The 143390-nt window shown below is 39.7% G+C and overlaps 5 protein-coding genes across 7 annotated transcripts; 2 read left to right on the top strand and 3 right to left on the bottom strand.

The window, feature by feature from the left end:
* Positions 1–7108: 7108 nt before the first annotated feature.
* On the bottom strand, positions 7109–46540 carry ltbp3 (latent transforming growth factor beta binding protein 3). Of its 2 annotated transcripts, XM_074671648.1 has the most exons (29): positions 45937–46540; positions 27230–27490; positions 26929–27092; positions 26705–26810; positions 23611–23697; positions 23344–23460; positions 23091–23246; positions 22504–22611; positions 22401–22411; positions 22261–22336; positions 22017–22094; positions 19159–19287; positions 16998–17129; positions 16780–16908; positions 16513–16632; positions 16050–16172; positions 15778–15900; positions 15459–15578; positions 14807–14935; positions 14355–14525; positions 14015–14095; positions 13077–13205; positions 12811–12948; positions 12578–12718; positions 10495–10623; positions 8635–8796; positions 8443–8532; positions 8205–8333; positions 7109–8065 (listed from the first exon to the last, which is right to left on the bottom strand). In XM_074671648.1, the coding sequence occupies exons 1-29, from the start codon at positions 46172–46174 to the stop codon at positions 7914–7916; spliced, it is 3729 nt and encodes a 1242-aa protein (XP_074527749.1). In that variant the 5' UTR covers positions 46175–46540; the 3' UTR covers positions 7109–7913. The 2 variants fall into 2 exon arrangements, with proteins under 2 accessions (XP_074527749.1, XP_074527750.1); XM_074671649.1 differs by lacking the exon at positions 10495–10623.
* A 7174-nt stretch (positions 46541–53714) lies between these two features.
* On the bottom strand, positions 53715–56536 carry LOC141791319 (uncharacterized). Its single transcript, XM_074671650.1, has 2 exons — positions 55405–56536; positions 53715–55289 (listed from the first exon to the last, which is right to left on the bottom strand). Exons 1-2 carry the CDS (start codon positions 56117–56119, stop codon positions 54325–54327), a joined length of 1680 nt encoding a protein of 559 aa, XP_074527751.1. The 5' UTR covers positions 56120–56536; the 3' UTR covers positions 53715–54324.
* Positions 56537–64285: 7749 nt separating this feature from the next.
* On the top strand, positions 64286–67999 carry LOC141791771 (leucine-rich repeat neuronal protein 4). Its single transcript, XM_074672417.1, has 2 exons — positions 64286–64408; positions 65152–67999. The coding sequence occupies exons 1-2, from the start codon at positions 64385–64387 to the stop codon at positions 65866–65868; spliced, it is 741 nt and encodes a 246-aa protein (XP_074528518.1). The 5' UTR covers positions 64286–64384; the 3' UTR covers positions 65869–67999.
* A 16251-nt stretch (positions 68000–84250) lies between these two features.
* klhl13 (kelch-like family member 13) lies at positions 84251–124100 on the bottom strand. Of its 2 annotated transcripts, XM_074672340.1 has the most exons (8): positions 124009–124100; positions 122521–122594; positions 98455–98596; positions 96595–96727; positions 95418–95614; positions 93335–94130; positions 90462–90575; positions 84252–85288 (listed from the first exon to the last, which is right to left on the bottom strand). In XM_074672340.1, exons 2-8 carry the CDS (start codon positions 122571–122573, stop codon positions 84801–84803), a joined length of 1923 nt encoding a protein of 640 aa, XP_074528441.1. In that variant the 5' UTR covers positions 122574–122594; positions 124009–124100; the 3' UTR covers positions 84252–84800. The 2 variants fall into 2 exon arrangements, with proteins under 2 accessions (XP_074528440.1, XP_074528441.1); XM_074672339.1 differs by lacking the exons at positions 122521–122594; positions 124009–124100 and adding an exon at positions 116408–116771 and having other exon boundaries at positions 84251–85288.
* Positions 124101–126006: 1906 nt separating this feature from the next.
* Positions 126007–137831, top strand: wdr44 (WD repeat domain 44). The gene is made up of 20 exons (XM_074672592.1): positions 126007–126555; positions 127355–127388; positions 128450–128533; positions 128912–129527; positions 130615–130763; positions 130871–130966; positions 131092–131228; positions 132463–132546; positions 132659–132765; positions 133095–133246; positions 133339–133477; positions 133569–133630; positions 134019–134135; positions 134309–134431; positions 134537–134728; positions 134826–134927; positions 135038–135153; positions 135406–135533; positions 135614–135748; positions 135838–137831. The coding sequence occupies exons 1-20, from the start codon at positions 126479–126481 to the stop codon at positions 135924–135926; spliced, it is 2739 nt and encodes a 912-aa protein (XP_074528693.1). The 5' UTR covers positions 126007–126478; the 3' UTR covers positions 135927–137831.
* The last annotated feature ends 5559 nt before the right edge of the window (positions 137832–143390 follow it).

The raw sequence follows: 143390 nt of genomic DNA on the forward strand, positions 1-143390 counted from the left end.
GTTGAGTCCCAGATCACAACAATAAGATACCACATTACCATCTCTCCACAATTCAGCTCCCAGTCCAGAGAGTAGTGTGAATGAAGGGAAATGGCCGTGGCTTTATCAGTAGCCAAAGTCAATTTAGGACTTCTCTTTGTTATTAATGTGTGTCTGTAGTCGCCAAAAGTGTCAATATGAAAGCACTTGAGCCCATACCAGATGATGATTCATAGCTGCTAGCTGGCGCTGGAGTCTTTAGGTCTTGTGTTGGCATAAATTTCAGAAAGCATTTCGGTGGACACAAAATTAGTGAACCAAAATGTCCCCAAGTACAGAATGCGACAAACTGCAAAATTCCTACTTTTTATTAGGCATAATGACAATCAAAACAAGACAAAAATGAAGTTGTATTTTAAATTTGTTAGGCCATTTGAACACACCAACTAAATGAGATTAAACTGAGATTTTGTTAATATTTTTAGATGTGTAGACAGTCAGACTTTATGTCACACCACAACAATATGCAATGCTTATTTACCCATTAAGTTAGCAGTGCAGAAAACATTTGACTGTAATTTTTTGTAAATAAACAATTATTATTTATAGAAACAGGTTCAAAATGATGACCCTGCACTATCTATTAAAACCCTCTACATAGCATGATACAATACAAATCATGTACATATTTTTCCAAACATTGGGGGGGCTAATATAAACAAAATGTATCATTACGCTGATGACACTCAACTTATGTTTTGGGTGGTTCTGGCACATTTCAATAAATTATTTCAATAAATCTTTTTACAAAACCTGTGCTAGCTCTAACATTTCCTTTAGCTTTGGCACTTTTTAATGAAATTAAAAATAATGACCCCACTCATTAGTATATATAATAGTATGTGTAAGGTTGTTCTGTGAGCATATAAAACAGGCGATACAGATAGCATTCTGTAGGTGCTATGTTGAAAAAAATCTTTACTCTTGAAAGTTATTACAGTTGTAAATACTTATAGAGATCGGGTCTTACTCTTAAAAAGATGGGAAAAGCCTGAGTTTTGTTAGTTTACATTTCACTTCCCAAAGAGTTAACCAAACCAGTCTCCCCCTCAATATTCTGTTAAAAGTGTTAAACGATAAACTGAAGCCCTGGGGTATCATAAATTACTCATTTGAAGTGTGTGTATGGGTGTCAGCATTGATACTGCACATACCCACAACCTGTTTACGCCCCCAGCCCCTGTCCCCACCCCTGGTCACAGACCCACACACCAGCAGAGAGCTCATCCACAATCCTCCGTGACAAAGGGAAAGAGCTGAGCACAGGATATAAGGCTGCCACTGGCTGCCAGAGTGTGTCCAGCACAGAGCTTTCTGCAGATTGCAGCAGTTTGAGCTAAACCCCCCCTCTGTCTGCTCACTATAGACAGGGCCCGGTTGGGTGGGGGTCATCATTAGTGCGTGCGGTGACCAGGGTGGAGATGGGGGTTTGTGTATGCTAAAGTTGGTGTGACTGTAAGCTTCACAGCCTGGTGGACATGATGTCTATACTTTTTTCCCCCAGCACAATATGTCTGAGGGTGTGACCAATATTTCCAACCTTAAAGCTGAATCACATGGTTTCAATCCTGGGCAATTGAAGGGGTCTATGTACTGACCCTAAAAGTAGAGTCTGAGGCAGAGACAAACACCAGCTTAAAGAAATACATTGAGATCTGTGAGACCTGGAGCTGTAGAATAAACATGTAAACTAGTTCTGATATGAAAAATATCAAACCAACTGTATTATTGAATACAAACCCCTTTAATGCACCTTCAGAGGCCAAAAAATAACTATACTGCTCTTTTTTTTTCAACATTATTCCATTCTATGAGATATGTCGTCTGAGGTTTGAACATATTTATAGCGTTTTTAACCACGGGATATAATCCTTTAGATACAACCGCTGTCTTAAAAAGCTTAATTCATCTTATTTGGATGATGTGCTCAGCCTACATAAGGCTTTTTTTTCCTGGCTCTTTTTTTTTTTTTCCCCTTTCAAATCAACACCTCTGATGTTCTGATAGCAATCCCACTTCCTAATTTGGCCAGAAATGGGAATGTTCCATTTCTTCTGCTGATGAGCTTCATTAGTCATTTGTATCAAGCGAAAAGCCACAATTTAAAATTGATTTAGACAACTTTATTGATGCATAAATATTAGATGTATGCAAAGAGTAGCCGTACTCCTTCTTTTGATCTGCATTAAGCTGCACTGTTAATCGATTGTAATTACATTTGGTAAGTCAACAGTCATAAAAGGCTCTCTGAGTACATAAAAGCAAGAAAATTTCAGATTAAAAGAGCCCCCATCCTTTTTTTCTTCAACCTTAGTATAGCTCAAGTATAGTGACTCATGACAGAACAGATCGATGTGACAGGCACCAGCCATTTTAACTATACTATACACCAAACTTAATTTCCATGAAACTGCTCATCTGAAGCCATAAAAAAGCAGTAATCTGCATCTGCTGTCGCTGAGTGACAGAAGTGAAATATGCAAGTCATGTCATGTTTGTCCTCCAGCTCCCAAAGCCGACTGAAGCTGCATGACCAACAAAGAAAATAGTTCCATGTCTGTGGTCTACAGCCATCAGTTCCACTGGGTTACAGTCCGGTCAATGCGACCCACTAAAAGATATTTATATCTTTTCAACACTTTTTTGAGTCATCTCTCAAGGACAGTTGTGCTATTTCTGTTGTGCTTCTTGTCCATTCTCTATCTCTCTTGTCCCTCCCCTTATCTCTTTTCCTCCCTAAACTAGTTGCTGGAGGTCACCCTGCTGTTCCAGTTGAAAATGATATAATTATTTGACAGAATGAAACCAGGACAGCTGCTGTGGTGGAGCCACGATGGTGCAACGTGACTCACTGGGTTCACAGGATGAGGATCATCTATAGATGGAGACAGAAGGCTATGTGAGTTATTGCACCTAATTCCTGGTGTGCAAATCAGCAGGGGAGCTGGTTCACATGCAGTTAACATGTCTGAATCACATGATATCTTTGTGGGTTCATTCACATGTTGCTGAAGAGGGTTTTCAGGCAGAAACTTTACAATGGAAAACAGATGTGGTAAGAAACACAAATGGCACCTGCAGAGTCTTGAAAGTGTTTCAGATTTATCCCCAAAATACTATTAGAGTCCAGCTTTTTCAGACCGTTAGGAGAACCTTTAAACTTATTGTTATGATGAGTGATCAAAAATACTCAGCTTTAATGTCAACTTTACAGCCCAATAAGTGAGCTTTCAAAATACAGCGAGTCTGCAACTGACAGATACTGTGACTCTTGATAAATCTGTAAATTCTTTGAGGATTAATCAGTTACAAAAATCTAGTCAGAATTTTCCAGAAGTCAAAGTGATGTCTTAAAAAAAAAACTTTATTTGTCTAACCAACATTTCAAAGACCATATACACTTTATTTACTGATGTTGACAAACGTGGTAAACATGGTTAAACCTAATTTTTAAGATGCTAGAGGGTTGATATCATGCAGAAAAGTGATGGGATAACAGAAACTTGATTGCCAAAACCATTTTTGTTAAAACAACTAGATTGAAAATAAAACTTCAGTTTTAAGAAACTAGAAACTAAAACTGTATCCTGTGTTCGCAAAACGAAGAAATAATTAAATATAATGGTGGACAATATAGCCTAGTTTAGCAACAATGTCAATCAATTCATACAACAAGAACTATCCTTTATGGTTTGTCCCTTCTTTCTATCCTTTGTTTTTGAAATACAACTTTTAAAAAAATGTGGTGTGAAATTTATTCCAGGGAACTAAGTCTGGCCTGTTTGAGTTTATCCTCTGACTGATATATCCTACACTTAAAAATGAAGAAACAAGTAAATTAAACAAAACCTAAACCCTGAAATTTCTATACTTCTGTCATTGACTCTAAATCTTGATGCCACATTACCAGCCATGGATTTCTCTGGATGCCCTGAACTCCCTTGTTTCGCAGGTTCTTTTTGGTTATTGATGAAGAAGGCCAGCTGTTGTGGAGCTGCCAGACTCCAGCTGCCACAGCTTTTATATTTGACGTAAAGGGACAACTGTTTTGTATTTTTGCTACTGAAGTAAGTATGGTGGTCATTTTCTTTATGATTTAAAGGCTATTGTATTTACTGAATTAACAAGATCTATGCGGTTTCATTTGGACTAAATAAACACAACAGATTTTTTTACAGTCCTTAAAAATCATTATACGTATGGACCAAGTATTTTCTTTTTATTCATTACACAAAGGATCTTCAGCAGTGCCCTTGGATGTCAAAACATATCAATCCCAAAGGGCTCCTTTTTTGAGTAAAACATCTAGTCTGTCTAAAGTGAAGACTTTAAATCATATAAAAAATAATACAAACATGTTTTTCCCATTGCACGCATCAGAGTAGGGAGTCCACAGACGGAAATGGATACAGAAAACTGTCCAGTACTGCACCAGTGGCTCCCTCTGGTGGGGGAGCTGAATTATGACTATGGCCTGTTACAGTGCTTTTCATGCCATGCAAAATCCCATGTTTAGATCGATAAAACAGACCACACAATCTGTGTGAGAACAAATGTTTTGGTCAGATGAGTCAGATGACTTCAGGCGATGACTGTATGATAAGGCCCTTTAATGACAGAACTGTCACAACACTGTCACAGACATGATTTAGCCTCAGGTTCAAAAGTGGTGCTGCAAAGAGAAATGTGTAAACATTATTTATGTTTTGTACAAATGATCTGCACCTCCATCTCTTCATAAATACAAGAGTCTTCTTAAAAACAGACTTATGGGAAGCTCTGTGCACCTACCTAATTTAAAGTCTCTGCGTAATTTCAGTTTAGCTCCATCAGCCTTCAAAAACAGGCATTTAGAGCTTTATGCTTTGTTGTGAAATCAATGCTTAATGAATGCTAATGTGTAAATAAATTAGTTTTTCTAATATGAAATATTTTTATTATTTTGTGGATTTTTGGATTCAGTTTATTGATGACCCAATATGCCTCTGAGAAAATGACTTTGCTCATTGGGTTCACTTGGTTGGTACTTGACTTACATACTGTTCATACATAGACAGCATCTTTATCTCTTTTGTCCAACCCTCGTAGAAACAGGAACAGGTACAAAAAATATAAAGCAGCCCTCAACCTATATGATTCTTAAAATGCTGGCAATAGAGCACATAACATAGCATAAATAAAAACTATCATAGTTATTTTAAATTATGTTTAAGAATATTAGGCCAAACTGTTTAGGAGCAGCCATCCATTCACTGCATTACCAGTGATTTATTTACCGAAATACCACATTTAGAATATAAACAACAATGATGAAACCCTCACAAAAGGCTAGCTCTCCAAAGTCTACAGAGACACGGTCACATACTACACAGAACGGATGAGAAGAGCTGCAGTCTAACCTGTGATCAGCTGACTGATAATAATCTCCTGCATGCTTCTGATTGGCCTCTAACTTAGTGTCCCAGTGCCCCTCCACTACATGACTGTACAGAATTTTATCATTCAGTCATTCATTTTTTCTAACTGCTTATTTCAGTTCAGCTGTTTTGGGTGAGAGGCGGGGTACACCCTGGACTGGTCGCCAGTCAATCACAGGGCTGACACAAAGATAGACAACCTTTCACACACACACACACACACACACACACACACACACACACACACACACACACACACACACACACACACACACACACACACACACACACACACACACACACACACACACACACACACACACACACACACACACACTGACACTACGGACAATTTAGAGCAGCATTTCCCAAACTTGTTATCAGGTGATCCACCCTTTTGGGGGAACAAGCCACAGCAACCCAATCCAAAATATGTCCAATCTGTAAACCAATTGACAGTATAAGTGTACAAAGATAAAAAAAGGGTTCTTAAATCATGTTTCTGCATCATCTTACATCTGTTGTATCAGCAAACAGGCCTAACATATTTGACAAATGCATTAGAGCTTTGTTAGGTGTACACTCTCAAAATACTTGCATTTTTACTATATGGGTTAGCATGCTTGCTTTTCAGAAATGTATCTCAGTCATGTGATATTCAGGACAAGATATTAAGATGCGAATTTCATCCAGAATAAAGGTAACAGCATCCGTCCATGCTTTTTTTTTCCAAGATCCAGCAATGACTTTGGACTTTTAAACTCAAAGGGGTTTTGATTCTGACCCTAAATCTTTCTTTTGGAAACTAGGGATCTAAGTAATCAATGGGTCAGCGCTTTCATATGTGTGATGGTGACATGGTGCTGTAAAAACGTAGGAAACATACGGTGGTTTGGCTTTGGTTGTTTGAGTAGTGCCAGCTCATGGCTTCAGACTTTTGAATAATGGTTACATGTTTCTAGTTACAGTAAACATTGTGGCGATGACCCTTCAAAATGAAAACATGACCAGCTGTGACAGAGTGAGGAGCCAATCAGCCAATCAATTTCGTGTAAACACTTTGAAAACTTATTTGGTGACCCATAAAAAGTCTCTGGCGACCCACCTTTGGGTCAGAACCCAGACTTTGGGAATGACTGATTTAGAGTGTTCAGTTAACCTGATGAGCATGTTTCTGGACTGTGGGAGGAAGCCAGAGTACTCTGAGAGAACCCACGCATGCACAGGGAGAACATGCAAACTTCACACAGAAAGGCCCATTGGACATGCTGGGAATTGAATTGGTAACCTTCTTGCTGTGAGGCTGCAGCATTAACTGTTGCGCCATTGTGCAGCCCTGTACAGACTTTACTTTATGTTATAATTATTATTATTTTCAAAGTATTTCATGTTTCTTTTGATTTCTGTCTGTTTTTGAAGCACTTTGGGCTGCATGCTTGGATGTATGAAAGGTGCAATAAGTAAATTAAAGCTTCTTAGCAGGCTTGCTTGAAGAGCTAAACTGAAAAGGACCCAGTGGTACTGCTCTGTATTACTCAGACTGACTCTGAATGTGGCAAAACTTTTTAATAAGTCTGAGAAAAACAAACTTCTGACTAAAAGAAAACAAATGCTCCAGTGGTTGACATCTTTTTCTTTTTATTAAACTCTTCTTTCCTCAAGAGCATCTTTGGTTTTCCAAAATACTTTAATGCAGCAATTGTGTCAAGAGATGTCAAACTTTGTTGGTTTTGCCGGATAAGCTAAATCAAGCAAATATTCCCACTATATTCTTTGTTAAGTGCATGACCTCTTTTTCTAGCTTACAGTCCACTTCGGTGCACATGTCAAATTATACAAAAACTTCAGGAGTGTCATATTTTACATTAACAAATAAACAAGGAGAGGACAGGGATCATTCTCAAAGAAACTCTTAATCCATCAGACAATCTGTACAATAACACAAAAGAACAATCTGTAGTGAGAAAAAAACTTCAATTTAGTAATAAACATGAAAGAACGCAGACAAAGGGGGAATGTAAAGGGGAACAGGATAATGTTTCAGAGTTCTCACGTTAACATTAAATGGTCTGATGTGGACAAAAAGGATACCAGACAGATCTTTGGATCAATTTAAAAACAAAAAGTTATCGCAATAGGGTGTTCAAGGAAAATAAAACACAGAATTTCACGATTTAACCTTAACAAACCTGTTAAAGAAACAATAGCTACAAAAAATGTTTAACAAAAACGAATTGAACTGGATTGATTAAGTCTTTAAATGTAAAAAGGGGGAGCAGATGGAGGTGATGATATGTTTGTGTTAGCCAGTGCTATGATGTGGCTGCTGATGAGTGTTCCTGCTTTAGAAGAACACACACAGTCTCATGTTTGTACAATGAGACAGAACTGTATGTACAGACGTGGTTGGGTCAGTCTTGTACTGAAGTAAGGGATAAATTGATAGACACACAGAGGTTACCGAGTCCTGCGACGGACACATATGTTTGGCCTGCGTGTGGCCATAAAGCCGTGTTTGCAGTAGCAGTTGTATGAGCCGGCAGTGTTCACACAGCGAGCGTTTTTACATGGACTCACACGAGCTCCTGGTTCTGCACACTCATCAATGTCTGGGGAAAAAAAGATTAGATTTAAATACACAGGCACTCAGTAGTTTGTCCACATAGACAGCACATTTATAAACCTTATGTTAGTGCATTCACCTCATAGGTGCATAAAAAAATAACAAAACAACTGTTAAATACAAACCTATACAGCGGGTGCGAGAGTGGTCCAGCCTAAAGCCTGTGTTACATTCACACATGGTGCCAAGGTACGAGCGAACACAGCGGCCATTTGCGCAGCTGCATTCATCTGAATCCTCTTCTGAACTGTCACCTTTTGTAGTTAACAGGCAAGGAGAAAGAGAGACAAATAAAAGAAAAATCAGTCAAGGGGGGAGTAGATGTGTGAGCCAGATTACTCATAAAGATGGTGTCAGTTTTACCTGGGTTGTAGTTCGCAAAAGCTGCCAGGAAATCCTGCTCCCCATCAGACTCGGTCTCTAGATGCATCTCACAAAGACGACTGAACATCTCTGAACGCAAACAAAAAAGGCTTTTAACTCTTGGGCAAAAAAAAAGAAAAGAGCCGTTCTCTATCAAAGTGTAGAACAAAGTCATATCTTTCATTGTGTCACCTGAGTGTCTGGGTGGACAGGTGTTACATTCGGGTCCCCAGCCACGACCATAGTGACAGCAACACTCTGAGTAGGTCACCACTATGTCATTCATGGGCTGGCTGCAGATCAAACCCTCGTCAACCTGCAGGAAACACACATCCTTGTGGGCTGCAGTGCGATCTGTGAAGAAAGAGAATAAAATACAAAAATATAGAAGTACATCCCAAAATAGAAACACTCCTGGATTTACACTATGGTTCCTTACATTTGTGCTACAGTCCAGAGTTTTGATTCAAAAAGTCACAATCACTACGTTCTGAGCTCTGGGATTAGTATAAGGTTGAGTGAGCAGGTGGAAGAAGTGCACACATGACTGTTACAGCTACATCATCCTGTATGGCTGCTAAGCTCAAGGGGGTGGGTCTTTGAGGTTGTCCTGTGCTCAGGAGCATTGTAGCGACCTTGTAGGCTGAGTTCAGAGTTGCAAAAATGAACTTTCATCCAAAGTCTGGAGGAGGATGCATCAGAACAAAGCAGCGTGAGCTGGTCATGGAGAAAAGCACTTTGGCCAGCCAAAAGAAGCTACGAACAGGTGGGGGCGATTTCCCTCGCTTTTAGCTTGGGCAGCCATGTGCTAATCTCTCCCAGGAGCCTGAGACTAGGTATGTTGACAGTCCCATCAGAAATATTTAGTATCTTCTTAAGACCCAGTGTCCACATATGTGGACATTACTTTTCTGCCTCTCAGACCCATGAAACTTCATTTTTTTAAACTTAGACCTATTAGCCACATTTAGGGACACTGCCCACATCATATTTTGGTGATATCACAACATTACACCTATTTTAGTGAAAAAACCCCTAATGTATTTGAGTACAACAACACAAATAACAACTAACAAATAGAGAGGTTATTATACATATTAGGTCTTACTTATCCCAAATAGCAAGGTGAATTAAAAATGCACACCATACAAAAGCTTTATGTTTAACTCCAGCTCAAAAGCTCAAAATGGGTCTTAAGAGGTTGAGAAGATCTGTGACTTCTGATCAAGATATTATTGAAGGCATTGTGAGATTCTGAAAATTAAACTGATGAAGCTTTTAAATTTTAAGCTGCCGGCTTATGAAAAACACTTTTAGCTTTCATTTAGAATCATGTGACAATTTCTTTAATATAGATAAATCAGCTTCGGACAAAAACTACATAGATCAAGGCGAAGTAGCTGATTAGTACTCAAGCAAAACTCCTACCCTAAATCTATTTTATGTCTGCGTATAGTGGAGAATAGTTGTAGTTTGATGACAGAATGTATCAGCACACTGTGTAATATTTCTCATAGTAATACAGACAGGTCGTGCAGTTGGTAAAATAGATTCTGTATTACGTATTTCCATTGTAAGGAACAAATACAGTATTATAAAAAACTCAAAGACCCTACCAAATATTGCGTGTGAATCAAAAGTACATTGTCATTGTACACTGAATTAATAAAAAGGTATTTTACACAGTATTTAAGTTCCAGCTATTGTCACTTTAAAAGATGTGTAACCTTAAGATGTGTTTTGATTAACAAAGAGAGAAGCTGTAAAAACAACTGTATTGAACTAATGATTAAGAGCTTTTGTAGAGTGTTATTTGCAAATAATGGTCCATAATCACATAAGGTGTACAATATGAAAATTACCACATGTGAGTTCAGTCAAGTTTCTATCTTCTTTAAGAGTGTAAGAAGTAATATGGTATAACACAAAGCCTATACATGCCAGTTGAGACATGTAGTGACAACAGAAAGCAACATGAGCGGCAGATGTTGACTTGGCCAAAACTCATTTTAAATGGTCATGCTCAGAGGAGCTGACGTTAATTATACCCACCGTCATAGACGCACTGCTTCAGCGCTGCACTGAAGGTGAGGGGAGGGTCGCAAAAACAGTGAAAGGAGCCGGGCGTGTTTTCACACCTCCCATTCTTACAGTACGAGAGGTCCTGGCACTCATTCACATCTGCAAAGGGCACCACAGACACTGGTTACAGTATGAACATCTGCTTGGAGCCAACTTTTTACACTACAAGAGAGCATTCAGCGCAGTCCATTTTTTGGTTAAGATGGGAATCAAAAGTGATATTTGTCCACCCAGTTAATGTCCTTGCTTTCTGTTTATGTGTTTACCATGAATAGTGAGCTTTGGTCATGCATCAAACATGCAATCACACTGCAACATCTGCATAAAGTTATAGAATAAAACAAATATTCTTGCATCTCAAAATAATGTTCACAGGCAGTTTGCAGAGAAGATGATACGATACATGGAAGATTATAGTAGGGATGCACCGATCCTGGTATCGGGTTCAAGCGCCAAGCCAGCCCCTCAAAGCTGGATTGGGTATCAGTGGGAAAGGATCAGTCCAAACTTGACACTAAGGCTAAACTATTATTTAGTCTACAAGGTCTGAATTTTACAATCAAATAGTCATTTTTGTAAATTCTGAAGCATTTTTTTCACCAAACGGCTGTTAAACATGTTAACACTTATAGTTTAAAAAATATTGACTTCAGTGATTCCATATGTGCTCGTTTTTGTCTTTTACTCAAAACATTACCAGACTCATCCCACAGTAGAGCATGCAGGTTGTCATTTAACAATGGTATCAGATCAGGATCGGTTGATACCCAAACCTCAGGTATCGGTATCAGGACCAGAAAAGTTGGATCGGTGCATCCCTAGGTTGTACTGTGGAAGCAGATTTACTTCTGTTGTTTTTCTTCCTGAAGCTCAATGAATGCATTTAAGTTTCAGGTGTTTATAGTATATCAGTCACATAAACTCTTGACAAACATGACTCATATAGAAAAGTGTAGAGGTGAAAAGAGCAAAGATATACATTTTGCTAAAATGTATTTATTGTTGACCACAAGTTAAAAATGTATCACTGTCTGAAGCAACAACACTGACATCTACTTTCATCAAACCCGGACTTTAGAGTTTTATGTTCAGATGTGTTCATAAAAAAAGTTAACAACCACACACTCATTGGGAGCCTTGTCAAACATGTTAGCCCTGATGGTGGAAGTATTTTGAGTATTTTGAGTACTGTGTATGATTTGTACCTCGAGTTCCACATCACTGCTTTTTAAAATGGTTCTTCATGGTCACTCTGTTCTCACTTTTTTCAGCCTAAGTCAGAACATTCTTCTTCATTAATTCAAGCAGAAACAGCCTTCAGGTTTTATGTAAGATTAAACCAGCTGCTCTGTTTTTAATGAAATCATTTTATTACTATTTAGATGTGGCATTTTAATGTAAGGGCTGAAGCTGCAATTTAACCACCAAAACTTTATGGTAACAAAGTTAACCAATGTAATTCTTCAAAATACCTCCTGAATATTTCATATCAGGGCTACGAGACATCTATAAGGGAGGATAAAAATTCAAGTTCTCAGATGGTGACTTTAAACAATACAGGAAATGAATACATTTTTTGCCTTATCTAGTTTGCCTGATTAAGGTGAAGCTGATAGTATTTCTTCACACACCCTGCCCCTACCAGCAGCCTTTTTATATTAAATTTTGTGAACTTTTAAAATTGCTACTCTGTAATTAAACTCCTCAAAGTAAACCTATCCTCAACTGAAACCTGTTACATCATTGCATGCTCTCATTATTTAAACACCTCTGATTGAAATCCAAAAAATTATTGAACGCAAAGTGTTTAATCTATCCGCTAAATATGATGACATCATCACCTGCTGACCTTTGCTTTTGTGTGTGGGTTTGTTTCATAAAAAGATGCCGACTTAAAAGTTAGTAAGATTAAACACCCAACTTGGCACATAAATCTGATATCTCCTATATACCAGCTCCCTAATCAGCTGACACTTTATTTCTTTGCTTTATTCCAGTATGAACTGCTGTTTCCACCACTGCCTTGTTGCTCTGAATGGGCGTCTGTACTCACCAGCCTGCTCTTCAGGTGTCACACAGCTGTTACGATCAATGGCCAGGGTCCAGGGTGGAGAGCAGATACAGTAGTACGACCCTGGTGTGTCCACACAGTGTCCGTGCTTACAGTTTTCTGGGTCCTCACACTCATTCACGTCTGTGGAACAGAGCGATGAGCTGAAGGCTTAAGACCAGGAAGCATACACATAGATTACCCTGTCAAGGTCATGCAGGAATTGTTTTACCCACCTGCTTTTGTTGTTATCACACACTTTTTCTTGTTGGAGTCTGGAGACCAGGGTGCATTGCAGTTGCAGAAGAAGGAGCCTTCAGTATTGACGCACCGACCGTTGGTGCATAGGGACTCATCGTGGCATTCATTCACATCTGAGGGGCGACGAGAATTCATAAGGAACATCATGTATCCATCGTTAAGTTTTTAAAACAAAAAGTTTACAGGATACCTCACAAAAATACTTGTGGAGACATTTAATGGTTTGAATGGGAGCACTTGCCAATGCACTCGAGGAGGTTGGTGTCATAGTAGAAGCCCTGCTGACAGTAGCACTCGTAGCCTGGCAGTGTGTTCTCACAGCGACCTTTCTTGCAGATTTCATCAGCAAACAGAGAGCACTCATCGATATCTGTGAAAAAGAAGTCTCCTGAGTAACAGACTACAGAAGAGTTCATTACAGCATCTAGTATGGTTTACAAACTACTCACAGCAAGTGACACACAATGGACCGACAACTTCTGTGTACCATACAAACATTGAACTATGATGATCTTCAATCATATGTTTTAAAGGAATACTTCATTTTTTTTGCATTTGTAGAACTATCACATCACTTTGCATTCCAGGCAGGTATCCATATACAGTAGTTACCCCCACCAAGGAGGTTATGTTTTTGGGAGAGTTGGTCTGTTTGTTTGTCTGTGAACAACATAACTCAAAAAGTGACGAACGGATCTTCATAAAATTTTCAGGAAATGTTCAAAATGAAATAATGAAGAAGTGATTAATTTTTGGAAGTGATCCGGATCACCGTCTGGATCTAGGAATTTTTTGAAGGATTCTTTATCATTGTGAGATAGGCCCATTTTCACCATATGTGTATATAACTCCACCATAAATGGTCAGATTACTTTGCAAAACAATACAAGACAAGGTCACGATAATTTCTGTCGGATGTAAAAGTATGATCCAGATCCTGGCAATAATCTGGATACTAAGAACCGGAATATGAAATGTGTGCTGGGTCATCATAATTTTCAACACTGTCAGGTAAAACATTATTGTTCAAACCTGCAACTAACACCAAATTGTAGCAGACAGTCTGCTGAAAGGGAGTATAACATTAAAGTAGGACTAAAGTGTTGTGTGACAATCACAGTATGCTTGGTGGAGGTCTGCGCTCGCTGAGTGCTTTTCTAGTTTTGAAGCAATATCTACCATGGTAGGCAGGCAGGCTGTACATGAGTCCTTCATCATAGTAGAGACCCTGTCCGTTTGGACATAGGTAGTGGAACTCAGCTGTGAGGAGACAAGACAAACTTTTGTTAAACAGTTCATGCGGTATACAGTAAACACAAAACATGATACAGTAATCAATATTTAGTAAAAAGGCACCACTAAAAAGTCACAATCTCTCTGATAGAGTTAGTTTGATCACAGACTGTTGCACATGTTCTGTGCTGTGTTAGTTCTGGGTGTTTACTGGATCTGCAAACAACAGGTTGTTCTGCTGCTTTTTTCACCAAGTACATGTTTAGCTCAAATCTTGTGAGCGTACCTGAGTGTGAGACAGGACAGGGGTAGATCTCGCAGTGATCTCCCCATCCCACGCCAATGGAGCAGCAGCACTCCTGCTTGGTGACGTTGGTGGCGAGGACACTGTCACAGAACACAGTGTCATCCAAGTTCAGGTAGCACTCCTTCTTCTCATCGGTCTGCACTCGAACTGCTGCTCAGGGAAAGAGAGAGAAGAAAGTGGAAAAAACTGATCCGAAAAGAATGAGTGAGCCAGACTAGACCTCAAATGGGTGTGCCAGGCTGGCATTTCTTTAATTTCAATGCTCTAAATTGATGGTAATTGTCAGGCTTTCAGTGTCTCCAGTTTGGTTTGCGTTTGAAGTTAAATGTTTCGGGTTTTAGGACATACAGGGATTAAATGTTCAGTCTTGGGTAAAGCTCTCGGATAAAAGTGGCTTCACAGTAAAGCAGAAGGAATCACAGCAGGCTTACCCTCGCAGCTGTGTTTGTCCTCTGAGAGGACGTAACCGTGATTGCAGACGCACAAATAGGAGCCCGGTCTGTTCTCACAAGAGCCGTAGGGCTGGCAGAGATTTCTGTCCTCAGCACATTCGTCTATGTCTGGAAGGGAAATCACACATGACGTTGGTAGGTATCTATTTCAGTCCAAAACTATTCAAGTTGCAAGCCCACTGATCTGGTTATTTTTTAAATAGATAATTAACAAACACAGTTATCATCACGACTTTACTACTGAGATTAACCCTGCTGGGAAACGTGTTGGTATTTCTTTGTGTAAATGATGATGTAAAACACAGATAATTTATGAGTTCAAAGCAGAATTAACTTTTCTTCAGTGGCTGATATTTTAAATTCTGAGACTTTGAACACCTTTAATTTGATTAAAAAAATATATATATACATATTAAAACCTTGGAGGATATTTTAAGCAAAAATTGTGTTTAAAGGCGAAGTAAAACCAGATTTCTTATTCTTTAAAAGTAACTGTTAAAAAAAATACAACCTGAAACACATTTGATCATTTGGTCTCCTGCATACATGTTTATTTCTAATAACTACTAAAACTGGTTCAGAATGAAAGAAAAGCTTATCATTTTCTGGTACTTGTATCATGTTGACTGACCTTGGCACCTCCTGCCTCCAACCAGCGTGTAGCCTTTCTGGCACTCGCAGTGGTATGAGCCCATGCTATTGATACAGCGGCCGCGCTGACAGTTTGATGGTCTCTCACACTCATTTATATCTGAAGGGAAGGAAACAAAAACAATGTTGGAATGTGAAGCATGTGGTGAGCTGTTTCGACAGTCGTTAATGACCTGATAGATGCACTTCAGTTGGGAAATCCATTGCTGTAAGTTATCAAGTGACCAGGACATGTCAGTAGAGCTTCTAAGTAACACATGAGAGTGATTAAAGTACAGATCCAGTGGAATGATTCCTGCCTTCACAGTGGCTGCCTTCCTGCGTGCGCTGGTATCCTGGGTAGCACTGGCACCGGAAGGATCCCTCTGTATTTAGGCAGTGACCGTAAGCACACAGCCGGTGGTCCTCACACTCATCAATGTCTGTTTAGAGAAACAGACAGACAAATATGTTAATTAGGAAAACTGTATGGTTTTCTGATGACAATATTAGCACTTTCTGATCATTCCACTCCAAAATGATAAGTTTATTCTAATCAATGATTTATACAAATTATGTTCGCTTTACTTACCGCTGCAGCCTTTGCTGTCTGAATTTGGGAGGAAGCCCTCGTTGCAAAGGCAGCGGTAAGTACCAGGGAGGTTTTCACAGCGCCCGTTAGGACAGATTCCAGGCTTCTGACACTCATTAATGTCTGATGAAACAGGGATGAGACCAGGAGAAATTATTCAACACTGATGCAAGGAGATGTTTACGACATTTGCCTTAGTTGACCTGCTGGGCTCAACAACAAACTAGTGGCTGGTTTTAGAAGATTAATGTAATAAGGCCAGCTGCTGTACAAACAGACGCACATAACTATTTGTGATCTACATTATCTAAGTCAGGAAAAATGATTAAGGTTACTCTAGGTTACTTGTTTAAGAATTTCTAGCACAATAACAAATCAGTGCTGCAAAAACAAACACACAACAAAATATGAGATAAAAAGTGAACAAGTGATAAATTTGGTTGCATGTCACGGTTGCACTCACCATAGCAGGTGCCAGAACGAGCCTCGTGACCAGGCAGGCAGGGTACACACTCATATGAGCCTGGTGTGTTCTCACACTGCTCATTGGGACACGTGTCAGGACTCAAACACTCATTTATGTCTGGAATGAGTGAGGAGAGCTTTTACCTTACTTTTATCTACGAACACAACCCACAAACTAAAGCATGTTATTGAAGCACAGGCATAATGAGTATTCTGTCATCGGGAAACTGTGTGTGTTACATTTTAACAGCCAGTGTCTTTGTACCTTCGCAGGCTGGATGACGATGTGACTTGCTCCTGAAGCCGCTGTGACATTCACATTTATATGAGCCGGGGAGGTTCAAACACTGGCCTCCGACACCGCAGATGTCCGGCTTTGAGCACTCATTCACATCTGCAACACAGAGAGGAGCAGAGCCGGTGCAGAATCAGAAAACTTTAAGGAAACACACAAACATTTAGAAATGTTTCACCTTGACTTACCTACGCACTTGAGTCTGCCGTGTTGCACCATGTGTTTATAACCCTGACGACAGTGGCATTTGTAGCCTCCCTCTGTGTTGATGCAATGTCCTCTGCCATGGCCACAAGGTTCTGACTCACATTCATTATTATCTGGAGAACAGGCGAGAGGAGACAGAGAGACACAGTGACAATATTATGAAGCATTGTTTAATATTGAAGATAAACAACAGAGGTTCATAAAGTTCAGAGGACACAGAGGTCTGATTCCAGGAAAAAAATAGTTTCTCAATTTTTAGTTGTAATGATAATATGAGTCGGAGTTGTAGAGACATTGCTTTTTACTTTTAAATGGTTCATAATCAGCTGAAAAATACTACAGAGGATAAGGGAAACTGAAATCAAAATTTTGAGTGGTTGGGTCATTAAAAAATATTCTTCATTTCTGGAAATTTTTACTTTAAATGTACATAAAAGAAAACACCATCTTTAGTGGCTTTACACTTCTTTAGTAAAAAACTGCTCACTGGGGCAATAACCAAAACAAAAGTGAAATAACATATTCTATATTAATTATTGTCAATGGGCTACAAGGATGCGGAAAATATTTTCATTTTTTAATCTTGAACCTTTTTGGACTAATAAATGCATATTGAAATTTCAAATGAAGACTATTGTAATGATTGTAATAGATAAATAGCGACTCCTTCGTGTTTGTATTTATACCCTTAATTCTACAATACCCTCTAAAACTGCTGTAACCGTGCAAATCTTAAAAAACCCTGAAGGGGAACATTCATGTGGGTTAATCTGACTTGAGGACATCCAGTACCTATCTCTTTGCTGATCTTGTTCTGTTCATTTTTGAGTACTTTTTAAATTTGACTCTTGTTGTCTTTCAACAGTTTAAACTGTCACTAGCTCTGAATCTTAGTCAAGGAAATGTAACTTTGTCACTCTGTCTGACACCCACTGCGTGGCGGCAGTTTCAGACATTAAAATAACAATAAAGCCAAGAAGTTCAAGAACAATCCTTCATTTCACAGAATGCAACAATTTGATAAATTTAACATACTTGGATTACAATTGCAGGAAAACATTTTTTTTCAAGTTGGCTTTTACTTTGTGACTGTATTTGAATACATTTGGTTAAAGTTTGTTACAGTTAGGTGAGATTAGCTTAGAGACAACCCTGACTGCATCAGTTGATAGGTGAGCTTCCTCTCCAGTTCTCCAGCAGCTTCTCAACTTGGGCTGAGACCACTGGTCCTCTGCAGCTCACATGCTTTTTTCATGTTATTGATAGGTACCTTGTAGGGCTGGGACAATATACTATTCTTGCAATTTGATTCAACTGCAATTTTGGGCGTGCCGATTTGATTTAAATCGTGATTCTTCAATGTCGACGATTTTTGGGAATTTAAGTTTGCTTATTTAAAACCGGACCAAGTGAAAAAGTTAAATGATGATGACGCCACAAACTATATCAGGAGCCATATTTTCCCATAGAATGCACATCACATGAGTCAGAGAGAAATTTTTCACCCTCTGCTGGAGGAAAGTGGTAACTTTTTTCCCAAGCTAGAATTTGAAAAATAAAAAATGATTTTTTTGACATAGAATCTCAATATTGATATTTTCAATGTATGAATGATGTATTGATTTTTCTTTCTTTCTTTTTTTTTTTTACCACCCCAGTACCTTGTACAGATCCACTTAGAAAAAATAAAACTGTTCATTCAAATTGGTGCTTGTGCATAATTAAATTGAACTCCTTCTCAAATAATATCATTTGGATAATTTTCCAATTTTCTTTAATTTTTCTGATAGCTGAAATCTCATATCTATTCACCTTGATTGGTTTGATATCACATGTGAATGGGCCTTAAAGGTCAAGATACAAATGATGAGGGTCAGACAGCAATCTTGGAGACTTTCTTGACATTCTACATCATTCTTGTATTATTATTTTTCTAATCTTTAAAAGGTACTGGATACATGTTTTTTGCAGCACATTCTGTGAACCTAAAGCAGCAGGTGGTGAGTAGGTTTTCCTGGAACTAGAGAAAGCTGTATTTGCCAGAAGAGGACACCCACTCATGCATGAGAAACTTCAGGAGAAATTTCTTCTCACCATCCGTCAGCGCTCCATCCCTGCACTGACTCTACCAATGTCTCTTACCCTCACAGATGTTCCTCATGGGGTTGAGACGGTAGCCGGGGTGACAGTGACAGATGTGGCCGTTTGGGCTGTTCTCACACTCTCCATGACCACAAATGTTCCTGCTTTGCTTGCATTCATCTGTCTCAGCTTCAAAGAGGGAAAAGAGAGTGGACCAGCATCATATGCTGTATATATACATGCACATATATACACGGTAGATTCACACATGTATGTACATAGATATATATTAACGCTATGGTTTAACATATATGTATGTATAGAGCTGGTTTCAAGAAGCCTTGAGGATAGGTTGAGATTGAAAATACGAGTGATACATCTTCAGATTCAGATATGGATGTTTTTCTTCCCCATGTTTATGAGCTATTATTTATTATTTTGCTAATGAAAATTTGGAGGAAAGTTTGTAATGAAGAATAACCTTTGACTTTCCTCTCTTTTTATGGCTAGACGTAAATAAATAAAAAGAAAAAAAAATCCTATCCAGACTTAGGGATGGGAATTGATAAGATTTTGTCAATACCGATGCCATTATCGTTTCTGCTTATCGATCTGATTTTTTATCCACTCCCTTATCAATTCCTGTTGTAAATTTTCTTGGTACAAAAAGTAGCTTTACAGGTTTTCTGTGTCAACAACATTTAATTGAGTTAATACTGTAAGTAGATAAAATGTAAAATGTGGTCCCTGAGTCTGGATATTTCTGGGCATAATTATACAGAAAGAGGTAAAAATTACTCACAATGTGACGTTAATGTACTGTGTTGTAATATATTAATAATCTAAGTAGGCCATCTAGTGTCTCAAAGTGGTTATAGCAATGGTTTAAGTTGTTTGGAAGCTTTCTGTAGTTATGAAGTCAGCCATGAGCCTTTCAATTGCCTGTTAGCTTTTTACATTTGAAATTCTCAGTATTTTTTACAGAGAGTTGATGTGATATGTTTCTGTGATGAAAGTTGAAATTCTTTTCTGACGCTGAAGTTATATTGATGTATGCTAACTGCTAGCATATCAATGCAGTTTCCCATATAGGTTAGTATCAAGCTTTCGCTGTTTTGTTATTTGGGTAAATAAGGTGATTTATGCCATTTCTAATGTACTGAATATGAATCTCCTGTGAGAGAGTAATAAACATTTCTTTATGAAGTCAGTCCTTCAGTAAAACTTCAAGCTGAAAATCCTGAATTAGAGTTTTCTTGGGAAACGTTATCTAACTGCTGAGCTAAGATGGCTGCAGCAGACTAGTTGACGTAAGGCCAGGCAGCTCCAGCACAATGTAAAGAATTGATAAGGGGATCGTTAAGCACAAAGGCTAAAGATATCGATGGATTGAAACATTTCTTTTTGATTCTCAACAGGAACAGGTTTTTTGATTCCCATCCCTATCCAGACTTAATATGAATGACGTCAGGATTATTCAGAAAAAGCAGTAGTGTTGGATTAAAGACTTAAAGAAAAAACAACAACGGGGAAAATAACGATAAGGATTTAAAAGGGGTCAAATAAAGAGTTCAGATGATGTGCAAAACTTATGAAAGGTGATTAAAGCAACTTTTTACACAACCCCTTAGTTTTAAGGGGATTTTGTTGTACTTGCAAAGCTCCCCACTCTTCACTTAATTTTAATTAAATAACAAATGTGACAAAACAATTTGGATGATGTAGGAAACAGATCAACAGCTTATTTCTCTAACTTTTTTCTATAGCCTTTTAAAATTACATCCATGCTTATCCTTGTTTGCTGTAACTTGTGTGAATTGTAATAAGTTAAAGTCGAAAAAACTCATCTCACTTTTTTGAACTGTATACTTCACAACAGAATACTTGAAAAAAAAAAAGTGACAGTGGATGAAAGGTTTCACAAACCAAAGTCAGAATAAGAAAGAGGTAAAAAGCAGAGGAGAAAAAGCAGTGGTTTCTGACATTACCAAGATAAGACTGGTCTTTGTATCAGTGCTTATCGTTGTAATAACTTTGCACATTCTTTTTATAGAAGCTTGAAGATAATAGCACATTTGGCAAGCTAAAGCAACACTTTCTTCCATAAAAGAGTCTGAACAAAGCCTTGGGGCTGGTTCATGCTTCATGGTTGAAAGCAGACAACATGCAAAATCTCCAAAACTGTCATTACAGCTCAGATGGAAGCAAACAATGAGATACACGTTCAGTTGTAAGTGGCTCCATTACTTTATCAATTCCCCTAGTTTCTTCAATTATCTCATTTTCAAGCTATCATTGATAAATCTTTTTATATGGGAAATGTCAACATGTCACTTTGAAGGAAGGACACAACGCTCACCACAACATCTACACAGGAAAAATCTGAAATCCTATCAAGTGTTTTTGTCTTATTTTCAGAAGAAAATGTCATTTTAGACTTGATATGAGCCACATTCACCTGACTAGTCCAGAAAAATGTCAAAAATAAGATCTAAATTGCTTTTAAAAAGTTTGAAGAAATGATTAGCCATGACACAAGAAAAAGTTGTTGTAAGACACTCTAGTTTTAAACATTTATTTTGAAAATGTATCTTGTTTTTTTTTACTTGTTACAGGCAATTTAGACCTCATTTTTGTCTTTCAACAACTTGAAATAAGACATTTTTCTGCACTGATCAGTTGCATGTGGCTCATATCAAGCATAATAAGACAATTTTTACTTAAAATAAGACAAAACACTTGATAAGATTTCAGATTTTTTGCAGTGTACTCTTTCAGGGGAATTTGGAGAGCCTGCTTTTTCCAGTTCTGAAGTGAAGGAAACATGAACCAGCCCTAAAGTAAGATAACTTTTTATATGCTCAATGCATAATGAATGTCTGATGTTTGAGTCAGTTTAAAGTTTGCAGAAAACTCACGCAAGACTTTAGTCTGTGTTTCGAAGGGGTCATTGCCCGGGGTCAATCTGACGATTGTTGGAGGGGTGGGTTTAACAACTGTGGATCCAACAGGGGAGAGATGAAGTGGACAGACTTTAGAAATATGTGAAATGTTGGTCTTTAGTCCTATTTTTGTTGTCTTCACTGCACATATGGAGAACATTTATCTTATTTTCAGTTTGTGCTACAGTGAAACCAGAACTAGGGAAAGAAGGGAGTTTACCCGGCACACGAAGACTGCTGGTGCTGGTTGGAGCAGTCGTCATCTCTGGACGCCTCTCCTGGTTGGAAGACACAGCCTGATTTCACAACAGCAGAATAACCACATGTAATGGCTAAATCAAAAACAGGGCGATGTCTTACCGGCTTTGGTTCTGAGGAAAAAAAAGAGATGGAGGGGTATTACTCACCTGATTCATACAAAAAATAAGTAACGGAAATGAGTGATGAAGTATCAAGGACTCACCTTTCTTTTCAGGCCTGTGGGGGAAGATGATGGAAGGGAAGGCCAAAGTCTCCCTGGAGGTTTGAAGGGAGTAGCCTTTCCCTGCTGGGCAGATCTTATTGAAGGCCACTGAGCAGCACATGGAAAAGAAGAGAGAGTTAATCCATGTTTTTCAGAATCACAAATTGGGCAAATTACATGCAGGCAGTGAAGTCTCTTTATCCCTTCCAGCATTTTATAAAATCCGTATTTTGTTGATTGCAAACAGAAAAGATCACTTTCATGAGTATTTCGTGTGATTGTGGAACATAAAAGCAACCATGGAGATTAAAATCTTGGAGGATGGAATCTGGTTTATTGCTCAATCTCGTTGCAATGCGGTTACAAGAGAAACCTATTGAGTAATGAGAAGCAAAACACTTTCAAGACTTTGTTTTCATTTCATGTTTTAGGTCAATTCTGCTGTAATCTTTCAGGAAAAAGTCTCAGGTTAAAAGTTTTAATGTCGTGTAGTATCAAAACGTGATATATAAACAACAAGGTGCTTCATGTGTTTTAACTAAAGAGGATCTCATTTACCTCCAACTGAAAGCACGTTTTCCACTCACCTGTGCCCACCTGAGGACATCTTTCACAGTTGCGGCCCCAGGCTTTCCCCACGGTGCAGCAGCACGTCACTTGTGTGACGTGACTTGGCAGCGCATGCTGACAGCCCGTTGATTCAGACGCCGTCAAGAAGCACTGAGCCTGCTCAGCTGGAGACTCTGGTTGAGGAGGAACAGGAGTCCCACTTTATAATACATAAACATCAGTTTAATTTAAGAGAAAGAAAGAAAACCCCAGACAGGTCTTTTGACTCACCGACACATCGATTCCTGTCCAGCACCAAACCTGGCTTGCAGGAACATTTAAAGCTGCCCAGTGTGTTAAGACAGTCTCCGTTCTGACAGACGCCTTGCATTGAGCATTCATTGATGTCTTCATGATCAAAAGGAAGAATGTATAATCAAAAGGTAATATAACACAGTCACAAATCAGAACTATTCAGAAGCAAGTGATATATATATATTTTTTTAATCAGAGCTTTTGGCTTCACCCCTGTTAGAAGTAACTGTAGGCCTGTGTTACCTTGACAGTGAGTGCTGTTAAATCTTTTATAGCCTTGTGGACATGTGGAGCCGTAGTCCTCCACAATGGTGTGCTTAACTGATGCATCTGAAAAACAGAAGACAGTAAAGTACAGACGGGAGGATGAGAAAATTTGGACATTTACAGAAAAAAAGGGTGGAAACAAAATAGAAATGTTTTACCCACTGGTGACAGTTGAAATTTGAATATTTTTTATGGCAGCAGAATTTCAACTTCTGTGTTCAAGAAAAAGTAAAAACTGAAGTTTTCACTTAAGGGTTTTGTCCATTATCTCAGACCATCTACAAGACTTTTTAAAAAAGACATCACACAAACTTCAAAGATGCTGGTTATAGTTTAGCAGCTGTTTATATTTGGTGCAGCTGGCAACCTGGTGCTCTAAGACATGTCCATGATGTGTAACGTCAGTAATTCCTTGTTAGCTATGTCCTGCCAGTTATCTACCAAGCAGAGTTCACGTAACCTCACTTTTCATTTTATTGATAGACTCTCAAGTTTGAACAGACCACTGCAGAATAACTGCTGACTGTGGGTTGGAATGAACATTATCACACACAGTTTAGTCTCTGTGTTATAGGTCTGTTATACAGCCCGTGCTAAAGGCTAATTAGCCTTTAGCTCGGGCTGTGTCACTCTCCTGTTTAGTTTTCCCCTGCTCTTCTGTCCTTTTTCTGTCTGACAGTTAGGCTCCAGTGTCGACTTTCATTACAAAATTAAGCATGGAAACGCACGTTTTTAACAGAGAAGATCACTTTTAAACTCCTCACAGCCCCTTTAAGAAGTAAACTTTGTTGTTTGCAGGCAGAGTGTGAAAGGAGAACCCTGATACAGTTCATTTACCCTTCAGAGAGCATGTATTGCTCTGCACCTACTCCAGACCAGGCTTTGACACAATTACAAACTGCTTTTGGTACAATCTAACAACATTTTTATGACTTGTTTTAAATGCCAACAAGACAAAATCAGCACCCTTGATGGGATGCAGATTGAACTTGTATCTCACCACACAAACACCTTGGCAACACATTTTAAAGAAACTCTTCACTCCTCACATTCAGCAACTTGTAAAAAAATAAAACTAAAGTTGGGCTTTAATTTTAGAATGGGGTCCTGCATTTTTTTGAAGGCAAAAAAATCTAACAGTGATGTTTTGTATTTGCACACTCTGGGTATGTGTATCATAAGGCTTTGAGGTTCATCACTACTTTCAAAACACCACTCATCACTGCTTGCTCTATTCTTGTGTAGAGCTGTTGTCATGCAGACTGGAGCAGTTTTATCTCTTCATTTGTTAGTGTTTCTTAGGTCTGCTTCCCTCTTATCTCCTCAACTACATTGTTCAGAAAAATACAGGATCTTATAATCTTTGTTCACAAGATCTTAAATCACTCTGTTTCAAAGGGTCAGGACTGATCTTTTTTTTGGGGGGGGGGGGGGGGGGGCTTTCAAGTTTGCTGCTCTCTCTAGCTGGAGTGACCTACAGAGACTTGAAACTTGTGATCTTTGTCCAATGGACATTTTTAATTGGATTCTGATTGATTTGGGGGCAGACACATCTTTCTGCGGGTGTTTTGTCTGTTGGTCTGATGTAAAATGTTTTGAATCCTGGAAGTAGTTGTTCTGTGTACTTGTTTTTTTGAGTGTGATATTTGTACTCCTGTCTCCTGTAATCATGTAACTGTGCCGCAGCCTGTGTTAGCCAGGGCTCTCTTTGGAAAGATGTTTTACTCTGAATGAATCTCTTCCTGGTTAAATTAAAGGTAAAATAGCTGGCAGCCAGTTGGCTTAGCTAAGCATGGAAACAGAAAGGGAAGCACGTCTAGCCTGACCCAGCAACGGTGACAAACTCCATCTACCATCCCTGCAGCTTAAAAAAAAATGTATATTTTTATTTATTATAGGTCCAGCAAAAAATGATCTAATGTTGCCAAAGCTAGGATAAATGTTTCCAAGCGAACATAAGGTTAAATGGCAACTACTTATTTGCTATACAGATTACCCTGAAATCTTTCTTCTCATCCAATTATTCACTCTTAACATAAACAAGCATATTTCCAAAACATAAAAATAGACACTGCATAACATTTCGGCTCAATTTGGGGGTCAAGCTCTGTCTTCTTTGCTTTTCTTCATTTTTTAATAGCACTTTTTATAGGGCCTTTGATGAAGAGTAGCTTGCTTTGCATGAGCTCACAGCACAGCATTATTCATGTTCCTATTAGTTCTCTCCATGAGCCTTGAACTTCTTAGCGGGAAAGGTATTCATCTTTCCGTGAGGGAGTTACATGTTTGGAAGTTTTATTAAAGAGCTGTGGGAAGACTGTACTCACATGACTATTTTGAAAGCAGGATACCAGCTTACTATTGCCATTTTCATTAAAGAAAGAAGCTTATTAAATGGATTCGAGTATAACAAAACTGACAGCACTCTGGGCAGCAATCCAGTTATATAAAGACTAACCAGATGTACAGTATCAGGTTTTGTCAAAGGCTGCATTGTCTGAGTCAGAACCAGGAGATGGAATAATAGCAGAGTGGAAAAAACGTGAGTAGCCAAGATTTTCTTGAAACTGGATCTTGAGCAATGTGATGACAGTCCAGCACTGGGCAGGCTCATTGGAACATACTTAAGAGGAGGGTTATTTTCCACATTCTCTCTTTCTGTCTCACTGTCTGTGTGTAATTCCCGTAATTTCTTCCATTTTCAAGCTGTTCGCAGACTCCACACCCCACCTCACCACTCACTTTCATGAACACATTTTTATAGAGATGCAAAGTGATTGTTTTTATTCAAGGTCTTCATTTCATAAGCTGGAGGCCATCAATTACTGGGAATGTTTGACATTTTGGGCTCAGTAAACAATAATTTATCCTCAGGAACACAAAAGAGGAAACTTGTTGGAAAAGAAATCTAGAAGGGTCTATTTTTAGAAAATAGCTTGGTGCCTTTTTACAATTGAGTTAAAAATAAAGACGGTGAAACAGATGATGGCTTCAACAAAGCTGGAAAACATCAGAACTACATCTGAAAGTGTCACATGTAGAGCCAAAGAGAAACTTTAAATACACTCACTTGGTAGTTTGGGGCACTGATAGCACTTGTTTTGCCCCCATGAATTCCCCACACTGCCGCAACAATCCTCCTGATTGGTAAGAACAGGAAGCGGGGTGCTTGCACACTGAAGCAAGGAAAGATAAGGAGGAGTCATCCATCAAAGGAAACATCAAAACAAAAACTTTCAGGGTTGTCCATCAATTTAGTAAGTTTTGACAAAAAAAGGGGGAAGAAAGTCTTACAGCTTGTTTTGGTGTGGTTTCCTGGAAGCAGCGCCCCTTTGGTTTGTGTCCTGGGGGGATCGGACGTGGCCCCATCTTGAGGGGAGGTTTGACATCTGATTGGTCGAAAGGTTGAATGACTACCGAGGTGTCTGGCGAGTGGTGAACACGTAAATTTACCTGCACTGAAAATTAAGAAAAGGAAGACTTAAAAAAATTCAAAAGTCTGTTGTTTCCTGGTTTCGAGTCTTTTTCCACACCATTCAGAACTAAACGAGAAATCAAATACGATCTGGAGTTAACTGTAGTGTATGATAGATACCTTCAGATGAAAAAGGGAGGGTGAAAACTGAGTGTGTTTGTGTCAGCTGTGTACGCCCTATGCCTGATTGCTCCACGATTTTCATGCCGTCTGGTTTCAAAGCAATGGGGTAGACGGGCGACTCGTTGCCTCGTGCTGCCTGAGCTTGTTGTGTCTGCGGGAGTGGAAACTGGCAGAGCCGACCGGTGAAGCCAGGAGGGCACAGGCAGTGCTTCCTCGAGCTGCATACTCCTCCATTCAAGCACGTCAGGGGACACACAACTGCAGACAGAGAGGGGGAGGGAGAGGTGTTATACAGGGACTTCCACAGGTCAACAGTTCAGAGCTCTGAGGAAACAACAGAGGAAGAAATCACACTTAATGAGCAACTACATAGGTAGATCTTAAACAAAAATTTTGTACAAGAAAATGCCAGATACCAAAAGATTTCTGTCCATGAGTCTGTAATTTCTCATTTTGGATCTACTTTATAAAAAGGGGGGTGGGGTGATGTGATAATCGAGTGAACCTGAAGTTTGTGGGCCTCATAAAATATTCCCTTGAACTGCACCAGTTTCAGCTTCACAGATGAACGGGCCATTCAGCCAGTCAGGAGCAGTGTTTAAATGGAAGAAAAAACAGGTGAAGTCATTGATCTATTTAACAGCTTTATCCAGACATATGGGAAAGATCTTGAAAAGTATGGGAAAGCTGCAAGCTGGAGAGAGGTTCACAGCACATACAGTATCTGCTGAAGTTTTACTGGCTCTCCCATTGTGTTTATTTTAAGTCCTGTATGTCTCAAATTCCCACAATAGAACAATCAGAGGAAAGAAAGAGAGAAAGAGAGAGCAGAGCTGTGTGGAAAGCTGTAGGCGAGAAATAAATGCAGGGGGAAGACTGAAAAACATCTAAAAACAAACATTACTACTACAAGTAAGATTACATCTGACAGCAGAGCAGGGGAAACTGTAAATGTTAAGTTCGTTGAGCCATTATCCAAGAGGTTCAGCCCAACAACTAAAAATGTGTTCAGATATCTTACTTCCCCTGTATGTTTGTACACATGCCCAAAGCTTTTTTTTGTTATTTGATCTAATCCATGAAATCTGCTAATCTAAAGTTCAAGAGATATTTTTGTCGGCACAGAGAAAATAAAAAATGGTGCCCAAAATCTCTGTATACTGGACACTCATTTCAGTGTCACTGCTGTCGAGAGTTGGCTACTTAATATAAAAGGTACTGTAACGAATTTCATGTTTGTGTCTATTTGGCGCCCCCTGTGGACAAAGTGATTGTTTATGTATAAGTAAAAAAAAAATCTCACCCTGCTGTTTATCAACGATCGAATGTATGCCACACATGAAATATTTTTTGAGGAGAAAGTAAAATGTTTTTGTTTCTACAATATGTCATCAACTGTCAGGTCTGATGCATCGTTGTGTTCACATGGCTCTGCACAGAAACACCCATAACACTAAATAAATGAGAAGTCCTGAAGTTGTCTTTCTTAACCCCTTACTGCCTGAATTAATTAACAATTGCAAAAATAGATTGTTTTATGTGTCTTTGCATTCTTACAGATGTTAAATTAAGTTGAATGAAGCACATCGGCTATAGCGGCCATATTGGTAGTGGCAAGGGCTTTGCCTACAGCCATAGGGTGCCAGCCGTCACGTGATATCCTCTGAACGGCCGCGTTAGAAAAAAATTCACCCCCAGTACAGTGGGTGCTGGTAGTAAAATTAGCAACTCAAACAGGAGACGTTTTTTGAACCAGGCTGTAAATAGGTTAATTTCTGCCTTGAAAACGGCTTTTTTTGGCTTGTTGTGTATGTCACTTCCGCTACCTCTGGAGCCAGCTCAAGCGAACACTCGAGAAACACCAGATTTTAGCACTTCCGCATTGTCTTATATTCTTAGACTGGAGGTTGCCGCTTGATAGGGACACAAGAAGTCCCCCCCCCGACCTGACATAGACATAGTGGATCTGATACAATCTTTGGTATGTGCAGAATACAAATCAATAGATCAAAATGAGATACAAGGGTCATCTCAGCTGCCTCAAGACCTGACATGGTCGCAAATTTGCAACAACAGGCATCAAGGGGTTAAGGCTCTGTCATGCACAGATTTCCCAAGAAATAGTTACCAGATCACTAACAATGAAAGTACTTCTGAGTCACAGTTCTTAATTTGATTTAAAAAAAAGACTAGGGCTGACCAAGAGTTGAGAGATTTGTGCTTGTTATGGCACCATTTTAATTCAGTACTCAGTCCTATAATTTTCCTAAAAGCACTATATCCAAGATAACACATTATTCAATTTTATACCAGGACTTTTATCAAGTTGAAGCAATATTGTCTGTAACTGTGGTTTCTCAGTGATTATTTTCCATCTCTCAGTAACCTGAGGCATTATGTAATCAGAACCCTTTTTTAGTGTACTCAACACAACACTATTGTTGTCTCTTAGTGCACATACAGTACCTTCCTTTCTCTGACTCCACATGATCTGATAATTGTGCAAACTGTAATCCAGGGCTTACACCATGTTTTTGACTGTTTGAATAATAAAAATCTGACAGGACTTCTGTTTCCCCTTCTATATATACTTAAAAATTAAAAAGCAACAACTTCTTACTGCTCGAAGCAACATCAGCCTTAACAATCAGACACAAAAACTCACAGACCCACACAAAAGAACCTGAAAGTCAATTAGGGAGGAGATGATGAGAGGAGGAGAAGCACACATGGAAGTAATTAGTAGCGTGGACCGCCAGGGCTGGGTGTAATAAAGGGACTAGATCACTTTAAACATAGTGGGGACGTCCTCGCACAGTGAAAGTTAGACAGAAAAGTTAACAATGAAACAGGGACAATGTTTTAATCTGAACAGAAATGTATTCTTCAGAAAAAGCCCTTCTCTTCTGAACACATAATGACGTTGGTCTTGATCCACTTAGACTAGGTGCAAGCAGCAACATGAAGAGTGAAGCTGAGACATGGCAGTAAAAATATGAAGTCTGTAAAGGACAAAAGGCTGGACTTTGTCAGACTAGCTCTGACATAAGCACTCCAGTTTCCATGGTTCACATTTCAACTCCGTGCTGAATTTAGAAAGAAAGGAAAGTGGGAATGATGTGGGGGCTGAAGATTAGGATTGCAGACACAGAAAGTAGTGCTTTCCAAATGTGATTACACAATCCAAGCCCACAGAGACCAGGAGAGACCACATAGCACAGGGAAAGTCTGCAGAGAGGCTTGGAAGGTGTCTGAAAGGAACCAGCTCCTTGATGCAGTATGGACAGGGTCAAAGCCTCGCTAATGAACACAGAGGAGAGGATTCAGGTTTCATGAGTGGGGATCATTAGAGTAAGATCTGTTGTGAAATGAACCCAGTGGGGTGCTGCGCAACACGCAGTGCAAAGTACAACACTCAGCTGCAACTGCCAGATCTCCTCAGTCGACAACCATTAAAATGACCAAGTCCAGTAGCTCTGCTCTGAGCGTCTGCTGATGCACTTTCCTGCCTGTGTGGAAAGTTGACATTCTCCACTCAAACTGTGCATCTCACTCTGAATGTCTTGTAACATGAGGTCGAGGTTTATAGCAGCACTACAAACTGAGTCTGTACTTCACTGTGACTAAAATAACACATCAATAAACACAGACGCACAAATGTTAGAACAATTAAAAGTAATTTTATGTAACAGGATCAGTCTAATTATGCCCATTTCCTGATCTTCTTAATCTTAACCTGATCAAATGGATGAAATTGGCACAAAATATACTGACACTGAACAATCTCATACGCCCACTCATGCCTGTTTGTTGTGTGACTGCCCATTTCAACCATGAACACCCAGTTTTATCCATCTTAAGGGTTGATCAGGAAAGACACATAAAAGAAGGTTTTGCTCTGGAGCCGATTCAGTCATAATACCAAGAAAAGTTTGATTTCAATGGAAGTGAAGTGTCTTCTTAATATCTCAATGCTGTTTGTTTATATGTATAACAGTGAAGTTGTGGGTTTGTCTGAGAGCTATGTGCAAAGTGAGATTGCAGCTCCCTGAATCCTATTACTTACACAACATTATTTATTAAGTCTTTGATTTATATTAGATTTTCAAATGCCAAATTTAGTTAGATCTAAGAGGTTTACATGCATCAAGAGCAACAACAGGCAACTGATCAGAAGTTGGAGTGAAAACAGTTGTTATTTCAGTTCATATTTTTCTTCTGACTACTTTTTTGCTGGGCTTTGGGTATCGACTGATACTGATCCAATACCAGTGTTCGCTCAGAGAGCGCAGACCTCCACCGAGCATATTGTGATTCTCACACAACACTTTAGTCCTACTTTAATGTTATACTCCCTTTCAGCAGACTGTCTGCTACAATTTGTTGTTAATTGCAGGTTTGTATGATAATTTGTTACCTGACAGTGTTGAAAACTATGATGACCCAGTTCATATTTCATATTCCAGATCTTAGCATCCAGAATATTGCCAGGATCTGGATCATACTTTTACATCTGTCAGATATTATGGTGACCCTATCTTATATTATTTTGCAAAGCAATCCGACCATTTATAGTGGAGTTATATACACATATGGTGAAAGCAGCCCTATCTCACAATGATAAAGAATCCTCCAACAAAAATCCTGGATCCAGACGATGATCTAGATTGCCACCAAAATTGAATCACTTCTTCCTTAGCCAGTTTTGAACATCTCCTGAAAATTTCATCAAGATCTGTTTGTTACTTTTTGTTTTATGTTGTTCACAGACAATCAAACAGACAAAATCTCCCAAAAGTATAACCCCCTTGGCGGAGGTAATAATGACCTGCATGCTCTACTATGGGGTAAGACTGGTTATGTTCTGGGTAAAAGACAAAGAATACGTATATGGAATTGCTGAAGCTAATATTCATTTTAACTATGAAATATTTACATGTTTACCAGAAAACTAATGCTTCAGAATGTGCACAAGTTCTATTTAATTGTGAACTTTTAAATCTTGTAGATTGATCATGCGGCAAAAAAAAACCAAAGAAAGTGCATCAGAGGTAACGTTTCAAATCAAATAGCAAAAAGCACCAGTAAAAAAAAGAAAGGCTTAGTGCTGGTTGCCTGGATTGGCACCATGGATCGGCCCCTTCCAACCAGAGGGGTTCCGATACACCGAGACCTGGATTGGTATCGGTGCACCCCTAAAAGCTACATGTGCAGCATCAGCTAAATGAAAGCAAGGGCATGAAAATAATGTGTATCTCAAGCTGCAGATCCTGCTCAAAGTATGCTGTGATACACATGTTGCTTTTCAACAGTTTGACCCAGTGGTTTAAGCATCTGCTCCACGTTCTGAAGCTCTAATCTTTGTATCAGCAGTGACACTGGTTTGACTCCTATGACCACTTACTGCTTACTTACTTCATGTTTTCACCCTCACTGCACCCCGCACTCCCTGGTCTTTCCGAAGCTCATCAAAAAAGGCACAAGTGCCCAAATAAATAAGAAAAAAAGAAACAGAAAAGCCGCACTCCTTGGTTCACATCAACAAGTGATAAGCACGCATGAGTTTTGGGGGGTGAGTACATGCAGTCTGTACAGTTAGACACAGTAATGAACAGCATGTACTGACTTTTCTTTTTCACATTCATTTAAAAAAAGTGGCCAACACTGTTACATTTTTCTGTTAAAAGAGAGCAGGATGATGGAAGCCAAGTCAGCATACCTCATAGCATGTACAAAAGCTACAATCATTGTTACACCTGTAAAAAGGATCGTTGCCTGAATCCTGACAGGATCCCCCCTTTTTTCCCTAATTTCTCCTGCCTTCCAAAGCTGTCCAATCTTATAAAAAGCCCAAATAAGGAAAGAAAAAAAATACATTAAAAAAAGGTGCCATGTAAAGGATAAAATAAGATAAGATAAAAGATAGCTCTTTCTTTAGAGCTCAAGAAGCTTCATCAAGATTATGAGAAACTTTGCAAGATCTTGAAACTATTTTCATCAGACAACTTCTTAATCAGGTCACAGGTGGAAACGGGAAGGAGCATAATTTCAGATCTGGCCTCACCAAGTCAATAACTCATCAGAGCAAGATTGATTTTACAAAACACACCTCTCTTCAGCCAAAATAAGGTAGATGGCAAGCTACAACCAGACTCTCATCAATACCAGCTGTCCTCTGAGCTGTATAATTTACAGCAGTCGCAGAGCACAGATGGTTGTGGAGTAGGGAGGTACTGTCAAAAAATTTCAGCTATATAAAGAAGAGGAGTATGAGTATTTTTTACAGGATAAGTCCCCTGTTGTTCATTCATCAACAGTCAGTTTGAGAAAATATGCTTTTACATCATATTGAGGATTCTTATCTCCGTGCAGGGGGCTATGTTTTTGGGAGAGTTTGTCTGTAAACAACATAACTGGAAAAGTAACAAATGGATCTTGATGAAATTTTCAGGAAATGTTCAAAATGGGATAAGGAAGAAGTGGTTAAATTTTGGTGGTGATCTGGATCATCGTCTGGATCAAGGATTCTTTTTAAAGGATTCTTTATCATTGTGAGATAGGGCCATTTTCACAATATGTGTATATAACTCCACAGTAAATGGTTGGATTGCTTTGCAAAATAATACAAGACAAGGTCACCATAATTTCTTACACATGTAAAAGTACGATCCAGATACTGGCAATATTCTGGATACTAAGACCTGGGAAATGAAATAGGTACTGGGTGTACTGGCATCATCATTTTCAACACTGTCAGGTAACAAATTATCGTACAAACCTGCAACTAACACCAAATTGTAGCAGACAGTCTGCTGAAAGGGGGTATAACATTAAAGTAGGACTACAGTGTCATGTGACAATCACAATATGCTTGGCAGAGGTCTGAGCTTTTCTATTTTTTTATTTTTATTTTTTACTGCAAATAATATTTTGATGCATACAAAGCACAACAGCAAAATCTGCTGCCATGTTTTGGTTTAAAGAGTTTTTACAGCATTAACTCAGAAACAGAAGCAAACATTAACTCAGTATTATCTATAAAGCTAGATCACAGCTTTATAATGAGCTGTCTCATGTGTATAAGTTTTTAAAAAAAAGCCAATAGAAAATCCTCCCTACATGTCTGCCTACCTCATTAAGGTGAAAGACATACAACATGTACAGCCTAATGTTTTCTGCAGATCTTGTGTGTGAACAGGCGTGTTACTCCGTGTGTGAGTGTGTGTGAAAGACTTATTAAGTGCAGGGTGTACTGTCTCTTTAGAGTGGCTGTGGTTGTGTGACTCCACCACATGACACACTGAAAATGGCACAAACCTTTAAAGTTGAGGTCCTAACAAGGACTTAACTTTCCAGTGGACTTTCCCTTTAAATCATCACCCCTGAGTTCATTAGCAGAATTTATGATCTGAAATCACTCATTGACTCTCCTCATCAGTTAGCTTAGCTCTCGCAGGCAGCCGCCCTCTGTTTTATACCACGCCTTTGTCTTTTATGGATCTCACACATTCCTCAGACGAGAGGTGGTGTGTTATTAAAAATCAAACGCACCTAGGAGTTGTTTGGTGGTCTGAATGAATGTGAGGCATGAACAGGGAACGGCTGGCTGAATGGAGGCGGGGAGGGACATGTGGATGTGAGGCAGTTGTGTTACTTTTTTCCACTTTTCCCAGACAAAGAAAATGTAGGACGTTCAAAATAACCCACTCAGAAACTCAACCTGCATCATTCATGAAACAAGGAATGAGTATCGTTACTATCTTTGTTTGTTTGTCTGTCACTCTTTAACCCATAGCCATACTTTTTCTGGTTTGGGGTTCAGATCACTAACATAACTTTGACTTTCCCCTTTGCTGTCATGGCTCTGCAACCAGATTTAATATTAAACATCAGCCTGCAGGTACGTTCCAAGACAGCAGGGAAACGTATAATTTTCCCATAAGGCACTGATTCCAACAAGGAACGGGAACTGAACTGAATCCAGAGACAAAAATGAAGAAAAACACTTGACACTCTGAGATTTTCTTGTCAGAGTGTTTGTGACACAGGAATGAGCGCTCCTTATTCTTAATAAACATATTATTTATTCTAAGAGCAGTATGGAGTATGTTTTCACTGCCTAAGATGGTAGAGGACAGGAATCTACGAGTTTTATATATGTGTACAGTTTATACATAAATACTGTTAATCGTGGGAGGTAAGGGGGAGAGGTCGAAAAGGGAGAGAAGAGAGATATAAAGACCAGATTGTGAAAAATTGTGACATTTTGTTGAGATTGTTGTGATTCCCACACTTTTTTTCTGCTCTAAGAAAAACATACTGTACATTCCTGAACTGTTAAGTAAGCAGTCTTGGTGTTACAGGCAGGATATAGTTCAAAGAGAAGCTATTAATGTCCATGAAAGCACACAAAGCCCCCGACAATCTATACTTTCCTAAAATTACTGGTAATGACATATAGTGGGAATTGTTTATTCATTCAAGTTGTGCAGGAAAATGTTTTTCTTTGGTTGAAAATATATGTGTGTGATGATGGGTAGCAAAATGAAGACTGAGAGAAGGAAAGGTTGCCCTCTAAATGCCCCATGCCCACCCACCCACTCACTGGGTCTGTCTGGAAGATGACGCATCTTTAGCCCTTTTCTCCCCACGGCAGCTTTCCAACCACAGCCGCACCCTTCCAGCACAAAAACAACAAATTACAGCCCTACAAACCACAGTTCAGGGCTCCCGAACACACTGAAACGAAAGCTGCTGCAGACATCACACAGATGATACAATAGCCCGATCTGCCCCTTTCTTTGAACACACTCATATTCCGGTGGAATTACAAATTATCCAGCCTGCAAGGTTCAGACACCACCATCTGTGACTGCTGCTCAGTGACTCACTTTCACTGTAATTGAGGTCCAGACTGAGCTAACCCACTGTGACATTGAAAGAGGAATACCAAAACGCTTTTTGGTCAATGTTTGATCATTTTATGAGGACTTGTGCTCCAGCCAGGTGTCTTGTGATGCAGGCAACACCTACGCTCTACCGCAAACAAAACATGCAGCAATTTACCTTCACCTTTACAAAATCCAAATTAACTTCAAGAAAATGTGTGAGAATACTTCAAAACATTTTCTGAAAACTGTTTTCTTTATCTTTAAATTTGATATGTTCGGTCATCACTCAACCAACCTTTGGTTATATGTCTGGTGAAGGTATTTACAGTATAATCAGTAGTAAACAGTAAACAACCTCCAGCCATGACCTTCAGTTCTGTGCGCTGCATTGTCCAACAAGCTGAGAAGTATGGAGAGAAGGAGAACTATGTTTAAAGGTCTCATATTATGCAAAAATTACTTTATTTAGTCTTTTAGTGAAATTTGTGGGTCTTTGACTTTCCTCCCAGTCCACAAAATGTGATATTTAATGACAAAACCTGTACTTAGTAGTGCTTGTGAATGTAAAATTCTGACCTAGAACGAGCTGTTTGGATTTTGGGGATTTGCTGATGTCAGCTATTCCCTTTTTTGACCAATCAGGAGCAAGTCTGACCTGATTGGTCCACCAGAGCAGATACCCCTGAACCCACTCCCCTCCCCGCTGCTTGAGAGCGAGTCATCACTGCCATCACTGCTCTGTTTTTGGCTGTAAACAGCCACATAGTTCCATGCACAAGCTTCCCATCTCAGAAGAAGACAAGACTAAGTGGCTAGAGTTCATTTATGAGGGAAATGTGCCAGCTACACTCAGTAAAACTGTGCATGTTTGCGCTAGTCACTTCATGGCCGACTGCTTTTCCAACTTTGTACAGTACAACAGAGGGCTAGCGAATAGACTGGTCCTGAGTCCAGGTGCATTACCAACCATCCGCCAACAAACCTGGGACTCTGGAAATGTGAGTATTTTAAATGCTGTGTGCTGTGGAGCAGATGTAAGAGCTTTTCCTCAGTGTCCCCCCTGTTTCTGTGTTAGCTTCAGGATGCTAACTTTAGCTGTGGTTAGCCTGTTGTTTTAGCCTGTAATGTTACAGTAAACGAGCTTCGCTGTTTTCTAAACATTGTGCACTCGGAGATCATAGCACTGCTCTTAGTGACACGGAAGAGCGGGGCGGTATCAGCGGTGGTTCATTAACATATGAAGGCCACGCTCACTAAATCAGACCGTTCTGAACAGAGGGGCATCGAGAGCCTGGAAACAATGCTGCTGTGCCTGATTTACTGGCTTTATGGACCAAAATATGTTACTACTATTTCATTAAGACATCAATGATCCATATCAAACTGCAGAAAAGGAGCATAATATGGGACCTTTAAGTCAAAAGTGAAGAGAAATCCTTCCCTCCAGATGTGTGTGCTAAATAAATAACATGATTTCTTCGTCATGGCATTTTCTTAAAGAGTATCTGCTTAAGGTGAGTTTCAGTTTCTTACAGACTATAAGCTGTGCCTGCTGATATCTATTAACAGGTACAGATAAATCTTTAAAGGACTGTTTCCATTCATAAACCACAGCTTCTAGCCCAAGTGGCAACCTCTGGTCTAAGAGGAGCCCTATAGCCCTATATATATGTACGTGAAGCCCTTGCCACTACCAATATGGCCGGGATTCCCAATTTGCTTCATTTTCCATCTCAGAAACAGATAGGTGACGTCGGGGAGACTACGTCCATATTTTATACAGTCACAGGGGAGTCCTGTGTGTGTGTTAAAATGGACTGAGGAAGACTTTCACAATGCAGGGAGCCAGGCTCAGGCTAGCTGCCCCCTTTTACCTTGCAAAGCCATCACCATCTAGGAGTTGATTTTCATCTGCTAACTCTTCGAAAGAAAGGAAATAAGCATTTTAACTAAACAGAGGGAAGGGGGAACTCTGGGAACTAAGGCCAGATTAATGGAACATAATACGACTGCCTGATCTCTCACAAAAGATGCACTGCAACCTGAGCATATCAGTGCTGACGTGTTTTTGGCCTAAGGACGCCAGTCTTACATTCAGCAGAGTAACATTAGCCTCTTTTGCTAGCTTCAACTCAACATTCCTCAAAAGCCAATTGTTTTTCTTCCTTTCTTCTTCTGCTACATCTTCTGGCAAAGACTGCTGTGCTATAATGGGGACAAGAGTCAACGTCAAGCCTGGCAAACAAAAACAATGCACTGGAGCCAGCTGAAACTGTCTTGAAGCTAAAGCAAGGGGCTCATCCAGTGATTCAGATTGCAGCTGAACTTATTTTCAAATAGTTAAAAGTTGACTCCAGGATTACAAAGAAGTTCCATGAGTGTTACTGTGTGCCGCATCCGGAGCCGTTTTTACTTAGTGAATCATGACTTCACGACGCTGGGACCCATAAATGGTAGACGGATGGAGTAACCTTTTAGGAAAAAATAGGAATCGCTGCCATCATTTGACGTGCTTCGCTTTACCATCAGCCCCAGAAGCAGGAAACCACAACCCCACATACACCTACCAAGGACTGGCACTGCATGACCACAGGCCAGCCGAAGCGCGAAGGAGCCACATATGAAGTGGGTCAGACTCCTGCAGCTGAGCCAGACGTGTGGAGTAAATGACATAATCACTGCCTTTTGCAAACACAAACCTGCGTACACATTCTTCCTCCCCCTTACTGAAGTCCCAGCGCTCTGTCAACCCCCTGAAACTCTGAGTCGCCTCGGACTCAGCCTCAGCCTCAGCCTCAGCTATCCAAACAATAGTGCTGCCCTTTGCCAGAGTGGACCGCTGTCACCAAAGGCACTCATTACCTCTCACAGTTGGACTGAAACAACAGAATCTGTACCGTGTTGTTGAGCAGACTCCTCCCGAGAAGACCGGTGTGGATCTTCAGAAGGGAACACAAAAAGCTAAATTAGACTTGGCCTTGCAGCACGTGAATTTCACATGTCGTACAAATATGCTGTGAGATCTCCATAGCTCTTAAACTGGCCCGGATCCAGCTTTGCTCTGTCACTCCCCCTCTGGCTAAGATGTTTGTGGAAAAGGAGCCAAAGAGTCAGACAGAATCTTGGCAAAGCTCTGCATGATGTCATATAATGACTGTCTAAAAGCCTGGCCTATAGGGACTGGAGTGCAGGCAGGTAGTGCTGACAGTGCTCTGCTGAGATTATGTCAGATACCTGCCCTGTGGTGATACTCAGCACTCAGCAGCGCAGCACATGGCAGGTAATGTCTGAGGGGAGCACAGTCCCTGCACTGGCAGAGGCTGTGTTATTCTGTTTACCCTGGCTAATCACTGCAGCTACAGGGTCCTGCACGGCGTGGGTGCAGTTCCCTAGTACTCGCATTCCTCTGCGCAGCTTTAAATAACTGCTCCGTTTCTCCCCCTCGCTAAGCAAATGGGAGGAGAGTGTTAAAGATGGCAAAGAAGGTTGTTTGTTTGAGCTGGGTGCAGTACACTGCTCCGGAGCACCAAACACACTCAGGCACACACACACAAGTATACATGCTGTTCCCTCCTGAAGTATCAAATAAAAACACCTGATTGCAGCTTTGTTTTTCTTTTGAAGCTTAACTTGGCGTGATTCCTCTCACAAGATGTCAAGGAGACTTTTTATATTCATGCAACAAGTGATGACAAGAGCCGTCAGGCTATAATGGGAAACCTCTGCTCAGATCATGAGGATTTGTCCTCACAGTCTGTCCTGATAGAAGTGAACATAGTGAGAGTGGACCGTGGATTAACCCCTTTCACAAGTGTTAATTAAGTCATCTTCAATCTTTGGGGTGTTTGATTTAGAGAGAAGGAGACATTTTAAAGGTTTTACTAATAAACACTGCTCTAGATCTACCCACCTACTTTGAACTTCCTTTCTATTTTTACATTAGGATCTCTGAAATGTCAATCAAGTGACTGTGTGATGCTTGTGAATCTGTGATAAAAGGTTAATAAGAAGGGCTGACCACAAATAACCCATGTCTTATTTTTCCAACATGCATAAATAGACAGTGAGAGGTGACAGAATGTGCATCCATAAATATTAAAACAGCCTCATCAGGGGGAAATTGTCGTCTTATGTTGACAGAGAAAACACATTTCACCAGATTTAGGGATCCCTTTCATTTATTAAGCAGTAGATGAATGTGCATGAGCCTCCCTGTTATGTTTGTGTTTGTTTTTCAGAGGATATGAGCGTGGGAGCCAGCTTCGCCACTGAGCTCAGTCCAACTTGTGGCAGAAATCCGGAGTGCTGCAGGTTTCTGGTCACCCGTGTTAGACCGCCTTCTCCAAAACTTGGCAAAAAAGGAAAAAAAAGTGTGTAGGGAAGAGTGGAGGGCTCTGAAAGGTAAAATAAACTCACCTACTGAATAGAGAGAAAGCAGAACCAGCTCTGCCGACTGTACTTGACCGACTTGTCTTCAGTTCTCAGACTCCCATGGACCTCTGACCCATGCCAAGGGAAAACCAAAACAAACCACAGACCTACTACTGTCACTTTGCTCTAAATACAGAACCACATGGGAAATCCTGAAATAGCCCGATCCACTTCTCATGATGCCCTTTTTAGGGGGAGATTGATCTATGATAACACCACCCTGTGCTTTTTATACTCCAGACGGAGTTGTGAATCTAGACCAGTCTGGTTGACTCTTATGAAGGTGAGATGCTACTGAGATCCAGAAGAGAGAGAAGAGTCAGAAGGCCCAGCAGTCACTGTCAGTGAGACTGATAAATGAAATGCCTTCATGCAAGCAATGGCGAGAAAAAAATGGTTTAAGTTTTGTTCGAGAATCACGTGTTAGTTGGGAGGCATGTGCACTGAAATGGACGTTTATGTAATGCTTTTCTAAATCTTTTCTCTAAAAATAAAGCTTAAGGGCATAAAAAGAGTAAGCACCCAAAAAAGCCTGTCCACCGGAGGAAAACAACTCGTAACCTCCTTCTATTCTCTCCATCCTATAATTTACGCCAACTTCTTAAGTGCAGAATACAAAAAAAAGAAAAAGTTGGCTTGTTGGATATTTTTTCTGCCAAACATATGGAGTTAATTGCAAAAAATAAAAGTCTCCATCAGTCAGTTGACAAATTCAAGCTCGAGAGGGTAGAGCTTACAAAGGTTCATTCAAGGTTTATACAACTTGTGGAGATTTTTGAGACACGTCTGTAAAAGTACTCATTCTTTATTCAAATATAAACGTTAACAATGCCCCTGCAGAGCCTGACAGTGACTCACATCATTATGCAAAGGAAAAGATATGAGGCCGTAAATGTCAACTTTTCTTTTCCTGCCAACAACTTGCCTGGAAGTCTTTCAAGTTTCCATGCTTAGGAAGTGTACAGTGAACTACATAAATATATTAATTACACATGGATTTCCTGGAAGCATATGGTCAGAGCATTTCTGGCACACATTGCATTAGTTACAGGGATTGCTGTGCAGACACGCAGTAAGCATTCAGTACACTGAATGGTTATTTACTTTACTGATGTATTGCATGATTTAAATAATGATCACTAAGACCTGAACAGTTATGTTGTAAGTTTCCCACTGTCTATTTAGTGAAGTCTAACTGCTACCATCCTCACCATAACTGGTAATATACATAATCAGTCTTTTTGTGAGACAGTGCTCTGAGACACAGGATGTTAAGTTCATTTTAATGGAGAAATAAAGACCAGACATCCAATCTGGTATACACGGTTGTGAAAATCTGTATTGATAATAGAACTGAGGATCAAATTGCAATTTAGCCCTGATCTTTTCTCAAAAACTAACGAACAGATCTTGATGAAATTTTCAGGAAATGTTCAAAATGGGATAAGGAAGAAATGATTAAATTTTGGAAGTGATCCTGATCACCATCTGGATCCAGGATTTTTTAAAATGATTCTTTATCATTGTGGGATAGGGCCATTTTCACCATATGTGTATATAACTCCACAATAAATGGTCGGATTGCTTTGCAAAACAATACAAGACAAGGTCACCATAATTTCTGACAGATGTAAAAGTATGATCCAGATCCTGCCAATATTCTGGATGCTAAGATCCGGAATATGAAATATGTACTGGGTCATCATAATTTTCAACACTGTCAGGTAACAAATTATCATCCAAACTTGCAACTAACACCAGATTGTAGCAGACAGTCTGCTGGAAGGAAGTAAAACATTAAAGTAGGACTAAAGTTTTGAGCCACAATCACAAAATGCTTGGTAGAGGTCTGCGCTCTCTGAGAGCTTTTCTAGTTTTTTTTTAGGGCATTTGGACACAAAAGTGTTTCTTAGCAACTTGCTAAAAACCTTTGCCAAGAACAACATGTTTTCTATTTTGTTCTCCAGCTGTTTGACCCCAGAAAATCATCCAGCTTTTATTTGTTTCTGCCCCTTTGAAAATTCCCGAACCATTTAGACTATATGCATGTTTCAGAGAAGATGCATGTCACAGTTATGGCCACTCTTCACTCGTTTTCCTCAGGTGACTTCATCTCGTCATCCTTTGCAGCAAGGGTGAATAGAAAAGTGACTGTCTATTAATTTCAAAGTTAAGTCCATAAAGGCAATACTGGCAGATATCCCAGATCTTGATCACCATCAAAGCCTGACTGTTCCTTGGCTCTCAGTCTGTCTGTCCACCAAAGCCCAGCCAAAGTCTGAACAGCTTGTGAAAATCCTTGAAGCACACGTACTAAAAGGTATTTCTAAACAAGGGCAGGAACTAGTTTCTTTTAAGGAAAGGTTCGGTCAGGTTTAGGGCCTCAGTGCCGACGTCACAAAAGCTCAAATACGAAAAAAGTCTTCATATTGTTGCTGCTATAGCCATGGCTGTTTTAACACGGGAGAGAGAAATTTCCACTTGTCCTCTCTACATTCCTGCCCTCGCACTGAACAAGACACGTCTCCTCTGAGCCGAGCCTTTGATTCACCCTGTTCAAAAAACTCACGCACTCAGCAAGGACTTTTTTTTCTGATATCTGAAATTCAGGAGACAGGTGAGTGTGGAGCCGTTTCTCAATCCAGACCAAATGTGAAGCAGCATGAGGTATTCCAGGAATTTAAGATGTCTCTCTTGAATTATTTGGCACAGAAGCTCCAAAAAGTGACGCGACTCAGGAGAAGAAGAATCGGAGGTCCTAATGACTGAGCCAGCAGTCTGACTATATCACTGCAATGTGACAAGGAGGACAAATTCTGCCCCAGCATTACAAGTGAGGAACCACTTGATTTGATTGAGTCCAGCTTGCTCACTCACACATGGGCAAAATGGGGGGAACAGCTGGAGACGGTGCACATGTGATCAAATGCAACTTATCTGCTCTGCAGAACTTAGTATGAAGGAAGAAACTTCATAACTCTGGAACCAACAGATGGTTTATCATCAAGTCTTGCTAATAGCAACAGATTAATGCTTAAACACAATAAAATGATACTCTTGATTCTCTGCTTTGACTAACTAGAGTTGTCCTGACTCCAGTAGAAGAATCAGAGATTCATCAGTATGGCCCTAAAATTGTGCAAAATCCAGTGAAACTCTCTGAAATTTAACAAAATGTTTTTTTGCAAGATGCCACCAGTAACTCACATTTTAAAGTGCTGAAAAAGAATCCACTTAGGTAAATCAGTGGAGGCACAGATGCCATTAAAACCATGACATTATCAGTACCAGACTTAAAGATTCCTACATTTCCAAAAGCTAGCAAAATGTTAGCCATCAGTGTCTTTCTATAAAACCTTTAATGATGAATTTGTGCAATTTCTAAGTGGATATAACAAACTTCTAATATATCAATAACAAAGGTAAGTGTGTTAATAATGGGTTAAACAATGGCCTGTTTTAGTTAAAATCAGGGGTTTCAATAACAAAGTGTTAGGAGGGGACTAGAGCTGTGCTGCCACAACATTAGCTCAGCTTTTATAAAGGTAAGAGGTTCTCTAGCAGACAGAAAACAGTCACATCAAGAGTAACTCGGGATCAGTTGAGTACAGTTGCCAACAAATACAATTATCGTTTGTTTCTTCACCACAACAACAGAAGTACCATCCAATGCTACTTTCAAGTCTGGACATTTCAACCAGTAACTGTGAGGCTATCAGAGAAACTTTTGTCCAAACCCGTACAATCAAAAACAGCTGAAGTTTGAAACAGGATTAAAACATTTAGGGGGAGACATGAGTCTTGAGGAACACTTCGAAGAGAGAAAGTTCTGGCACAGATATGATGACCACTAAAAATTGTTGCATCACATCATGCTGACTCAAAAGCCCAGCTGTTATCTGGAGTGTAATATTGAGTTACATAATAAGAAGATGTTTACACCATTGATGTTAGAAACTTTGAGTTAAAGGGAGTAAAGAAATTCCAAGCCAGTGGTGTTCAAGAAATGACTTTTGTTACTGCATCACCATTACCCTCAAACCCACATCACCCGCTGGAAAGTTGGCACTTCTTTCAAAGTTTTCTACTCATTTTATCACGACTTAGCACCCCAGGCAATTCATCTTTTTTGTAATTTCGCCTTTCAATATCTTATTCTCTGCATTAGGTGGGTTCAAGGCTAATAGAACCAGTGAGATCCAGTTCCAGGCAAGGGTCTGACGTAGACTTGGAGGCTCCACGTCTCACCACAGCTGATCTGATACAGCAGAAAGGCTCCACTCATGCCAGCCAGACACAGGAGTCAAGGAGGGGGAAAGCATGGATCTTAAGAGTACATTTATATGCTATGTAATGAAGCATGCCGCAGTGATTAAAGTGTAACATTGGAAAATTTTCCTCTGAAGCAGTGGAGGGTAAACCCAGCTCAGCTCACACTTGAAGCCACCTATTTATTTGCAGAGCAGAGTTTGAACCCACCTGATGTAAATCGTAATGATATAAAATGAGGGCGGGCGCACTAAGCTGTGATCAAACTGGTGTAGGTCATAAAAATTATAGCTGCTCTTACAGAACGACAGGTTTGAATAAATCATGAATCAGATATCCATGTTTTGTGTTTGTGGTGGTTATTGTTGGCTTATGATAATTACATACAGTGATGGAAAGAAATATTACTTATCACACAGAAACTGAGCTCAAGTGTCATTGTGAATGAGTACACAAACTCTACCTCATTACTGACAAAACAGTGGTCATAAAGTTACTTTTTCACCCAGCTTAACCAGCTAATCTGACAGCAGGAGGTGAGCCAGCAGGTTTGATAGTAAGGTTACAAGATCTTGTTTGCTTTAGTGTAAAATTAAATACATTTTATATAGTTGTACTTTAATTGGAAGTACATTTTCCCTTTCTTGTTTTATTCTTACTCAAGGTATGTAAATGCTGCATGCATTTGCCAGTTTTACTCCTTAAATAGTAAATCTGAAATATTTTCCACCTCTGGTAAGAAACTGTATATTATTCAATCTAATATCAAAGATTTTGTAGAGTTTTCTTGTGGAAATAAACAAATAAAGTTGTGTTCCCCCAAGAGTTACAACAGCAATACTGTTTAATGGATATTTCCATACAGTGCAATGTAATAAACAGCTAAGTTTCCATTCAAACTGAGTTAATAGAGTTGTATTAATTTGGTATGTTACTTTTTACTGCGATATTTACCATAAAACTTCATTTATGAGCAAACAAACAGCCCCCTGTCCTCCCCACAGAGGAAAAACAATAAAGCAGAGGTCAGATCAGCACTATTAGTTCATCACAGCGGCCTCAGAACACCCCTGAAACCAAACAGCTCTGTTTGAGCCACGCAGCGTCACTCACCGACTCTGAAGCCCTGTCCTATCAGCGTGTCGGCCCCCTGGCCGTTTTCTGCGATCAGCGTGGTGTTGTTGCCCTGCTCGCAGGTATCCTGACAGTGGCCATTCTGGCAGCTCCGCTTGCAGATGAGAGGAGCGATGACCACCTTGAAGCGCTCCCGTGTGGAGGAGCGCTCCGTGCACCACGCCAGCCTGTGGACGCTCAGCCAGATGACAAGCAGATGGGGGATCAGAGAGGGCATCCTGGCATCCTTCACTGCCCTCCACACAGACCCAGGGACATTAAATCACAAGCTCCAGCTCTAAGGCGCCTGCTTCGTTCACACAGGCTGATTTCTGACGTTTCATACGGTGGAAAAAAACGCGCGTCCTCCCTCCTGTTTTCTCCTAAAGGAAAAAAAAATCACTTCCCTCGCGCTCCCAAGTGATCCGTCTGCAAAACCGACACGTTTGACATCTTTAGAAGTTCCTCCTTGTCCTCCTTGCTGTTGTTGAAAAAGTTATCCTCGCCTTTTCGTCGCTCTTCTTTCTTCTCCTTCTTCTTCTACTTCTTCTTCTCCTCGCCTGACGCGTCGGAGAGTTGGAGAGTTGGTGCGTATGTGGGTTTGGGAGAGAAAGAAGGGAGGAGAGGAGCAGGGGTGAGCCAACCCTCTCTCTGGAGAAACCTGGCTGAGAGCCAGCCAGGCGGTGCAGGAGCAAAGCTGAAAGTGGTTTCCTTGTTGGTTATTTCTCCTCACACCCCCTCCTCCTCTGAGCTGCTCTCCTCTGCTACCCCCGCATAGACCCCACTCTGCAAATCTGCACAGCTGTGTGTGTCACTCTAAGAATAAAAAAAATACACTCAAACATAAATCATCCCCCCTGTTTACTCTTTGGTGGTTTTTATTTTCTCTTTTTCGAGTTTTCAATGCATATGAGTGTGACCAAGCTACTGAACACTCATCTGTCATTTGGGTCATCAGGGTCAGACTGAGGTCAAAATGGGATGAAGAGTGACTCATGCTGGAAAGATACAGCTAGGTGGACAGGTCATTATTTGTCTGATTCAACACTTAGTCTCATACTCACAGAGAAAATGAATAAGCAAAGGTATTGACCAAATTTGGTTTTTGGCCATCATAACAGTTTGATCCTTTTTTTTTTTTTTTTTTTTTTTTTAGCTGATCTGATGTTTGAGTCATATTATCTATCACTACCAAACCAATACACAGTTTGTGTGTATAGCTTTTTTTAAATTAAATACTTTTTTTTAAAGATACACTTTCCTTTAACTATGAACAAACTTTTGAAACCATAACGCACCTTGACCTACTTGATATGACAAGATATGATAAAGGGGAGAACAGGGTTGGTTATAACAGTTTTTACTCTAGCGTGAATTACTCATAATCAAAACATCTTTCAACAGTAATTCCTGCATCAAATTGAAGCTTAGGGTGTAAACTTTAAATGTGTATCCATCTCATTTTCCAACTCATTGTAACAAATAGGTAGCTAACTTTTACTGCAACTGGAATCAAGGCTAACTACCATGCAATAACTGGTTAGCTAGCTAACAACAATCTAAACTAAAGCTTTCTCTTCACACTATGTAAGGGTAACAAATGATTTGTCAAAAACCCCTTGGGTAAAAGCCTAGAAAGAAAATACTGAGGAGTTAAATCTATACGTTTTGACATGAAAAACACAAAAAAGTCCTCTAACTTCAAGTTCATCTGTCTTACTCAAGAGAAGTGAGCTTCTCAATTCCATCAATTTCCATACCACAATTTGAGAGACAGCGCCCCCTGGGGGCCAGAGAAAATGATTGTAAGTCTGACAACCAACCCCATTCTCCTCCCACGTACAATACAAAGGATACTGGCTGATACGATACAACTGCTTACATTTTGACACAGCACTATGTGGCATGGAATGATGGGATCTAATAGGGAATGGTGTGATACAACAGTGTGTAATACAATATTTTATAGTACAGTCTAATACGCTAAGCTTTGATGTAATACCATACCATTCGATGGGTTATAGTATGCTGTTATACAAAATAATAAACTAAGATACTGGAAAGAGAATGAATTATTTGTCATCATATTTAAATGACTGTATGATCACTTCAGTACAAGAACATTTTGTTTTTATTACCCAAGAATGAGCCTTTTATATCTACATAGCAGCAGGTCTCCTTCGTCTGTGTTAATGGACGTTACTGATGGTAAAGACTAACAGTTTTTTTTTCCCCAGGCCACCATCAATTCAGTGACAGAAATGGGTGCAACTGAGGGAGCATTTAGGACTAAAATCGTACTTCTTGATATTGCTAAATAATCTCATCTCTTCACACTGCAACTTTAAAGCTTTAAAAAGTTACAAAACCAGATCTTCTTCCTGCTGTTACTGAAGCCCACAGATATTGATGCACCAAGTGACATTCAAAGTCTTAACATACTTGGTTGAGTAACATTTTGGTGGTGGGCTCTGAGGAGCAGGGGCTGAAGAAATAAAAGAGAACTGGGTGCACATGGTGGGCTCTAGCACACAGGAGGTTTTCTCGTAGCTTATATAGCACTGTTTTGTTTTGTTAGGTTTTTAAACTTTTGGAGCACCCTTAAGTGTGCCAGTGATGCCAAAACCCCCTCTGAGGAGGCAAAATCTGGAATTGCCTGAGCTCCCACTTAAAGCTGTTGCTCAACTTTAGGAGTAACAATAGTTGTTGGATTTTACTACAGAAGGATCCACATTCTATGGAGATTAGGAGGATGGTAAATTAAGAATCAGCACCTTTCCTTCACCCACTGCCTTCTCTCTCATGGGTGATATCTGAACAAGCAGGCAGCTTTCAAAGTTACAAAAGGTCTCTGAGTCTTTTTCCACCCAATAAATAAAAACTCCCGCCAGCTGTTGGTTTTGTTGGAAACAGAGCGTATTTCAGTAGCCTGATGATGCTAAAGCAAAAGACTAAATGACTTCTTGACCCCTTGCTCTTCTCTTACTCTAACCTCTCCTTTCAAAACAACAACAACAACAACAAAAAAGACACTGTGCATCAGGGCATTCAAGAGGCTCTGCTTACATGCTCTATGATTAAACCCTGCACTAGGGATCCAACTTTTCTGGTTCCGATACCGATACCTGGGCTTTGGGTATAGACCGATACCGATCTGATACCAGTGTTAAATAATAGCCTGCATGCTCTACTGTGGGGAAAGACTGGTAATGTTTTTGAGTAAAGACAAAAAAATGAGTTTATGGAATTACTGAAGTTAATATTTATTTAAACTATGAAATATTTAAACGTTTACCAGAAAAACAATGTTTCAGAATGTGAACAAGTTAAATTAAATTGTAAACTTTTAAATCCTGCAGATTGATGACGCAGTAAAAAGACAAATAAAGAGCATCAAAAGTAAAATGTCAAATCAAATAGCAAAGAGCACCGGTAAAAAAAAAAAAAAAAAAAGGCTTACAGCTGGTTTCCTGGATTGGCCCCTTCCCACCAATACCCATCTAGCTTTGAGGTGTACCCATACACCGATACCCAATATCAAGATTGGTATAGGTAATACATCTAAAGTAATTAATGTCCATTATATCAATGTTAAGTAATAAACTGAAGGTCAGTATTCAGTTAAATATTAATTTTAGGCCATAAGTCAAAAGGAACCAATTTAAAGACCCATGCATCATTGTGATCACATTGTGATCCAAAAATCAGCATACTTGTGCCTCATGTCACTTCGGCTATATGACAAACTCTGACTCCCATGCCAGGAAAAAGTTTGAAAGTTAATGAAACACAGGTAAAAAAAAAAATGTAATGAAAAAAAAAAAACACACCACCACTGTCAGGATCACAGGGGCCAGACAGGGTTTGGGATGACAAAGGAGTGGGGTAAAGAAGGGAAGAGACAAAGGAAAGGCTGAAGAGTGAGTGAAAGTTGAGTCACTTCCTCTCTGAAAAGTAAGAGTGTTTACCCTCAGTCGCAGAGGAAATGACTGCATGGGCCAAAAGAGAGTTCACAGGCCGTTCTCACATTTCTCTTTTCCTCTGCTGCTCGCCATCACTGCATCATCGGCTGCCAAGAAACACACACACACACACACACACACACACACACACACACACACACACACACACACACACACACACACACACACACACACACACACACACACACACACACACACACACGAAGAAACACATTACAGGTTACACACTAAGAATACCTGCTGAGTGTTATTACATTGGCACAAAATAATCGCTTCCTTTCTGGAAACTGAACCTGAGTGTTACTTATGCAGTGTAACACACAATGATAACAAAGCTACTTTGTCACTGTTGATGCTGTTGTGTTATTTTTCCTTGGCTTGGTCCAAAGCTCTTAAATATAAACATTGTTTAGCTTGTTTTTAAGACTGACCACAAATCAAGAGTATTTAAATCTAAGAAAAAGTGTTGATTTCCAGGTTGAAACATGGAACCTGAATTTTTCCAGTTCAATTCTGACCTCCAAAGCGCTCACTGTGTTTTATGGGTTACAGGCTCTGCACACTCTGCACCACACTGATGCATTCAGTGGGAATATTATGTTTGAATGCCCTCCACAGCACTTGTTTTGACTTGATGTTATAACTCTCATTAGTGGTCTGTTTTGTTGGAACAAGTTTCATCCTTCAAAACAAGTCATACTATGGGGTTGTAGTTTGGGATCAACAAAATGCAGGTCCTTAAGGTCCGACATTGATAATGTGGACAAAAAACAACCCTGGATTTTGATTTCAAATGCATTTAACAGTTATACACTTAAACTAGGCACTGCTAGCTGATATATATTTTCCAATGTGGATTAAAAAGCCATGGAAAATTCGAGAAAAAAAGTTAAAAAATGTGTCTATCTCCACAAAGTTGCAGTCTTTTATGTGATCAAATAACATTGCACTTATATCACTTGAAAAGGAGAAAGGCAAAAAGGCTGGGAACCACAGACAATGTGAAACCCTTCTGCACAGTTTCCTTCAAAAAACTCCCTGGTTTTAGACTTTACTTGTTTTGTTTTCTACAAAGTTAGCTAGTCAGATTGGATTGTTGGTAACCCTGGCAACCTGATTTCATGCTCCATATGTACAAAGGCTGAGTCCTCATTGCAGCCACCACAGTCTGGGTCCGACTTGGGATTTTAGCTTCACATTGTCCTCTCTGTCTCTCTTTCCCTCTCTCGTTTACATTTTGTATTTTTCTTCATCTTTGTTAAGGCAAAAATGTCCTGCAGTTTTTTAAATTTAGGAGTAGATTTTCATATTACCTGGCTTCCCTGCATCCAAGAAGAATTAACACAGAAGAGATGTTCCATTATACTACAAAGTATATTTCAGACCATATGATCCTTGTATACATGTTCAAGAGCATTAAACAAAATATGATGGGGAAATATTCAACTGAAAATTCTGGTAACAGGGGAACATATGATATATGTTTACTTTGTGTAATAAAAACAATCTGTCTGCAGCACATAGAATTGAAGGTATTGTGCAAAAAATGCTGCAAAAGATTCACATTTTCAATTACATCGAATCCGTTTAGCTTCTGTAATCACACCAAAGTCCACCTCAAACAGCAGTTTGTGTGTATACACACAACTTTCATTACTCAGCACTTGGGAAGAGAAGGGTGTTATTTGGGACTTTTCGATTGGGTGTGTCTGCAGCACCTTCACAGGCTGCTTGGCAAAGTGTCAGTCATTGTTGGAAAACTAACTTTCCTTCAGGGTAATTTTTTCAGTAGTGATACAATGAAATGCAGTAAAAATGGTTCAACAATGTAAAATTAACTGCTGCATAGCCATATGGATCATCCCCATTTAGAACAAACAACCACAACACAAGAGGTACAAATGAGGCCCTTTAATATAGTAACATATACAGTTGGTAACAGGATGACTGTGATGTGAAGGATATACTTTCAACACAGAAGCATAAAAAATGTAAAGTTTTTCACATTTAACTTGACTTCTTCAAGGGAATGCTGTTTCAGTCCAAACCTGCATGCAGAGGCCTCCCTGTGTATGTGTGTGCGTGTATGTGTGTGTGTAATACAAAAACAATAAATATGAGCATTGTATATGAGAGGGACTACCTTGGCAAATTGACGTCTGTGGTCACAGTAATGGATAAGTTTACAGTTTCAGAGCCTTTTTAAATGGCTTACATGTGTAAATGAACATGGAATAGTTACATGAAGATCATAATAGTAGTATACATGGTTTAAGTTTGCAGAGAACAACAGTAAAGCTCAAAAGGCTGAGAGGATTAATGCCCCAGATGTATCAGTCCGTCACATCAGGAGGAACATGAAGTTTAGTAAGATATTATTTACATTGTAGGTTAGTATACTGGTGTTTTCAAATCACTTTTCAGCGTCTTTGTTGCACTTTTCCACGTTAACCCTCATTAATCCAGATAAAACAGCTAAACTACGTTCTTATTTACAGAAACAGCCAGTGAGGCATCAAATGCCAACAGCAGAGGATCAGATATGCACATGCACAAGCACCAAAGTCTGTCTGCTAGTAACAATGATACAAGTCTGAATACAAGGAGCTTTTTAGATGTTTAGTGAACTAAAAAGAGGAATGCTGGGATATGGTCAATAACAGAGAAGATGTGATGCATTGACTGAAAACAGTACAAAAAAAACAAAACAACAAGCTGTGAGCGTGAGCAGAATCTGATGCTAACTTACTGTTCTCATGTCTTATTACATCCTGCTCTGGTTAAAACAATAAACTGACATTACAGATACAATCAAATTTCAATGATCTTGAAACAGAATTCTTCAGCTTGACTGAAAATGAAACGATTGTGAAACAGATGAGAGATCAGCTTAGTGACAAGAGGAGATAAGACAGAGCAGAGTGAGGGCGGTTCATTCTTCAAGGAGAAACACACACAAACAAAGATAAACTATGAAAATGAATCTAGAAAAACACATTGGCTTTTAATCTTACACTTATTTCATGAGTCTTGAGAGACCAGGGGCCTGTACCACAAAGCAAGTTCAACAAATCCCAGGTATCATTTTGCTAAAAGGTGTTAAGCAGTCTCTAAAAACTGGTTATCAACACGATACATCGACCTAGAGTTACTCTGAGTGCAATTATATATAAAAAAAGTGGAATTAGTCATTTTTGGCAAACTGCGAGCATGAACGAGCCTGCTGCCAACTGGTCATCATATCTTGTGAATTCCAAAAAGTGACCCTTGAAAAATGTGAAGGTAAACATTGCAATGAATAAAACTGAAACAGATTTGAAGACGGACTTGAAGTCTGCCGTGTTCTCTTTAACCAGTTTCTCTGGGATTTTTTTATGGTGTATTTGGAGATATCATTCAGATGTAAGTCTGTTTCTGTTTTAGTCGAAGAATGATTTAATAGGCAGATTCTTCCCTCTTTTCTCTCTTTTTTTTTCTCGCTCACACGTCTCTACGGTCAAAGTGAATGGATTAATCAGTGGGTGTTTTTTTTTTTCAGAGGGTAATTTCTCATCCTCAGTGTAATCTGCTCTGGAGCTGGTAAAGCATTCTGTGCAAGATATCACTGTAATCTACCTCGGTACAGAGTGGACCACCTTCGTAGTCCTGAAAAACCAGAGACCACCCTGAAGTTACCTTGATAACCACATATCCTGCTTCCTAGTACAGGCCCGAGGAGACTGAAAATAAACAAATAAATTCCTTCAGCTTATGACCACTAAATGTGCACCCTCTGAAATTTGCACAGGCAATGTCTTTAGAACGGAATATTCAGGTGTTGCCTACATGAAGCATGAACCTGCCCTGAGAATTAGCAGTTCAGTCTTTGGGTAGATGCTAAAATATTAAAACAGAAAATTCAGTCTCTGCCTATTAAAGTAGGTCTGAAATGTAGTTAAAACATAAGCAGAACATGACACTGAAATAAAAGAGAGAACTACACCGAACAGCAACAGCAGCAGTGACTCAGTTGACCCAATGTTCAAGGCACTTCTATTGAAAAACTGTGGAGACATCTCTGCCCTGAGTTTCTCAAATAATGGCCAGATAGATGTGTATCTGGTAACCCTCTTCCTGTGCGAAGAACAGCCTGTGAGTTACTGCTGCTGCATGAGGAATGTCCAGACAAAAAAATACTTACTGTTGAAGAATGTACAGTGGATGGTTTAAAAGTCATTATTTACATCTCAGAGTTTGTAAAATGACGATGTGTGATGGCCTGGGTTATGAGAAGCCTTATTTTCACTTAAAAAGCGTGAAACAGAGCTGACCTTATGTGTTAACTAACAATACAAACAGCCTATTCCAGGTGTTTCACCCAGAGTTTGTCTAATGGAAGAACACTAGCAGGAAGAAAAAGCATCCTCTACACACAGTCTACAACAGAGCTGTCATCCTCCTCTGCTCCCCACTCCCCAAACCTCATCTGAGGGGATGGCGCGGCGGGGTGGAGACTGTTTATGTCGTCCAAAGCGTCTGGGTCAGTGTCATCGCTGGCACCCATACCCATGTGGCTACCTTCCTCACGGTGCGTGCGGATGTGTTTCCGCAATGCTGCTGGTTCCTTGAAGCTCCGGTTGCAGAAGGGGCAGCAGCACGGTCTCTCTCCGGTGTGGATGAGCTGGTGGTGTTTGAGGTGCTGCAGACGACTCAAGCGCTTCCCACAAATTGCACACACATAAGGTTTCTCTCCGGTGTGTGTGCGCCTGTGTTTGCGCAAACCGTCCAAGTGACGGAAGCAGTTTCCACACTCAGAGCAAGAGTACGGCTTCTCCCCTGTGTGTATGCGCAGGTGGGTTTTGAGGGCTCCTGACTCACGGAAGCGACGGCCGCAGACTCCACAGGGGTAGGGCTTCTCTCCGGTGTGTATGCGGATGTGCTTCTTCAGGCTTGAGATTAGACGGAAAGTCTTTCCGCACTCCAAGCAGTGATGAGGTCGATCTCCAGATGGCTCCCCTGCTGTGTCAGTCGAAGGTCCTGCCGTGTCCTCTGCTCTGCCTGGGGAAACATTGTCCCCTCTCCCAGCTCCTGGAGTCCTAGCTAACTGTTTTTGTCCGTCAAGCCCGGCTTGCTGCAAATCAGTGCTGCAGTCTCGCACAGGTCTTTGGTGACGCAGAGGCTGAGTGAAAGAACGCTGGGAACCTCCCTCCTCTCCAACTTGAACATAACCCAGGTCGCCCATGCTATGGGATGATCTATCTTCTTCACCAACTCTGTTTTCATTGCGCAGGCCAGGATCCTTCCTGGGCTGAGCAGAGCCTGAAGGAGGTCCTTGCTCCTGTTTGATCTCAAACCTGGATGCTCCACCTGGTCCCTGAGATTGCCTCTCATCTAAAGACAAATCCACACATGCACACACTGTTAAAGTGGAAGAACTGAAACAGTGGTTTAAAAATCACAAAGTTTTTAGAATTAAAAAAAACAGAAACACACAACATATGTTTACCTGGTCTGCTGGAGTCTGAACACAAATGAGATGTGTTAGATGAAAAGTCAAGACTGTGGTTGGTTACAGAGCCATCTGGTTGTATAGAAAGCTGACACATTTTGTAGTCATCTCTTGGCTCAAACCCATGAAGTGATTCATCCACAGAGCCTCCGAGACCCAAGTCAACTCCGGCTCCATTCACATTTCGAGAGTTCTGGTGGTCTCTGTCCAAGCCTGAGGTCATTGAAGCCATGGAAGACAGCGACGGAGCGAAAACCGACTGGCTGATGTTTTGAGTGCCTGTGTATGATATCTGAAGCTGGTCAATGAGCTTCTGGGCGCTGCACAGACACTCCTGCAGAGTCTTTAACTCCCTCTCGGACACCTCAAGACGCACCTTGAGTCTTTCATTTTCTTGCTCCTTGTGCAGCAGCTCTTGTTGTGTCTCATTCAGAACGAGCACCACCTCGCCCAGGAGAGTGTCCACAGCAGCGGACATGGCTGTTTGGATTGTCGGAGCAAGCCGTGATTTCAGTGATGTTACAGTCATGCTGCCCTGTGAGGCTCCGTATCCAGACTTGTCTGGTTTCCGATCAAAACAGGACTCGATCCCAGTCCTTTCAGGAATGTTTATTATGCTCTGTTTACGGTTTCCACTGTGGACTGAGCTGCTGCCGCTGTTTGATGGAGATGAGTCCATGTTTCCAGCATAGCCCGTCCTTCTGGAAGTCATGGTTTTAATATAGTTAGCTAACGTTCACGGGGTTTGCCTTGACTGTGCTGCTCAAGCGGAAAAGATCAGTTATGAAAGTTCAGTGGTTGGTAGAGTAAAGAGGGAAGTGTCATCGACAACATTTGTTTTATTTGCTCCTAAAACATGAATGTAACCAACTCTGAGGTGCGACTCTTCACTGGGCCTGGCTGCGGTCGCTAACATTAGCCTGTTAGCTATTAAATACACAGGACCTGTCGGTCAAAGACAAACTTTTACAGACAAAGCGACTCTGTTGGATAATTGTCCAGACGGGCTTTGGCCGCGTCATCTAAGTCCGTAAGTGATTTCTCAAAGTCTTTGAAACCATGGCCCTCAGCAGCGACTCACCCATTTCCAGCCTCTGTATGCAGAACTACACCGTACAGGCCTGACCTGAGCCTGGCGCAGAGAAATGACGTAGACATTAGTGATGGGTCAGTCGCGAACGATCCGGCTCTCAGAGCCGGCTCTTCGGACTGAACGACGGGGTGTGTGACGGTCTCCGACCGGGTGCCTCTTTGGTTTTCTCAGTCCTCACGTGACTAGTAAAGCTACCTGTGTGCCCACACCTTCATTATACATTTTATGACATCTACCAATGACTGCAAAGAATGGACAGCGTAACTCCGCCTTTTACTATTGCACGGTTTTTGAGCGATAATACCCCCTTCACATGTGCTACCATTGTGCAGCCAGTGACTGTGCTGTACAGATCATGAGGGACTGAGAGAAACTGAGTGGAGCTGGGTGACATGAATGCATTTTTCTTTTTTTGAGGGTCCAATCTCTTCTTGGCTCTCCCTCCTGACGTATCTAACTATTCCCCCAAAATGCACACGGATGGCAGCTGTCAACCATTGTTAAATGCGACATAAAGTGTTTTACACCACAGCCAGTCGCCAGGGTGAGCAGTTTTTGTGGTGACCTCACTTTGAGTGGAGCAAGATGACATCCATTTTTTTCCTTCCATTTTTTTTTTTTTTTTACATTCTATAGTGTCAACACAGAGCTATAGAGAGGGGTCTACAGGCACACAGAACACAGTGAGAACAAAGACAGGAGAGAGAGAGAACTACAATACACAATAAAACATTCAATTTTTTATTTCATTTATATGATTTGCAAGGACAATGCATATTAATGGACATTACAGTAAATATGCCAGAGTTAGCCAAAAGGCTAGTTTTGTTTCTGTATTCCTTGGCCAGATGTTTAAAGTGGGCAACATAAACAGTACAGGATAAAACACAAGAAAATAAGGGACAGTAGGTCTTAGACAGGCTCGGAAACTGTGGGCTGCATCCAGCACCCCAGTGCGGATCTTTTTTCGGAACAGGGCAGATGATGGATAGAAGAAACAGGATCATCCTTTTAAAGCTGAGGCACTCAATGACAATCTAAATTGGAAAAAACTATCATAGGAGTCCCTGGCAGCTAAAAGAGCTGGCTCCCTAAGTGAGTTGAGCCAAAAAAAAAAACACCCGACTCTCTGAAAAGAGCCGGAATTCCCATCAAGAGTCAACACATAGCGGCTCTAAGCACCGATTAAATATGCCCTCAGTATTGACTTCAAGGCATTTCTATCGAGCGTCTTCGCATTTCACTATGTTTACCTATTTGATATTCCTTTGGAGTTTTTTTTGACTGGGCTGGCAAAAATGTAGCACCAGCCACCTGACATGAAAGTATGAATTGTGCAAAAACACAAAAAATGAATAGAATGCCTGCCTGCACTAATCATGCCGTGTTAAACAGCTTGGATTTAAAGCTCTGAGTTTACTTACTGTACTGGTTTCCAGTGAATGTGGTGTAACTGGTTGTCACAAAAAAAAAAAAAAAAAAATTCTAAAACAAACCAGATCAACTTCTATTTTCTCCTGTTTTATGTAAAAGTGTTCACTAGAAACAACTAAGTCAATGAACAACTTCCTCTACTTCCTTTTGATGCTGAGTAAAACTGGGTTTACAACCCTGTAGTTTGACAGGAAAATACCTTCATCTAAAGCCAATTCTAACATGTCAAAAATTAAGACAGGCATGAAAAATAGTTACCTGATTTTGAAAGAAAATGTGTAAAGAAAAGTCCCTAGGATAAGCAGGTGAAGACTGATTGAAAACTTGTAACCTGCAAGTCAAAAATCGGGTTTAAATGTGCCTTGGTTTGTAGCAGTACAGCAGCCATTTGGTGATATAAACTGTAGTTTACCCTTATCAATTCTATACCAGACTTTCAGGGTTAAAACTTTAATGTACACACAGGTCACTAACCTTTAAGTGGGTTAAACGAACTCTGTGCTGTTTCAGTTTGTCTCACAGCAGCAGACTACAGGCGGAGCTGTGACTACAGGATGCTGCTGCCAGATGACTCTATTTTCGGAAAGTGGCCAAACACACCATGAACTTTGTGATGCGTCGCAGATGAACTGTTCATTGTAACGATTCATCATGGGATCCAATTACTGTCTTAAACACCCGGTTGTGTAACTGTTAGGACACAGACCCCGCCTGGCTCTTTGCTTTTGTTTTCGACCTAGCACATATGCAGTTTTATTCTGCAGGCTCCGGGAGGCACTGTGGTCTGCTTTAATCTTAAAAGATACATGAGGTCAGACAATAAAGCATACTAGTCTTTTCCTACTGGGAAAAATGATCAGGTGCTCACCAGGATTGTCTCTGACTTCCTTTATCTCTTATTTATTTATTTAGGCCTATTTATTTATTTAAGAACGCTTTCACTGAACAGGTTAAACGCTATACATTAATGAGTTTGTACAGTTCAACTGAGTATTAGAGTCAAAAAACAACAGTTCAACTGACTGTTAAGAGTAAAAAAAGAAAGCATAAAATGTGAAACTTAAAAACATACTAGCTTTTGAACCACCTTTTGCCAAGTATGGGGAGTGAAGGTGCAAAGGCTTTCACCAAAAACTATTGTTGCTTATATTTTCCCCATGTGCTGTTAAAAAACAGCTAATGCTTCACGTGATCAATAAACTGAGATGAGGCAATGTGTTACCCAATGGTCTGTTTACAGTTTGCTATAAATCAAAGACAAGCATGTAATTTTTATTTATTTATTTTTGAGCAGATCCTCGTGACTGCGCTATAAAGGGACCTTGCTTTATTCCTCTGGGAAATTTCCATTTAATATTTAAAAATGATATGTTCCTGATGGAATCATCCCTGATGAAGAGAGCAGACCCCTCTCAGCCAACACAAGTGGTGGTTGGGGAAAAAGTGATGTGGTCTACAGAGGGGCAATGTGATGTGTGCTTATACAACAAACCCTTTAACAGTTACCATCTGCTGACGTTTGTATCACTTCCAGAGTCACAACACAAAAATTTCCTTCCCAATAACTTTGTTTCTATTTCTGAGAAGCCCTCCCTGCAACACCCCCTTTGTATCAAATAACAACTGGTCTGTACAGCCTGTTTTCTACGCACAGCTGGCTCTTTAGCAAGAATCGGAGAGTCACCACATAGAGATGACTTTACCATAAAGATTATATTATATAAGGTTACACAGAAATGGGGAACTCATTTTTCAGAAGTATTATTTTGTAATCTGAAATGCTTTATGCACGTTTACAGCCTTTTCTTTGTGTGGCAATGTAGCAACGTGAAATTTATCCAGACTTATTTGGGATTTTTGCCTGGAATAAGGCTAAAAAAGTTATTTTTCAGAACATGTCAACCTTTATGGTAGTTAGTGATCTTACAATTTTTCATTTCAGCATAACTACATTACATTGGGGACTATCAAGTCTTAGTCAGTAAAAAAAAACATGTTTGACTCTTCTAACAGAAGATCAAATGTCCTGTTATAAAGTGAGGGTGTATCGCCTAATGGGGATATTTTCTGTTCAGAAAGTAAAAGAAAGTAAGCTGTTTATGCAGCTTAGTGTGGTTCATCTTGTCTCACACCTTTTCCTGCAGCAGTGGTGATAATAATGTTGCTTGTGTGGGTCATATAGAGGCACAAGTATAAAATCCACACAGGAGCTTTTAATAGAAGATGAAAACAACAACAGATGAATAGAAACACTGATACAAGAAAAGAGGCAACATTCTAATGTTCTAACATAAAGTAGTAATGGTCGTAATGGTTTACATCTCAGTGTATTTATGATTGCTTAAAGAGCCAAAACTTTGAATGTGTTTGGTACGGCAGTGGCAGCATGAGCTCATAGCTTGTAAATCGACCCCATCAGTAAGGCCCGCTTTGACTGAGCCTTGAGCTTAAAAGTCTTCTAAAACAGTTTGAGTAAATTTCTCTGTTACAGAACAATGTGAGTTAAGTGTCGTCACTTTTCCTGCAGACTAGGCTTAGATTTAGTGCAGATGTGTGCGCGTGCGTGTGTGTTCAGAGCTGGATTTAAAGGCACACAGCTGTCACATAAAGTTTCTGTGCCAAGCGCCACATCGACAGAGTGTCCCGTTCAGAACTCCCTTTCTTTCCTGGTCCTCAACAGAGCTGAGTTCAGCTTTATGTTGCTGTTATGCTGATTTTTTTTGTCTTCTACTTGAATATGGTCACCTGTTGACAAACATGGACTGTGCTCCTTACACTGTTACAAAGTAAAATTACTTCAAGACAGAAATCAAAGCAGAGTTGTCTAATAAACTGTGGAGCATAGCTTCTTAATGAATAGCAGACACAGGTTAAGTCAGTTCAAAGTCATTCACAATTTTCATTACTCCAAAGCCTTGTTACATACATTTTAACCCTCAGTGATTAAATTTCATCTGTCACAAACCTAGGAACAGCTTAAAGGTGCATTTTCTATCTCTTTTCATAACTGTTCATACATTTATCAATTCTGGTAAAAAAGTTTTTCCATTTGTCTTCCTCTTTTTATTTCTTTTTTTTGTTTGTTTTTTTGTGTGTTTGCTTTATGTTATCATCAGAAATATATCAATTAAAATTACACAAAAAAATAATAATGGACTTATAAATGGTTAACCCACTTGAAAAGTTTAAGACGTGAATTTAACAATAAAAGATAAAACAAACTAAATGATGAATTTCTAAATAAATTTTCCTTAATTAAGGTTTGAGGAGATGGGGTCTTTGGATTATGTAAACTAAAAAGTCCATATAAACTTATCTTTATTTACACCACATGGTTACAATTTATTTTCTGTGTAGAGTTCCTCAGTTTAGCCCTGTGATTGACTGGCGACCAGTCCAGGGTGTACTCCGCCTCTCACCCAATGGCAGCTGGGACAGGCTCCAGCCACCGCGACCCTGAACAAGATAAGCGGTTCAGAAAAAGAATGAATGATGAGTTTCTCAGTTTGATTCATATTCCCATATGCAAGAAACGAACCATGTTAAACATCAGTAGTTTTTTCCAACAGAGTAAATCTGGTGCATGAAAAAGTAATTATCCATTTCTAAATATTAGATTGTGGTAGGTTGGTGACCTATCCAGGTTGTAACCTGCCCATTGCCAAATTTTAATATCTTCTTTTAAAAAAGAAAAAATGCGTGCCTATGTGACAATGCATTGGATTGGTTTAAATCCTATCTGACTGATAGGTCCTTCAAAGTGAAGATTTTAGGCTCAGAGTCATCCTCTGCTCCTCTGTCATGTGGGGTCCCACAGGGCTCAGTCTTGGAGCCATTGATTTTTCCCTTGTACTGCCCCTGGGGTCTATTCTCAGAAAGCATGGAAAAGCTTTCTGTTGCTATGCTGATGACTGTCAGATATATATACCCTTAAAAGCAAAAGATGGCTTTTCAGTAAAACCCCTCCTTGCTTGTCTGGAAGGCATTAAATCTTGGTTGGCCTTGAACTTTTTAAACTTTAACGCGAGGAAACAGAGGTTGTGGTGTTCAGACCAAGTGGCCCTTGTGAGTCCACCTCTGTTAATCTTGGACCACTGACAGTATATTCTAAAACAACTGTTACCAATCTGGGTTTTAAGTTGGACAGTGATTTTAAATTGGACAGCCAAATTAAAACTGTTGTTAAGTCATATTTTTTATTTTTGTCACTTAAGGCGGTTGGCAAAGGTCAAATTTTTGCTGTCCAGGCAGCACTTTGAAACAGTGCTCCATGATTTTATTTCATCAGGTTTGGATTACTTCAATGGATTTTATGTCAGAGTGAGTCAGTTCCTGCTCTGCATCTGCAGCTGGTTCAGAACGCCGCTGCACGACTTTTAACTGGTACAAGTAAACAGAGCACATCAGCCCAGTGCTGGCTTCACTTCACTAACTGCCTGTGACCTTTTGAGTTGATTTTAAAATCAAATGTTTGTTTTTTAATGCCCCACTTTACCTCTCTGAGCTTCTTCACCCCTACTGGCCCTCTCAGTCCTTCAGGTGAGTCGACCAGCTGTTCCTGCAGGTGCTGAGGTCCAGGATGAAGCTCAGAGGGGACTGGGCCTTCTCTAATGTTGCTCCCTGACTGTGGAACAGTCTTCTCCCTGCACATTAGAGAAGCCCCCTCACTGTCCACTTTTTAAAAGTGCCTCGAAACCCATTTTTAGTCTTTGGATTTTAACCCCAGCGAGACTTAGTTTCTTTGCCTGATCTTATTCCCTTTTATTTTCTTTTATTTGCTTTTAATTGTTTTTAGTATGTTTTCTCTTATGTTTCTGTTTTTTTAATCTGTTTTCATTCATTCATTTTCCAAACCGCTTATCCTGTTCAGGGTCGCGGGTGGCTGGAGCCTATCCCAGTAGTCATCGTTGAGAGGCAGGGTACACCCTAGACTGGTCGCCAGTCAATCACAGGGTTGACACAGACAAATAACCTCTCACACGCACACACTTACACCTGTGGACAATTTAGGGTGACCAATTAACCCGATATGCATGTTTTTGGACTGTGGGAGGACCTGGAGAGAATGCATGCACAGGGAGAACATGCAAACTCCACACAGAAAGGCCTACTAGCCAAGCTGGGAATCGAACCAGTGACCTTTTTGCTGTGAGCCTGCAGCCGAACCATTGTGCCACCATGCAGCCCCTTATCAGTCTTTATCTTTTCAATTTTATCTACCTGTACAGCACTTTGTTTACAGCTGTGGTTGTTTTTAAAAGTGCTTCATGAATAAAGTTGGTATGGTATGGTATGGTATGGTATGGTATGGTATGGTATGGTATGGTATAGTATGGTATGGTGTGGTATGGTATGGTATGGTATGGTATGGTATGGTATGGTATGGTATGGTATGGTATGGTATGGTATGGTATGGTATGGTATGGTAAATGATTGCTGGGATAGGCTCCAGCCTCCTGTGACCCCAAAGGAAAAAGCAGTACAGACAATGGAATGGATGGATGGATGGATGGATGGATGGATGGATGGATGGATGGATGGATGGATGGATGGATGGATGGATGGATGGATGGATGGATGGATGGACTCATTTTCCCTTGTGAATCACATGTGATGTGTATAATAATTATTTACAGCCTGCTTCCTAGCTCGTTAAAAACTCGTACCAGTAGCTTTGAGTGCTGTTGATTGTCAGTCTGATCAGTTTCCTTGTTCGGGGCATCATTCCCTTCAAAATGGGACACAACAAGACTTCTCTGTATCTGATTCTGGCTGAATCGTTGTTTCACAAAGTTGTGTTTTTGCTTTTTCCATTCTTCTTGTTTCTTCTTTCTAATGCAAGTCCCAACTTGGGGATTTTTACACGCCACATTTTATTCCCTGAACACGTTGAGTCAGGTCCATTTCCGGCCTTTTGGTGAACATCTGCACCAATCTGTCAGTTTGCCTTCATGTTTTGACTTAAGTCATGCATTCTATCTAAGTGAGAAGATGAATGCCACAACAGACTGGATAGTCAGTCTGGAGCCACTTAGATATGTTGTGGATGACACACTGAGCTGCTTCAATAGAGGCTTCCCATCCCATTCATCTTCACTCAGCCCTAAAAGGAAAACAAGAGCTCATTAACAAGTGAGCCACGCTCTGAAAAACCTGCCACTGTGGAGCCATGCAACAGGAATCTGTGAGTTTCATCTAGTCAGAGATCTAGGTAGCATTACGTAACTAATAGCAGGTTTGGAAATACCACTAATAGCTTGCACACTCACTCAGACAGTCACACTGCTGAAGCATTTAGAAAGAAGGAGGAGGAGGAGGGAGGTGGAGCTGGTGCATATGGGTCAGGAAAAGGGGAGAGGGGGGAGGTGGGAGGATAGAAAGAAGGAGGTGATTGTTGGACGATATAAGGAGAAGAGAGAGGCAAGAGACGTGCACTGGAGCGTATTTTTGATGAAGAAACTTCTGACTCAACAGGTAAGCTCGTTTCTTTTCAAATTTCTGAACAGAGTATGGTCGAGACAGAAACAAAGAGCACTTGTGAGCGTTCATGGACGCTCCTAGTTGTCCTCAGTTCAGCCTGGACTTATTGAGCACATTTTTGAATGGGTTTTGGTTATCTTTCTGTGCATGTTAACCATAGAGCAGGTACGTTTGTGTAGATTCCTGTGGAAATGGGCCTTTTTCTGTAAGTGTTTCCTGCTGACAGAGCTGTGTGTGTGTTTGTGTATGTATGTGTTCTGGGGTGTGTGAGGGGCATTTGGACCTGTTGAGCAATACCGCCTGGAATGCTGAATTAGTGTGAAGTAGCTCCAAATCTTAACAAGCGAGGATTATTCCCAGTCGCTGTTTGCACAATGGCGTAAATCATTTACAGAAATGTGACAGAATAATAAATTTGTGCTGATGGAGTGTTCACATCTTCTGCGTGTGAATTTGCGAAGAAAAACAGAGCATTACTTTGTTGGAGAAAACAGTTTATGCCACAAAGTAAGGCAGATTCTATCTTGTTTTTGGACAAACTAGGCTCACTTTTAAACCAAATTTTCTTCTGTGCAGTCTTATAAAGGCACAGCATCAGGGGAGAAATAACAGTGTCCTCATTCTCACAGACAAAAAGTTCTTCTGAATGTACACATGGCAGGAAACCCAAGAGGCTGATACTTTTCAGACTAATGCAAAAAACAGATTTTTCACTTTTCTGTTTCTGATCTCCACAGAGCTCAATGGCTTCCTACAGGGACCATCTTTTCCTTCCAGTGATAGTTTGCCTGCTCCTCATCAGAGGCTCCTCTTCCCTGCCCACGTCGTCTGATGAGAATCTCATGAGACCTTTGACATCATATGGGTCTCCTGATGAGAAAGATGACTATTACGATACATACCCTGATGTTACCTCTGAGGTGCCCTCTATAACACATCCTCCCTCCAGTGGGAAACCTAAAAGATGTGACTACAACCCTTGTTTGGAGAATCAGATCCCTTGTGATGATCTTGCATCCTCCACTGGCTGCTTGTGTATACGGAGGACTCTGCCTAGCGAGGCCCCAGAGGCTCCTGAAGTGAAATCAGTGTCCTGGAACGGGTCAGAGGATGTCATTCAATGGTGTGCACCTTATTCATATGTCACGCAGTATGTCGTGAAAGTTGGGGGGAAAGAGAGGCAGAGATTGGGAATGGACCAGAGAAGCAGTGGATTGGGCATCATAGAAGATGTTGCTCTGGTTTGTGTGGTGGCCATGAACGACATGGGAAGCAGTGAGGAGTCTTGCAAGATGTATCAGCCCAGAGACAGCAGTCTGCCTCTCAAAGCAGGACTCATAGGAGGAGCTCTGGGCTTCCTGCTGCTCCTCTTATTGGCCGTGCTGCTCTGGAGACACAGGAGGCAGAGGAAACAAGAGGCCAGCATCTCCATGCACAACACAGACACACACTGAACAGACAGGACGCTAAGTGAGATAAGACTTTTTCCCAGGGACTACTCAGACTTATTGTAGTTAATTAACAGTAACTACATTATAAAGTCTGAAGGTTTCTATAAACTCACACAGACAGCGGCCAACATGCCCCAGGAATACATATCTGTGACCACTAATTCACAGCCTAATTCTTGTTGTATTTTGAAAACCCCTCACTGGTGTTTTAAAGACAGTTCCCACATGATATCAAAAGCAGCTGCAGGACAAAACTTTATTATTTATTTCATATGTGACATTTTCTGAAAATTAAACCCCATGGACAAACACTGAGCAAACAACAGTGTTGCAAGGAATATAATTTGAATTTTCTTTTCACTCAAGTTTTTCTGTTCACAGTTAGAGAAATATCAGGACTTCAAGCAGCATCCCTACATCTCACCTCTGCATGCAGCTGCCGTACTCAACGGCTATTCACTGTTTGATAGTGACAGGATGAAACATGCACTTGGACCCTGAGCTGTGTTCACAGTGGCGTCCTATTTGGGATAAGTGAGAATTAACAAGTATAATAACTAAACTTGGTCTTTGTACGGGAAGTTTGGTTATTTGTGTTATGAGTTTTCGATTGTGGGAAGTGTTACTGTACCTAAATATGCTGTTGTTGTTTTTTCTATAAATGGGTGTAATGTTGAGATTTCACCAAAAGTTGACGCGGGCAGTGTCCCTAAATGTGGCTAAGAGGTCAAAGTTTTAAAAAGTGAAGTATCACGGGTTTGGAAGGCAGAAATGGAATGTCCACATATGTGGATGCTGGGTCTTCAGAGATTAACGTGATTAGCGCCAACACAAGGACTCATGAAGTCTGATGAATATGATCATCAAAGTAGGTAAAATAAGTGAAAACAGGGAAAAAGGGTCCGGTAAAATGTAAAGACAGTACAGTAAATGAAACAGAATTCCAGCAGGGTGGGGGAGGATGAGTTGATATGATGTACCATCAGGCTGTTCCTTGTGTTATCTCTGCTATTCATATCTAATAACTGCCTTTTTGTTGGGTTTTTGGGTCAATCAGCTAGTAAGAAACCCATGTTATAAAGGGTCAATAACTGTTTTTGTGTTACACACCCTAACATGAGTCACTGCCCAAGTGGGGACACCATAGTCACACAAGTCTTGACACACCCCAGCTTGGATCAATTTAAATGTCTAAGTTTTTATTTATTACTGAGTTTAGGGGATTAATTTGGTCAATAAACTTCTCAGAAGACATCTTATCCTTATCATATAAGCTTAAAAGAAATTATATCTTTTACAATTATTGACTAGAAATCTGTCAGCTTAGAGTCAGTGCTTTCATACAGTGATCATGTCATGTTGTTCAGGAGTTTTAAGCTGGTCGTGAAGCATTCTGAAATGAATACTGATGCCTCCATATGAGCTGAAAAAAAGACCATATGAAAATAAGACTGAGTATTTCCTTACTATTACTTTACTGTATGGATTAACGATGTACAAGTAGATTAATTGCACTGTTTCACTGTGAGTGATACGACTGACCGATAAAAGACACACTCGGTACATTATACTTCTTATGCTTGAGCAGGGCAGGATTAGCAAAGAGATAAGAAGTAGCTCTTAATGCACAGAGGCAGCAAAGACTGACACAAACTTACTCACAGTAGCTTTAGGTAACGTGTTTTTGATTTACCCCTTGATCCCAAAGTTCATCTAATTAAGAAAAAAACTAATAAATTGAGAAATATTTTCTTACCTGGCTTGAGAAACTCCTAAGAAGAAACAAAACTGAAACCCACCTTTTTAATCACCAGTTATAAAACTCTTAGAGATTGAAGTTTGATTATTTTCACAACAACAGATTTACTGAAGTGACGACTGTTAACAGAAAGAAGGCTCATACAGTGTTGTTTGTATTCATTCAGCAGATGCTGACACTTAAAAACATACTGCACACAGTATAAAAGATGTATTTGCTTTTACTGGTTTTGAAACTCTCTGTGAGAGTCCTTGACTGTATTTAAGTAAAAAATGTCTGGATTAAGTGTTTTTGGGGCTGTTTTGTTCCCTCTATATGAACACTGTTTGCTTTATTGAACCTTGTACTTTGTAAGAGTATGGAGAAATAAAGAGAAAGGACTCAAAATATTAAGAATACTCAAACTGTAGCAAAGGTCTGAATTTTTTTTACAAGTGAATCATTTCACAAGTTTCTATCACACCCTTGTGTCGTGCATGGTGTGTATTTATTTAACAGCTTTTTTCCACCCGTCATATTGCTGGACAGTGTCTCAGAGAGCTCAAGTGTTCAGCGCTGTTTTTCCAGCTGTCATACAGCGGCCTTTCAGCGGATATGCTTTTTTTTTTTTTTTTAAAGCTTGTCTTTTTCCAGCTGAGAATTCCAGTCAACCATCACCAAGCTGCTGGGAGGCTTCAGGCTGGTTTTTATGCCATGATAAAGAAGAAGAAGGTCTGATGTCTAAATCCTCACAGTTTATCTCTTGTTCAAGCCTCCATCTGCATGGCTCAGAGCTATAATATAATTCCTCTTTGCTCTCTATCCAAACATGCAGTTTTTTTCACTGCTTCTAGCCTTTTTTTTTATTCCAGCTGCATATGTAACATGGCACAGAGCGTATGGAAGTCATCTGATTGCAGTTTACACACACAGCAGATTGTTTCCTCCAGGCCCAGAATCGGCCTCAGGATGCCTCCTCAGTGACACATAACCAAAGTGTGCCGTCCCTCATAAACTGAGGGAAATCATGGCAGAATGAGCCAGGACAACAAATGAAAAAAGGAAACATGTGAGGGCTGTATTGTTCTCTAAACAGTCCAAGATGTAGTAGATTTAGACCCCATGCTAAGCAGGCAGAGCGTTGTTGATGATACCAGACAAAACAAAATGTCCCCAACTGAGAAACAAACATGTCAGCGCTCTTTTTAAATGATGTGTTTACTTCACTGTGTGATTGATTTTTAATAGACAAGAAAAATTTTGAGCAGAGTTGATGAGAAGATTTAAATCTATTACATAATGCTGTCATTTCCCAGGATGCATTCTGGTGTCCAGTCAGCACCCATAAAGCTGCTCCATTCACTTCTACGGTCTCTATAACAGCCCTTGACTCTTGTTGCTCACAAGAATACAGAACTAAAAGATTCTTAATGTCAGTTTTAGCTGTATAACTTACATTAATCGAAGGAACTGAAAAGACAAATTGGTGAACGCCTGCAGGAAAGTTTGTAACTAGCCTGAACAAAAGCCCAAAACTTTGATACAACTTAATACTTGTGTGTAAAAAAGCAAACCAGTTAAATTTGAAGCCCTTTTGCTAAATAGTTGGGGGTTGGATTTGAAAAGAAAAAAGAAGACTTTATTGAGTTCCCAGTCTCTTATCTGACTGACAGGAGGGACAGCCATGTTTACAGAGGCTGTTTCCTTCAAGGTCAAGCTCAGGATGGAAGTCCCCATGCTGCCAAAACGTTTTCCTGTTATATTTCTGGTTATCAGTCAAAAGTCATCTTTATCAACTCTTCACTTCCAGCTTGATCAAAAACTGAAAAGCCAATGATACTCCAAACTTTTCTCTTGGACGAACCTCAAGGAAGAACAGCACTTATTAGAATTTATTTGCTACAATCAGAGAACTGATGTGAAGAGGCTTAAGGCCGCCCTTGCTCAGGTAGCGTTAGGCTGAGTCAGCATTTTGAATACATCAACCAATGACAACAAGCTTCAAAACCATGTTTTAGAATCAAACTGGTGATGTCGAGAAGACAACGTCTTTGTTTTTATACTATCTATAGTTCTGCTGCATAATAGTCCAAATTTTTTATAGACGGAAAAAAAATCTGTGGAAGGCTGCAGCTTGATTTAAGTGTAGGAAACTTGAGTTGCAGAAACACAACGACCCCTTGTTCCCTTTTTCTTTTTAAATTTTCAACATTTACATAAGCTACTCAAAATTAAAAATGCTCTGTACTAACAGTAACAGTCATCGTCTGAACTAAGAATCTATCAGTCATTTTCGTCTTATCCCAAAGGGCTGATTTAGTGAGTCTAGCCACAAATTAATAAAAACAAAAATAAATCATATTCAATAGATTATAGTCACTAATCATTTAAGGTATGACGCGTTTTGTGGTCTCTTGAGGTTTTTAGTGGAAAAACCCGAATAGTTGGACAGATCTTCAGCACCTCCCAAAAGAAGGCTGGGTGTCAATGCTGAAAGAGCTTTAACAGGATATAAACTGTAGAAAGAGCACAGATAAGAGGTGCAGAAAGAGTGTGGGAGACATTTCCTATAAATTCATCAGCAATTGGCAACTTTTTTTCATTCCATCATCATAACTGAAAGACAAGCCCTCTGAAAATCCTGATGAATCACAGATGTAAAGCTTTTTTTTGTAACAGTACAGGCAAATGTTTACAGCAGGGTCAGCTTCTTGAGTGTTTTGTGTGAGGGGTGCAGGAACACCTCTTCTCACTCAGGACGAGTCACAGTGAATCACTTCTATGTGGCTCAGTGGATCAATGACTCATGTTGCTTTTCTGGTGAAGTGGTCATGCATGAAACAATGATTCAGCAGAAATTATTCAGTTTGAATTCACAGAAGGACACTTTGTGTACCTGCTACATCACCATCAGCTGTTTGGTCAACACCTCAGAGTGTGTGCGTCAGTTTGAGTATCTGTGTAGTCTACCTCCTTATGACACATTTTTATTTCCGTTTCTTAAGTCCGGAAATCTTCCCGCAGGTATTGCATTATGACATGATGATTATCAGACTGAGTTTCAAAATGATTCAGCTAGTTACATGTTGTGAAAATGTCACAAAGCAGACAAAAAATTCAAACGTGCATTCAGAAAAAAGGAAGTCCACCAGAGTGTCTCATCGCCCAGGGTTATTTTGAACATAATGAATGTTTTAAAGGGAATCATTGAAATGAAAAGGTTTTATTTAAGGTGAAAATTGTCACCAAAAACAACAACTTTTTACAGGCCTTTGACCTTTCCTCTGGTTTAGAAAAAAAAGTCACAGTGATGCCCTCTGCTGGTCACTTTCAGACCTCTACGCAGAGGTCAGACTCCTTTGAAAGGCAGAGGACACTTCAACACAGTCCTACACGGCAGGTAAAAACAGCACATTGAGTGTGAGTGTGTGTGTGTGTGTGTGTGTGTGTGTGTGTGTGTGTGTGTGTGTGTGTGTGTGTGTGTGTGTGTGTGTGTAGCTAGAATAAGTTAAAAAAAAAAAAATCTTAAGTGTTTTGTCTACTTTTTTAGTAGAAAATGTCTTTTTTAGACTTAATGTAAGCCACATTCACCTGACCAGTCCAGAAAAAAATGTCTTATTTCAAGTTATTTCAAAACAAAACTGAGGTCTGAATTTATTTTGACAAGTGAAAAAAAAAATGCCAGTGGAATAAGAGAAGTGTTACTTGTATTAAGACACTTTTCTAGTTGCAAGCAAATTTTTAGGGCAATTTTTTTTCGTTCCACAGGCAGATTTTTTTTTACTTGTTACAGTGAATTTAGACCTTTTTCATGACTGATTTGTTGAATGTGGCTCATATCAAGTATGATAAGACAATTTTTACTTAAAATAGAACAAAAACACTTGATAAGATTTTAGTTTTTAAAAAAAAATTTTTATTTCATTTTATTTTTTATTTTTTTGCAGTGTAGAGCTTAGAATAATAGATAAAAGCTGAAAAAAGTTGTCAGCTCCATTTCTTAGAGCTGTTCTTCTAGAGCTGATGAATATGTTATAATCAATGATTTCATAGTGAACATTGTGTCATGTATGAAAATAAAAATAACAAGTACTGTCAGTCATCACTGGTCTTTGAGGTTCACTTAAGCTTGATGGGGCATTTGATACCTCTAGACTCGAAATTTTAATAAAGAAAGCTGTAATGGTAAATATATATAGCTCATTTAATATTTGTGAATGGTTATTTGATCACATTTTCTTGGTTTGGATGAAACTTTTCTGGATCTTTTTATAGTACACTCACATTTTTTTCCTTAAAGAGTATAAAGCTGAAAGTTACATGTTGAATTCAAAGTTCCTCCTGATTCAGTTTCTCATTGCTCACTGTGTTACCTGCTTGAGAATTCAAAAAACATCCTTGAAGAGATGAATTTCCTCAGAACATGTAGAGTTAACGAACCATAACCATAAGCTCTAAATGTATGCACTGCAATTTTAATGTATAGTATGGATTAAAATGGTATTGCCTGGGTAATGTTGGGATAAATACAAAAGAGAGGTTATGATGCTCATGCTTGAGGTTTAATGTTGTCTTTAAGAGCTTTGTAGTCGCTTTATGTGATTTACAGCTCAAAAATCTGTACGTAATTGGGCTTGTGTCTTTAAAATTGCTTATTTTAGAATGACTAGACACTAACTGCTGTTTTGGGGGATAATGTGTTTATATAAATCAGACCAGGAGACTTCTCAAACATTCATGTCAAAGCGACATGTTGTAGTCAGTGTTTCTACTGCTTTGTCCATTTCTGTGCTGTGTTTGTCGTAAGTAAATGTTTCTTTTCCAGGTGAACTCCTATCTTCTCTCACTGAGTGTATTTTATGTCAGCTACTGAGGCTTGAAAAAGCATTAGCTGTGATAAAAGTAATTGTTTGGTGTTACATTATGTTCGTCTAATGACATTAAAATGGTACCCCTGAAACATCGTTCATTTTCAAGCTATTAATTATTCATGAAAAATTAATTTGCATTTGGCTTTGGGAGAATGAATTTTGGTTTTATTATTAGAAACCCACCGGCAGGGGCACTAATGGCTGCTTCTGTGCCTGCTGGGTGAACTCTGCCAGGGCAGGAAATGTTCTAACTGGGTTAGGCATCCATCAGTGCACATCGGATTGTCCTGGACTCATCCTGGTCTCACAGAAATATGTAAAGGAGCCTTTTGCATCAAACGTGGGCATCTTTATGTAGTTTAAGTTTTGGTGTACTGAAGATGGTATCCCTAATTCATCTGGTGATGTGCAGCAAGTTACAGAAAGACCATTTCTTGTGACAAAGATGCACTGTGAATGATGCATTAAAAAAAACATAGAAAAAAAAAATGAAAAAAATAAAGAGCCAAGTTCTCTCAAAGAGAACTAGAACTAGTTCATAGCGCTGTTCCCAGAGTCTGGCCCAAAAAAAGAAACCAGGTCACATGACCCTTCAGCCTGCAGTACAGCACTGGAAACCTGTTTATTTTAGAGCTGGTTTTAAAGTATTTCTATAAAACTTGACATGGCCTTGTTGCTACATTATTTCTTTTAATGCAACTTTATTGTTTCAGATCCCTTCAAACACCCCTTTCAGCAACATTGTTGCAATTTTAAAAATTCTTTAAAATTGGAGCCATCCCATTCATTCATTTATCATTTTCTGAACCGCTTATCCTGTTTAGGGTTGCAGGCCATCCCATTGTTTGTAATAATTCTAATAAATTTTGTTCTGAATACCTCAACCTGCATATCTGCATGAAATGTGCTTTATAAGTTATATTTTATATCATAAGAAGTTAGGTTAGTCAAACACAGAGCTCCTTTTTAAAGCAGCTGGGTGTTCTTTAGCTTTGTAACTCTGGCCCATCCTGTGGCCTCCATCAGACAAAACTTTGATGGTTGTAGAAACTGATCCCCCTGCTGCAGGCTCCTCTTCCTGTTTATTCCTGTTTTGTCTTTCAGCTGCGTCCGTCTGTTTTGGCTCAAAAACCACATCCCTGTAAATAAAAGGATTAACTTCTGTCACCGAGTGTAACTGGACGGATAAAAGAGGCTTATGTAAATGCAACAAGGCGTATGTAAGATTACATTTCTGCTTTTTGCATCATCTTGAAAGAAAAAACAAGAGTGTGACATCTTTCATCATGCAAACATCTATCCAAACAGGTTGAGAGCCTCTTTCTTTTGTTTTCTCTGGGAGCCACTAGAGGTCATGATTGCAAAGAGCAGCGCAGAGAGGAGAGCCACCTCTGGCATGCACTCACTGATAATGTAGTGGAAATGGAAATTAGTTGCTCTAATGGGGATGAAAATGAGTTTGCAGTTGTAATCAGCTCGCCCACATTTCTGCATCAGAGGGGAGCGGGTTTGTGTTTGAAAATGCAGATAAATGTTTGTTTTTTGTCATGCTTACTTTTTCCTCTGAGTTGTTTTCTGTCCAGTGCTTGACAGCGAGGTCAACTCCTTGGGATAGCTTGAAGAGAGATTTTTTTTTTTTCAACATGGAGATGATGAAAAAAAAAAGTTGTTTTTTTTTTTTACCCCTTCTATTTCCTTGTATGAAGAGCAAGGGTAACCATGGTAACCTGGCATTATACAGGACAGAGGCGAGGAGGGTGAAACTGAGCTGGAGCTCGGAGAGGAGAGTTATCAATCACTTTGGCATCAGTGCTGTCACACGCACACAAACAAACACACAAACAAACACACACACACAAACACACACACACACACACACACACACACACACACACACACACACACACACACACACACACACACACACACACACACACACACACACACACACACACACACACACTTAGACTGCTCTTTCATCCTTTACAAGCCAAGAGTCATGACATTTTTCTTTTCATCAGTGAACAAAAAATGTACTTCACTGCATCAGTGTCCAGAAGGATGGGTTAGCGTGCTTTAACGGCTGCAGTTAAAGGTGAAAAGGGCTTTAACAGAAGTTTTCAAAACCAGTTCAGATCGTTACTTATTATTTCTGCCTTACAGAAAAGAGCCCCCTCCAATAAATCTTTTTTTTTTTTATTTCTTTTGCATTACTATTTAAAAAAATGAAATGAAAAATACAATTACACAAGAATTAAGGACAAAAGTTCATTTATGCCTGTTCGCGTCAAGCCTGGTGCCAGTAATCATGATTGTTTGAAAAGTAAAGATGCTATTCAAAACCAGTTGTGTTGTTTTTAATGACAATTTATTGATATCTTGAATTGTGTGATTAAACAAAATGTGAAAATTAGGTTTGGGGGCTGTATGGCAGTATTGGCAGTTGAAGACTGATAAAAACTGTAATTTGTCAACTGTCCACTAGAGGCTGGTCCTGGAAGTACCGGAGACTAGATACAAACCCATTAAAATAAAACATATTTATTCATTGATATATTTTTATTAGAAACACACATTTACAGCATGGTTTGAACGGTAATTTTGGTCTGAACATCTGCATGAGCTGAATTTTTCACAACCAAGTAGTTTAGAAGATATTCAAATTATGAGTTTGCTGAATCAGGGGCACCGCTAAACTAACTGGGTATCGGCTCCATGTCTTAGCTCTACTTCTTTTCCTCCTGCTGAGCTTAACAGAATTTAGGCTGAGGCCCAGTTTACACTACAATATTTCATCTGAAAACGCTGAAACGCTGTGAAAAAAAAATCTGTGTTTACACGTAAACGCAGAGGGACTGAAAACGCTGTAGTAAGCATGCCAGGCCTGTTGTGAGCGCTATAACTATCTTGTCCAGAGGCCGATTTTGGTAGATCTCCACTAAAGTAGAGTTGGGCTGATCATCTGGTGTATTGGGGTATACGAAGTGCAAAAGTGGAGCAACAGATGCACGTTTCGTATAAAGTGGTCCCTCATCTGAAAAAATTGAGAAATACCGCAAAATTGCAACAGATGACAATAGGCTTCAAAATTATGTTTCAGAAACAATTGAGTGACATCATCAAGACTAAATCCATGTATTAAACAGTCTGTAATTTTACTCGGTACTGTACTTACCTTACTAGAGAAAAACAGTACAGAGTGTCCCTGCACTTACTTTTTTTTAGCCTTGGAACTTTGAGAATTAAAAAAAACAATTGATTCTCCTCCATGTTTGGTCTAATTTGTTGTATATTATTTTCAATAAGATGAAATACTGAGAAAAGTTTGAAGTCACTTTTGTTCTCTGAATATATTTCCTTTCTCCACATTTGTTGCCTCTGCTGTGTGTAGTCAAAAGGTGTTTTCAGCTCAGTCTCTGACTACAGGAAACCTGGAGGGACATGCAGCTAGAGCTGTATTTAACCCTGTGAGGTTAAGTAGTTTCCCCTGAGCTGCTCCGCTGCTCTGCTGTTCCACTTCCTCGCCCTTCTCAGCTGATCTGAAGTCAGCGGCTGTTAACGCGCTCTATAAAGTAACAAGTTCTGTGGCCTCAGTGGAGAATCTCACCGTTTAAGGCCCTTGGTGTGCGAGCTGCATCCTTCTGTCTGTACCTCCCTGCGGCCCCATTTATATTCCTCAACTGCTCCTTTTTTTCCCTTTTCCTTGTCAAGTGGGTATTGAAGCATATCCCAGAATGCATTGGGTTGAAGGTAGAGAGACACTCTGGACGGGCTGTCAGTCTATCACAGTCTCCAATTGCATTTGAAGTACAGGAGGAAACTTGCAAGAGGAAAGGAGAGTCCTGATGGAAAATAAAAAGATTTAAAAAATCACAAACTTCATTTGTTTCATCCTCGGCAGTGAGACAATTTTAAAAGATAAATTCTTTCATTCTTTCAAAACAAGAGTAATTTGGTGCATATTTCATATTCATTCCAAGGCTTTAACTAACATAAGCAAAAACTGAGTAATGGTTAGATCTGCTCCTTGCTGTAAGAAAATATTACAAGATAACTTTGTGACTGTCATCTTGTCGTTTGTTTTTGCCAGACAGGCCAACTCAAGGAATATCCATGAGATCTCCATTTAATAACACTTTCATAGCTTATGTGCAGAACAGCATGAAGTACCCATTTGGATATGAGATCATATTGGTGCATAAATCAGAATTTGGGACTAATAACATGGCCAGATGTTGAACACAACAGACTGAAATTACCTCTCCCACCTCTGCAATAAAAACAACATCACAGCTGGGCAGAAACAAGCACAGAAACAAGAGATGAATCAGGGACAGATTATCCGGGACACAGTCACAGGGGAGAGGGAGCGCGAGAGGAGAGCAAGGACTTGACCTTTTCTGAATATTCATGACGAGGGAGAGGAGAGAGATATAAACCTTTACTGACACCAGAAACCTTTGTGGAGTCTAATAACAGAGGGCAGCTTGTGATTCAGCGTGAAAATAAAAATATGTAGCAGGAGTAACATCAGGATATGTTGGCCGTCTGCCAGCCCAGGAGGATCAATAGCCATTAACACCATCAAGCATGCAGTCAGAGCACAGCGGGGATGTGCAGCTCTGCAGAGTATTTCATCATGATGGGAGGTGGATTGGAGCTTTAGTTACAGTCAAGAGCTGCTGAGAGCGATGCTTTCTGACTGACAATGTCATCAGTGAGCTGTGTATGTAAACACATCCAGCAGCCTGGAGAATCTGGGTCATTTTCTGGCGGGGATGAGATGAGAGGAGGAGCCGTCTGGAGACACAAATGTGCACTGCGTTCATGTGTCAGGAGTCCAGCTGTAATCCACAACGCTTCCTCTTTTATCTGCTTCATGAATCAAGTGAACGTGCCTCCAGTGGTGATGAAATCTGCTGAGAAACACAGGTAGTGGAGCTGAAGGAGAGGGGGAGGTGGAGAAGAAGAAGAGGAGGAGGAGGAGGAGGGGTGAACGCATGTAATTTCTTGCTCCAGTTCTCTTTGCTTCAGCACTGAGGACACATTGTTCATTAAAAATCCAAGCCCTCAGTCTTCAGGATCCTCAAAACACTGCATCATGTAATATTGACATTGGCTTGCTTTAAGACACAATGCAACCAGGAGGCAGGAATGACACTCTGCATCTGGAACATCATGTTCTGCATCCACAGAGAAAGATTGTGTAGATGCTAAGGTTTAGATTAATTTTCATGTGTGTAATTCTAAATCTGTCTCTGTATGACTCTGCCTGTTCAAGACGCACAAATCTCTTTAGGAGCATTCAAACTGAAAGTCCAATGTATAAGAATCAACTATTGCAACAAATAAAGAACTGAAATAAAATAAAGGGGCATGAATAAAATCCACTCCATAGATAAATATATGACACGGGGCAAACATTAAATGGTTAAAAGAGATTAAAGCACAATAATTCAAGGTATTTCATTATACTTGTGCAAAAATCATAACAAGGCTAAAAGTGTGCAGCTGTGTGAACAGCTGTTTGAGGCTGTAATTAAGCACAGTGGTGCTCTAAGCCAAACACCAACATGCTTGCATTGATCATACGAGGATGAAGAGGGTTTGCAAGAGCAGTGTTAACCATGCTCCTCATCTTCAGTCAGGACTGGTGTAAACCAAAAGCATCAGAGGTTTTACACTCATTTCATCCTATGGGGCTGGACTATTCAATTAGTGGCCCGGGGGTTACATGCAGCCCGACAGCAACCCTTGAGTGACCTGAATGGACGTTGCCAAGAGATTGGGATTCGGTTCAGATGAGAAAAACATCTTTTACTAATGCTGACAAGTTCTTATAAATTTTCCAATATTATTACAAACATTAAAGGTCCCATATTATGCTTCTTCTCTGCAGTTTAATATGGATCATTGATGTCTTCATTAAATGGTAGTAACATGTTTTAGTCCAAAAAGACAATAAATCAAGCACAGCAGCATTGTTTCCAGGCTCTCATAGCCCCTCTGTTCAGAACGCTCTGATTTAGTGGGCGTGACCTTCATATGTAAATGAGCCACCGCTGATACTGCCCCGCTCTTCTGCGTCACTGAGAGTGGCGCCACGAGCTCCGAGTGCACAACAGCGAAGCTTGTTTACCGAACATTACAGGCTAAAACAACAGGCTAACTGCAGCTAAAGTTAGCATCCTGAAGCTAACACAAAGACAGGGGGGACACTGAGGAAAAGCTCTTACATCTGCTCCACAGCACACAGCATTTAAAATACTAACACCAGGGTCTGAGCTTTGTTGGCAGATGGTTGGTTATGAGCCTGGACTCAGGACCAGCCTATTCGCTAGCCCTCTGTTGTACTGTCCAAAGTCGGAAAAGCAGTTGGCCATGAAGTGACGAGCACACACATGCACAGTTTTACTGAGTATAGCTGGCACATTTCCCTCATAAATGAACTCTTGCCACTTAGTCTTGTCTTCTTCTAAGATGGGAAGCTTGTGCATGGAACTATGTGGCTGTTTACAGCCAAAAACAAAGCAGTGATGGCAGTGATGGATGCTGGAGCAGCAGCAGGGAGGGGGTTTGGGGGTATCTGCTCCGGTGGACCAATCAGGTCAGACTTGCTCCTAATCGGCCAAAAAAAGGAACCGCTGACTTAGGCAAATCCCCCAAATCCAAACAGGTCAGGATTTTACATTCACAAGCACTACTAAGTACAGGTTTTGTCATTAAATATCACATTTTGTGGGCTGGGAGGAAAGCCAAAGAACCACAAATTTAACTAAAAGACTTAAAGTGATATTTGCACAATATGGGACCTTTAACTGCAACACCTATCATAACCTAGCAACTAACCCACAATGCATTGTTCCATTGAGCAGGTGTGACTGAAAAGTTAACATTAGTCATCCTACACTGGTAAAATTGCATGTCTCTTTCTACCCTAAAACAAAATATCAGCAAGTCAGTTTAAGCCTGCGTGGACTGAAAGTAAGTTTTTATTTTACCATCAAGTCCAAAAACCAAACCAATGTGTTACGTCTGCAACGAGTGCGCTGCAATGCTGAAAGATTATAATGTCTGAAGACACCACCCTGAAAAACACGTCGCGTTTTGTACAAACGTTCCCGAGGGACCTCATGAGGCTAAAATTCAGAGTTTGACTGCATCTTACAACCGGAGCTGTACTACAATAACACAGACTTGCATGGCTCAGGAGAGGACCACATTAGTTTAATTCTGCTGCTAAAACTGTGCAGCCCAGCTCATGTCTTGAAAATCTGGCCTGACGCTATATTTTATTGAATAGCCCATGACAATCCACCTCACCTTATGGAGGTATAACAGTGGGACTAACCCTAACAGCTCTCCTGCTTTAAAGAGGGATTTTTATCCTATCCCATATTTTAAAATGTGGTTATACAGTCACAATGCTGGATATTCATTCAAAAAAAAAAGCATGATCTTCATAAGACATACTGAAATGATGAGGCCATCACATAAGGATCTCCTAACTGGCTCATGACGCATTGAGGGACAAGTCTCAACCACCAGGGTCAGCCCTTAGCTCTGCCCCTGACGGGCCTCTAGAAGGCTGGTCAGTCAGAGAGCAGGGGGCCTTAAAAAGACTTCAGCTGAAACAAAGCCTTGCAGACAAAGGTTGAAGCAAGGGTTTTCTAAAAAAAACTGAGAAAAATAGGGATTTTGTTTTGTTCTAAAGCCTGCAATTAATGAGTCTGCTTCGCGGTTTTCCCTTCCCTGTTTCTTTGTGTGTCTGTTTTTAAGGTTACTGGTCTGCAGGGTTTCAGCCCACCTGGGAGCACTGAGCAGGTCTAGCCAGGAGTATTCGAGACATTGTTGTTAAAGCATTCACTCTCCTTAAATCTTAATTCCCTGACATCATTTTTTAATTTTTAGCTTTTAAAGACACTCAATGTGTGTCTATTATTGTTTGATTGTAGTTGTGTTTTTTGAAAAGGGTATGATCCTTCTGTATAATCCCTTTGGCCTCTTAACCTCTGCTGACACAACCTTCTTATTTCTTTGATCATCAGATCTTGTGCAATTTTGTATATGTGCAAATAATCTTGAACAAAAAAAAAAGGATTACCGTGGACTTACCCCCGAGCTGTCCTCATATCTTTGCCAGTGCTCATCTATGAAGCAGAGCTAACATAACCTCACTCTCCGTTTTATTCATAGACTCTCAAGTTTGAACAGACCAATGCAGAATATCTGCTGTATGTGAGCTGCAATGAACATGATCGCAAACAGTTCAGCTCATGTTTTTGTCTTATCTTGTCTTCTATCACTTTCCCAGTTATCTTTCTTCTGCTCTTCTGTCCATTTTCTGTCTGACAGTTTGGCTCCAGGGTCCACCATCACTACAAAATTAATCACAGAAATTGTTTTCAGCAGAGAAAAACACGGATTTCTCTTCTCACTTCTTAACTTTGTCAGCCGGTGTGGTGTTGTCTTAGAGACTTTGATGTGTTGCAAATCAGCTGATCAACTCATTTTAAAGTGTGGATTACAATCAGGCGTATATCTAGAAGAGAGACTTTCAAAATCATTTAGAAAGTCCTCACAGCCCCTTTAAGTATAGGTCTCACAGCCCACCTTATTTACAACAGTAGAAGAGACTTAGTTCAAACTACAAAATTGACATATACACAAATTTTCTGTTCTTCACATGGGAGTGTTTATTATATAGATTACAGTTTTAATTGGGGATTGATTGATTGATTGACAACTCTATTGGCAAATGGGGGTGACTGCAGCATTCTGTACTGTTGAAGCAGAGAGAACATGGTCACTAAGAAAGAGATTATCATCATCCTTTCACCTGAAAAACACACCCCATTATCTTAGCCTTTCTCTGTTAAAGGCTTCAACACCATTCAGTTTATTTTGGTCATGTCACATGAGCGAGGTAATGATGAAAAATCTTGTAGTGGTACAGGAGGTCAAAGGAAAGTATTGCTGGCCCTACAAAATCTCAGTGTCCCATAATTCTACAGTTCTGTCCTGGATTGACTTTACCAGTCCTTGACCCATATTGCTTTATCTTGACTAAAATACCTCACCTGGGCTGAGGTGATTTTGATCCAGCCCTCATTGTTCCAATACATCAAAGAGAGAAAAATACACAAACAACAAGAGCATTGTTGCAAGAGTGGCAAGTGGTCAACACCTGGTAAATACACGTAACTCACATTTTTGACCCATATTGTGGTAAGCAAGTATGGTGGCCCTCAAGTGCAAAAAAAAAACAAAAAACAAAAAAAAAACAAAACAGAAGGCAAACCACCAATAAAAGAAAGACAAAAACAACAAATATGCAATGACAAAAAGAAAACATATCATTAGCTTGTAATAGTGTTGGTAGGATGTTGATTATTGTTGATTGACAAACTGTCATGTTTTTTAATGTTTTGTTATCTTTTTGTTGTCCGGTTTTCTGGTTTTCTCTGTGATGTTCTTATATTTTGCTGGTTTGTTTTGTGATGTTTTGTGTTCTTATCAGTCGTTGTTTTTTAATTTGTCGTGTTTTATGATGTTTTATAACAAAGTGATAATGTTCTGTTGTTTTTGTTTTCATATTTGTGGTTAATTTGGTGATTTGTGGTTCTGCTTTGGGCCATTAGGGCCACTGTGTGTAACGCACACACACAGGGGCAAAATGTGTGCCTCTCTTTGTGAATATCGATACTCAAATCAACTCAGTGAATAATCAATGCCACCAGCATAGATGCTTTAAACTGGTGGTCCCCAAACTATGGCCGGGGGCCGGATATGGCCCACCTCCAGATTTTGCCCAGCCCCCTGAACAATACCAGAGGCGCATTATGATTTTTTTTTCAGTCCAGCCACGTGATCGAGACTTACACATGCATAGAACGTAACTTTCTAACCCACCCTTCTGTAGTTTGTGCCCTATCTGAAACCCCTCCCTTAAAAAAAAACAATCCTGTCATACAACCATACTGGTAGTGAAATGTATTGTGCTGGTAGGTGTCACTTAGTTCGGTTTCTTAGCCTGCTTGCTTTCTGGTTTTCACAGTGAAGTTGATGAGAGAGAGCTGTAAACAGTGGTGTCTACAAGAAAGTTAATATTTCATGGTCTTTTTTTCTGTGAAAAACCTGATAAGGGTTATTTAGTTATCATTTCTTTCATTAATAGTGTTATATATTTCATTAATACTTTAATTATTTAGTTTCTGAATTTTTTTTTCTTGTCAAGATCCCAGAAAAGGTTACTAATATTTGGTTAACATGTGTTAATATGTGTGGCTTTCTGGGAAACAATAAATATTTACATTTGGACAAGTGCGATCGTCACACTATTTTTACTGGACCCCATCAGAGGAGGGAAAAGTTGTTTGGCTCTGACGGGAAAAAGTTTGGGGACCCCTGCTCTAATCTGTTAAGGGATTAAGACAGAAAATGTTTTCAGTCTTTTTTGGGAAGATAGGCTGATCTCTTATTTCTTGTCCAGGTGAGGTTGTTCCAGTGGTCGTGGCTTTGAGAGGTGATTTATCCACTGGATGGAGATCTTCTCTGACTCTTACTAATGCTTTCATATTCAGCTGATACTGAGGCTAGATGGTTAACCGTGTATGACAGATCAATAAAATATTCTGTAAGGTATGCCTTTTCCAACAGAGGAGTTGGTTACATCTATGCTTCTCTCTTTATTTAGTGCCTTTCTATTAGAGGCTATTTTTAAATAGAGCAGAATAATGCAAACTGTTCCACCAGAGGGATTCAACAATAAGCTGCAGTGAAAAAAACAGCTTTTGAAATGTCATTAAAAAGAGGTATTAAAGTGGCAGTTCTCAAAACAAAAGGACAAAGCATTGTGTTAAACTAAAAATACTAACACTCCTCTTTAAAGAGGATCAGACAACAGCACAAAAGGACACAAAAAGACAAAGTTAGAGTGACTAGAGTTACACAATCTGAAAGTGTCCTGTTTAAGGTTTGAAATTAAATGTTAAGGTCCTAAATTGGCAATATACTTTGTTAACTAACCTATTTTAAAGGAAGCACTCCAGCTGAGAGGTTGTTGCTATGAACAAAACAGGAGCAGGCATTACAATTTGAAATCACAGGTGCTGCAGAATCTCATTAAGGAGATATAATGAGAATATAATGAGGATTTAAAGCAGCGCTCCAAACTCACCTGATGGTTACACAAACCTTTTGTTCGTGGTAGCAGCGTGAAGCAGACGTCTTGGACACCATATGCTGCTATTAAGGCCTTAATGGTCCCTGTGCAGGTGGGCAGATTGTGGCCAACATCGCCGTCTGTCGTGGTGCCAAGAGGAGAGGTGACCACGTGGAGGTGGACACTGGTCAGCTGCATAATGCCTCATTCACTGAAAAGTGGTACAACGTTTAAAGAGCTGAGGACGACAATATCTGACCACACAATGTAAACGCTGAGCCGTCTTGTGATGCTGGTTACAGAGGGAAGTTAGATTTAGAGACCCACTTTTTGGCTATCAACAAAGTAAAGCCAGTTTCACTTGGATGCCTTTAAACCATACGTGGAGGGCACATGACCTGGAGGACTGACCCCAAATCATCAACACTTACCACCTTCAGCTGTTACAGACATAAAGTCCCTCACAACAGAAACACTCTAATCTTTGGAAACACAAGGCTTTACATGACTTCAGGATTGTCAGGATCGACCCGAGTCTTCTACAGTCAGTAATGACAACATTTTCTCCTTACTTTCAAAATCATGTTTATTAAATTTAGAAAACACCATTTCGTTAACAGTTTCATAGCAATAGCAGGAAAAGAACTGAAACTGTAAGAGAGACGTAGATGGGGCCTTGGCCAACCCCTGAGTTAAAAACCGGCTGTGTTTTGGAGCTCATCCGTCTCTATGCGCTCTCTGCGGGGTCACCTGCATCTAACCTGGCATAGACTAGAAGAGTCAATGTGGGAGTGAACATCTCAAGGTAGAACGCCTAAAGAAACGAGACATAAGAAAACTTTGTAGACATCAGGTAGAAAAGTTGATTTGCAAAGTCACTTTTCAAGTCAAAGTATTTCCTGCCAAAATGTATACCGAGTATGCAACAGTAACATGTAATTAGGTTGCCAAACCGTATCGGTACGTAAGTTTAATCACTTAGGGAGGGGGGTACTGCACAGCTTTAAGAGAAGGGGGCTTTGGGGAGAACTTAGGAGTGCAGTACAGATGTAGTCCAAGGAGGAAGTGCAAACAATGTCTATAAGGAGTGTTTGTTGAGGAGTGGTAGGTGGGTGACGGGTCACGGGGGTGTGAGCAGAATATGGCTCCCCCCCTTTACTCATCAAGGTGCTGAGAGGGGTGACTCTCTGGAGGGCGAGCCCGAGATATCCTCAGGGGGGAAAACTGTGAGTGTGCAGGCTCTGATCCCGCCCAGCGACTCGGGTAAGTCAAACACTTTGTGCCATTCGTCTTTCTCAGGGTCGTACTTCTGTACTATTTCCACCATGCAGCGATTGTTCCACGAGTAACCGCCCACCACGTATATCTTATTCTCAAACACAGCCACGCCCACATCACTCTGGCCTCGTAGCATGGCTGCGATAGGTGTCCATAAGTCGAGGGCGGGGGAGTAGTACTCGCAGCTCAGCACGTCGTCGTAGTCACTGGTGCCCCGGAAGTGATTGCCCCCGATTACATACAGACGGTCGCCCACTGTGCACATACAGTGGAGGCCGCGCACCGTCGTCATTGGCGCTTTCTGAGTCCATTTATCTGCATCTGGGTCAAAGCACATCAGCTCCTTCTGAAATGTGTCATGTGTGATTCCCCCTGGAACAAAAAGAAAGAAAGAAAAAAGGAGTACAAGTTAGCCTCATCAGTGATTATTTGGGGGAGGAAAACAGTTTGCGGACACATCAGTCAGAGATCAGTGATTCACTGGACCATGCCAGCCCACATTTCTATTTATCTAGGCCATGAGGACAAGCAGCAGTGACACTGGAGTGGTCACATTTGTCACAGTAGCATTAAGGAGCAGGAAAAGAAGGATAAAGGCTTCGTATTTAAAATTTTTACCGCGGCATGATCCCCGTTTGTCAAACCTAACTTCTGCCTTAGCAGCCGATACAGAGTGAAACATTTACAAACTTTAAAGCGACATCCACATTTGTGAGGGATCTTTTCTTCAGTGTGAAACACTGCCGGTGATGAGCACTCAGAGCATAAAGAGAAACAGCATTACAAAATGCACACGTACACAGACAGACTGGAGATGCCGGGACACAAAAAGCTGAGGGAAAGTGGGGAGGAAAAAAAACAGGACATGTCTACAGGGAAGGCTTAAAATAAAGAGGAACACAATCCCAGCATGCATTTGGGTGGAAGCCAGCCCACCCCTCCCTCCCGCAGGCGGAGTGACTAGGAGCGAACGCAGTGAAGATTTGCAGAGCATGGCGAATGGAGGCAGAATCGCTCTTTTGCTGCTGCCCAGTGATCGTGTGCGCGCTTTATTGTTGAGGCCTAAGCTGTCTTTTCAGCTGCCATGACTCAGATCTGTGAGGCTGCACCTCCTTAACTGATCAAATCCAGTGATAGCCCCACTCTCCATTTTCTTTATCCAAGTAGTCCATGGGGCATGTCTGCTATTAAAATCCGACAAGGGAGCAGTGCGTTAGGTCCTTATAATTCCTCTCGAGAGGCCCTGCTGCTATTCTGATTCAGATCAAGGGCTTTGGCCTTTCCCTGATACAATGATGTCTGATCAGTATCCCGCTACCCTGATGCCTAATCAGAGCCATTAGTCAGACAAGGTTTTGCTCAACTGAGCCAATCCCAGAGTCAAGCTACAAGCTTTTGCCCCTGCACAGAACGACCAGGTTAATGTCTTGCTTTATTAACAGTTTCTTGCTCTGCCAAGGAGAAATGAGATAACTACCATCTCTTACCAAAAGCACACACCTAATTTGACAAAAGCAGGTAGCTCACTGCTATAGATGCGACTGATTGATCCATTTTTCATAGGATGACTTAAAACATATGTGAGCTTCCCATGGTGTTCGGATTTTTTGTCTCCATTTTAACTGGATGCACTCTTCCAATTTCATTCTATATCCTCATTTAATGACCTTTAAGTCTGATGGGATCAGGTCTCACAGTCCAAAAAGTGCACTAATTTACTATTTTGATATTAGAAAGGTTTATTCTTTAATGAGCAGAAACTTGAAATAACATCTATTATAGTCTGCTGCAGGTTAGTCAGAGGGACAGGTAACATGTCCTTGGTTTACCACTTGCCATCATGTATCTTTGGAGTATTCAGGCTGAAGTCAGCAAAAACTCTAATCCCCAGAGGCCAACAGAGCACTATTTCGGAGTGTGGGATTTGCCACAGACCTGTGGATGAAACTAATAAAAAGACATCTCCTGTACTCGATGCCAAATGACTACAGGCCAGTCAACATCAGGAAGGACAGTAGTCTAAAAGTCATCCTCAGACTGGCATGTGGTATGCTTAACTGCCCTGGATTCACTTGTTTTATGCATAAAGAAACATTAAACAAAAGACTCCAACCGTAACTCCTAAGATGTGTAAATGCATTAACCAGGGATCACTGGATGTCAGTGAGTAAAAGAATAAATTACTCTGGTAAGAATTGCCTTACAGTGTTGATATGGTCCTGAAACTGATTCTAAACACATTAACAAAATGTGATAGACTTAAGTATCATAATTCAGGTATTCATTAAAAATGTATTGTTTGTTGTTTGTAAAGTAACAAAGTTAATCAAGATCATTCATCATGTTTTTGAATCTAAATAATTATTATTATTATTATGATTGTAAACCTGCAAACAACTGCAGATATGGTTACAAACCACATTTACCAACAACAGACAAAGACTTTGCAGGAACTACAGTGGTGGGAAAAAGTCTTTGGACACAGCTTTAATCTTACATATTTGACAAACTTGTGGAAAAATTCTTTGTGATTCTTAATGAAATATTCCACAAATATATGGTAAGTCCAAAAACCTTTTTTCCACCACTGCACTTACATCCACATGTCAATAAATATCCATATCATCTCACATTAACTGTTCTCTATCAGCTAAGTTTGATTTTTTTTTAGGAATATCAAAACAAGTTCATGACCCAAGAGTTAGCAAAGCAGAAAAAATTGAGCTTATTGCTTATTCATATTATTGTATTAATATATTATCATTACTTATATGTATTAGTGCCAGAGGAATAATTGACAAACAAATTAATGTGAAATAGCAGTAAAGTAAGTGTAATAAATGGATATAAATTCAGACACAGGGCCAGTATGTGTTGTCACTGAAAGGCTTAGACAATGTACCTTTGCAAAAAAGAAAAATTAACTTTTATGTGAATCTTTAAAATCAAAGTAAGACAGGCATATAAAAAACATTCAAACAACACCACAACAGCCTGTAACAGTCATGGTATAACTAGAAATTACTACAGAATTATTCAAAATAACTACAACAACTGCAGACTATGAGACTGTCTACAGTCCTGACACCTACGTGTAGATTACTCAGATCGCTACATGGTGTCCTTAGAGATGACTCAGTGAAGAAGTAAGAAAAACATCTGAATTGCACGTCTGCAGTATTTGCACACACATATTAATCTCTAATGTTAAAAAAAGAGGCAGGGCGGCTCTGTGCTGGTTCAGTACTCGTGTCTGAACTCTGCCACACCACTTGAGCTGTGATGGTCTGTGGGCTGAGTGGATTTGTCAGGTTCATCCAGCTGACAGAATGTCTTCAGACAGCGCAGCAGCACAGCCGGAGAAAGTGACCTGATCTGCTGTGACAGACAGACACAGAACTGCACTTCAGCATGGGTCACCTTGCACAGTCAGAGTCCAGCCCCCGAGACCCTGGGCGCTGTGGCACAGCTTCAGAGCAAATAAATTCCTTAAACGGGCAATGCTTGGTTACCTGTGCTGTCTGCATCAACCATTAACAGCTGCATTAAAGCACTTTCACGTGACCTCGTAACTAAAAGTGCTGAAGCTGTTTTATTCTGTAACACGCACATGCCGCCCTTGACATGGAGTTCCAGCTGCTTCAGGTGCAAACCCTGACACTGTGTATTGCACCGTTGGCCCAGCATTCAGTGCATCACTAAATGTGAAGCCAACACAGAGAGAATGCATTTAAATATCACGATGTGTGAGCAGTAAATACTATGTATTGAGGAGTGAAGCCTGAGGCACAGAGAGGGAAAACAGCTGGCTACCAGCAGATTAGCTCAGTCCCTGACTATTTTGTTATTCATCATTTAGTTTATTTTAAAAAGGGAAAATGTGTCTTTCATCTTCACTCTACTCTATTATTAGGTTCGCCAAACCGTATGGTCCATGTGGTCCCAAATATGCTCCAGTTCCTGTGCTTGCCAAGGGAAACACTGTCTAATTAAAAATGTTCTTGAAAGTTTTGCTTGTTGTTGATAAAACAACAATAGTAATCATGTATGAAGTAGTTGAAAATTGCTGGCCTGCTCAGAGAACTACAGTTAGTTCATAGGAATCGAATTAAAGTTGTGACATGCACCATTGACTTTTTCACATGTGTGCACACAGAGAGAAGTCCTGCAGCACTCTGTGAAAAACATCAGCTGTAAAGTCTGTGACAATAGGAACTGAAATAAAGAGATGACTTGAACTCAATACATAAGTAAAATATTGTGTAGAATTTCATACACAATAAGATCTGTGGATGGTTTCCTGCACTTGCTCCATGAGCGCCATGATGGAGATCAATGAGTTAATTCAATAACATAGTGTATGCTGGTCAGCACCTCACACTGTTTGCCTAATGTAAGCTTAATACTGCTGCTATTTGCAAGTTCAGTACATTAGTGCTACAATGTTAATGTGCTTAATGCTAATGTATGTTAATTCATCTAAGCGATAATGATTAAATGTATCCCCAATACCCATAAAGCACCTCTTTTATTCAGCTCATGAGCATGCAACTGCAAATGGGGAAAAACTGTTTGACAATTAACTCTTTCCCTTTAAGTTCTTGTCTTTTTAGCAAAAAAGCAAAAGAAATAAAATACAAAAACTTAGTGATCTGCTTGTTTCCTGTTCATGAACATTTACATGTTGTAGGAATGATGACAGCCACAGAGGGATTAACATCAGGCTCTTCTGTGTTACACCTCCTACACAGGCTTCACTCCTCCACTTCTCTCCATCCTTCCCAATTTTCCCTTCTACCGCTCCCCTCCCCTCCCCTCCCCTCTTAGCGCTGCTCTGGATTAGTCACACTGAGAAACTAGGGCTCATCTCCATAACGCAGGATTTGTTTTCAATCCTATGAAGTGAACAAGTACTGAGGTGACACCAAAAAACAGGAGCCTGAAGTTGCTGCCCGAAGGAAAGACCTCGGGTCATGCTTATTTGACTCCAACTGCGTTCAGGAGGGACAAATGATGCGTGTGAGGTCTGATTTGTGAAACAAATTTTTTAAATTGAGATAAAAAGCAACAAATTCATTACAAGCACAGATACACACTAATGACTACAAAAACTAAAGTGTAAAGTGAACTTATGTGAAGAACAAATCCAAATTGAAGACATTTTGATAACAGGTGCGTTTCCTGGCTGTGACCTGACATACACCGTTTGCTGACGCGTGTCACGGTCACACACTGAATCAGGCTCCTTCGACTGATTTAGGGGAACATGAAGAAAACAGATCCCTGTCTATGACTCATGGTGATGCATTTTAGATGCTGCAGAGTTTTTGAGGGAAGGTATCACATGAGGTGAGTGCACAATAGATTTTAAAGCTCTGAATGACAACATTAAGGGATTAAAAAACAGTAGCTCTAATTGGAAATCATAATGCATTCAAATTAATTTCACTAATGATTACCAAACATAAAATTAGATTTTGATCTACCCACACAGTCATCACACTTTCTCCTCATTAATTGGCTTGTTGCAAATGAACGTGCTTACCTGAAATATACATATAACCGCCGTACACCGTCCCAGCATGGCCATAATGTGGCTCATTCATTTTAGCAACATAAGTCCATTCATTTGTCCTGGGGTTGTAGCACTCCACAGTAGCTTGAGGAAAAAGACGGAAAAAAAGAACGTATTAGTTGAAAGTAGGTCAAGACACAACTAAGGAGGACAAACAGCAGCAAATGAGGCCTTGGAGGGTCTCAGTGTGGGAGCTAAAACATGGATTTAAATACAGAGTACACATCCCCAAAACCCCACCAGCACTGACTGCACAGGAAATAAGGAGATTGTAAGATCCTTTATCTTAAGGCGCCTGAGGGTGTTTCTGAAAATCTGGGAGAAACTGGAATATACAGTTGCTGGGATGCGTGAGTGAAGCTCGGAGGTGAGAGGTAACTGGGACCAGTCAGTAGGAGAGATGGAGACCCTAGAGATGTCATCTAATATTATCTCAAAAAGCATGTGAGGCACACTTTGAACCCTTATCATCAAAAACAAGGAACAGAGCAAGTGCACATGTTATTAAAACATCACAGGCCAGCGATTAGTTATGGTGCAAGATAAGTACAGTCTCATCAGAGTACAAGAGGATAAAAAATGACTGTATGTCTTAACGTCACTCACAGGAGTGGATATGAGGCACAATAATGTCGTTGTCACAGTTTGTTGCTGATGGATAAAACAGTGGGTGGATTGATTAACCCTGATTAAACACTGAAAGTGGTCTTAGCTGAGCACCACGGATAAGATCAGGCATTTTCCCAAGGCTTTGGTTAAACGGTTAAATAAATGGTTTAATCAATGACTTGGAAAAAATGATTAAATACTGCATTAAGCTCAGGACCACAAAGGATCCAGAGCCGCTATTTGCCCGGCTCAGAGAACTCTCAGCGGGGAAAAGGAGTGAAAACGTTAACTCTGCTTGCTCGACAACTACCATCAAAGTGACCTTGAGCAGAATGGAGTATCTTGCAGCCACTCAGTGGGGGAAGAGACAAAATATTAAAGGACAAAGCTCTACTGAGCAGATCTATAAAATACATCCCAATGTTGAATTTCATTGAGCTTAGTCAGAAAATAAGAATGATCAATTTTGAAATTCTCCTCATTAACAGTGAACTGAACCCCAAATCGTTTCTGAATGTCGCTGATTTTCCCAAGCTAACTAGAGGTTGATATCTCACCTCACAGGTGCAACTATTAAAATATTTTTAAAAAGCAGCACTCAGAGATCTTCTTTTGATCACCTGAAAAGGTCATATTCATAATTAGCACAACGTTCTCCCCTGGATGTTGTTCACAAAAAATGAATGCTCTAAGGGCCAAAGCTTGCAGTTGGTGACATCTGATAATAATTACTGTTTAGCATACTCCACTGACCTCGAGCTGTGGTTCACACCATGAAGGACAAGACCTCATAATGGGATCAAAGATGCTGTGGCTGGTAACAATAACCTCAGGTTAAAACAAGAGAGGGGAAATCACCCTGGTACCAACTTTTGTTGTTTGTAAGGCTTTTATATTTGCTACATATATTGTTAAGAGTGTCAATGCTGCAGGCTAAAAAAGGAACACTGACCATGAGATCTTTGCTGACCTGTACATTTCCTCTACTGTGAGGCAGTTTCCAGAAATAAAAAGAGCCCATTAAAAGAACAGTTTGGACACTGTGCAGCCTACCTTTCACATTAAAAATACCAAGTTTAAAAAAACATTAACAAATGATGGACTGTGAAATGATGGCTAGAAAAAAAAAACAGAACAAAACAAAAATATCTTTCACACACATCAGATGGTTCAAAAATGTAATCTTTCATACAACAACAAAACCAATCATGTGGAGGGGATAGAGTCTGATAATGTGTGCAAACGAAATGCTAAATGCTCAAGAAAAGATTAAAGCTTCTTCCAGTAAAAATACATCATGACGCTGTTAAGCTTGTCTAACAATAAAACCACACCCGTACATCCTTTCAAGGGTAAACAAATGATGCAGAGGCTGGGCACATTGAGAATAACATCAATGTTTAGCCACATGCAGGGGACGGGCAGTGGAACGTCGAGCAGAGAGGGGAGTTGTGTAGACAGGCAGTGAACCGGGGCCGTGTTCTTTGGTCTAATTATAACCCAGAAGAGGAGACTGCTCACACTGTGGCCTCTCTCTCTGTGTTGCACTTACAGAGCTGACTTTAAGTACTGGGTGGCACCTCTCTGTGGTCTACAATTACGGGTACAGAAATTCCAGATTGGTGGTTAGCATCATCTAGGACACTGCCCTCAACAGATGTCAATACATCTCTTTTCTGAAATGCATTTAGTATGTGGATGGACTGATGCTTACATGGTGAAACTGTCAGATTGACAAAAAAAAAAAGACCCATAATAACCCTTTAACATGAATTTAAGAAATCTTACACTTAATCTTTTTTGTTTAGCCCAGGATAGTTTGGGTCTGAGGACTTAATGTGCTCTGGTAAAGATGAGATAAATGACAAAATATTAAATTTTCATAAAGAATACAAAACTTAAGCTTTCACCAATTTACAAATAATCCTGCATATGATTCTAAATGAGGAAGCATTAGATTGTGAAAGGTGTTTATAACAGTGTGCCCATCAGCTAACTTTAATTAAATTACACAGAGATTATGAACACGACATGTTGAAACAGCAAATGATGTGTAGGCACAACACTTGATTACCAGCGTCAGCATGCTGGCAGCATCATTAAAGAGCACACTCCTTTCTCCTGGTGCTCCTTCATATTTAAGTGCATAAACTCATACAATTTTAATTAACAGCTTGTGTTGTTGCTTAAAAAGAAAGTGAAAAAAACACAAACAAGCAGGAGAATGAACTCACCGAGCTCTCCAGCAGCGTTCCTCCCACCCACAGCGTAGAGGTGTCCCTTGAGTGCGCTGAGGTGGAAGAAGGTGCGTTTCTCATTAAGGCATGCCACCTGCATCCACTTGTTGTAGCGCGGGTCGTACCGGAACACTGTGTCCACTGCTGTCTTGCCTTTGGTGTCATAGTTACTTTGGCCGCCAACCACATACAGGAAGTTGCCGATGACTGCAATGCCGTGTTGGTAGCGAGGTGCATCCATGGGTGCTAGCGCCTTCCACTCATGAGCCTTCTCATCAAAGAGACGCAGCTCCTTACTCACAACTAGCTGCTGGCGCAGGACGCCACCCAGGGTAACTAGGTGGGCGCTGTCTGAGCGGATGGCTGTCCGTTCTGACTGCATAACTGGCTGCATGTAGGGCATCATTTGGTAGTTGCTAGCTTCCAGGAGAAGGTTGACGCAGGTGTTGTCTGTGCGCATAAAGTCCACTGTCTGCACATAATTGATGAGCTCCTGTGGGTTCATGAGTGGGAAGCGGATGTTCTTCATGAGTTTGGGGGCATAGTCCATACGGCCGTCTTCATAACGTAGCCAGCGGCACGCAGCCTTGAACAGGTCTAACTCAGTGCAGTGTTTTAGGCTGTTGCTGGACAGTACAAAAGCCAGCCGTTCAAATGGAAGCTTGACAAACTCTCCCGTGCCCAGCAGTGAGGGGAAGTTCTTTAGGATGAAATTGTTGACATATTTGTCCACCTCTGTGAGGTTGTACGTGTTAGCAATGCGCCCAACCTCAACACAGTTGTCAAGAGAAACCTGCAGAGAAGAAGTAAAGATTTAAATACTGATGCTGCAATTCAGACTGAACTCATCAGAACATGAAAGACTCTATCTGACTTATTTAGAGAGACTCTCTTCCTCAGCTGTCAGATTTCATAATATTAGTGATAAGGGCTCTGAGAGATGCTGCAATCTGAATCTAACTGGAGTAAAGTCAACACTAACAGGATAAGTGCTGCATGTCTTTGCTAAATTGCTGTTAGCTTTTTTCTGATGAGTTTGTTTAAAATCTAAAGTTGACAATTTAAAGTTAACAACACAGTCTCTAGGGATTATTCATGTAAAAAAGAAGTTGCAGTTTAACACAGCAATACAGAGGACTTTTTGTTCAGGTCCTATCCTGTATAAACATTGCTAGTTTTGGTTAAATTTTAGTACTTCATTAAATAAATCAAAACAAGCTTAGATGTTTTTTTATTTCTAAAATATTTTTCAGGCCTCTTTATTTACGGTGAATGGAGCAGTGAAGTGGAGGAGTGACATGTGAGAAGGAGAAAAGAGTCGCAGTCTGGAATCAAACCATGACCACCCGCGTGAGGAGTATAGCCTGTGTACATGAGGTGTGCGACTTAACCACTAGATCAAAATTTTGCCTCAAGCTTAGAAATTCTGAACACACCAACCCCACTTCTTTGGCTCATTTTGTCTTTTTAAATCTGATTTCCGCATAAAAATTTAAATTCTGGGAAATAATGCCAGCTGAAAACTGTCCAAGCTTATCAAACACTTTTCCTGTTATACTCTGACAAGAATCATGAAGTTATTTGACTAAGTGGGCTGAAAAGAAGAACTCTCTATGCTCTTGAACCAGAAGCTAGTGGTCACTTGCCATCACAGTGGGTGAGTGTGTCACTTTGAAACAAGTCTTTTCCTTCAATCTCTTAAATCCTGTTTTTATTTGTACTTTCAGTTATTGAAATGTTTCCATGAGTTACTTATTCATGTTTACGTTTGACTACAAGGTTGAAAGACTTTATAAGTGCTGGAGTTATTTGAAAATATTTGACCATTTATACTTGATGAAGCGAAAAAGACTTCAAGCATCTCTCTTCCTCACAAAGAGACACTCTCACAGGACTTAAAGAAGTTTAACATTTAAATGTTAAGTCTGAAAAAGCTGTTTTTCCATGACTTTGAAATTGCATTTGTTTGGTTGTTTTAGCCAGGAGCCAAATGTGTTGAATAGAAAATTTACAGCCATTAAAGACCAGATGAAAGCGGTGAACAGTAGAGCAATGTGCATCTGTTTATCAGCCTTCTTACCCCAGATATGAGAAAAACCTTGCAGAAGTCCAGCACTGGAAGGATTTGTAAGAAGCTGGCTGCCTCGAGTGTGTCTTGCAGGTTCTCCATGTTGAGCGACAATTTTGCAGTGTAGATGAAGTCGATGATCTTCTTCAGCCCTATTCGGTTTACTCCGTGAAGCTTGATGCACATTAAATCCTGTTCCTTCATTCCACCTGCATCGGGAGACGGCAGAGGATGAGAGAAAGTGGAGGCTCACACGTGGTTAAACTCCTACGTAATCTTGTTTAACTGACAGGTCGGTGAGCTGCAACTATCTGATGTATTTAAGAGCATCGAGAATGAAGCTTTGTACTTCAAAAATCCACTAAAGCAACAAATGAAAAATAAAAAATCTAAACGCATTAGCTACAAGATGTAGATGTTAAAGAAATGTTTTGATTGTCAAAAGATTTAAGCTCCGAGGAAGGATTGAAGGGAATCTAATTGCTCAGCATCTATGCTCAGACAGCTAGCTTATCACTAATGCTATCTGTTGCTAAGCAGTGCCCCCTCACACCTACTTTAACTAGCTCCTCCTCTGTTCTTGATGCAGGACCTTCATCTTTAAGGTTTACCAAAGATGTAAAGACAGGTTTATTTCTACCTATCAATATATGAAACTCAAAGTAAACTCTCCACTATCAATGAAATCCACCCCCCATTATTACATTATATACTATGAAAGAAAAATGGAGGCAAGGTCTTTTTTGGCAGCATTAGTGTAACCAGCTTTTCTTTTACTTTAAGTCATAAAACCTTGTACATTAAAAATGCTCCTGATTATCCTCAAGGCCAGTTGTCTGAAGCAAAGTTTTAGAGTATATAGGCTACTCCCACTGCACACGCTGTAGGCATTTCAATAAATGTTGTGAAGGTTCCTCCACCTATGCATAAAACGCACAGAAGGAAACACTGCGGTAATGTGGGCACAAGGTCAATTTGAGTAATTTCAAAGAAGACAAAGTGACGCTGACGTGGCTGTGCCTGTGTCAAGCACTGAAGTGCTCTTGAATATAAAATGCTTTATTAAGGAATACAATGCAAGTAGGAGAACGTTACAGTGCATTCACTTTATAGCTATGGGAAAACATCCCACACAAAAGACAACAGCAAACCCATGGGAATCATTCAAGCCTTTCTTTTTCTGACCCACCTGTGAACATGGCTTTGAAATAGTCGGAGGAAGAGGCCATCATGGCGCGGTGTACAGGGAAAGCTTCATCACCGTCCCCAGCCACCAGTGTGACGTCACATAGTAAACCTTCTATCCTCAGCTGGTCAAATCCCTGAGACAGGAGCAGAAAGGTGAGAGATTATTGACAAAGCTTAGGACACTTGGACGTTGCCGGGAGACATCATTAACAGCCCTGTCACAGCCAACTGCGTGGAACAGAAAACACACACTTAAATGCTCTAGCACAGATCAGTCAAGACAATCTTCAGTCTGGGCCTGTCAGCAGAAAGCTCCTGTAACTAAAACAGGGCTGTAAGACTAATTGTTTTCTTGATTGTCTTGTATGTAACTGGCACAGGATTACATGTTCAGAGCTCCAGCTACAGCGTATTGTCCCCTCTTGGCAAAGCAACAAAGTAGAGTCTTGTGCAGCATGAAGGCATGTGCTTGATAACAAAGAAATCCTATCCACATGCTGAAAATGTGTACTCACACCACATTCTTAGGGAATGGTTTCCTTTCTGCTCACACCTGATTTCATAGACTGTACATTTACTACTATTTACAGTAAAGAAGGAAAAAAAGATCAGTCTCAGTGTTTAGCACAGCTTAGGTGGCACTTTAACAAGCCACAATAACTCCCATCAATGGGCCAGTGTGTGTGTGTGTGTGTAGCTTCCATGTGTCCAAGCTAACTACTAACTCACTGTGGCTGCAGGGTAACATGATCAGATCAGATGGATTTGAAATACAGTTATTATTCCTGTACTGCGCTCAGACACCATCTGATTAATGTGCAGAAAAAGCCGCCAACAGCCATTCATTTACAACGAGAGCTGGTGATAAAGGCTAGCCAGTGCCATGGCAGCAGCAACCGACCCGATGCCAGCATTCAGATCGACAAGTCGAAATGATGATGCATTACAGAATCCATGCACATCTTTTAAACATCCATAACTGCTCTTTTTGCGGAGCAAAGGTCTGTTTTCTCCATGAAATCAAAACTATGTGCTTTCACTTTTGAGCAGCTGCTTCAGATACGATTCTGGGAGGGATGTAGGTCACCTGAAGAACTTATTGAATTCAGCTACTTTTTTAATACAATCTTAATGAACAGTTTCATAATGTTCTTGTTGTGCTCACTCTTCATATCAAATTACACAGAAACCATCTCCCAAGAGCTTTAAGGTAATCATCAGAACATTGTCTAAGCTATTAAATTGTGTCCTTTAATACATACTATGGGCTCTTTGGTATAGTTTGGATTGTGCTGAGCAGAGGGTTTTTGAACTGTACAGAAATTCAATAAGGACAAATGTCCCAGTTTGTAGTCTTGTTGAATGCAAAGATTAACTCAGATAGGGTTTTATCTCATTTATAAAGTGATGGTGAGGAATCTGAATAAGTCTCTCCACTGTGCAGTCAGCAGTATTTTAGGATAGAGCTATAAAGCCTTCATTATTCAAGGGATCTCAGAACTAATGGTGAGGAAAATTATAATACAGGGTGTCCATAAAATTGCTTTAAAATTTGAAAAACATATTACAAAGGCAATTCATGAGATATCTTAATCAGATTTGTTCTGTTTACTCAGTAGTTAAAGTTTTTTTAATCCCAGTGCTTTAGTGTTTTTAGGTATCCTGTTGATAAAATAGGTACCATTACACGAACCCCAAAAAATGGCAACTCCTCATTAAAGGCACAATGTGTGTTCTGGTTTATTGTGACAAAAGCTGATACGCAGTTCATTCGTTTTGGTAGTATATATTTTAAATTGTAAAAAGACTTTATGGACACCCTGTTACTGAAACGCTACTACAACATGTCTGAATCACTCACCTGAAGAACGACTGAGCTGTGTGTGTTGCTTGTGAAAAATCTAGTGTTTCCTGTCTTTGATGCCTGAAGGTGAGCAGAGATGCCCATATCACCATAGCCCAGAGCCACTTTCATGTGAGCGTCGTCGTCCTCCACGAGGGATCTATTAGGGGAGAAAAGAAGTTTTTAACTTCAGGTAAGGTAACAAAAACAAGTGCCTCCACCTAAATTTAGTTTACCAAAAGTAGGACGAGGAAGTTTTCAAAGTGACCCTACTTGAGGACAAATTGGGTGGCAGTAGCTGAACCACTGCCACCGCTAAAATGTGTCAGGTCTAAAAACCTTAAGGAGGTGAAAACATTGTGGGGCCATTAAGCTGAGACCTCCTACTCTGTCGTAAAAAGGCCAATCAGTGGTCTGAGATATGATTAGTGTCTAATTTCCCGTGCCACCTTAAAGCTCCAATCAAAACAGACATATTTCCTGTAAAAAGGCACATTAAATCAGATCTGGTGCCTGAGGTGCTGGTTCAAATTTGGAAACAGCTGCCAACACTGCCTGCAAGCAACACCTGAAATGACTAAGACTCTGACCAGGTTTGAGTTATTAAATGATAACTTGACAAAAAAACAGACACACAACTAGCATGCTGAGGATCCTGATATTCAGTTGTGAATCAGCTGTTTCATGTTTAAGACAAAAGCAAGAGATATCACTCTTGAAAACCTTGCATTAATATTCATTGTCCTTTGAAGATGATCACTCCTGATGACATTTGTGGCCTTCCTGATCTTTAATCTTGCCCCACTGTCAGGTAAAAAAAAATACGCCAAATTCCCTCAAAGTTTTATGTGGGTTTTCATTCTGCTCACAGAATGAGTCTTGGTATTTTAGTGAGACCATGACCTTTAGTTTAGTGCCAATCTATAAATCCCACATGGAAAGCTGGGGCTCAGGAAGTAGAAAGGATCTTTTCGGTCAAAGTGTTCTTGCACAAACAGTGAGCGAAAAATGACTTCAGATTCAGGAATCACAGTGCATAGAAGCTCGCTGGAGTCGTGTTTGTAAGGAAATGAAGGATATAGTTCAAACATAAAGGAGAAATTTTTACACAGTCAAACACAAGTTACAACTGGAGAAGAAAGAGCATGAAGCATGTGTAGTTTTCTTGTTGTATGATGAATACTGCTGATTATAATGAAGAGTGAGGCTTTCAGTGGCTACCGGTGTGGCTTCAAACAATATCTACTTCAAATACCTTTTTGTGATGTTAAAAGCACTCAGTGATCTTGAGGTTTCATAGATTTTGGAGATGAAATTTTAATCCTAGATAAGAAAATTGATGAATGTCAGAATCACCTTAAAGCTGGGTGAGTTGATTTAAGAACAAATTTCTTGCAGAATGAGGTCAGTTGGTTTCAGAACAGTTAAAAATGAAACCGCAGTATGTGTAAAGACAATGCTTCCCAGTGATCCGAACTCTGGGAGTAAGATAAAATACATGCAGCAGAGAAAACTCTGTTAATGATGACTGAAGTTAATGAAGGTTTTCTTTCAGAATGTGTAATTGATTTATAATCAAGGGATTCTCCACTTGAACAGAACTCTGATGAGTCTTTCACAGCCTCAGGAAACAATCAGCTCTGTGGGAACATGATATCACTGTTCCTCTTCTGTATCGTCCAATTCCTGCAATGTGTCTGTGCTCTAGGACAGTCTGACGAAAATCTAAAGCAAAGTCCTTAACTGCTCCACAGGGAGCGAACGTGAAGAGATGGCAAGTATGACTCAGAGCCCTCAGGGAAATACTCTGGGGATATTGGTACATTTCGTGCTGACAAAGCTGACATTAGAGAATGAAGCTCATTTGGGTAAAAAAATAACTGTGAATCAACAAAATCAGCTGGGTATTAGTCATCTGCTGTCAAAGAAGATAAGTGTCTCTGAAGTGTTAGATCATAAGCAAACAATGCTGATTTCCCTGCTTTGCTCCTGTGTACTGTCTTAGAAGTGAGTTTAATGTCTCTAAAAATACAACAACAACAACAACTCTGGCCTTGGAATAGAGAGTGTAATTAGCTGAACAAAAAATGTTGAAACAACCCATCCTTCACAGCAGTTCTTGAAAAGGTAGGTCATTCTTTTCAGCTTGTGGTTTAAACAAAGAAACAGTAAAAGGATAGACGGTTATTTGGTAATAATTTAGCTAATTTGTGAAAAATAATGCCTTAACCTGTTCTTTTTTAATGCACGGTGATAAGACATTGATCAAAAAACTGAGCTTAAAAGTATTACAACAGCCTCCCTGTGCAATAAAGAGATGACAGCATAGTCGATGTAAGTGGCATGTGAGAGTTGAAAGCCAGACGTTTTGAGATGAAGATTGGCCCGCTTTGATAAAATATTCTTTTACAAAAATGTCTGGCTCAGCACAGCAGTAAATTTGTGTCTTCAAACAGGCCCATGAGCAGGCAGTGCTTGTCAGATCTAAGAGACTAATGGTTTTTGGGTGGACTACTTGTAAAATTAGGTGACTAAGTCCTTGCTTGGATGGGCATTAGATTTTTTTGTGGTTAGCAGAGTGGTTGTATTATTTGTAAATAAACGTCCCATGCGTTTAAAGGAGCATTCAGCATTTCTGAAGAAAAAAACACTGGATTAAGGCGGAGCTCTAGAGTGTGACCAACAATTTTACAATTTTAAGAGTGCGACTTATATTTCTTCTTGGTCACACCAGTGCACCTCACCAGGTGAAAACATTTTTTTCTGTGTCTGAACATACTCTCAGGGAAGGATCATACTGTGGTCTAAACCAATAAGAGACGGAGCTCAGGCCGTTCTTTTCCTCTGATTGGCTGTGGTCCAGTTCACTCACTGCCTTAAGTTGCATACGCGTTCACAATTCGCAGCTGAGTTTGCCCCGATGTGTGCACATAAGACACACAGTTACTGGAGAAAATTGATTCCACTCTTACTATGATCATTCACCAGTTTTTCCAGATGTGTTATCATCCAACTTTAGACGATAGAGTTAGATGACAACATATGCTGCTAGGTTTCATATGATGTAATGAAGCACATGTCACAATGTAAATATCCTGTGAGTCGCGGAGGAAAGTTTCATCTCTGTAGCCACATATAAAGCCATCACCAGCAGAGTTACCCCTGTCACTTTGTGTGGTTTGTATAAACTTCATCCTGATCAGTTTGTGGAGATTGTATTGATGATTGGTGCGGTGTTGTGCTGTGAATTAACTCACGCACATCATAAAACAGCTGATTGTTAATCCTCCTAGTGCTATCACCTTTCTGCTGACTCTTTGGAACACAAGTTGTAGTTTGGCCAGCTTTCCTCTCATTCTTTAAAACCAACAGGAGTTCTCCTATAGCGTTTGGTGAACAAATTGGTCAATATGTGTCTCTGCGCAGGGGCGTGTCTAGACTTTCTGACTGGGTGGCACAATGAGGGCAGTGGCATAGGTAAGGGTGGCCAGGGTGTGCACATGTACAGGCTATTACCATTTCTCCTCTTTAACTTCACTCTGCTTAAACAACTACAAGTAAACATGACCGTATAGATTCAACAATGATTTTAGTGTAAAAATGTATTCAACATAATAGTGCATCAGCCAGTCTAATAAATTTAAAGCAGTTTTTACACCCAGACTTTAAATTACACAAAAAACAGTAAAGGCCTGAAGGAAACACTGATGATGTGTATAACATTGCCAAAGAAGAGTTGCAATTCACTAATTTTAATCAGAAATTCTTTTCATGAAGAAAAATGAATTAACGTCAATTCAATTTAGTGAAGCACTTTAGAAACGGGCACTTTGTTATGGAAATGTTTCATTTTTCTTCATTTTTGGGTTTAAAATGTTCGATTTCAGTGAAGTGAATCTCAGTGAAGCACTTTAAACATTTCATAGATTTTCTTTTTCTGTATAATTGTGATTCAAATGAAGACAAACGGTTCTCTACACCTTATTCTTATTTAAGAATTATTAATAAATGATGGTCATGATAGCGATGAAAAGGTGGCTTTATGGCATTTAGGTGGTGCAATTGAAATTTGGGTACACCTGCATTTTTTGCTAGTGCACCTAAATAAAAAAAAAAAAAAAAATAAGAATTAGGCACACTGGTTCGACCAATGCAAAATGTAATTATGGAACAGATATGGCAGATTTAGGCTGATAAAACTTACCACACTCTATTTAAAAACTTCCTCTACCTCTCTTTTATTTCTCACAACAGCAGCAGTTATAAAAAGAAAGGTAAAAGTGTGCACTTGTAATGTACAAAAGAAATGATAAGAAGCTCTAGTAAATATTTGGTGATCTTTATGCTGATGTAAATAAGGTCTTAATCAGACAGGAGTCTTTTTTTAAACACTTACACACATTAATCCTTTTAAATGCATGTCTATTTTTAGATTAATCAGGTGTAATGGTTTATTTAATCTGTTACATAAAAGCTTCTTTATACATAGCAGAGCATGCCACACTGGATTAGAAAAAAACATTTGCAGTAACATGATTTTAATTTGATTACTGTAGAAAAGACGATCTGTATCTAGTTATAAATATGATATAGAGAAAAGAAAAGATGCCGGATATGTTATCTAATTTCCTGGTGGATTGAAGAGACTTGACGTGAAACTGGTGTAGTTACATCAAGACATGGTGGACAGATATTTGGCCATAAAGGTTCAGAATAAGGTTGCTCTTATGGTGAAATCGATAATCTGTGAAAGGATTTATATGTTATTTCCACCTAAGCGCTGACCTCTCTCGTTCAGCAATGAGATTAACAGCAACAATCAAATGGGACACGCAACCTGGGAACTAAAAGAAAGCCACTTTCCAGTTTAGTCATGGATGATGAACGCAGCTTTAGTCGACATCTCCACATAAGGGTTTATCACAGCTTGTTTGGTGCTTTGATAAATAAAAAAACACAGCATGAGCCTCCACTTCAGTGACTTTTGTAATGTTAATGTAAACTTTGCAGACTGAATGAGAATGCTGATGGTTGTTCCCCATGTTATATAGTTACAAAAAATGAAAACAAAAGGAGTTCATAATACTGGAAGTGGCATGTGCAGATTTTAATCAACACATTCAGCTCAGATATTTGTGAGGTTTACAAACAGAATGAGCAAAAAAATGTGCCATGAAGTCCTTTCACCATCTACATTTTGGAGCGAAAACTTTATCACACATCGGGAATCTGATTAGGCCTGTCACGATAACAAATTTTGCTAGACGATAATTTTCCAAAATATTATTGCCGATAAACGATATTATTGTCAATATTATTTTGATTTTTTTAAAAAAATTTTTCATTGATGTAATTATGATAAATGTGATAATAAAGTGAGTACACCATATCAAAAGCAAGAAACTTTAATTTCTTAAGAGTATTTAACTGTAATTAAAAGGTCAGGATCTTTTAAACAAAATAAAATAAATTAAACAAAAAATATAATAAATTTAACAAACACGAAAGAGAAAAAAAATACAATGAAAATGAAATGGACTCTCTTTTAGAAAAAAAAACATGTCAATGAAAATAATGAATGCTAATCAAAAACAATAAAACATAGACCCTGTCTCTAAAGAAAAAAACGAAACTCCAAAAAAACAACAACAATAAAAACTATAGCCTAAATAAAAGAGAGTTTATACAGCTCCTGAATTGTTTATAACATGTACTTTTCCCAGTCAATTTGTACTGTCTGTCAAACATTTTTAACATTTCTTGCTTTCAACCGTATTGAAGGGCTGCATTTCTTTGGCAATGTAGCTGTCTTTGAGCGCCCACCATTTGGCACTTTTATTTCTATTTACTTTGCAGACCAAAAGCCTCAGTAAGAGCGGATTGTCAAAGAACAAGGCTCCGCTGCACCTCCCCTTCTTCTTCATCGCCACTATTTTCAAACAAATGCGACATATCAGCTCGTTGGTGTTCATGAGCTCACACTTTGTTCATTCTGATAAAAAACAAAATATTCCCACACTGGGACTGTGGCAGGCGGCTTAAGAACTGTATCTTTCGTGCCATCGCTCATATTAGCATGTGTTTCCTCCTTACCCCTCAGGACGCTCGCTTCAGCTCTCTCCATGTGTACGCGCAAGCAGCCCCGTCTTCACCCCAAAGATCGCATTTTTGACAGATGCTCACTCCGCTATAAATCCACTATAGAACCTATGCACCCCGATGTTAGGAAAGATAGACGTAGTGAGCCATCTTCTCATTCAGCCTCTTTGGTCGAAAGAGAGGAGGAAAACAAACATGCATGTACGTGACAGTTTATCAAGGCTGGCAAACTTACCGAGGACGTTTTTATTTATCGTTCGGTTAATTGATTTATTGATTATCGTGACAGGCCTAAATCTGATACTTAGATTCCAGTTGCAAAGCATGGGCTCAAAGTGATCTCTCCTTGCCTCACATCTCTAGAGCTGATTCCAAGACATAGACATCAAGCGGACTAAAGCCCCTTTCACACGTTTACTGTACTGAAAATTTACCTACTTTGCTGGGTGGGTGGGCAGCTCAGCAGCAGATGACTTTTCACACAACGTAGGAACAGGTAAGAACAGCATGAGCACAAAAATGAAGGTTTTCAGCTACCACAAGAAGTATGAAAATCTACTCTATGGTCGACTTCACATGCTTCATCTACTACATACAAATCATGGTGACGCTTTGAAAACTTATGAAAAGATGATGAGAGGAAGAATCACTACATTTCACAAGGAGATGATCGTGGAGCACGTCTAAAAGGAGTTTGAGAACACCATCACTGAATGCTGAGTAACTGGCATGGCTTAAATAGTGGTCACAAATCACACTGACACACAGCACAGGCAATGTACTGATACATTTACCCCGTCAGGTGGTAAGCTGGACAGGCAGCAAGGAGAGAGTGGGTTGTCCAAACCACAAAGGAGTGTTGGTGGCTGCCGGGACGAAACAAAAGAAGACAACAGCTACAGCATCCCACATACAAGTTGTGCTACTTGTAAAGACACCAGAGAGCACAGAGACCGCATCTCCAGCTGCCCCCGTGGCGTGGTGTTTGTAGATAATTATGACTAAAGCTTTGGAGTAGCTCAGCCCTGCAGACCGATTTAAAAATCAAAAACAGACAGTGAACACCTTCAAAATATTACAACTAGGATTTTATTTTAGGCATGTTCTACTTTGGCACTCTTTCAAATGAGAAGTTTATTAAACCTGTTATTTTTAATGTCGCCGTTGATACTCTTTGCGCGACAGGGAGAACTGTCATCATGTTACGAGCTTTTAACTGATAAAATTAGAAACATCTAAATTTATCTTTTCAGAAAACTACACTGACACACTCACAGGTCAGGTCTGAAATGACAAATGATAAATAAAAGCCTATTATCTTCCAAAGACACACATCCATAATTGATCTTATGGGTCTAACGCAGTATCTTGAGTTTTGATATTTGGTTTTTGAGCAGGCGGGTTTGGGAAACGAAATACTTTGAGAAAATCTCAAGAAGCAGAGAAGGAAATGGAGGATTGAAAAGGAAGTATTACAGATAAAAGAAACAAGTGTGGCGGTCTTTACAGTCCCTTCATGTCAGTGGAAAGCTTAAAAACATCCTTCCACCAGTGACAGTTCAGGAAGCTAAAGTCAACTTGGCTTTTTCCCTGGGATGACAGTGGAAGGGTCTTAAAAGATTAATGAGTATATAGCTTTGCTGCGTTGTCATGCTTAGCCATGCATCGATAGAAACTTTAATAATCTCATCTTCTTTGGGTTCTGAACATCTGAAGGACCCGTGTCATGGTCGCTGGAGCAAAATACCTTGAAAGTTGAGTGATGAAATGCAGTGCAAAATAAGTTTGCACCCGAGTTAAAAGATAAATCCACAGTATTTAAGTTTGATGTACTAGCGCTCAAATACTGGGTCATGTGTCTGATCCTCATCCCTGCTTCCAGGAAATGCTTCTTCACATGAGACATGAAGAACAATCTTCAGGAAATTGCCACGATTCCTAAACAAAGTGTGAGAAGCACTGATGAAAAATTGATCGCAGCCTATTTTTTTCTGCCTAATAATGTGCAAACAGCATTACATCAGTGTTTTAAAACTTTGATTGCATTTTTTAGTCGCTCACAGCTACAGAGGACTTATGTGACACTGTTAAAACATGAACACAGGAAGAGCCTGAGAGTTAACAACAGACAGACAGCGAGGCAGCAGTGAAATTGGCGGAGAAGCAAGAAAAGAGCAGCATCAACATTTTATATTTAAAGAAAAAGGATACCTCTGCCCCATTGACAAAAAAGATCAAAGGACTCCTACGGTCTGACTGAAGCTCTTAGAGCACTCCAGCAGCAGAATATGAACCATACACACAAAAATAGAGAGGCATGAGAAAAGGTGACCAGGTGTTTGGAGGAAAAACAAGCATCTGGAAACCTCTGAAGTGATTTGAGTGGACTCAGAAGGGAAATCCCAATTTTCTCTAGGCACACAGAGAGATGACAGACTCCTAACCAGAGGAGAGTCCTCCATCATTGAGTGCAGCAATGCAATAAAGCTACATGTCAAACAGTCTCTACTCCCGGGGAAAAGACTTGTTTAAGAGTCACTACATGGTGTAGAAAGAAAACAGAAACCACCTCATGATGTGATACAATGACCCCGTGCTGTATTGTGATCCTAAATGTTATGATGACAACAACACAGCTCTGCAGCAGCAGAAGAATAACTGAAAATCAATTAACCAATGAGTTTCTATAGCACAGTATGACCTGAGTTTGTGGTATTGGTGAATCAGTGATAATGATATAAAAATGATTCTTACTCATCATTAAATAGCCTCTTCAGAGACATTTAAAGTATGACTGACTGTTTAGCAGATTCTGTTTTATTATTAATCAATTATGTGAGACTTGTTTTCAGCTTTTTGAATGTATTGCTTCATTAAAGATGCTATGAAGAGGATCTGTTTTAATTAGACTGCCTTGCCACCTTCTGGTCCGGAGTCTCAAGCAAACTGTCATAAATTACTTTTAATGAAACATGTTTGTTTTGGGATTAAAGGGAGATCGGATCAAATCAAATTTTCTTTGTTCAAGACAACTTTTGACTGGATACAATGCACCAAGGTAAGGTATTTATCAGTACAGTTATGTAGCGCTACAGTTTGAAACGTGTCAACAAGCAAAGATTGTAGTAGCCGGCCATATGTAGTGCTATCGACAGCACGTTGCTCCGGCAACAAAACACTGTCAAGTTGTAAGTGCAGCTGACAGCACACCGTTAGTAATTCCTGGTTAGCTATGTCCTGCCAGTCATCTACCAAGCAGAGCTAACATTACATTGTTTATAGAATGAAGTAGAACAAAATACTCATCCAGAAGGCTTTCCCGATCCAAGCAGTGCTTCGGGAGATATATAGATCCAAAATCGTGCAGCGGACGTCCGTATAATGGGATCCATCGGGGAATAGACAGCACCGCTCCTAAAACTGCATTAATCGTCCAAAAACTCATGTTTTTCACCAATATTCCATCTCGGTCCGCTCCGAGTTAGTCCTCTGCTGCAGTCTGTGTCACTCCAGACAGTGCTGTGTGGCTGTACTGACCTCTGAACAGACGAAGACTTTGTTTACGATTTCCCCTCAAAGAAAGGAGTCAGCTCTCCAGAGAGTACTGCGCATGCGAGGAGGGGCAAACGTAAACAAAGTCTTCGTCAATTCAGAGGTCATTTCAGCCACACAGCGCTGTCTGGAGTGACAGACTGCAGCAGAGGACTAACTCGGAGCGGACCACGATAGAATATGAGTGAAAAACACAAGTTTTTGGACGATTAATGCAGTTTTAGGAGCGGCGCTGTCTATGCCCCGATGGATCCCATTATACAGACGTCCGCTGCATGATTTTGGATCTAAATATCTCCCAAAGCACTGCTTGGATCAGGAAAACCTTCTAGGTGAGTATTTTGTTCTACTTCATTCTATAAACAATGTAAAAGCTGTATAAACCGAACTTATCCTTTAAAGAGGCAGTTGGATGTTGACATTTCAATAAACATTTCCATTTAACCATCTCTGAGTGAATTTATTGTTTTGACTTTCTTGGCAAGAAAACTGTCTAAGAAGTAACGTAAAAGGGATGTGCAGATATCTTATTTAATAGTCTCTAGCATCTTTTACCAATCGTTTGTGATGAATGTATCATGATTTAATCATACAACCACAATGTGAATGATTTAAGCCCATATATCCAGCTACTGTCGTAAATGTTTGCCTTTTTGTTGTACTTTTTATTACAGGAAAATGTTTATAATTTTGCTTTTATTGTAGTTAGCATTCATGTGAACCAATGAAAAGTCAATAACTTTGAGTTCAAGACTATTTAAAGATTCCATCTTTTGGTTTACCAAACTGAGTTTTTAGATGGTGCTCTGATTCACCGTACTTTGCTTTAAGTTGATTGGCTCTTGAAACCCAAGACTGTGTGTAACAGAAGGGTTTAGAAGCTGATGACAGTTCAAATGTCAATTTTACCCATCCTTTGGTCAACCGTGCAAGAAGCAACAAGGATGGGTTGAGTTTAAGCTGACACATAAGGAACTGCAGCTCTTCCACCTTCCTTGATTTGCTTTTAAATTTGAGGTTGCCTGCTTTAAACGTGTCATGTCCCTAAAGATTCATGTGGTGGTGACTTAAGGAGCTGACTTACTCCATCAGAAGCCCCTTACATACAGCCTTTTGGTTTTCTACTTTCAGTCAGTATTAAAGACTTCAAACAATACTTAAACTTTTAAGATTCAGCATGCGTCCAGCCAAACTATCATAAAGAGTTTCTGCATTGTAATACAGAAAAATATTTAGATTGAGCATCTTTATTTTTTTTCACCAAGCACCTTCATTTTTTTTCCTCCAGAAGTCTAATGCAGAAAGGAGAGGGAGGGATAGAAATTCTCTCCACACATTTTCACAGAATTTGGTGCAGCTCTTTCTTCCTTTCTTCAACCACATGTGGTGAGAAGCAGGAGAACAGCAGGGAAAAAAAAAAGAGTCAGATGTGGGGTCTTAAAATTCATCCCTCATACCGTCTCGATTCCATCTGAAATGTGAAAACTGGTCTGGTGGATGGGTTGCAATCAGAAAAAAAATGTGAATTTGTTCATCATTACAGAGAATACAGATATTCTCAATGCACCAAATTATAAAAACGAGCAATGCATGATCTTCCCTTTCATTTTCAACCATTCATAGGGTTCCAGTAGAAAGGAAGCGTCAGCACTATTCAGACTGTTTCAAACATCTGTGGCCTATGTGTCTGACAAATGCTGTGTGCTCTGCCCTTTCACATGAAAATTGGCACTTGCTTAATTAATACTCCAGGCTTAACCAAATGAATAGATGGTTGGAATGTACTATTCACCGGCTGCAAGGTCACTCTGAAATGCTGGGAAGAAAATGAGGAAAACTTTGAATTTTCAAATGGACTTATTTAAAAAAGTGTAATTTTACAAGGTTCACAAAATATCATAGCATTTAGAGATGAGGGGAGGTCTTGATGAGCTTTGAGTTACCATGAAAATTGACAAAAAGTTATAAACTAAATGAAACAACACTCAGGAGCTTCATTACAATGTTCCTTCATTCAGCATATACTTTGTTTAGTGATTATGCTGCCTCGGTGTTTTGGATCTGCAGTAGCCTCCTCACATCCAGCTGAAATGCACATTTCCAAATTATCTGTGTCTCACTCCGTCCAAAATAAACTACCCACGGTGTCTGGATAATTGCTCCAATCACGGCTAATAATCTTAGCAATGTGTACGCTATAATGAGTCTGTAATTACATTTTATAATCAAAGAGCACTTTAAGGTCAAGGTTTTCATTAAATCAGGCAGGGGAATAAATGAGTGCTTAAAATGAGGTTTAAAAAAAGCACAGTTTCATTGCACACCACAAGTGAGCACAAGTTACGCCAAACACGCTTCACAAAGTGTTCGCGTGTGGGTGGAGCAGACAATCTGTCAACATGTACCAAATGCTTAATCAACCTGAAGGATGCTGTAAGCAGGAACACGACCCAGCTGAGTCTGTCTGAAAGCAAAAGGACAACTACAGAAAGAGAAGATTCAATTGTGAGTTAGTTTGCATCATTTTTTTATAGAAACAGCTACAAACTGTGTGTCAGCTAATGATATGTGGAGGTATTCAGCAGGGGGACTTCTGACTCTACAGTAAGCACATATGTAACTAAGAAAAAGGTGGTGAGGATGGATTAGTAAGAAAAACTACGAGAGGGGGCATCAAAATGTAAAAATAAGTGACTATTAAGCATTCAAGTGTTGTTAGAGATCAAACTTCCAACATCAGATTTCTCTAATTCAAAGGGGCTTTTGGGAAACTAAGCAGCAGACTGGATACAGATTAATTTTTCCAACCCAGTCTTTTAACCTGCAATAACAGCTTTCTTGGACCAGTGTTCCCTCGGGACTCGACTGTAACGGTTGTCTGGATTTGTCCAGCTGCCCTGCGGATTTCTTCAGGGCAGGCATTGCTGTTATTAATTTTACAAGTCACGCTTATTTTTGGCAGTCAGGGGTTGTCTGTTCTCCTTCTGCACTGCTTCTGACAAGTGGACGGGAGCAGGGTAAATCTGACGTGATGCATCTGACGAGGGAAGTCAATCAAGATTCTGCGATGCACGGAGATGTTTTGTTGTTTTTGTCTGATGTAATGTAATCCACTGGATGACGTGGAAAGTTTCACCACACTGTTTACCCATGTTGAGTTTTAAGTGGGCAAGTAGAACAGAGTTGAATATTTTTTAAGTGGGCAAAGTGTGTGTATGTGTGTATCTCGCAAGACATGACAGTTTCACCTGACTGAACTAACTTGATGCTCTGCCAGCCAGACTGCCTGCCCGCCTGCTTGTGCCTCTGCTCTGGCCTTTCAGAGAAAATAAATGATCCCTGGGTGGCTGTTGCATTTTGTACAAAACAGCCACAAGTCAGCAAGAACTAAATGTCCATTTAGCAGGGCAGGGTAAATTAAAAGCTTCACATCAGTTCACAAGTTTTTTTTATTTCACAACAGCTCAGCACACACATCTGAGCTGACGGCTGAATCATCAACATATTACACAAATAGTAATACATAGAAACAGGTCAGCAAGTCAGCAAGCTCAAAGTAAGACATTTTATATCCTGTGGTGTATTAAGTAAACAGTTAAGAAGGGCTACCTAAAAGGTGATAGGATTGTGATGTTATGCCTTGCCTTTTGAAACAGACCTACTGCAAGACGAGAGAACAATTATGGATTTTGTACAAAAAGCTTTTTGGAAAATCTCTGATGGCTGGAGTCTTTGTTTTTGAGGTGTCTAAAATAAGAGATTTTACTGGGTATGCAGGATATATCGCGATCCATATCAGTATCAATGTGTAAATGTGGGTCGATGTTTACTCATTTGCTGCCGGCCATTTTCAGAGCATCTTGAACAATCTTTCAAGACCCAAATAATATTGTTTTCTATGACTATGTAAACACCAACACTTCCTAAGAGGAGCAGGCTCTTCTTTTTAGGGATGGGTACCTTTCACATTTGAAACGACACGGTACAGATGCCCGGTACTTGGCAATTGGTATCAGTACTAAACGGTACCAATTTTTGGTACTTTTTTGTGTTTATGTGGTAAAAAAATATTAATTTGTTTAATAATAAGATGTAATTTCTTTCAATTTAACATATTTATTCTTCAGTACTTAACCTTATAATGCTGTGTTCATGTCCAGCATGGAAAATCACCTATTCTTCCACTCCTTCACAGACACAAGGATGCATTTAGGTACCTCAACATTGTACCTTTTGATTTTTCGTGAATCGGTACCCAGTACTTTTGACAGAAGTCAGTCGGTACCTATAAAAGCACCGAATTGGGTACCCATCCCTACTTCTTTTAGGTCTCTCTTCCTGTTTTGATCCACATAACAAAAACATACTTTTTTGATCACGTTCATCTCGGGCGCTCCATCCTTTGATCCTCTTCCATGGTCGTCTTTTTTCACGATTGCACCGCTCTTTCTCTCTGAACTACCTCGACACATCATCTCAGATTTTTATTTTAAACAATATTGATATTGGTCAATATTGGTTATTGGCCATAACAGCAATATTAATATCAGATATTGACCATTTTTTTATATTGGTGCATCCCTAGATATTACCTACAAGCCTTAAAAAAATCCTTTGATTGTAAGGATCTTAAGAAGATATAATTAAAAGATCTTAACAATACAAGAAATGGCATCCCAACAAGGAACACACAAATGTAGTGCTGAGTTTTAAGGGGGAACATGATGTTTTTATCCAGCTTTTTTAAGCTGATGAGGCACACAAGCTGATCCTCTGCCTTTTACAACATAGGAAAAACCAACAGCAGCTCTGTCACAACCCTGAAAGACTCATTTCCCAAAACTCAAAAACTGCGTCCTAACAGCGTAGCTTCAACCTGACGTGTTCAACTTCTCTGAAAATCTTTCATCATGATTCATTAATGTGTGAATTTGTGATCTAACTGTAGCTGCACTTGAGAGTAAAATGATATATATTATTCTGGCTGAGAAGAGCACTGTAGTTATAACATCTCTGCCGGCATATCATCCCTGAATGAGTCCAATTAACACAAATCAAACTGTGATATATCTGGTGGGACCCTGGAGAATAATTCAGCTGTTTTATGTATTTTTAACTATGAAAAGGACTTTTTTTGTCAGTAAAAGTTGATGTTCAAAGACAGAGTAAATGAAAATCCTCAGGCGCACACTCAGCTCTTACTCAGTCTGATGCCAGCTGTCAGATGAACTCTGTTCTGTTTGTTTTGATGGAGATGAGCTGTTTAATTGATCGCACAAATTCATTGAAGTCACTGATGAATTATATTTTAGAGATAAGTCTGAAAACTAATGTGGAGTGCAGGAGCTATCTGACCCAAGAGGACATTTAGCACAGGCAGGAAGATCTGACAGGCATGTGAGACATGTGAAGCATCCAGCGTTCACAGAAATCTGTAACTTTCAAAGCTTTCATTTTACTTACAGCTGTACACTCTGTGCAGAGCTTGATCCGGTCAAACTGGCCTCAAATACAGTCTCAGTGTTTGGAATTGCTCTTTCAAACACAAAAATAAAAATCAGTAAAAACAACGGGACAGCAGCAGCAGATCACAGTAGACAGACAGACAGACAGGGGACATGTGGAGAGAAGAAATGGGTCCGACATATGCTAGAGGTCTCTGACTGCAATTGAACACGCTTTGCCGCAGTTAATGCTGCTGGCCCGCTGTGACGCCTCCAAGAGGTGATTACTAAAGACAGCAGTCAAACATATTAAGTGCTTAGCGCTAAACCAATGCAAGACAAGAGATGACATTTATTTCAAAGATGCTTCATAGGGAAAAAAAAAAACAAAAAAAACCTGATGATGCACTGAGCTGAAGATTACTCTCTGAACCATACTGAGTGAACTTTCACCATTCTCTGCTAGCATGAAATCTGCACCTTATGCAGATCACCCGTCTATTTATAGATTTGGGTTGTTTCACAACTGGCAAGCATAATGTGCAAAAAAAATCTAAATTACTAATTCAGTGTGTAAGTCTAAAACTCTCTCCCTGTATCCCTCATCATGTTGGTGTTTTAGATATAGACAGAGCAGCATACTAAGTTAAAAATGTCTCCAAGCCAACAGACAGAGGCATGGCTCAAAGGGCCTATAAAGAGGGATTTCTCCCTGGCCACAGAGTAACCTATAATTGGGGGCCCAATATCAGCCTGCCTAAAAACACAGCTCACTATATACACGTTTCAAAATAGTACGTGGTGAGGTGGGGCAGAGCCACACTGGGCAGAGTGAGGTGGAGTCAACAGACTTAAATAAGCCTCACTTGACTCTCCAAAGAAGACACAAAAACAGTTACAGGAACATATGTGAAGACTGAAACGATATGACATGGTGGTGTGATGGTTTCCTTTTCTTTTAAACAACACTGATGGTGAATTAAAAGAAATACTTTGCAGAAATGATGCATTGAGTCTCTGGGTCTTGATTAATGCAGCAACAAGAAGACACAGCAGCACTTTGTATAAATCTAATCTGAGGCAACAGTTAAGCTACATACTGCAATGTCAGCATGATGGCTTTAAAAAACTGTTATGAAATAAAACACCACTTAGCCGAAATTATAAAGAAAAGATCTATTCAGATAAGATCAGATCTGTTGGGATTAAAGATGATGGATGGGGTGGAAGATGAGAAGTATTGAAAAACAGCAAACAGCAGCTCTGTGGCTATTCACAGAACTTCAACTTCAGACAAAAACATCGCTGAGAAAAAAAAAAAGCACAAAGTAAAATATTTCTATGTAATCCAACGCAAACAAAAATATCAACCAAAGAGGACACAAGTTTTTGCATGAATGTATTTTCACACCAACTTGTACATAGGGATATTCAGTCTGTTAATTTTTACTAGTTACTCCACTAATGGTATGGAAGATAATGCAATTTGGCTGTTCAAAATTCAAAATAAAGCAAAGATGACTTAACGACTTCCTGTGTGATCATTTGTATAAAACTGGATGAGAGAGAGAAACCAGTGCTCGCTCCTATAATGCTGTTAAGGTGCCCTTCAGCAAGCCCTTAACCCCCAAACTGCTCCAGTGGAGCTTCTGTGTCCAACTGATAAGACTGTGGGTGCACTGGACTGCTTCCAGGTGTGAATTTGTGAGACAGTGTGTATCAGTGTGCGTGTGTGTGTGTGTGTGTGTGTGTGTGTGTGTATGTGTGTGTGTGTGTGTGTGTGTGTGTGTGTGTGTGTGTGTGTGTGTGTGTGTGTGTGTGTGTGAGAAGCAGGTCGGTCAAGGCAAACGACCGTGATTAAATCAAGATTAAAAATGATTACTAGTCAATAGTGCCAATACTGATGCATTAATCATGTCTCTTTGTTTACAGCTTACAAATTGGCACCATAAAGTCCAGATTTCTGAAGATTACCTGCATAATAAGACTGTCAGATTAATGTACAGACAGATTTTATATGATCTGAATCTGTCACCATGAACCTGTTCACCAGCTTACACTTAAAAAGAAACGTGCCCAAATAGAGGCTACAGCGTAAATATCAGGCTGCAATGTTCAAAATTAACTGGTAAAACTACCAAAATTAAGCTCATAAGCTCATAAATAGAGAAAGCATATGATTACTGGATACTGCATACATCCATACTAACAGTAATAATAATAAAAAAACATCCAATAAATCCTTGTTAGCCTACGAAACTACCATTGGGCTAGCTTAGCTTTGAATGAGAACTGTGCATGTGTGATCTTGGTGTTCATTCCCTGTAGGTCACGCTGCTGTCCAAAAGTCAAATCCGACACTGGTCCATTTCAGCAGAGCTCAGGAAAAAGAGGGTAAAGAGGGAGGATGGCGAGAGACTGTGAAAAGCGCTTCCATGCTACCCTCCCCCCCTCCTGAACAGTAGCAGATGACAATAGCTTCTAAACCGGGGCACGCCAGACATCCTGACAAAGGCAGGCTCCTCCCAAGCTGCTGAGTCCCTGTTCCCAAATAAACATAGCCACAAGGAGAGGGCAGGAGTCGGGGATGTGCTGCTTGCCATGTCCAGACTAGCGGCAAAATGAGTTCTCTAACCGAGAGCAGAACATTCTGCCAGCGAACCATGAAATGCCTGCTGGACAAGACAAATCTCTGGACACACTACGATGCACAAATCAAGTTCCATCTAATTAGAGCTGCAACAAAATATATCTACAATATAACAACCAATAAAATACAAATAAATATCCTGAACTGCAAAATAATAACAAAATACATTCACCTTGATATGGATAAGCATTAAGAAATATTTGAATGGTGTTCAGGTCTTACTCACATGTAGGCAGGCGAAAGGGGTGAGGACCTGGATGTCTTAAGGACTGGCACTGGGAATTTCCAGCTGACAGGAGAACCGCTTTTCCATTTTAACGGCATGTTGTTGTCACCAGAATGGTGCTACAGCAACACCAACAGCAAAGACCATTTCCATGAAAAGGTTTCCAATGCAGTCTTCCATCCCACTCTGCCCACACCATTTAAGGGGGAGGGAGAGCAGCAGTGGCAGCAACAGCAGCAGCCGCTACAGAAATACACTGGCAGAGGCAGCGCAGGCTACTGTCAGGGTTGTGACTTTAGCGGCAGAGCTGAGAAGCCAATAGATTGCATCCAACGCAACTGCTTGCCCTGCTGCATTCACGGTTGTCTTGTGGAAGGAGGGGGAGGAAGCCCAGCCTTCCCATCACCCTTCCAGGGTTTGTGTATAGCTCAGTAGCTAAGCAACAGTGCCACCTTGTTAGAGGAGCTGTGATTACACTTCTGGGCTTGCTTTGAAAAGATTTCATAGAGATAAAAGGATACAGAGAAAGAGAAAACATCAAGAAATTCACAACATTATTACTTCAAACTGAGAACATCTGGTAAACCTAAGGGTTAGAAAGAGCTTTGTGGAAGTCAATATGTGACTTTAGTCTGCTGCAAGGTTTAAATAAAATCTACTTGAAAAAGCCCAGTTTATCATTCTTCTTCAAGCTGGCTTGTTTGTGGGTTTTATTTGTAACTAATTAGTTAAGTTTAAAAGCACTTTAATGACCTAAAGGGGAAGTGGTGAAATGCTACAGATTTAGGAGGTGATTTATCTTTTGGTATTCAAACATATAAGACTTGGAGTCAAAAGCAGATTCTCATAAAGATATACTTTATCAATATATCAATAAATCTTATCTATCACTTCAGAAATGAAATATATCTTGGACTAAAGACTGATGATGGCTCAACATAACTCAGCAGCAGAAACTTGAATTAGTCTTTAACATCCAAGTGTACAGCCAGACGTAGTCAGCGTGGGTCACTTCAATAAAAAGCGGTAAATGTGGACCAACACAGTACAGCAAGCACATTCATTTTTAATGACTATTGCTTACTGCAAGAAAGTGCCAATACTAATTTCAAAAAGTCCACAGTTTGGCGCTGTACAACTTCCAGAGCCAAGCAGTCACTTATCGATACAAAACAAAATGTGCTGGAGTCAAAAGAATGAGCCTGTGGAGGCGAGGTATTCATTAAATCCTGTTTTGATTTATCATTACGGCTGTGCCATTATTAATCTACAAGGTCAGCTTTTCAACTGACAATAATCAGGTAACAAAATGTCAAACCAACAACCCAGGAGCCAGCTTTGCTAAACCTTTACAAGGAAACCGTCAAAAGGCCTTTTTACATTGCTCGTGTTTAAACATCATGGGAGTTGAATTGGGAGGAAGTCTTTTTACTCCTGACCTGGATTTAGAACTAAATAGTCCTGCAGGTGTTTGTATTTCAGGCCCTTTAAAGGGATAGTTCAGTTTTTTTAAGTGGGGTTCTATGATAGGGCTGGACAATTAATCGGATATTAATCGTGATTTTAATTTTTCCATCTGACAATCATAAAAACAATATAATCGAAGAAAAACAATCAATATGCCACACAGTGTAGATGTATGTGAGTTCCTGTGCTTCATAGCTCTTTTGTGTTCCATGTGCAGCCACAGCGAGTGTGTGTGACTTATGTGTATCAATAATACTGTATGTGCCACTTGCTGGTTCTTTAAAGTTGTGTTTAAATCAGTACTGAAGTTTTTGAATAAATGAATACTTGTGTATATTAATCGTGATTTCAATATCACTTAAAATAACCGGGATTCTTATTTTTACCATGATCACCCAGCCCTATTCTATGAGCTCTATGTGACCACTAAGGACATTAGATACAGTAGAAAGTTGTCTCCTCTCCCTCAGTAAGACACAGACTGTAATCGCTGGTGACGAGGAAATAGGCGCTAACAGGGAAATACCGTACCAGATTCAAAGGCTACTTTCTCTGCCTACAAGAACTAAAATCAAAAAGTAATACCACAGTTTAAGAGTACTCTACATAGAATAATTTTAAAGTGCATTAAGTCTTCGGAAATATAAACATTTATTTGGACCTAACTAGCTGGTCTTGTGTCCTTCCGCGCAGCACTAGTGCGCTCTGTCCCCCTGCTCCTTTCAGCTGTAGGAAATGGAAACAAGCTATGCTTCGGGCGCTGGTTACAGACATAAATGTTTATGTTTCCGAAGACTTAATGCACTTAAAAATTATTTTATGTAGCGTACTCTTAAAACGTGGTATTACTTTTTGATTTTAGTTCTTGTAGGCAGAGAAAATAGCCTTTGAATTTTGTACGGTCTCTCCCTGTTTGCGCCTATTTCCTCGTCACCATCGATAACAGTCTGTGTCTTACTGAGGGAGAGGAGACAACTTTCTACTGTATCTAATGTCCTTAGTGGTCAGATAGAGCTCATACAACCCCACTTCAAAAAAACTGAACTATCCCTTTAAGTTGGCAAGACCACAGCAGTGCTTTAAAGAAGCTCCATTGTCATAACATCATTACATCATTGTACCTTAATCCTGGAACAGTGTGATACTGGCCTCTCAGTGTGTGGTTTTTCAGCATGTTATGGCATAGCGTATGCATAAGAGGTGCGGTGTGTAAATATACAGCCAGAGACACACACACACACACACACACGCACGCACGCACGCACGCACGCACGCACACACTCCATCTTGCGTTCCTGTGAAACCCCTGATCTCTCTCTGATGCCTGTTGAGCAGAGGGACAACTTATTCCAACCATTAGATTTATACTCAGTGAGACTTTGCAGGAACATGAATTCATACTGGGCCTCAAACAAGCAGTATGAGAAGGTTTTTCTTCTTGCATGTTGGGTCTCTGGTGCTGAAATACTGTAAAGTCACACTGTGGGATTCCTGTATTATGCTGTTGTGGAGTTCAGTGTGTAAATTAAAAAGTCAAATATACAGCACAGCTTCAACAATGCTAAATAGTAAGCCAGAGCTGCCAGAGTCCACAGACGAACAAAACAAACATTATTTATTCATTTACATGAACAAAAAGCTCTGAATCTGTTTTCTCACCTTAACATCATTCATCATATGAACTGCTTGTAGGTTTGCTAACTGAAACCTGATACAGCTGAGTCTGCTCTACACTGAACAAACAGTCAAAATCAACATCCTTAAGATGCGGCACAAAACACTACATGGCTTCACTGAGTGTGATAAACTGGGATACGAGGTGACAGTGTGTGTAGATTTAAATACGATGTGTGTTTTAAACAAAAAAGAGCATCAAGGCGAGTCCAATCTTCTGTGCCTTATGAATAATTCTTTAAATGTATAATAATCTATTCCTCATCATTGATTTCTTTAAAAGTAAGGACTAAAGTGATCAGTTGATTGGAAGGGTTAATAACATGCATCAAACCCTTAAATCTCTCAAAAAAATGAGAGAAACAAGAGCTTGGGCACCAAACTTCAAAAGCTGCACACATCCCCATCCCCACAAAGCTGGCAAATCACAAGATGAAGTGGCAGCAAACAGACTGTTGCTTTCTGTCAGCACAGAAACTGTCAAATGCAGCCCCTTCTAATGTGTGGGTAGAAGGGTCTGAAAAAAGGACGTGCTCGAAACTATTTGACCTCTCAAGGATCAGGATACAGGTGCTGTCACCATTGGCTCATTGGGTTGCTCTAACTAAGTCTCACAAATTTAAAACCCATGATATCAAACAAGCTTTAAGAGTTGTGAGTAATGCTATAACCAGAAAAAGAAGGATAAAAAGCACTCATATCTTCCAGAAAACAGGAGTCGTCATGCCTACAGTCTTGCCCCACTTTCATCAAATCAATTAGATTTGTTGGATTATTGTGCCAGAGATTAGAGAACAGCAGCCTCTGATGTGATTCATAATTCTATAAAATATGCGAGGTCATGTGAGGTAGAAGTCAAGCTTTAAACTGTATTAAAGAGCCTAACAACTTGGGTACAGCACCCTTTCTTTGCCAACAGTTGATGTGGTCAGCATGTAAAAGCATGCGTTTTATACATTTAAAACAAACTTTACAAACTCAACAAGATGATGTGGATAGAGCTCTCTACATTTTGTCCGATTACATTTAAAAAGATACATTTGTAGTGATCATTTCTGGTTGTGGGACATTTAAAAAAATCTGCATGTGTGTACAATGGCCAGACTGTTGGGGATATTTCTGCATATGACATACACCTGACCTCTGCTACAAAACAAACGCCACGCAACCCAAACCATGACGACTGCGCTGACACATTTCTCCCCTGGACCATTTTAAAGCAGGAAGATCTTGAATCAGCTGAGACCATCATTATTTATATGGTAGTTTGTACAACTTCCCAAACTGCTGTTTTGGTTTACAAAGCCCCTGAGGAAGATAGCTTATCTAAATCTAAGACTTGGCTCGATCAATGTGTTCTTTGATCACTTAGAGCTCCATCCTTATAAAAACTTTGTCACATTTCTCATCTCCAGCAGTCCCTCTTCGAGCCTTGACTGCAAATGGCAGAATGACCTTGCCTCTATACTGCAAGGGCAGTGGTCATGCTGTCCCTTGAGTTAAAGCCCATGGGCTCAGTGCTACACCTGTTACCCTCAGTTCTACAATTAAAACTAAATCATACACTCTCCATACAGACTTCTATTTTTAAACAATGCCTCTGGCAAAAGCATTCTTTGTGTGAATTAGAGTCAGCAACAGGTTGATTACTTGTGCAGTGGGGATCTGTACTTCCTGACTCTCAGATCTCAAACTATTTGTCTGCAGCCCAAATAAAGTTGGTCTGATACATCACCCCATATGTCATTTTCCATACTTACTGAAAGTACTTTTGATATGTTAACACCTTTTACCCAACTATTTGACTGACATTACCACAGGCATCAAAACAAGCCCATAATTCTTCACTTTTTTTCTGGACTAAATTAGATATACTTCTTAGTGCATAGTCCTATGGGCATTAATGCAAAGCTGCATCAAGACATGATATTGGACATGACCCACAATGTTAAAGTACGTCTCTTAGTTAAAACTTCTGTTTCAACCCAAAAAAAAGAAGAAAGAAAAAGGGATGCGACACCCACAAGCCTTTCAAAGCTTTAAAACTTTGCAGTCAGTTGATTACACTCCTGACTCCCTTTCACTCACGCACTGCAACCCTGAATCAAACTTCACCCAGAAGGATCGTATAGAAGAACACAAACGCCTGCATTACGTCTGAATCAAGAGCCAGCTGCTTTGCACAATTTTCGTGTAACATTCAATTGAAAGACTCTGTGAATACGGAAGGTCACTCGTTGTAGAATCTAATGAGTGAGATGGCATATTGAGGATTTTGCCGAGTATATGATTAGTATCCTTTTCTGCTTGCCTGGATAACACTTTCATTCCTTTCATGAAATGCAAACAGTTTGGTTCAAATGTTAGATATGTTTTACTGATATCAGTCAAACTTGTTTTCATCACTAACAGGTCCTTTTCCTCTTGTATGCTTTACTCTGACACCAACCCTTCCCTAAACACAGTACTTCTAATGGGTAAGAATGGGAATGACACACATACCTGTGCTACCTGTGTGAAATCAATATACAGCACAGTGTAAGGACTGATCTCCAAACACGGACTTCATGTGAGAAAGCAGTCACAGACTATCAAGATATTCTTAGGACAGGCCATTAAGCACCACAGCCTTAATGCTTTTCTTTCTTATAATCTTATCTGGGATTACCTGATTAACACCTTCTGCTCCAGGTGGAAGCCATTTCATAGCCAGGACGGATATCAGTGCTCATAAATGAGGCACTGTTTACAATTCAATACTTGAGCAGACTCTAAAGCTGTTCCCTAATTAAGCTATTTTACATGTGTGGTTATTTCTTTTGAGAAAATAAATAATGGAATGTTAAAGGAACCTGAGAGTCATCTGTTGACAAGGTTTGTGAAGTTAAAAAAGTGAAATATGAATATGAGGTGATGACAGCAGTTCACTATGTGGCCAATGACATAAAAGACAATGAGACACTGCCCTTTACCTGTCATGAAGTCCGATGGGCATTGTCTCCCCTCTGTGTACAGGGTGCTCCATACCCTCGCCAGAACCACACCTCTAACACAGAAATAAAGTTCTTTCAACATAAATGGCATTTTATAAATCTATCATGAGGCTAAAAAGCACAAAATAGTTCAACAGCTGTCATTAAAATTAGTTATTCACAGGTTTCTAAATATGATATTCAGTCAAAGAGTTAAAAACAAAATCACTTTTGTGCGACAGACCACAAAACATCCTCCTACCTGCATTATACAGTTTGAAAAACAAAATACACATCTAAAGGCTTAGTTTCTGAATTAGGATTTACTTTCAGATTGAAATACCATGTATAACAACATAACCTTAAAAAATCTTTATCCAGAAGATTAACTACTGTGTTCAGCAGACTTTAAGTCAATGCTATCACTTAGGACTTTTTTTATATAGCCTGTGGCTGTATAACTTCAGAGTAAAGAATTAAATTGTAATGTAATTATCTATTTTCATATGTTTGTTTTAAATACAAAATATTTTAACATTAGCTCGTCACATGCTAAAATGTGACAGTTGCATGATCAGACTAACTTGTTGCTTTACACAGAACTGGGCTAATTAAAGCTAAAAATATCTTTCTTCTGTTACATCACAGAACAATGTCATTGTCAATGTGTTTAGAGACTTTGCTATAGTTGCATGAAAATGTAAGGATGTGATCACATCGATCTCGGCTATTTATAAAGAAAGGCACTTGCTCCACAAGTCCATTTTGGTGTACAGTAAAGCTTTCTTAGTAACAGCTTTTTTGTTCCTTATGCGACACATTTCTAAGGTAATGACAATGTGTTGAAAAGACCTGTAGTGTTGCGCGCTGAGCTATCACTCGCACACGAAGTCAGAGAGGTTAACTAAGTCCCTTTAAAGCTTTAGTGTGATACATGTGGTGGAAACTAAGTTCAAGACGAGGTAACCGACCTGCTTGCTAGCAAAAGGTATTAGGCTGTAAAGCAAATATCATAGTAATTGTACGTGTTCGTTTAGCTGGACTTCATATTTGTATTTTGACAGAAAGTCCCGCTTAAAGATCGAAGCTTTACTATTTTCCTGGCCATGTTGCCTGAACAGTCGGTACATCCCCATTGGGAACAGGCTATGGCTAACTAGCCAAGCTAACCCTTTTAACATTAACACTGACTAGCTTGAAATAACGACTGTAGCTAGGGCAGTTGCATGCGAGGCTTTCAAGTAAATTGCTATTCACAATCGTTCCACAGCAACATTAGCTCAACTAAAGACGGTGTTAACCACCGGGGACGTAACACGAGTTAGTTGGGTGACTTATTAGTCTGGTTGGTAGGTTTGCCACCACTAACAAATGCCAATGACTATCTGACAACCTTCAAGTTTCAACTTAATAGACTAAACACGACAATCATACAACCGTATACAGCTTAAATAAACTCCGTAAACTTAAAAAAGGAAGACTTCATACCTTGAACGACGGGAAAACGTTAACTAGCGTCCTTGTTTTCCTCCCAAGCCCTCAAATCCACTTATACCACGGAACCTCCTTTTCTATTTTATCCAATCAGTCTGTTGCTTACTGGGAGAACTGGAGCATCCAAACTTTCCATTGGTTGAGGAGTATGGCAATCTTTTCTCATTGGCTCAAAACTTCCGTTACTAAATAAAGTGGTTTCAAGTAGGGAGTCATCTTTCTCTGGAGCTGAAACAAATGTGTGCATTGATTTGATCAACAGTGATTTTTTTTTTTTTTTTTTTGCGTTGGGTACTGTAAGATACGTTGTCTTTCACTGTTTCTGGAGTTACACATAAGATATCGACTCTTTGACCATGTTGCAAGTATAAACTTACTGTGAATATCCCACATTTTTTAAAGTTAGTGATAACAAAAATAAAAGCTGTGGTACCTTTTTGTATTATTATTATTATTAAAGGTAAAGTGCGCTATGATCTATTCAAGCAGAAATACATTCTTCAGGGACCATGAATGTTCTTTTTGTGTAGTAACAGAGTTGAGCATCTACATTCAAAGGGCATTACAATAAAACATTAAAGGCTTCATTGCGGTCAATGTTAACATAAATAATAATCCAAATTAAAATTATAAAGGAAATATATTGTTTGCTCTCCCCCCATCACGTGTGTTCACACAAGGAGTTACCAACTTCCTGCCACTTGTTGAGAAGCTTCCACAACAACTGAAAAAAGCATCAAACTGCACAAAACTGAAAAAATATTATACAAGTAGCAGCCAAAAAGAAAATTTATTCCATTTCTATCTCTAAAAGTGACCATGAAATAAAATCCATCATTAGATTTCCAGACTGGTGGTTCACTTCAACTGACTTTACAGTGCACATGAATGATTTGCAGTTGTGTTTTTGTGCTAGAAGAAATAAAAATCTTTCAACCACCAACATAATATTACTTATTTCTTCATTCACAACCAAAACAATCAATTTTAGATGGGAAAATTGCCATTGGTTTTGGCGAACCCTGGAATTGTTTGTTTTGTATTAACATATCCAAGCCATAAATCTGAAATTAAGATTGATTTGGAACTGTCTTAAAATTTTCTTTGTTTTGGTTTAAAATGTATAAATGCCTGCTTTCAGCATGTATAAACAAACAGCTGAAGCTTTGAATAAATTTGTGTCATCCAAGACCTATTTGAACGACTCACACAACTACTCACACAATGGTTTCCCATCACCCAACAGTGCCATGTCATTGTACTGTACAGATAATCAAGTTTTGAAAATGAAAATAATTCTTTTAAAATGTCTTCTTCTTATTATTCTTTTCTTTTCTTTTCTTTTCTTTTCTTTTCTTTTCTTTTCTTTTCTTTCTTTCTTTCTTTTTTTTATCATCTCCAATTTTAGGACTTGTTTGAATTATCTCACTGGCCTACTTAAGGTTTCGCTCATTACAAGGAGCAAAAAGGAGGCATCAGAAAGCTATGCAGCACAGTTGTAATGGGGTTTTCAAAAAGAAGAGGCTGAACATAAAGTATGTTTGGGTTAATCATGAAATAGAATTAGATCCTGGCAGCAAAAAGGGGGTTGTTTGAACTGTGAAATGAATATTGAATTAGGACCGAAGTGAAGTCCAAGAAACGTAAAGGGAGGCATATACGCACAAGAAAGAATCCCATGGTAACTCAAACAGATTTTGAGCCAGTAGTACAGTAATCGATCTGTAAATGGGTATATGTGAGCCAAGTTCGTACTGCAAGAGGAAAACAACGTATTTAGAGGGAATGAAACATGTTTGAATAACATGAGTTACCAGTTGACAGGTTATCCTTTTGCAGACATACACATCTCCTTTTGCCTCATTTCTGTTGCAGGGCTCTACTTGTCCCACTCTTATGCCTGCTATTCTCCAATTCCTCTGAAGAGGGCGGAAAAGTCTTGAATTCAACCCAAACCGTCACGGCAGTGGAGCAGAAGAAGACAGTGTGCCGTGTGCCCCGCCCTTTGACTCACTTCGCTTTAATATATTTTTTATGCTTCTGGTTTGTTTATGACGCGGTCCAGTGGCTTCGTTAGCTTCACAGAAAACCTAGTGGATCTTTTCAAACACAGCGCTTTGCAATGCATGATATCACTGTAGATACTGTGTTGTGAAGCAGTTAAATAGGATAGACGGCAGGAAGCTTGTTAGCAATAGGCGTTGGTCAGCAGTGTATCCAGAATATATTTGTTAGCCTAGCATTTTGCTAGCATACGGTATCGCTATGACGTGACGGTGGACATGAAAGTGGCTGTTCAACGAAGCCAGGACTAAGCCTTATTTGAGTACAAACTTGTATCTCTAAAAGGCAGTAATTCGAGAGACGAGCGCATGTGTGGAATAAAACCAGTCAGTGGGTCAGGCTTTTAGACAGCTGCCTTGTGTCTAACTTTGAAAAGCTAGCGAGTAAAATTCATATTAGCATGGCGTCAGATACAAGTGACACCGAAGAATTCTATGATGCTCCCGAAGACGTAAACTTTACTCCATCTCCAAAAGTGTAAGGAAAATCATTTCTATTGTATTTCGTTGGATTACAGTTGATAATAGCTCTCAATTTAATCTCTAGTGCCCATGTTTAAAGTATTCTGCCAATTTTGCAATAGCTGCAGTTTATTTTGCAACTTCCAATTTTATTTTCTCCAATTCTTAGGGGCGTAATATTCCAGAAACTAGTCTACAGAGTGTGTAACTTCCATTTTATAACCAAAAATTATAAATGTGCGGTCAAATGTCGAGCAATTATGAATTCATGAGCTGTTAGGTGTTTGTGCTGGGCGAGTCTTCCCCAAGTCACATGATGATATTCCCGAGATCCTGTCCCTGTGATAATTATGAGATCACTGTGTGATATAGCACCAAATTCATATAATTTTGGCTGGTATTGTTGGTATTCGTGGTTCTGTGGGAGCAATGTTATCGCTCACTTGTAACTTCTCTGTGCTCAAAGTGTTTTAATTTTTGAAAGTAATTTGAGATTTTTAGAAATTAATCTAGAGTTTTTGACATTCTCTGGGTTGGTTGCCCTTCCCTGCACTGATAAAGCATGGAAACCACAACACCTTGCTTTTAGTCTGATCCATTAGATGAAAAACGCATCCTTGATTTCTGACTTGCCAGCAACAGAGATTTTTTTGTTATTATTGGAATTAGGACAGGAAATCAGTTCTTATCTTTTCAAACAAATAACTTTAGTTAACAAACACAGTAAATGTTAGATTTATGCACTTCCATTATCACATCTTTTCACCTTAGAAACGTCTTTTTGGACTCTTGAACTGTGTCTGTGTGTTTTTCAGGTCACCTGCAAAGTTTATCATTCCTTCACCTGAGGTATGTTTGCCTTAACCCGACCTTTATTGAAAAGAGGCAGTATTTGCCAAGTTGCTGTTGTAATGACTTTTCAAACTTTATTTGGATGTCATCAATGCTTATTTTTGATAAATGGGACAATGAAGAGTGATTATTTTCATCCAGGTTAAACTCATCTGGTTGTTATGTAATTCAAGGATGACTTGTCTTTTGTTTTGTTTTGTTTTGTTTTGGTTTGGTTTGTTTTTTTTTTGGCCTTGTCTTGTTTAACAAGAGATCCCTCTCTATGATTGTGCATTTTAACAGTCTAGAGATCAATTACTGCTGGATCTGAGACCAAATATATAGTTAAACTGCTCTAACATGACATGTTTAACTACCTGGAGTGTGCTGCAGAGGTAACAGTACTCTGAAGTTATTCTTAACTTAAATTACTTAAGGGTCGGTTATTGTTGCACCGTGTAAAATCATTAACACAAGCTGTTCAGCAATGTTAAATATTCAACCTTTTGGCTCTGGACCTAGCTCCTGTAGCTGTTATCATACACCTCCTTCCTGGCTGTTAGAAAGTGTAAATGCATCAATGTAAATGAATCATCATTCCAAGCTGCCCTGCCAACCTTATCCACACAGTAACAACTAAAATTCAAATGAGAGTTTGCCAATATGAACCACTGTGACTGCAACACAAACGTTGAACTGATATGAAAGATACCCAAGAGAGGACATTGCTTACAGACCAGCAAAGTTTACTGAAAAGATTGATTTTACTGCAGAGAAAATTGCATCATGTAACAGTGTTTTTTCAAAGATGAAATCAGTGTTCAGACCAGTCACTGTGTTTACTAAGTGACAAGCTGTCTACATCAAAAGGGAGGAGAGAAAGCAAATGTGACCAGATGAGAGAACTGTATTTGTAAAAGTTGTGCGCATTTTTAATGCATTTATTTTGTTAGGTACTATTATGCTCAGACTTGCTGTGCTGCATGAACATTGATGTTAATCAAAGATGGTGTCTTATTTTTGCTGTATCTCATGTCTAATAAGGCTTGGAATACATTGTTGTGCTCTTTCCTCAACAGCTCTCACAGAGACAAGTAAATGCTGCACAGGATGTAAGCTGTGGAGCAGCTGCTCCTGAGACTCAGCAAGACGATCCACTACAGGTGATGATTCTTTGTGTAGCAGTTTTTCACTTAGGATGAGCCGAGTGAAATATAAAGTTGAATAAAACTCAACCCTTTCATTTATACTCTGTTTACAGGGATGTAAATTACTGTTCATCGAATGGATGTTGGATTGAACATGTATATGTGATGTTATGCCAACAAAAAATCATACAACTGTGTGTCTTTGGTTGTGCTTTACATTTTTTTGCATGGTGTCATCCAAGCTTTTTTAAAAAATAATTATTTGAGTGGGCTTTAAAAAGAAAATAGAAAAAAAAAACATCAGCCTTTTCAGGTTTAGGGTAACTAGCTGCACATGTCAGATTAAATGCATCACAGTTGCAATCACTAACAGCTCTGGTTTCTTCCTCTTAGATCATTGATAGCATCATTGAAGAGAGCCAAAAAGGAAGTGCTGAGGATGTTGGTGAGGTGGCTCAGCTGTTAGATCAGCTACATGTTGATGTAAGAGAAGAACCGCAGTCAAATGAAGACAATGCTGCTCAGGAAGTTCCTGTGGAGCTGCCAGCAGCAGCACCAGCAGCTGTTGTACCTCAGCTTGTCGAGAGGCCGGAGGAACAACAGGAGAGTGCAGCAACAAATGGAGCATGCTCTCTACCTGCTTCAGAACCCTCTGATTTTCCAGGACCATCATTTGGGTCACAAGCAGGTGTTCAACCCCCAGACATTACCAGCACTGTAGGACAGAGTCAACCTGGCATGGCTGCAAGTGGAGGGCAGGAGCAGAGACCTGCTGATATCTTAGACCAGGTCCCATTCACAGACAGGAGTGCTGAATCAGACTCTGGGCCTTGTAAACCCCCACGACAGTTCACAGTTGAACCTGACATTGTAGCCAGCACCAAGAAGCCTCCCCCCTCTCGCCCACCACCTCCCAGTGGAGGACCTCCACCAAGACCGCCTCCACCATCTTGGCAGAGTCTGCCATCCAGGAAGTCTCAAGACTGTCTGAGGCCTAGTGGACTGGAAGGTAAAGAAAAGTGCTCTGTTAACCATATCAAACATCTCACTCTTTCACAGTGTGTTTTGAGACTTAGGGCCTTTGTTGCCTTTTCAAAGACTTTGTGAGAAAAATATGTGTGGATTATCAAGCATGATGGAATGAATGTACAGTCTGTTACAGCCAAGTATGATTAGTGTTTTAAATAAAGGATAAATGGTTCAGTCACTGAAATGCAGCAAGTGGACAGAGAAGACAAAACACTGGGTTAAATTCCTGGTATACATTTTGCATATGTTCCCTGAATGTAGGAATTGACTGCTCTAAAATAATGAAACACTGAAAACTATGTTTGGGTTGAGAATATTTATGAATGCCTTTAAAAACAGAACCTTTGAGTAGGGATGCACAACATTATCGGCACACTATCGGTATCGGCTGATAAAAGCTTAAAAACACGTTTATTGGTATCGGCAGATATGAAAATTTCTGCCGATAGACACAGCCGATAAGGTGCTATTCAGTTAGGATTATAATTATTTTCCATCTGAAAAATAAGCTCCTTAAATAAAATGTAGCACTTCATTTATTTGCACTGCAGAGCTCTGTGTCTGTCACCAGGTTGTTACAGTAGCTCTAAAATAATCAAATGCAACTTGGTTATGTTTAAAAATGCATTGTATATTTAAATTTCATGTGATCTAAAGAAATTATTTTTCTGTATTTCAATACTAAAATAATACATTTCTTATTTATGGTAAAATCAAATGTTTTTTGTCTTGTTTTATGTGTGTTTCTTAAACAAATAAGACTGTCACAATAAGAGTAACATATAAATTCCAGTACAGGATAGACTTAGCTTTCTTTACAGTGAAAAAAACAAACTTGTGATTATTGGTATCGGTATCGGCCAAAAGGGGTTTCGATATATCAGCATATCGGATATCGGCAAAAATCCAATATCGTGCATCCCTACTTTTGAGTTTTTGAGTAACCCTTGAGTATTTGCAAAATAAAAGGCTTGACCAAACATTGCCCTCAAATTTGAAGCATATAGAAGTATTGAAACGTTTTTTTAACGAGACAAAATGTTGTGCTTTGCTGTTTTACTATCCAGTGTCTGCAATGTGTTCAGTCAGCGGTGATGCTCTGGAGCCCTCTGGTCTGGTGTCTCCCAGCAGCACAGTGAGGAGTCTAACCAAAGAGCTGCAGCATTCCTTGGATCTGGCTAGTGCCACCAGTGGGGACAAGGTGGTGACAGCCCAGGTCAGTGAGGCTTTCCATCTGACCCTTCTCTGTGGTGCCCAGCTCAAAAATAAAACAAGGTTTGATTTTCTGTTGCTCTTTTGCACCATTCTTGCTTCATGTTTCAGGAAAATGAGGATGGAGAGTCTTCATCACCAAGTGGAGAACAAACACCTGGCCCTCAGCGTCCACGCTCTAACTCTGGTAGAGAACTGACAGATGAAGTAAGAACCCTTCTGTGGTTGTTTGATTTTCTGTACTCACTTTGAATCTAAGCCAGCTTCTTGCCCATTCCCTTCACCAGCGTTTTTATGCTACAAATCTGTACTTCTGTGTTATCTGAAAACAGGAAATCCTGGCTAGTGTGATGATTAAGAATCTGGACACTGGGGAAGAGATTCCGCTAATCCAGGCAGAAGAGAAACTTCCTGCTGGAATCAACCCTCTCACTCTGCACATCATGAGGAGGACCAAGGAGTACATCACGTAAGCAGAATTTTGGAGAAGTGTCTTTCAGCTGAAGTACAGTGAAAATCAATTGGTACAGGGAGAGGAAAAACCACATGTGTAGTGATTTATTTTTCCGATCAGTTCACCAATGGATATTTTTGAAGACAGGAAAATAAATTCCTGTGAAATGTTCATACTAACATCGAGTTTTTGTCTGTCCATTTTATACGTTAAAGGAGACATACCATGCTGATCCATGATTTAATACTTACTTATAAAATAATAAAGTTGAAAACAAGACCCTTCACCCCCTGAATTTTCAAAAAATGAGATATTGTATTTTTTCTGATATCCTAGAACGAGTTTTGATGCCTCTGAAAATAGGTCATTGACATTTGGCTTCGAGATTTCGACCTTCATGACGACTTGAGGATCCTTTCTTTTTATTGGAGTAGTCTGATAAACCAGCTCCTCCTCTGTGATGTCAGTTAGTCACACAACCGCCACCGAGGGATACACCCACCAAGAGCAGAGTATAAACGTATAAACTATACATGTTATAGTACCGGTTTGACTCACCACACTGAAGCGTCCTGAGATGATCTGTGTCAAGGTGGATTTTCTTCCTCCTGAGCTGCAGAACCGTGCGGATCTGACTTGGGGTCCAATACAAAAGGACGTATCCTACACTCTGCCATTGTATTAGTGCTATCAGTGCCTTACGGTGAAGTTTTGGCCAACAGCAAACTCACTGGGTTTCCCTATCCAGTATGGCGATTTTGTAAATACTGCCATGCTGCAAAAACCGCCCCCCTGGCTCTACCCCTCCGCCCCTCTGATAGAACTGACCAATCAGAGCACAAAGGGCTGTGACGTTGCAAGGTTACTGGAGGTCATTCTCCAAACGGAGCGTTTCAACAAGATCTTCAGAATGGCCTAAACTGAGGATATTGAGAACGCTATTGTGGGGAAATGAAGGAACTAAATGACTTGTACTGAGAGCAGAAATGCTTTACAGGCATCCTAGTCTGGCATAGTGAAAAGGAGAAACAAGCATGATATGTCCCCTTCAAAGAACAGAGGTTGAAAGTTGGAAAGAACAGATAAAGTCTGCATACTTTTCCCTTTTGACCCAGGAAAAAGTCTTTTCCTGAACCAGACTTGTTTTGCACTAAGCATTGTCATTTTTGGCTCCTCTTTGAACGACACTAATGGTAGCAAGAAAGTATATTTTTTGAGGAAGTTTATTTGCGACTGTTTTTCCTTTCAGGAACGATGCAGCACAGTCAGATGACGATGACAAGTCTCAGGCTCCTCTGGCAGACACTGATGGAGGAAAACTGAAACAGAAAACGTGAGAAAAATGTGGCCCCTTGTTTCCTGTTGCTGGAAATGAATTTTTTTCTCTACCCACCACCACATGATCAAATGTAGAGTTACATTGCATGTTACCTATTTCTAACCAGGACCCAGTTTAAGAAATTCTTGGGCAAGTCTGTAAAGAAGGCCAAGCATCTCGCTGAAGAATATGGAGAGAAAGCTGTAAACAAAGTGAAAAGTGTGAGAGATGAAGGTAAAAAAATGCAGTGATTTTAACCTTTGTTGTTGACCAGAAAGGGTGCATCAACTGATCAGACAATAGACCTGATAGCTCTCTGTCAAATCCATATCATCAAAACCTAGCTGTCATTCTTTTGTCTCATTAGTTTATCTACATGTACTTGCCTTGTGAGTGTTCCTTTTTTTCCTGCATGAAGAAGCTTTTATTTTCTGTCAACCGTTTGGCTGCTAAAAGCAATAAAGCAAATGATAGCTGCTAATCTAAAGTGTAATGCCTCAAGATGGGAGCATTAATTCAAAACAATTCTTAGACCCATGAATGTTTTTTTTCTCTGGTCTCAGTGTTCCACACAGATCAGGATGATCCATCATCAAGTGATGATGAGGGCATGCCTTACACCCGACCTGCTAAATTCAAGGCAGCACACAGCTTCAAGGGTCCCTTTGACTTTGATCAGATAAAGGTCGTGCAGGACTTGAGCGGAGAGCACATGGTAAAAGGATCTTTTTTATCATCATAAATGTTAAATAGAAATTCTGCAATAATGAAAGGCTCAAACTACAGCATCTTTCCTTTTTTTCCCAGGGTGCTGTTTGGACCATGAAGTTCTCTCACTGTGGGCGGCTACTGGCAACTGCAGGTCAAGATAACGTAGTCCGCATCTGGGTCTTGAAGACCGCCTTTGATTACTTTAATAACATGAGATTAAAGTACAACACTGAAGGCAAGCTCATCAGCATCTCTAGTTCTTTGTTATAAGATGTGATTGATTGTTAAATTTAGATGCTTCAGTGAGATTATTTTTGTTTTTCCAGGTCGGGTTTCACCTTCTCCATCTCAGGAAAGTTTATGCTCCTCTAAATCTGATGACCCTGGGGTGCGTAAAAATAATCACATCAGCTATTTTGGGCGATTTGTTGTTTCCACAAATAGCAGATGAGTTGAATAGTTTAAAGCGCTGCTTGTATTTGAATGATTTGAATGATGATGCAGCATCTAAAAACTCACTCAAAAATGTTTTGGTTTTTCCTATGAACATTTTTTTACATTCTTATATATATTCTTTTATATTTTAAATTCTTATTTATATATGGTGCATGATGGCTGTATGGGAGCACCCTAAATTTTGTTTTACTTTTACAGTTCAGTAACAGACACTATTCTATTCTATTCTATTCTATTCTATTCTATTCTATTCTATTCTATTCTATTCTATTCTGTTCATAGTTTTTAGTCTTTTCTAAAAGATTTTACTTTCATCTCAGGCAAGTTGTGTTCCAGAGGACCCAGAGACAGAGGATAGGAATGCCCCTTTCCGCCAAGTTCCCTTCTGCAAGTATAAAGGCCATACAGCTGATCTGCTCGACCTGTCCTGGTCAAAGGTATATAAATACATAAATTATTAGCTTTTGAGTTTGCAACCTTAATTTCATACCATGAAATTAAAGAGTATACCTTCTCAATTGTCTTTAAATTGAAAACTAACGTTCCCTACATGCTTTCCAGAAATTCGAAGTTGTGTTTTTTACGTTCTCCTTTTTTTGTGTAACTTTAGAACTTCTTCCTGCTCTCCTCCTCCATGGATAAAACAGTCAGGTTGTGGCACATATCCAGGAGAGAGTGTCTGTGTTGCTTTCAGCACATAGATTTTGTCACAGCCATTGCCTTCCATCCCCGAGTAAGTTGTGTCATCTTGCATCACCTCTCTCAGCACCAATCATACATTTATTCATTTCGGCTCCTGGTCTGTATTTATAGCAACATTTGTGTCTCGTTTCCCCAGGATGACAGATACTTTTTGAGCGGCTCTCTGGACGGAAAGCTTCGGCTCTGGAACATTCCTGACAAGAAGGTGGCTCTGTGGAACGAGGTTGACGGCCAGACACGCCTCATCACTGCAGCTAATTTCTGCCAAAATGGGAAGTATGCTGTTATTGGAACCTATGATGGCAGATGCATCTTCTATGACACAGAGGTACCAAGCCAAGGTTTTTGGTTTCTTATACTGACCTAAGGTTCAGTTTTTGTTGTGAATGTTTCGATACCTTCCTGAAATTAATCTATTTCCTCAGCGTCTGAAGTACCACACTCAGATTCATGTGAGGTCCACCAGAGGCAGGAATAAAGTTGGCCGCAAAATCACTGGCATCGAGCCCCTTCCTGGAGAGAATAAAGTAACGTCTAATCTCCACTTCAAATATATCACTGCTCGTTTGATGTCCCATCAATGATGCATAAATCAGACTTCATAAATAACATATTCCCTCTCTTTTCTTACCCACAGATTTTGGTGACCTCAAACGATTCCCGCATTCGCCTTTATGACCTGAGGGACTTGTCATTATCCATGAAATATAAAGGTTACGTCAACAGCAGCAGCCAGATCAAAGCGAGCTTCAGGTGAGGAGGAGTCCCTCTGTGTACAATTCTGACTTGAGCTGTGTGGAGAAGCATTGGAATGTGAAAACAATGTAATTTGACTGTGGTTCTGTTGAATTTGTACTTAAAATTACTTTCTTTGTTTACATTATAAAACATGACACGAGTGCTGTTGAATATTTCTAAAAACTACTCTTTCATTATTAAGCATTCAGTTCTTCCTACACAGACCTTGATTTTAAAAGCTGACTTACTGGAAACATCTCCCCACAGTCATGATTACTCCTTCATAGTCAGTGGCTCTGAGGACAGGTACGTGTACATCTGGAGCACTTACCACGACCTCAGCAAATTCACTTCTGTACGGCGGGACCGCAATGACTTCTGGGAAGGGATTAAAGGTAACCAAGATGTGTGTCAAATGTGCGAGCATGGTTATGAGTCATTTTTTCCTGATACTAAAGCTTTGTTTGCCTTCCAGCACACAATGCAGTGGTCACCTCAGCCATATTTGCACCTCACCCTGGCCTTATTGTTCCTCAAGAAACTGGAGCAGACAAACCAGAAGCAGAGTGTAAGAGCCTGGATTCCACAGACTCTGAAACCATACCCTCAGGTGAGTTTTACTTTGTTCTTTCAAGGCCAGTTTTTCTGACATCTTAACAGTCTTTATGTTGTTTTAACTGGCTCATTTTTCCTTCACAGGAGCCCTTAAGACAGATCACACAGAGGTTTTGCTCTCAGCTGACTTCACTGGAGCCATCAAGGTTTTCATCAACGTAAAAAAGTACTGAGCACTTCAGAGGTTGACAGCTCTTCACATTCAGGGTCTGTGAGTTGGATATCAGTTTGAGATGACAGGCCTTTTAACGGCACCCTACTGCTTAATGGTTACTGGAGACAAAAACCTGTGTGTAGCTTTTTCGGGAAAACAGGGACCCTGAAGATGAGAGACTGTAAAACAAATCATACTGACACGGTTTGGTCCCCTGTCACATTTCTATTTTTTATCTTTAATACCAAGCAACTGTGAATAGTTTGGCATAAAGAAAAAAAGAGCCATATATATGCCAAGTGTGAGGTTTGAGCAGAGACTCAGTCTGCTCTGGTATGTGATTATAACAGTTGGACTTACAGGACTGAGTTTTGCTAAAGACTGTTTGTAACAGTGCAGGCACCTAACTGGTTTCTTTTGTTTCGACAGTTAAAAAGAAGTTTCAAAAACACTGTCCTAATGTCAGTCACATGAGAAATGATGTTACTGTTCGCCCTGAGACAAGGTGGTGTCAAATGTAATTTAAATGTTATTTACAAATAATCAGTGCCTAAAAAAAAATCTAAGTTCTCTAAATTCAATTTCACAAACTGTTATCTGGAAGTCTATCAAACATTTGAGTTGATAAAAGCAGATCTGCAGTACAGGAAGTCTGTATACGGTTTCTAAAAAATTAGGGCTAGATATCCTGAAAGCGTTTTCAGAACCAATACTGGCGCTTAAGTACTTTTGATAACATTTTTTGTTTAATGAAAGCACATTTCACTCTATAAGATAATACTGTAATTGTAATGTGTAAGATTGCATACTTACTGCTTTTGTAAACAGAAACCAAATAATGCACTCTTAATTTGCTCAATAAAAATCCACACAAACTGGAAGAATACTTGTTAATAACCTTTTTTAACCTTAAGAAATCCAATCAATGCCTACAATTCATGAAAGAAACTGTCAAGTATTCAGATTCCTGGCCCTTCTATCAATCTTCTCACACATAATCATCTCAGTGAATTATTTGATGTCTCTATTTTGCACAGGTTTTAAATCTTTTCCAACAAAATGAAAATATACAGACTTGTAACAGTGATGAACCTCTATATAAAAAGAAGTGCTCATTATTGTCCTGATGGTGTGAGAGGGGACCAAGAGAACAGATGTGTCAATCTGTTAAAAGAGAAAGCCTGCCGTTTAATGAAGGACAAAGTCCAGAGCTCAGAGCAAATAATTACTAGTTTTTTACTTCATGGGGGAGGATGTGGTGACTGTGACCTGGACTTCCACACCTTCCTGCCCGGAGATGATTACTAGGAACTTTTGGACTGTTTGGCAGACTTCTGTCTGAAAAGGGGAACAATTGACAAGGAGTTCAACTCAATAATAGGATCGATACTGAACCAACTGTCACTTGCTTTGAAGGTGAAAGGCTCCTCGCATTGAGATCTCTACTCTGCTCTTCTTCTGTCTGTGTCTTCTCTCTTTTGGCGCCTTTCTGTCTTCCTTCATCCTTGAACCCATATTTGGATTTTGAACTCAGTCTCCCTTTTTTCCTTGATCCTTATCAAACTCCTGTAAAAGAAAGGGTAAAACATATGATATAGGCTTTTTAGAGTCAAGCACCTTGTGTAGGTTCCTTCAGACTTTCAAACCACTTGATCTAGACTTGATAGGCTGCAGATTTTCCACAAGGGGGAGCTGTCAGCGAGACAGCACACATGCACACACACAGCAGTTAATAAACTGTAGCTAGATGTTCCTTCTCTGTAGATGTCCTTCCTCTGTCTGGTTTTTAAGTGCTTTTCATCAGTTAAACTGTTTCCTACTGTGCCAACTGACTAATTTAATAGTCTAATTACAATGTACTTATTATAACAAGCACTTTTGTATATTTTGCCCCATACTGTTTGTGATTAAAGAAGTATTTCTATTATATATTTAATATCTGTGCTTTTTTAAAGATCCCTCCGTACAGAATACATAATTACAATTATTACAGAAGTAATGTTTATGGCCTGCTTAAACTATTATACCAATATTTTTATGTTCAGTGCACAAATAACTGAGGATTTAAACTAAATGTGTTTGCTAGAGGTGCAAGTCAGTTTATCTGCCATAAATAATCTCAATTATTGTTGCATGACTCATCAAAGCCACTGTTTATAAGTGTGCTGAAATCGGTACAGGTTGGGCAAAAGGATAAATGTGAAGTACCTAACAAAGCATATTTAGTTGTCAAAAAACTGAGAAGTAATCATTTGGTACTGCCTTTTAATGTATCACTTAAGGGGCTAAAATTTACAAGAGGGGGACATTGCCAAACTGAGTTATTATAAAGTCACATCCCTTTTTCATTAAAAGTCTTTCTCTGAGCCAGTCAGCTATGGACCAACAATATAAATACATTGATTTTAGAAAACTGGCCAACTTTTCAGATATTCTGGTGTATCCGGTGCCTGAAGGGGAAACGACTTTGAACCAAAAAGTCTTTTTCTGAATACTGAATTTCTTTTGGTCCCATCTCCAACTTGAGAAGTTACAGTGTCCATGTTAAAAGCAAAGTAAAATTCCCCACTCAGATGTGCCCACTACAAATCCCAGAATTACATCCATTTATCTGTTTCTAAGTTTCATTGTAAAACAGTTAGGTACGGTTGTGTTCATAAGTTAACATAACCTGGCAGAATTTGGGAATTTTGGCCATTTTTCAGAGTATACAAATGATAACAGAATTTTTTTTTTCACTCATGGTTAGTGAAGCCATTTATTATCGTACAACTGTGTTTACCATTACAAATCATAATAACCCTGATCAAGTATACATACCCTGGTGATTTTGTTCTGATAACTTGCACACAGGCTGACACAAACAGGTTTGAAAGGCTACCAAATGTCTCATTAGTGATCTGTTGGCTTGTTATCAATGTGTAATTGAAAAAACTTAAAGCAGGTTGTTGTTTTTTTGTCTTCGTTGAGTTGCTCATGTAAACTATAGACTGTCAGGTTGAAAGCAGATAGTCAGGCCAAAAAATTGTCATAGGTAATGGTGTTTGTCCAGTAAAACAAATTTTTTAAAAATGATGAGAAGGATTTCGCACGTAGGACATCCCTCAGCACAAAACTGTTTTATCAGTCATTTCACATGAAACAGGTACAGTGTCAGCATGTATCAGTTCTCCTAGCTTAGTGTGCCTAAGATCACACAATCACTTTTAGCTATAAACTGAGCTCAACTGCGACAAAGCTAGGTAACCTGTGGCAGGCCTACATCCATACATTTGATTTATTTTAATTTACTTTTTCCCACTAACTATTTTATATTTTTATCTTCCCTAGTCAGCAAAGCTGGCTTTGGTATTATCACTGATTTTTCTTGTTTTCTTTGGATGACAAACTCTTTGTCTTGGGGTATCACAAGATAACACACCTATTTATCCTGTGATAATCTTGGGAAAAAACATCTGAAATACAGTCATCACAGGGAAACCAGTATAGAAATGTCAGGATAAGAATATTAAAAAGCTGAGATTTTAATCTACTTTGTAGAACAACGCTCTCATTTTACAGTGCTCCTTACATAATCACATTACTACCAATGACTCACTGATTGTCCTTTTTTTCCTTGTTCCTTGAATGTCTAAAAACAATTGGCCAATGACCCTTTCACAAAAATCCTGTCAGATTAGTACAACCTGCTGAATTCATTCAGCTTCATTTCCTTGTTTTGTCTTTTTGAGAGACCTCTTCTCCATCCTACAACTGACCTGCTCTGTTAAGAAATAAAGAAACCAGTGGCTATAAAAAAGGCATTAATAGATTATAATGGGCTGTGTACATCTAAATTTGGTGTATATATCCTGTGTTAGTGTGTATAGATGTATGTGTGCTGAGGGCTTTGGCAATACTTTGTTGGTGTTTAGTTGTAAGCCTGAAGACTATTATTTTTTAGATTACCTTTAGTTGCACAGGAACATCTGTAATTCTACAGTTATACAGTTTAATTTAGCAAACGCTTTCATTTGACATGTACAACAGAATTGAGTATTTGGACTGAAAGGAAAAACCTTAGTAAGTGCAGTGAAGTGCTTCAAGTTTGTTTGGCCGCAGGTGCTGCTATCTTGTCCAAGAAGAAGTGTTATTTTATTTGTTTTCTTTTTTTTTCTTTTTTTATTCCATATGAAAAAATATATTCACAACTAATATTTCAACGTTCAATATTCACTTAGAGCTGGGTTTTAGACCTTCTGACTCCTTCCACCAAATGCCTAAAATACACCAGAAACGTCTGCAGTGCGACTCCGTTGCACTGTGTCTTGACTGCGTTTGTCAACTTAGACCGGCTGCGTGTTCAGTACGACAAGCTGCATGACTGGAGTCATGAGATTGAGGATTTCCCGCGCTTCCCATTCCCTCTATAAGTCTTTCTTCATTCATGTTGGGCTGTAAAACCTCAAACTTGTTGACTCCTGGTCTGGCTCCTCTCATGTTGTCCCTTTGACATTGTAGTCAAGCTAAATACAAACTAGTTTAGACAGTCTGTTTAATTTTGAAAGTTACTGGGTGTTTTTAGGTAGTTCTCGGTCACAACTACCTGTCCCGCTCAGTCTTCCTTATGCTGAATTTATGCATCACAGTTCCGCATCGATCAAAAATAGGATGGCTGCATATTATCTGCAACACGACAGACCAGCCACACAGAAGAACCACAACAGAACGGAGCCTGTGCACGTGGACACCTTGACTGGAATGAAACCTGTTTGATCCATTTGCCATAACGGAACAGAGACACACTGCAGACGCATGCTGTGTATTTTAGACGTAAGTGATTCCTGAACAGATGAGTCTTCAGACATCTCTTGAAAGTAAGAGTTGGAGTTGGGTAATGTATCCCACCATTTGGGAACATCAGTCTGGCTAGAGATTTAGAGCCATGCTGGGCTGGGATCACCAGGCGTCTTTCACAGTCATAGTGTAGTGGGCGATAAGGAGTGTAGACCTGGGTGAGGGACTCCAGGTAGGCAGGAGCCGTTTTTGTCACTATTTTGTGAACCAGAAGAAGAGCTTTGAATTTGATTGGAGCTGCCACTGGAAGCCAGTGAAGAGACATCAACAGCAGGGTGGCATGTTGCTGCCAGTGCCCAAAAGTCACAAGGCAAGTTAATGGTTTCTATTTTAGTGCTTTTGCAACTCTACAATCAACATTTGGCATTTAGTTGAGATCTTGAGATCATAATAGCAGCAAACAAAATAAATTGAATGCATTGATGCATGTGTGCTCAGGGCTTTCAAAAAATAATTACTGTGTTCTAAGTCCCATTATTTATTTATTATTAAGCTATCTTTTTTCGGTTAGAGAATAGAGTTAGACAATGTACAATAAGAAAAGGGCTGTGGATATATGAGTGGAAAAGTAAAATTGAGTAAACATAACTTATTTTCTACCACAAAGCATTGATAAACATACGCCCTGCATACTAATAGCCTCATACATCAGCTTAAACTTGGACTTACTATGAGGGACGCTACTGCTTTGCATTTTGGCTGTGATAACACTTGTTATTTGCCACAACATGCTATCAGGAGAAGAGAGATAGAGCTGTGGTGGAAGGCGTCTGTGCTGTCTGCATCATAACAAATGAGTGTGTCACAGAGCTGCTGTTTGGTTACTCATGGTTAAGGCCTCTTAACAGGTCTTTTATTTTAGCAGCTTGTGAAGGTATCCAGTGCTCCCATACTATTGAACTTAGGTGCAGGATGGAATATTGTGGAATAAATTTTCCACAAATTGCCCTAAACATCTGTCAGAGATTTGAATAAGGAGCTAAACATGGCATTCATAAATAGTCTTAAAGGGGCTGTGAGGAGTTTGAAAGTGATCTTGAAAAAGTCTCCCTTCTAGATATATATGCCTGATTGTAATGTACACTTAAAATGAGATTAGTGCAAATAACACTGGTTAAAGGTTATCTTAAATTGCTGCTCTCTACTTTCCTGATTAGGTCATGCACGACCTGATTGATCTACGGCACATCTAGGTTTCTATGACAACACCACGCTGACTGATGAAGTTAAGTAGTGAGAACAGTGATCTATTTTTCTCTGCTAAAAAGATTTCTGTGATTGGTTTTGTAGTGATGGTGGACACAAGAGCAAAAAAAGGATAGAAGAGCATAAGAAAGCTTAACGGGAGAGTGATACAGCCTGAGCTAAAGGCTGAAAGGGCTAAGCTGTTTGTGATCTTTTCCATTCCAACCCACATCAGCAGTTATTCTGCAGTGGACTGTTCAAACTTCAGAGTCTATCAATAAAATTAAGTGAGGTTACGTTAGCTCTGCTTGGTAGATGACTGGCAGGACATAGCTAACCAGGTTCACAAACTTTAACAACACATTAAAAGCGTTCGCAGCTAGCTTAAAAGGCCATAGATGGTCAAATGTCAGATCTAGTACTACACTTAAGTTCTTGTACAGCTGAGCACAGCAGTTTTTAGGTAATTCAGAAAGCTACACATGGGCTAACCTTGAAGGCTGTTTAGACTGAAGAGGGTCACAGAATGGCTGACATCTTAACCAAACTCTGTATACTTGGTAGTTATCACAGTTTTTAATCACATTGCACTTGTGTATATCAGGTATCCTGGTGATGAAAGAGGTTCTGTTAAATGGCTACTCCTCAAAAAAAGGCACAATCTGTGTCATGGCTATAGAACCAAGTACGGAAGAGATCCACAGCCATGTCTGTCAATTTGTGCATGGCACAAGAAATTTATGGAGGCAGGGACAGTGTTGGAAAAGGGAGGAGTGGACGATCAAGAACATCTGAGGAAATCACTAATCATCTAAGACAAGCCTTTCAGCATCCTCGTACAAAATTAGCTCTCCCATTAAATTAGAATACTTGTCTGTTCATCAGCTTTTGAAAGGATTTTGTCTTAATTGTAAAGGGACTTTATGGACACCCTGTACATTGAGGTAGTAATATGAAAAAAAAAACAACTATCAAAATATATTTAAAAAAGGAGCAGATTACTGATTACAGCCATACAGGGATAACTCTTAAGGTTATCAGGTTAAATTTGCAGACTATTCAGCCCAGCCTGTTCCTTTACATAGCTGTTTGAGGATCCAGAGTTTGAGGTGGGGTCAAATATCGACTATTACTAGGCTAAAAGCTAAATTTTAACAATCAATTGAACAATCCATTTCTCCTCTGTGGTTTTAAAGGGACTGAAAATTCAACTCAACAAGTTTGTCAAGAAAGTTTAAACACTCAGCCTCAACAGTTTTAATCTAATCAAAAATAAACAAATTCTGGCGCAGCAAAGTTTTGGACCTGTTTTAGATAATAGAACCATACGCAAAGAATTATATTTTTTGCAGTAATGGAATTAAATTCAGTGGACTCTCATGAGTTTTATGTCACATAATTTGAAGAAAGTGACACAATGTTACTTAGTATTATCTATATTACTGCACCTGATACACAAATT

Source organism: Halichoeres trimaculatus, unplaced genomic scaffold, assembly GCF_033239565.1.
Source record: "Halichoeres trimaculatus isolate MK-OKI-2021-1 unplaced genomic scaffold, fHalTri1.1 fHalTri1_scaffold_6, whole genome shotgun sequence".
NCBI classification, from domain to species: Eukaryota; Metazoa; Chordata; class Actinopteri; order Labriformes; family Labridae; genus Halichoeres; species Halichoeres trimaculatus.

Coding starts and splice junctions, on each gene's coding strand:
- ltbp3 (XM_074671648.1), bottom strand. CDS start 46,174: ATGCCCTCTCTGATCCCCCATCTGCTTGTCATCTGGCTGAGCGTCCAC. Junction 22,095..22,260: donor CAGCAGTCTTCGTGTGCCGG/GTAAACTCCCTT, acceptor TTGGATCCACAG/TTGTTAAACCCACCCCTCCA. Junction 14,096..14,354: donor CTGTCCTGTCTCACACTCAG/GTACGCTCACAA, acceptor GTCTCCTCACAG/CTGAGTTCCACTACCTATGT.
- LOC141791319 (XM_074671650.1), bottom strand. CDS start 56,119: ATGACTTCCAGAAGGACGGGCTATGCTGGAAACATGGACTCATCTCCA. Junction 55,290..55,404: donor TTCAGACTCCAGCAGACCAG/GTAAACATATGT, acceptor ATTTGTCTTTAG/ATGAGAGGCAATCTCAGGGA.
- LOC141791771 (XM_074672417.1), top strand. CDS start 64,385: ATGAAGAAACTTCTGACTCAACAG. Junction 64,409..65,151: donor AGAAACTTCTGACTCAACAG/GTAAGCTCGTTT, acceptor TGATCTCCACAG/AGCTCAATGGCTTCCTACAG.
- klhl13 (XM_074672339.1), bottom strand. CDS start 116,505: ATGCCGTTAAAATGGAAAAGCGGTTCTCCTGTCAGCTGGAAATTCCCA. Junction 95,615..96,594: donor TTTCAAAGCCATGTTCACAG/GTGGGTCAGAAA, acceptor CTCCCGATGCAG/GTGGAATGAAGGAACAGGAT. Junction 85,289..90,461: donor CGGTTATATGTATATTTCAG/GTAAGCACGTTC, acceptor TTTTTGTTCCAG/GGGGAATCACACATGACACA.
- wdr44 (XM_074672592.1), top strand. CDS start 126,479: ATGGCGTCAGATACAAGTGACACCGAAGAATTCTATGATGCTCCCGAA. Junction 133,247..133,338: donor ACTTGAGCGGAGAGCACATG/GTAAAAGGATCT, acceptor TTTTTTTCCCAG/GGTGCTGTTTGGACCATGAA. Junction 134,928..135,037: donor CCCTTCCTGGAGAGAATAAA/GTAACGTCTAAT, acceptor TCTTACCCACAG/ATTTTGGTGACCTCAAACGA.